Genomic DNA, 103554 nt, shown 5'->3' with positions numbered 1-103554 from the left:
TAACATGGGATTTGCTGATTGATATAGGAACACTGGTCTACAAAAAAGAATGGTATTGGGTGTTAATTGTGTATAGAACTGCAACCTGTGATTTGCTGATGTATATGAGGACACTGATCATACAGTAAAATAACTGCTGCTGAATTATAATCCTGTATAGAAATGCAACCCATGATTTACTGATGTATATGAGAAAACTGATCCTCTCTTCAATAAAATAAACAATAAAGTAAAAGAAAAAAATGGTATTGGGAGTTAATTATGTAAAGAACTGCAACCTACACTTTGCTGATCTACAGTATCTCACAAAAGTGAATGTACATATTTTTGTAAATATTTTATTATATCTTTTCATGTGACAACACTGAAGAAATGACACTCTGCTACAATGTAAAGTAGTGAGTGTACAGCTTGTATAACAGTATAAATATGCTGTCCCCTCAAAATAACTCAACACACAGCCATTAATATCTAAACTGCTGGCAACAAAAGTGAGTACACCCCTAAGTGAAAATGTCCAAATTGGGCCCAATTAGCCATTTTCCCTCCCCGGTGTCATGTGACTCATTAGTGTTACAAGGTCTCAGGTATGAATGGGGAGCAGGTGTATTCAATTTGGTGTTATCGCTCTCATACTGCACACTGGAAGTTCAACATGGCATCTCATGGCAAAGAACTCTCTGAGGATCTGAAAAAAAGAATTGTTGCTCCACATAAAGATGGCCTAGGCTATAAGAAGATTGTCAGGACACTGAAACTGAGCTGCAGCACGGTGGCCAAGACCATACAGTGCTTTAACAGGACAGGTTCCACCCAGAACAGGCCTCGCCATGGTTGACTAAAGAAGTTGAGTGCACATGCTCAGCGTCATATCCATACTTGCCAACTGTCCCGAATTTCTCGGGACATTCCCAGGATTTAGACCCTTTTCCCGATCTAATCATTTCCCAGGAGATGTCCAGAGAAGATTCGGTTTTTCACGATTTTCGCCGCCGGCCAGTAGAGGTCTGCAGCCAGCAGAGACGATATGCCTGCCGGCCGCCATTTTTAAGGAGCTGGTAGACTGGCTAGATGGCTTGAAGTAAAGATTGAGCTGCGGCGCCGCCCATCCCCCGGCCCGCTCCACCTCGCTGCCAGTCTCTGTGACCTGTTATGGAAATGGGCGGGGGATGGGCGGTGCCGCAGCTCAATTTCTACTGTAACCATCCGGCTCTGCTCAATGGATGTCACAGGGGGGGCCGGTCTGGATGTCACGGGGGGGGCAGTCTGGATGTCACAGGGGGGGCAGTCTGGATGTCACAGGGAGGGGCAATCTGGATTTCACAGGGGAGGGCCGGTCTGGATGTCACGGGGGGGGGGCGGTCTGGATGTCACGGGGAGGCTGGTCTGGATGTCACAGGGGAGGGCCGGTCTGGATGTCACGGGGGGGGCCAGTCTGGATGTCACGGGGGGGCCGGTCTGGATTTCACGGGGGGGCGGTATGGATGTCACTGGGGGGCGTTTAGTCTGCGTGTCACGGGGGGAGGGGCCATATAGTCTGGATGTCACGGGGGCCTTATAGTCTGGATGTCATGGGGGGCTGTATAGTCCGGATGTCACGGGGGGGCCATATAGTCTGAGTGTCACAGGGGGGGCACCAGATGTAAGGAAGACTGTGCTGATGGGGACTCCGCTGGGGACTCCTGATGTGAGGGGGGGCTCCGCTGGGGACTCCTGATATGAGGGGGGCTCCGCTGGGGACTCCGGATGTGAGGGAGGGCTCCGCTGGGGACTCCTGATTTGAGGGGGGCTCCGCTGGGAACTCCTGGTGTGAGGGGGGCTCTGCTGGGGACTCCTGATGTGAGGGGGGCTCCGCTGGGGACTCCTGATGTGAGGGGGGCTCCGCTGGGGACTCCTGATGTGAGGGGGGGCTCTGCTGGGGACTCCTGATGTGAGGGGGGCTCTGCTGGGGACTCTGGATGTGAGGGGGGCTCCGCTGGGGACTTCTGATGTGAGGGGGGGTCCGCTGGGGACTCCTGATGTGAGGGGGGCTCCTCTGGGGACTCCTGGTGTGAGGGGGGCTCCGCTGGGGACTCCGGATGTGAGGGGGGCTCCGCTGGGGACTTCTGATGTGAGGGGGGGTCCGCTGGGTACTCCTGATGTGAGGGGGGCTCCTCTGGGGACTCCTGGTGTGAGGGAGGCTCCGCTGGGGACTCCTGATGTGAGGGGGTGCTCCGCTGGGGACTCCTGATGTGAGGGGGGGCTCCGCTGGGGACTCCTGATGTGAGGGGGGGCTCCGCTGGGGCCTCCTGATGTGAGGGGGGCTCCGCTGGGGACTCCTGATGTGAAGGGGGCTCTGCTGGGGACTCCTGATGTGAGGGGGGGCTCCTGATGTGAGGGGGTGCTCCGCTGGGGACTCCTGATGTGAGGGGGGGTTCCGCTGGGGACTCCTGATGTGAGAGGGGGCTCCGCTGGGGACTCCTGATGTGAGAGGGGGCTCCGCTGGGGACTCCTGATGTGAAGGGGGCTCTGCTGGGGACTGCTGATGTGAAGGGGGCTCTGCTGGGGACTCCTGATGTGTGGTGGGCTCTGCTGGGGACTCCTGATGTGAGGGGGGCTCCGCTGGGGACTCCTGATGTGAGGGGGGCTCCGCTGGGGACTCCTGATGTGTGGGGGGCTCCGCTGGGGAATCCCGATGTGAGGGGGGCTCCGCTGGGGACATCTGATGTGAGGGGGGGCTCCGCTGGGGACATCTGATGTAAGGGGGGCTCCGCTAGGGGCACCTAATGCAAGGATGGACTCTGCTGGGGGCACCTGATGCAAGGATGGACTCTGCTGGGACACCTGATCCAAGGATGGACTCTGCTGGGACACCTGATGCAAGGACGGACGGCTGGTGGCAGGCAACGTGGCAGGTGACACGCTCAGGGATCCCACTGATTCAGCATTATGGTGAGTTGAATGATTTAATTTTATATTACAATTTAATAATAGAAATAATGCGCTTCAATCATCCTGACACCATAACAACCATGGTGCCGGGATGATTGAAGTGCTAACACCAGGTGTTTGGAGTATCTTTATCTGCTGATTGTTAAACTTTCTAGAATACACATATTTCCATTGTTGTGTAGGATCTGGGCCTCTGTCCCTCCATTCCTCTCCCCCCTTTCCCTCTCCATCCCTCATTCATCTCAGACTCTAACCACACCCCCTTTGAGCCACGCCCAATTAAGACACGCGCACTATTCCGTGTAAACCACGCCCATTTGCCGCAGCGGCGTGCTTTGCGCGCTGCATATTTACTTTTCGCATATACCACGCCCACAAACGCATGCCCCGCCCCCTAATTATAACAAGACTCCGCCTACAAACAAAAAAGTGTCCCTAAAATTTTTTTTACAATGTTGGCAACTATGCATATCCAGAGGTTGTCTTTGGAAAATAGACGTATGAGTGCTGCCAGCATTGCTGCAGAGGTTGAAGGGGTGTGGGGTCAGCCTGTCAGTGCTCAGACCATACGCCACACACTGCATCAAATTGGTTTGCATGGCTGTCATCCCAGAAAGAAGTGTCATGAATCGCCAGTAATAGCACCATGCCCTGTCTGTCACCTTACCTCTGTCTGTGTATCAGCCTTGGGCTTGTACTCTCACACCTGCATGGTTAAGTAATCTTCCCTCAGCGTGGCTCCACCCTAACCTCTACAGGATACATTATTTAACACTGTGCTGTCCAAGCTTGTTTTGCCTGAGCAATATTGTGTGTCTGGTTTCCTGTCGCCTGCTTGCCGTGTGCTTTATGTCTGTTACCGATCTTGGCTTGTTCCTTGACTATCCCTGCCTGCTTGTTACCCTGACCTTTGGTGTGTTCTCTGTCTATCCTTGTCTGCTAGTTGCCCTGACCTTTGGCTTATCTCCTGACTATCCCTTGTTGTCCTGGGCTGCTGCTTCCTCTCTATCCTCCAGTAGTCTACCGTGAGCGTGAGCTGGGAGACCCTGGGGGCCGCAACCTGGAGCCAGTTGCAGCGCAGTCCATCCTCACCACTAGAGGCTCTGGTGAACACCTGTTGGCTCTTAGACTCCACGCCCTGGGGAATCTTATGCACTAGCAACCCAGTGGGATCCCTGTTGGTGCTCCAGTGGACCTGCTTTCCTGAACCTCCCAGAGTTCCATCCGCAGCAGTCAGCCATAGGGTCCACTACCTTAGCGGTGCACTCCTGACCCCAACGGTGTGCATCTGTCACCTGGCCTCGGGTGACCCGAACGGAAGGCTCAGTTTGCTGAAGACAAGAAGACTAAGGACATGGATTACTGGAACCATGTCCTGTGGTCTGATGAGACCAAGATAAACTTATTTGGTTCAGATGGTGTCAAGTGTGTGTGGCGGCAACCATGTGAGGAGTACAAAGACAAGTGTATCTTGTCTACAGTCAAGCATGGTGGTGGGAGTGTCATGGTCTGGGGCTGCATGAGTGCTGCCGGCACTGGGGAGCTACAGTTCATTGAGGGAACCATGAATGCCAACATGTATTGTGACATACTGAAGCAGAGCATGGACCCCTCCCTTCGGAGACTGGGCTGCAGGGCAGTATTTCAACATGATAACGACCACAAACACACCTCCATGATGACCATTGCCTTGCTAAAGAAGCTGAGGGTAAAGGTGATGGACAGGCCAAGCATGTCTCCAGACCTAAACCCTATTGAGCATCTGTGGGGCATCCTCAAATGGAAGGTGGATGAGCACAAGGATTCTAACATCCACCAATTCTGTGATGTCGTCATGGATGAGTGGAAGAGGACTCCAGTGGCAACCAGTGAAGCTCTGGTGAACTCCATGCCCAAGAGGGTTAAGGCAGTGCTGGAAAATAATGGTGGCCACACAAAATATTGACACTTTGGGCCCAATTTGGACATTTTCACTTAGAGGTGTACTCATTTTGTTATCAACGGTTTAGACATTAATGGCTGTTGAGTAATTTTGAGGGGAAAGCAAATTTACACTGTTATACAAACTGTACACTCTTCAGTGTTGTCACATAAAAAGATATAATAAAATATTTACAAAAATTTGAGTTATGCACTCACTTTTGTGAGATACTGTATATGAGAAAACTGATCCTCTACAATAAAAATAAATAATAAAGTAAAAAAAATGGTATTGGGAGTTAATTATGTAAAGGAACTGCAACCTACACTTTGCTGATCTATATGAGAACACTGATTTTCTTTACAATAAAATCCAGGTAAAGCAGAACTAAAAGCAAAACATAAAGAATTATGAACAAATGCCCATTGGCGACCTCGCAGGCATCGGCCCATTGGAGAAAAGTGAGCATTTCTTGCCTTTAGCTCTGCTTTAACCTTTGCGTCTATTTTTACTATGTGCATACAGTGGGGCAAAAAAGTATTTAGTCAGCCACCAATTGTGCAAGTTCTCCCACTTAAAAAGATGAGAGAGGCCTGTAATTGTCATCATAGGTATACCTCAACTATGAGAGACAAAATGTGGAAACAAATCCAGACAATCACATTGTCTGATTTTTGAAAGAAGCTTTTTGCAAATTATGGTGGAAAATAAGTATTTGGTCACCTACAAACAAGCAAGATTTCTGGCTCTCACAGACCTGTATCTTCTTTAAGAGACTCCTCTGTCCTCCACTCATTACCTGTATTAATGGCACCTGTTTGAACTTGCTATCAGTATAAAAGACACCTGTCCGCAACCTCAAACAGTCACACTCCAAAATCCACTATGGTGAAGACCAAAGAGCTGTCGAAGGACACCAGAAACAAAATTGTAGACCTGCACCAGGCTGGGAAGACTGAATCTGCAATAGGCAAGCAGCTTGGTGTGAAGAAATCAACTGTGGAAGCAATAATTAGAAAATGGAAGACATACAAGACCACTGATAATCTCCCTCGATCTGGGGCTCTGCACAAGATCTCATCCCGTGGGGTCAAAATGATCACAAGAGCATTGAGCAAAAATTCCAAAACCACACGGGGGGACCTAGTGAATGACCTGCAGAGAGATGGGACCAACGTAACAAAGGCTACCATCAGTAACACACTACGCCGCCAGGGACTCAGATCCTGCAGTGCCAGACGTGTCCCCCTGCTTAAGCCAGTATATGTCCGGGCACGTCTGAGGTTTGCTAGAGAGCATTTGGATGATCCAGAAAAGGATTGGGAGAATGTCATATGGTCAGATGAAAGCAAAGTAGAACTGTTTGGTAGAAACACAACTCGTCGTGTTTGGAGGAGAGACAATGCTGAGTTGCAACCAAAGAACACCATACCTACTGTGAAGCATGGGGGTGGCAACATCATGCTTTGGGGCTGTTTCTCTGCAAAGGGAACAGGACGACTGATCCGTGTACATGAAAGAATGAATGGGGCCATGTATCGTAAGATTTTGAGTGCAAACCTCCTCCCATCAGCAAGGGCATTGAAGATGAAACGTGGCTGGGTCTTTCAGCATGACAATGATCCCAAACACACCGCCCGGGCAAAGAAAGAGTGGCTTCGTAAGAAGCATTTCATACCTATGATGGCAATTACAGGCCTCTCTCATCTTTTTAAGTGGGAGAACTTGCACAATTGGTGGCTGACTAAATACTTTTGCCCCACTGTACATTTCAAAGCTGGACTCTAGAAAGATACAAATTAAAGCAGAACTTCACTTTTGGAGTTTGTTTTTTTTTTTTTGGGGGGGGGGGGGGGGTAACTTCTTTTGAAAGATGCCCACTATCAATATGACCAGCTAGGCGATCGGAGCAGAAGTTCTTCTCCCACTCCCTGCCCGCAACCTTCTGGGACACGTCATTTACAAAGCTCAGTGCAGTGGGAAGCGGGCTGTGAAGCCATAAGGAGTCACAGCAGGCTTCTCCTAGTAAGCATACCGGCGCCAGGGATCTGAAGAGCGGCAAGGAACCAGCCTGGGTGAGGACAGCGCTGGATCCTTGGACAGGGGAGTGTAAGATTTGTAGCTGCTGACTTTTAATTTGTTTTGTTAAAGTGGTTGTAAACTGCGGATGTTTAAAAACAAAACCTCCAAACAAAACCCTGCAAAGCATACTAGCACATTATGAAATACTCACCTTGGAACTAAGCCCTCCAGCACTGTACTGTCAGCGCAGAGACAGCTGACATGTTCCCCCGATCTTTCTTCCAGGGTTCGCTCGCTCCAGCTATGCGACTCCCGCACATGCGCGCGAGAGCCCTCGGTTCCGACACAGTATGCCAGACCTTCAGAGCTCAGAGCGCATGCGCCGGGGATTTCATTGGCATTCAGGGTGACTATCACCGTTTAGGAGATATCCATTTTGCCTACAGGTAAGCCTTATTATATGCTTGCCTGTAGGTAAAAATATCAAAGTGGAAATTACAACCACTTTAAAACTGAAGATCCTTTTTAAATTGACCTGATATAGGCCTCTTGCAGTCCCTGTACAACAAAGCTGGAGTGTGGGAGGAAGAGTCAGTACAAGGAGCCAATCAGTTTATGTGCTGACAAGAAGCATGCTGATAGGAGGAGAAAGCAGAGTGACAGAGAGATAAACTCATGTGCTGCTTTTTCTTTAACTGTCCAGTCACAAGTTGGGGTGGGTGCAGGATGACCTGAGCTCAGAGGAAATAGGTTTAAGTGGCTCTAAAGGCTCAAGGTTTTTTATCCTCATGCATTCACTATGCATGAAGGTTAAAAAAAAAAAAACCTTCTCTGTGCAGCAGCCTCCCCCTAATACTTACCTAAGCCCATCTCATTCCAGCAATGTGCATAAGACCCTCGACTCTCTGGAGACTCTGCTCATTGGCTCCCGCTGCTGTCAATCGCAGCCAGTGAGCCCATCAGGGAGGGGGCAGGGCTGAGCTGCAGCTCTGTGTGTGATTGGGCACACAGAGTCGCGTCCCAGGAGCAAGCCTGCTTGGGTACCCCAAAAGCAAGCTGCTTGCTTTGGGGCACTTGGCAGGAGGTAGGGGCCAGAAGCGCCAGCGGGGGACCCAAGAAGAGGAGGATACTGGCTGCAAGTGGCGTCGGGAGGGAGGCTGGAGCCCTGAGTGGGCCCCCAAAAAGCCCCAGTTCTCAGGTTCACAACTCTAATATTAGTGCCTAGCCCGAGCGGGGAGCGATCTGATTCCGAGCGCGGTCGAGTGACATAGCAGGTCCCGCCTTCTGGAGCCCGCAGCGCCTGGATGATGGACGTTCCATTGGTCCAATGCCGGGACCGCGGGACGTGTGACATCCATCATAGGTGCTGCAGGCTCCAGAAGGCGGGAATTACAATGCGGCCGCGTCACTATGAGAAGATCCCCACTCGGCGCTCGGGTGGGCGCCTCTCCTCTCCTTTTTCTGGCTCTGCCTGCCTGCTGTCTACTGTGATGGGCGTCCCACACACTATGGCTGAGCTGCAGGAGGAGGTCACCTGAAGTCTGGTCAAGTAGGTCAGTGTATGTCAGTGTGTGTCAGGTAGGTCAATGCGTGTCAGGTAGGTCAGTATATGTCAGTGTGTGTCAGTGCATGTCAGTGTGGGTCAGAGTATGTCAGGTCAGTGTATGTCAGGTAGGTCAGTGTATGTCAGATAGGTCAGTGTAGGTCAGTATATGTCAGTGTGGGTCAGGTAGGTCAGTGTATGTCAGTGCGTGTCAGTGTGGGTCAGTGTATGTCAGGTAGGTCAGTGTGTGTCAGGTAAGTCAGTGTGTGTCAGGTAGGTCAGTGCGTGTCAGTGTGGGTCAGGTAGGTCAGTGTATGTCAGGTAAGTCATTGTGTGTCAGTGTGGGTCAGGTAGGTCAGTGTATGTCAGTGTGGGTCAGGAAGGTCAGTGTATGTCAGGTAGGTCAGTGTATGTCAGGTAAGTCAGTGTGGGTCAGGTAGGTCAGTGTGTGTCAGGTAGATATACATACGCTTATCTTGATCTTGCTGCCTGGCGGCACTTACCTATTATGTTATCACTAGGTACACTTCATATAAGGGTTGACACCCCCTCTCTTTTCTGTTATGGAGATAAAGCTCATATTGGTGTGATGCCCTGTTCCTGCTTGTCCCTGAGCCGGACTCTTGCCGGAGAGGGTCAGATGGAGATACAGCCTGCCTGTGCCCATCAGATGCAGCCTGCCTGTGCCCATCAGATGCAGCCTGCCTGAGCCCATCAGATGCAGCCTGCCTGAGCCCATCAGATGCAGCCTGCCTGAGCCCATCAGATGCAGCCTGCCTGTGCCCATCAGATGCAGCCTGCCTGTGCCCATCAGATGCAGTCTGCCTGAGCCCATCAGATGCAGCCTGCCTGAGCCCATCAGATGCATCCTGCCTGTGCCCATCAGATGCAGCCTGCCTGAGCCCATCAGATGCAGCCTGCCTGTGCCCATCAGATGCAGCCTGCCTGTGCCCATCAGATGCAGCCTGCCTGAGCCCATCAGATGCAGCCTGCCTGAGCCCACCAGATGCAGCCTGCCTGAGCCCATCAGATGCAGCCTGCCTGTGCCCATCAGATGCAGCCTGCCTGTGCCCATCAGATGCAGCCTGCCTGAGCCCATCAGATGCAGCGTGCCTGAGCCCATCAGATGCATCCTGTCTGTGCCCATCAGATGCATCCTGCCTGTGCCCATCAGATGCAGCCTCCCTGTGCCCATCAGATGCAGCCTCACCAGTGCCCGTCAGATGCAGCCTACCTGTGCCCATCAGATGCAGCCTCACCAGTGCCTGTCAGATGCAGCCTGCCAGTGCCCATCAGATGCAGCCTCACCAATGCCCATCAGATACAGCCTACCTGTGCCTGGATCAGAGCGGCGATCTCCGTGTGTCACAGAGCTGGAATTGAATTGCCCGGGCTGCAGTAACAATGTCCCGCCTCCTGTGATCACGTCACACTGATTCAATGTCCCGCCATTGGATCAGTGTGCTGTCTATCAAAAGAGGCGGGACATTGTAACTACGGCCCATGCAATTCAGCTCTGTGACACACGGAGATCGCTGCTCTGTGAGAGGGAGGAGGGAGTGGAGGACTGGGGTGCAATGGGCGGCACTCGGGGCGGACCCCGCCCCCCTTTCAGCATTTTTTTTCTTTCGGTCGAAACTTTGGTGCACCGCCAATATAGATAGATAGATAGATAGATAGATAGATAGATAGATAGATAGATAGATAAATAGATCCCAATTCCTGTTTCTTGTCTGGTAAAAAGGCTAGGCTTATGACATCATGCACAGCTCTCTCTCACTCTTGTGAGAGTTGTCCAGGAAGGGAGGGGGGATGAGTCATAAGAGGGCCCATCAGAGCTGCAGGCTGGAGGTGTGCCTCTGTGTGTCTGTGTAAATCCAGGAAGTGAACAGACAGCAGCTTCAGCTGCCCTCAGTTAAAATGGCTGCAGCCAGACTTAGTGGAGGGAGATTAATGCAGCATATTTGGCAAGTACAGAATCACAGTATATATAAAATAATATGCAAAGTGGTTGGAGGGAAGCTTCAGAATGTCAAAGATGTTTTTATTACAAATTATGTGAGCAGACTGCAGTTCCTCTTTCAGGAAGCACATGCATTTTTTCTACATGTGTTTTTAAAATGTGGATGTCTGGTGGTTGAAATCTCATGTTAAATAATATACTACAGTAACTAAATGACTAGAGTTGTTCATGATTTTAAATAACATGAATGCCATTAAAACTTTGGATCTGCTATATCTGTGAACTGCTGTCCCAAAATTGTCTTTTCCCATTCTGAGAGCTGCTGCACAAATCCTCTGTTTGGTCTCATGTTGTTTTTGCATTTATGAACATGGTTCCAAGCCTCCTGAAAAGAAAAACAGCATTAAGTGTCTTCATTGTGGTAAATCAACCAAAGATAATCCAGTTTGCACTTGGTACGAAGACTTAATACAATCTGCATGTGTATTTAAAATAATAAAAAAAAAAGGTTCATGGAATGTCATTTGACAGTATGATAAAGCAAAATGAGTCCATAGCTGTGTGTAATGTTAGTGCCATGCCTCGGATTCTCTTTGGACTCAGGAAGTGTGACAGCTGGAAAAACAGCACTCACAGGTCAGTCACCGGCTCTCTGCTCTGCCCCCCCCACCCCCACCCCCCCCACGGTCACTGGAGCACTGGGCTGTGGAGGGGGCAGGAGCGGCATCACTGACAGGCTGAGCCTGGTGCTGGTCCAGGCATGTGGACAGGTTTTGACCATATGGTCACGATCTTTCCAGAGCTTGGACCGGCTCTGTGGGACTTTAGCCCACTGTCTGCTGAAAACAGGTTACAGGAGTGCAGAATGAACTGTAATCCTGTGATCCACAGGAGAAGTACAACCAAATGAGCTTTAGCTGTACTTCTCCTTTAAAGCGGAGTTCCAACCACAGATTTCATTTTTTTTTTAGTCACTGTTTAAATAAAAAAACTCACCTTATATTCCTTATGATTGGGCGTTCCCATCTTGCTTGTGGGCAGGCGAAACCCACAGGCATAAACTTCCAGGTTTTGGTGCTGCTGAACAACCAGCATGCACCGCCCGTTCTCGCGCATGCGCAGTAAGCTAATTTAGCAGCACAGAAAATTTCTCAGGTTGCCATCACAACAGGCGTCGTCGTCGGAAGTGCCCGCCCCGTTGTGATGGCAACCATGATAAGCCTGTCAAATACAGGGATTCTAGCACTCGGCGCTGCCCAGTGACTCTGGGAAATGCTGACACACATATGCCAGGAGCACTAGCGAACACAGGTGCCGAGGGAAGTGACGTCAGGCGCTGTGCAGAGGAAGGGGGCAGATTACAAGAGGCCCCATAGCAACAGCCCTGAACAGGTATGTAAAAAAAAAATTTTTTTTTGCGAATGTTCTTTCTGATGTTTTTTCCAGTTAATTAATGTAAAGTTAATTTTGTGGGTGGATCTCCGCTTTAAGTAAGTCAGCCTCAAAGCCTTTATTTTCCAGCAAAATATACAGTTCTACTGCTCCCTCTTGGTCTGTCACTCTGCTCTTCTTTAAACCATTCACCAACATTCCAGTAGCACCTTAGCAAAAGCTATGTACTTATTTTCAGACAAAACCAGTAGCCCGTGATAATAAAAGTAACGCTAATAATTTGAAAATCTAAAGTTGGCCATAGATGGATTGAAATTCATTTTAATGATCGGCTTCTCTCGAATAGGAATGTTTAAAATGTTTCATTTGATCAGCACTGCAATCAGCTGCAACACTGATCAGTGTAGTCTGACAGCGGAGGAGTCCCTGTTGTTATAATACAATTGTGCAGCATATAAGATTCCTTAATCCACCTCCAATGTATGAATGGAGGAATACATTTGTTTGTTTGTTGTTTTTTTTAAAGCAGACTGGCTAATAAAAAAAAGAAAAAAAGAAAAAAAAAAAAAAAAAAAAAAGATTTTGCATCTAGGAGATGCTTTAAACAAAAGCAGCCAATAGGTGTCAGTATCTTACAGAAACACTGACTGTTAGACATTTGTCCATTTTGTGTGCAGCCACTTTCTACTTTTTGGAACTCTTCTTTTTAAACAAATAGGTACTTACTTGTATCCATTTTTACATTCTTACTAGGAAGCAAGTAGTCATATTAATGCCATCATGTGTGACTCAACATCATCATGACCTCCTCTACTAACATTTGCCACTGTGATGGATTGGAGAGCTTTATGCCGCGTACACACGGTCGGACTTTTCGTCTACAAAAGTCCAACGGACGCTGACGGACTAAAGCTGGCTGGTAATCCGATCGTGTGTGGGCTTCTCCGGACTTTCAACGGACTTTTTTAGCCTCAAATCCGACGGACTTTAGATTTGAAACATGCTTCAAATCTTTACGTCGTAAGTACGACGGACCCCGAAATCCGCTCGTCTGTGTGCTAGTCCGACGGACAAAAACCCATGCTAGGGCAGCTATTGGCTACTGGCTATGAACTTCCTTATTTTAGTCCGGTGTACGTCATCACGTACGAATCCGTCGGACTTTTGTGTGGTCGTGTGTAGGCAAGTCCGTTCGTAAGAAAGTCTGCCGCAAGTCCGCCGAAGGTACGTCGGAAGTCTGTCGGACAGGCTGTCGGACTTTTGTAGACGAAAAGTCCGACCGTGTGTACGCGGCATTAGAATTACTTTACTGCTAGAGACTAAAATTTCAGAGCTCAGATAGGGAATGAAGCTAGGGTTTCCACCTCATCCCTTTAAACCCGAACACATATGAATTACATAGGTTCTGTGGCTGATTAAGGTGGTAATTAAACTCAGTTGCTGCCTTATCTGCATTAAATTAGCCTCAGAACCTGTGTAATTCATATGTGTTCGTTAAAGGGATGAGGTGGCAACCCTAAATGAAGCAGTGGGGCTTCTGTGCATAGGGGCACCTAAAATTAGCTCAGTTTGAAGCTGTGGAGCTTGGTGTAAGTGGAGCTGGATTAAGTGGGAGTTAAAAACAAGTGTTAGAGTATACAAGTCTTGCTGTCTGTTGGTGTGTGTATTGCTGCTGTCTGTTGGTGTGTGTATTGCTGTTGTCTGTTGGTGTTTGCTGGGTTGCATTTTGGGGACTTTTCCTTTTAGTTTTTAATTTGCCTTTTGCTGTCACTTTTTAAATAGCTTTTTTTTTTTTTTTTTTGTTTCATCAGTCTATCAATTAAGGGGTGTGGTTAATTGCTCCCAGGTGCCTATTTAACTTGTTGTAGGACTCAGTTTGAAGCTGTGGAGCTTGGTGTAAGTGGAGCTGGATTAAGTGGGAGTTAAAAACAAGTGTTATGCCGCGTACACACGGTCGGACTTTTCGTCTACAAAAGTCCAACGGACGCTGACGGACTAAAGCTGGCTGGTAATCCGATCGTGTGTGGGCTTCTCCGGACTTTCAGCAGACTTTTTCAGCCTCAAATCCGACGGACTTTAGATTTGAAACATGCTTCAAATCTTTACGTCGTAACTACGACGGACCCCGAAATCCGCTCGTCTGTGTGCTAGTCCGACGGACAAAAACCCATGCTAGGGCAGCTATTGGCTACTGGCTATGAACTTCCTTATTTTAGTCCGGTGTACGTCATCACGTACGAATCCGCCGGACTTTTGTGTGGTCGTGTGTAGGCAAGTCCGTTCGTTAGAAAGTCTGCTGCAAGTCCGCCGAAAGTCCGCCGGAAGTCTGTCGGACAGGCTGTCGGACTTTTGTAGACGAAAAGTCTGACCGTGTGTACGCGGCATAAGAGTATACAAGTCTTGCTGTCTGTTGGTGTGTGTATTGCTGCTGTCTGTTGGTGTGTGTATTGCTGCTGTCTGTTGGTGTGTGTATTGCTGCTGTCTGTTGGTGTGTGTATTGCTGCTGTCTGTTGGTGTTTGCTGGGTTGCATTTTGGGGACTTTTCCTTTTAGTTTTTAATTTGCCTTTTGCTGTCACTTTTTAAATAGCTTTTTTTTTTTTTTTTTGTTTCATCAGTCTATCAATTAAGGGGTGTGGTTAATTGCTCCCAGGTGCCTATTTAACTTGTTGTAGGACTCAGTTTGAGCGTGCTCAGTTTGAAGCTGTGGAGCTTGGTGTAAGTGGAGCTGGATTAAGTGGGAGTTAAAAACAAGTGTTAGAGTATACAAGTCTTGCTGTCTGTTGGTGTGTGTATTGCTGCTAGGGTTGTCCCGATACCACTTTTTAGGACCGAGTACAAGTACCGATACTTTTTTTCAAGTACTCGCCGATACCGATTACCGATACTTTTTTTTTAATGTCACGTGACAGGTTTTTTTTTGCTATTTTTTTTTTGGGGGGGGGGGGGGGGGTGAACGTTGTATGTGTGTGTGGTTTTTTTTTTTTTTTTACAATTTTTATTTTTTACAATAATATTTTTTTATTCTTTATTGTTTTTTTTTTTTTTTTTGTTTCATCAGTCTATCAATTAAGGGGTGTGGTTAATTGCTCCCAGGTGCCTATTTAACTTGTTGTAGGACTCTGAGCGTGCTCAGTTTGAAGCTGTGGAGCTTGGTGTAAGTGGAGCTGGATTAAGTGGGAGTTAAAAACAAGTGTTAGAGTATACAAGTCTTGCTGTCTGTTGGTGTGTGTATTGCTGCTGTCTGTTGGTGTGTGTATTGCTGCTGTCTGTTGGTGTTTGCTGGGTTGCATTTTGGGGACTTTTCCTTTTAGTTTTTAATTTGCCTTTTGCTGTCACTTTTTAAATAGCTTTTTTTTTTTTTTTTTTTTTGTTTCATCAGTCTATCAATTAAGGGGTGTGGTTAATTGCTCCCAGGTGCCTATTTAACTTGTTGTAGGACTCAGTTTGAGCGTGCTCAGTTTGAAGCTGTGGAGCTTGGTGTAAGTGGAGCTGGATTAAGTGGGAGTTAAAAAAAAGAGTTTAAAACAGGAGGTTATAACAGGGGTCATAGTACCTGTGTAGTGTGAGTATCTGAGTGTTGTCTGAGTAGTGTGTGTGGATCGTTAGTACTTGTGTATTGTGTACCTGTGTATTGTCTTGTCGTGTACCTGTGTATTGTCTTGAGTATTAGTGCCAGGAAGCTAGTTGTTAGGTAATTTGGACAGGGTAAAATCCCCAAATCCTCACTAAATTTAATAGGTACGATGCCCGGCGGGTGTGGAGAGGCGACTCTTTGTACATCTTGCTGCATGTATGCGTTCCTTGATCATCCGATCGAGGGCGAATACTGCTGTGCAAAATGTAAGCACATTGTTTCCCTGGAAGCCCAGGTTCTGAATCTGGGGAAGCAACTGTCAGCACTGAGAAGTCCCTCCATACTAAAGGTGAGCCAGGAATGTACACGGCAGGTGCCGGCAGGGGCCAGCACAGAGGCGGGTGGAGACAAAGAGGTGCAGGCACTAGCAAAGAGTAGATGGGTGACAGTTAGGAGGGGTAGAGGGGGAAGTGCCAGGGAGGCCGATCCAGGACTGGAGCATCCCAATAAGTACGCTCCATTGAGTGACATTGGTGTAACCAGTCAGGGACCAGCACTGCTGGAGATGAGGGACTCTCCTAGCTGCCAGGGGAAGAACTCCTCCAGTAAGAGTGGGGGGGCAGCAAAGGGAAAGGAAAGACAGATTCTGGTGGTAGGGGACTCAATTCTTAGAAGGACAGAAAGGGCAATCTGTAACCAAGACCTGAAGCGCCGAACAGTATGTTGTCTACCGGGCGCTCGGGTTCGGCACATCACGGATCTTGTGGACAGATTACTGGGAGGGGCTGGGGAAGACCCGGCTGTCATGGTGCACGTTGGCACCAATGACAAAGTCAGAGGCAGATGGAGTGTCCTAAAGAACGATTTTAGGGACTTAGGAGCTAAATTGAGGAAAAGGACCTCCAAGGTAGTGTTCTCAGGAATACTACCGGTACATCGAGCCACACCAGAGAGGCAGAGGGAGATTAGGGAAGTAAACAAGTGGCTGAAGAGCTGGTGTAGTAAGGAGGGGTTTGGGTTCCTGGAGGACTGGGCCGACTTCTCAGTCGGTAACCGGTACTATAGAAGGGACGGACTGCACCTAAATGAGGAGGGTGCAGATCTGCTGGGAAGGAAGATGGCCAAAAAGTTAGAGGGGTTTTTAAACTAGGCGATGGGGGGGAGGGTCCAGAGACAGTGATAGCCAGCGCGGAAGATATTCCAGAGGGTAGTATTGGGGGCATTAGTGGTAGGTTAACCAAAGCACAAAAACACACGGTGAGTATAGTAGCAAGTCCAAGTTGCAATCTTGAAACACCCAATACGAGGACAATATGCGACCGGTCTAAACTATGTGGCATGTTCACCAATGCCAGGAGCCTGGCGGACAAGATGGGTGAACTAGAGATACTGTTGTACAAGGAGGATTTGGATTTTGTGGGAATTTCAGAGACCTGGTTCAACAGCTCTCATGATTGGCTGGCAAACATTCAAGGGTATACCCTATACCGCAAGGATAGAGAGGGTAAAAAAGGGGGAGGGGTATGCCTATATATCAAGAATAATGTACAAGTGAATGTGAGAGATGACATCACTGAGGGGGCTAGGGAGGAGGTGGAATCTTTATGGGTAGAGCTCCAAAGGGATGAAGCTAAGGGGAAAATAATACTGGGAGTATGCTATAGGCCCCCTAACCTGAGGGAGGAAGTGGAGACGGATCTCCTATCACAAATTGGATTAGCAGCAAGGATGGGAAGTGTTATCATAATGGGGGATTTTAATTATCCAGACATAGACTGGGCGGAGGGAACCGCGCATTCATTTAAGGCTCGCCAGTTCCTTAATGTCTTGCAGGACAATTTTATGGGTCAGATGGTAGACGCACCAACTAGAAATAAAACATTACTGGATCTACTGATTACCAACAATACAGACCTGATAACAGATGTGGAAATACGGGGCAATTTAGGTAACAGCGATCACAGGTCAATTAGTTTCAGTATAAATCACACAAATAGGAGACATGAAGGGAACACAAAGACACTGAATTTCAAAAGAGCCAACTTCCCTAAACTACAAACCTTGCTAAAAGGCATAAATTGGGATAAAATATTAGGAACAAAGAATACAGAGGAGAGATGGGTTTGCTTTAAGAGCATATTAAATAAGGGCATTAGCCAATGTATCCCATTGGGTAATAAATTTAAAAGAGCGAACAAACATCCTGGATGGCTTAACTCCAATGTAAAAATGCATATAAAAGCAAAGGAGAAGGCCTTCAAAAAATACAAGGTTGAGGGATCATCCACAGCATTCAGAATTTATAAAGAATGCAATAAGAAATGTAAGGGTGCAATTAGGATGGCTAAGATAGAACATGAAAGACACATAGCGGAGGAGAGCAAAAAAAATCCCAAGAAATTCTTTAAGTATGTTAACAGTAAAAAAGGGAGGACAGACCATATTGGCCCCATAAAGAATGAGGAAGGACATCTGGTTACAAAGGATGGGGAGATGGCAGAGGTATTGAATTTATTCTTCTCCTCAGTCTTCACGAGTGAATCGGGGGGGCTTCAGTAACCAAAACTGCAGTGTTTATCCTCATGACACAACACAGGAAGCACCTACATGGTTAACAGAGGACGGAATTAAAATTAGACTTGAGAAACTTAACATTAATAAATCACCGGGACCAGATGGCTTGCATCCGAGGGTACTTAGGGAACTCAGTCAGGTGATTGCCAGACCGTTGTTCCTAATTTTTACAGACAGTCTATTGACTGGAATGGTACCAGCTGATTGGAGAAAAGCCAATGTAGCACCAATATTTAAAAAGGGCCCAAAAAACATCCCTGGGAATTACAGACCAGTTAGCCTAACATCAATAGTATGTAAACTCTTGGAGGGGATGATAAGGGACTATATACAAGATTTTAGTAATAAGAATGATATCATTAGCAGTAATCAGCATGGATTCATGAAGAATCGTTCTTGCCAAACCAATCTATTAACCTTCTATGAGGAGGTGAGTTGCCATCTAGATAAAGGAAGGCCCGTAGACGTGGTGTATCTGGATTTTGCAAAAGCATTTGACACAGTTCCCCATAAACGTTTACTGTACAAAATAAGGTGCGTTGGCATGGACCATAGGGTGAGTACATGGATTGAAAACTGGCTACAAGGGCGTGTTCAGAGGATGGTGATAAATGGGGAGTACTCAGAATGGTCAGGGGTGGGTAGTGGGGTTCCCCAGGGTTCTGTGCTGGGACCAATCCTATTTAATTTGTTCATAAACGATCTGGAGGATGGGATAAACAGTTCCATCTCTGTATTTGCAGACGATACTAAGCTAAGCAGGGCAATAACTTCTCCGCAGGATGTGGAAATCTTGCAAAAAGACCTGAACAAATTAATGGGGTGGGCGACTACATGGCAAATGAGGTTCAATGTAGAAAAATGTAAAATAATGCATTTGGGTGGCAAAAATATGAATGCAATCTATACACTGGGGGGAGAACCTCTGGGGGAATCTAGGATGGAAAAGGACTTGGGGGTCCTAGTGGATGATAGGCTCAGCAATGGCATGCAATGCCAAGCTGCTGCTAATAAAGCAAACAGAATATTGGCATGCATTAAAAGGGGGATCAACTGCAGAGATAAAACAATAATTCTCCCGCTCTACAAGACTCTGGTCCGGCCGCATCTGGAGTATGCTGTCCAGTTCTGGGCACCAGTCCTCAGGAGGGACGTACTGGAAATGGAGCGAGTACAAAGAAGGGCAACAAAGCTAATAAAGGGTCTGGAGGATCTTAGTTATGAGGAAAGGTTGCGAGCACTGAACTTATTCTCTCTGGAGAAGAGACGCTTGAGAGGGGATATGATTTCAATTTACAAATACTGTACTGGTGACCCCACAATAGGGATAAAACTTTTTCGCAGAAGAGAGTTTAATAAGACTCGTGGCCACTCATTACAATTAGAAGAAAAGAGGTTTAACCTTAAACTACGTAGAGCGTTCTTTACTGTAAGAGCGGCAAGGATGTGGAATTCCCTTCCACAGGCGGTGGTCTCAGCGGGGAGCATTGATAGCTTCAAGAAACTATTAGATAATCACCTGAATGACCGCAATATACAGGGATATGTAATGTAATACTGACACATAATCACACACATAGGTTGGACTTGATGGACTTGTGTCTTTTTTCAACCTCACCTACTATGTAACTATGTAACTATGTAATATACAGATAGATCAATAGATAGATAGTGCCAACAGTACACAGCCCTTTATAACTGACCACACTCAAGGCAGTTGGCAATGTTGTAACTCTTCATCAGTTTTTAACAGCATAAAATCTGTCACCCAGAGCTTCATTTGTATCCAAGTTTTGAGTATCCAAATGTTTAAGACTGATTAAAGTAATATTAAACCCTCATTTCCTTACCTACTGAGTATGCAGCTTTTCTTTTAATCACTGCCTATGGTGCCATAACTACTGCCCTAGCTTTCCTGTTTCAGAATGGCTCCTTTCCCTTGCAGCATCCTATAAAACCACTTTTGTATACAGGGACTAAAGTGGTGTCTCCATAAACTGTGTGCATCAATAAAAAACGTACAGCCCCTTTAGCCTAGATTGCATCTACTGCTCCTCCCTTCTCTAAGCTAGCAGATTGACCCCAGACTGCATTAACCACTGTGAACTATTTTCCGTGAAGACCAGAAGTTCAGAAAAGCAGCACTGAGAAAGCAGCTGCCAGCACTGAAGTTGTAACCTGCAAGTGCTGAAGTAAACCAGGTAGTTTACCAGGAAATGTTTATGTATTGTGCTCAATGTGTTAAACTAAAAAAATCCTAAAGGTTTAAAACTATTTTGAAGTGGTTGTAAACCCTTACATAGAGTCAGTGAAGTGACTGGTCTCAGTTGATACACACAGGTGGAACAAATCCTCCTACATAAGTTGTACCTGTTAATCTACATCCGTTCAAAGTCTAGAATATACTATATAAGCTTGCCCAAGCTGTCAGAAAAAAGGGGGTGGAGAGCTGAAGTTACACTCTGCAGAGCTAAGTGAGGAGGGCTCTGAGGGCTGATTGGAGGGAAGGGGCACGCCTCCCTTAACACAGCACACAGGAACAGAGCTGAGGCTGTCAATCAGCTGGAACTCCCTCCCCTGTCATCATTTTTCTCTTGGTGTCAGGAAAACTGATCAGAAGTGACTCCATAGAAGAGAATGAAGCAGCAAACAGAACTGACACTTAGTGTTCTTAATTGAGACACGTACACACTATAGAGGGATATGCTTTGTTCATATTTCATATCTGAGAATTATACCCACTTTGACTGAAACCATGAAAGTGCTGATAGAAAGTATTATTGGTCATTTGATCACTCAAAACTGGGCAGGGACTGAAACTATGGGTGACAGATTACAGTGGCTGAAGACTTGCTGTAGCAGGGTAGATTGTGTTTAGAGAACTTTAGTACCAGGCTCATTAACCCCAGCCTTGTGACTTATCTCACAACTGATCCCTGTTGCCCTAAGCACTTTTCCCAGAGTTCAGTGATCCTGTCAAGTTCTCCCTACAACAAATGATGCTGAAAGTAAACAGAACACAGAGTAACACAAGGATCCTGCATACCCTGACTCTCCAGAGGACCAATTCAACAATAATACCCATGTTACCTGCAGCGTTGATTTTCTGGCATGCATAAGATATGCTATGACCACAGTACTGCTTCGACTGATGCCCAACGTAGAGGAAACAAGAACAGCACAATTTGGAGCCATGTAAGAATCTAGAAAAGTAATAGGTAGACTTCAGTCAATAAAATCATAATATTGCAAGTATTTACATTATTTGTTATTTATATAACATCATCATTATATGTAAGGCCCCATTCATGCTGGGCATTTAGCCCTGGTTCATCGAGGCTGTAGCATTTAGTTGTGGGCACAGGCATTCTGCAGAGTAGTCAGCGCTCCAGGCATTCAGCCCTGGGCACATCTATGCCCTAAACGTAAGTACTGCTAGGTGAACCATCCAGCCCTGTTTAGCCGCAGTAGCTGTCTGACTTTCATAGAGTTTGACAGGCTGTCAGCAGTGGAGCTGGACGCTGCACCTGTGCCCTTTGCCCACACCTAATCACTGGAGCCTCATGCACTAGGGCCACATGCCTAGTGTGTACAGGGCCTAAACAAACTAGATTTTAGAGAGAACAGGGGCACACAAAATACTAGTTGCCACAAGAACCTGGTAACTGAAAGCGGAGCTCCACCCAAAAGGAGAAATTTCGCTTTAAGCATTCCTCCCTCGTCCTATGCCACATTTGGCATGTCATTATTGTGGGTGGGGGGGGGAGCAGGTACCTAGTTTTGACAGGTACCCGCTCCCATTTCTGCTTGGGCCACCTAGGCGATCCAAGCAGAAGTTCTCCTCTCCCCCTCCCTCCCTGCAATCTTCTGTGACACGTCACAGGTCCGGAAGATTGCCCGGTCATTAAGGAGGTGCAGTGCGACTCGCGCATGCGCAGCACGCACCTGACTGTAAAGCCTCAAGCTGTCACAGCCGGGTGCCCACATTTGTAATGCCGGCGCCAGGGAGAGGGAGAATATCGGGGGGGGGGGGGGGGGGGTTCGTGAGGCCACAACGCTGGATTGTGGGACAGGTGAGTGTGTGTTTATTAAAAGTCAGCAGCTACACTTTTTGTAGCTGCTGACTTTTAAAAAACACAGAAATGGTTGGAACTCAGCTTGAAGTCATGTTTTTTTTTCTGTTCGCAGAGAAACATCTGTGAGCAGAAATGTTTGAAATGTACTATAATTTTATAATGTTTTGAATGTCTATATCGCATCCACCTATCACAGTCACACAACCAATATCATAGTTATGGTACTTCTTTTTAACAACACTGATGTAATGCTATCACAAAGTATGGGATGGATAAAAATGCATTGATTTGTTCTGTACAATTACAACCACCTTGTAAAAAAATAGGCTGATTTGACTCATGGGTTGGACTTGATGGACTTGTGTCTTTTTTCAACCTCACCTACTATGTAACTATGACTTCTCTTTAAACAGCATGAAATAGCTATTGGAATATTATCAAGCTCACCTTATTTCATAGAAAGACCAAAGGTTAGAAATTAATGTGGCAATTCCTTATCATATAAAGCAACATTATCTCAGCAAACACTATATTTCCACTTTGACAGGCAAAGTTTGTTTGACTAAACATTTTCCATAAAGAAATGGTAGCGGATTACTTCTTAAAGAGGAACTCCAGCCAAATCTCCTTTGGCTTTGATTTTTTTTGCTGTGTTTCCGCTAAAGAAATGTTTCCTTCCTGAAGTGTCATGGAGACAGGAGCTGAAGAGAACCTCTTCAGATGGGACAGAGACTGCAATACACAATTTTAGTAGTAGTAGGATAGGGTTTTTTGCTGTGTTTGTCCCCATTGAACACATATCCTTACTTCTTGTGTTACCAGGACAGTACATAAGGGGGGAATCTCCCCAACAAAGACAGAGACAGTATTTCACTGCAGTGGGTTGAATGGCACCCCAAAGCACCTTTCCGCTGGATGTGCACTGCAGTGCAACAAGCAGTAACACACTAACATGTGTTGGGGTACACTCTCAAAATTGTTACATGCACCTTTTATGGTGCATTTTGTTGCCATTGAATAATTTGCCTTAATGCAATGCAAGTAAATGCATGGCAACGTGCGTTAACATGCTTGCACTAAAGCAGCACATAAGTGTGAGTGAGCCCTTAAAGGACATCATAGCTTGTTTGGCAATTCCTATGCTTTATACAAACAAAAAGGAGACAATACGCCCTACTCCAATCCTCCTATCTCAGCGCTAAAGGATATTCGGTATATGAAGATGGAAAATAATGATTGTAATAAACCGCAGTGATTTAACCTGATGTCACCATATTCTGAGTGAGATATCTCTCAGCAGCCACTTAATAAAAAATAGAAATATAAATATGGATGAATGAATGTACTATATGAAACAGCAATTAACCCATCAAAGCAGCGCTATTTTCAGTCCTCAATGCTGACTGATAAAACAAAGTCTTTGTAAATGCAAGCAAAACACATGCAGGCAGGTAAATTCCAACAAAGACACAGCGGTAGGAGCTCGGTCTGGATTCCCTTATATGAATAGTAGATCTGATGGGTGCACCTTTCACCATCTATTGGGACACCTTGTGCTGCACACACCCCATGCTCTTTGAAAAAGTCTTCCTGACGAAACTAGTCAGAGCACGATACCACGGCAACCGTTATCACGTGAGGACGCAGTGTGCTTTTAGCCTGAAGCTTCAGACACGAGAGGGAGGAAGTGTGGATCAGCTGTGCCTGGCTGACACGCAGTGCGCTCCAAGCTTGTAGTTGTATACTAGTGGAATGAAGGACTGATCAGCTGTGAGTGTGTAACATCCATCCAGTCTGCAACCAGTACCCTTGTGCTTTGAGAGAAGCAGTTTGAGTTATCCACTATTACCAACCAACTGAAAGCTAGAAGGCTATCCTTTGTAAGGAACTGCGCCCACTGATTTTTACAGTGTATTTACTTTATTCGTTTTTTTTTTTCTCTGATTTGTGACTTATAATAAATAATCAAAACGGTACTGGACTATTCGGGGTCTCTTTTTTACATGTGAACATTGTTGCTGTTATCTGATCATCAACCCTGGAGGACTTCGGGAGTAAACAGAGAGAGGATTTGATCCAAGGCTTGTTAACCTCCTGGCTCCGGTGAGTTTGAACCCCTATGGTGTGTGTGCAGCACAAGGTGTCCCAATAGATGGTGAAAGGTGCACCCATCAGATCTACTATTCATATAAGGGAATCCAGACCGAGCTCCTACCGCTGTGTCTTTGTTGGAATTTACCTGCCTGCATGTGTTTTGCTTGCATTTACAAAGACTTTGTTTTATCAGTCAGCATTGAGGACTGAAAATAGCGCTGCTTTGATGGGTTAATTGCTGTTTCATATAGTACATTCATTCATCCATATTTAAATTCCTATGCTTTAGTATTTACCTAACCTTCCTTATGCAAGACAAATAGGGTTTACTTATGGTAACATATGTAGCCCAATCTGCAGCACCCACAGGAAAAGGATTCCGTCTCTGACAGCAGAGATGACTTTTACACAGGCACTTTTTTAGAAGATAGGACTGATGTGACGGACTTTAACGGTACCAGTGAAGGACATCGAAACAAAATAATGGCAAATAAGTTTATTACAAATTATTTCAAAATTATTTTTCAAGTAAAATCAATTCAATTGTATGGCTATAATCAATATGACCTCCAATTCATTTGAACGGTTATTATTTATAAATTTATAGATCTTTGTTAATACAATGTCAAGAGGTTGACGCGTTTCACATCTTTGCTTCCTCAGGACCTTACATTCTTGACTTTAAAACAGAGATCCCGTTCAAAAGAAAGAAAAAGAAGAAAAGAGCACCAACATTATTTGCATTTTGATTAGGTAGGAGTGCAACACATTCATTTTGACATACCGACCAATTAGGTGAGAAAACGTGCATAGAGGGCCACTTACATAAAGAGCCCTCAGTAAGTGACTCTGCATCTACCTCATCCCCCAATACAACATACCAACTCTATGTCTATTGGTATTTTTTGCAGAATAGAACCATATGGTCATCTCAACGCTTTTACTATATATATCTATCTATCTATCTACCTATTGTCTGAAGATACTAGCATTCAGATTGCTCTCCTATGACACTTGGCACATCATTTACTGAGGGCTCTTTATGTAAGTGGCCCTCTATGCACGTTTTCTCACCTAATTGGTCGGTATGTCAAAATTAATGTGTTGCACTCCCATCTAATCAAACAGAGATCTATACATTTTATAATAACCATTCAAAATGATTAGAGGTCATATTGATTAGAGCCATACAACTGAATTAATTTTACGTGAAAAATAACTTTTAAATAATTTGTAATAAACTTATTTGGCATCATTTTGTTTCGATGCCCTTCACTGGTACTGTCACATCAGTCCTATCTTCTAAAAATATCATAAAGGATGAGGTACCCCCATAGCCCATACAACCCCAATTTTACACAGGCACAACTACAGGAAGGGACTTTTATTGAAGAGCTGTGCATAGCCAGTGTTGCGCCTGCCCTCCACCCACTAGGAAGGCACACAGGATCTGGACTGCTAGGATTGTGGGAGGTGTAGTTTTGACAACCTGAGCTGGCTTGGAGATATGGAAGGAGTAAGCTGTTAATCCCACAAGCCATTGGGGTAATAAGAAGAGATGGTTACCTGCTGTTTTCTGAGGCTGAGGAGCGAATCTGTAGGCTGTTCTGAGAGGACTGCACACCAGGATGCTAACAGACCACTCACCTCTGCACCTGAGTGGAAGAGTGGCCCAGAGACAGACATTCTGGGGCATTAGAGAGTATCATAGAGACTGATAGAGCTTGCTGCCTGATCAAGAGGGAAGAATGCTGCAGACACAGACCAGCTGTGTTTCACCCAGTATACAGAGGGAGACCACCTACTAACTAACGAAGTTGGTGAGAGGCTGCTGGCCAAATCCACATTACACTTTGACAAAAGAGGGACAGTGTTGTCCTGGAGTATTACAAAGCCAGTGACTTTATCAGTACTTAAAGGGGCATTATCCTAAGAACTCTGACTTAACAGTTGGACCCCAACGAGTTGGCCAGCAGAAGAGAGTATATTACAGACTGCTGAATTGGTATGCCCTGTACACACGGTCGGACATTGATTGGACATTCCGACAACAAAATCCATGGATTTTTTCCGACGGATGTTGACTCAAACTTGTCTTGCTTACACACGGTCACACACAGTTGTCGGAAAATCCGAACGTTCTAAACGCTGTGACGTAAAACACGTACGTCGGGACTATAAATGGGGCAGGAGCCAATAGCTTTCGTCTCTTAATTTATTCTGAGCATGCGTGGCACTTTGTGCGTCGGATTCGTGTACACACGATCGGAATTTCCGACAACGGATTTTGTTGTCGGAAAATTTTATAGCCTGCTCTCAAACTTTGTGTGTCGGAAATTCCGATGGACAATGAGTGATGGAGCCCACAAACGGTTGGAATTTCCGACAACAAGGTCCTATCACACATTTTCCGTCAGAAAATCCGACCGTGTGTACGGGGCATTAGAGTGGCATAATTCTCCTTAGTTAAAATTGCCTCAGTATAGTGTTTAGGAGAAATTGCTCTCTACACCCATTGCTTCTTTTACAGTATATTTCTTTCTAATGTTCACTTATTTGCAATATATTTCTTGTTATAGTTTAACTGTTTGCTGTATCATTGCTGTTGTTTCATATCTCTTTTGCTGTTGGGGTACTGCATGGGTATCTGCAATATCTGCAATCAATATTCCCTACCTAGCCAGGTGTGTCAGAGTTTGTGGGGCTATTTTCAGAGCAGGGGCAGTGGCAACCCATTCAGTACACACAGTGGCTCCTTCGAGGGCTAAGCAATACACATACAAGTACAGATATGAAAAGTTATACAGAAAAGTATAACCATATCTAAGTCCCACCTGTAAATACAGTGCCTTGACAAAGTATTCATACCCATTGAACTTTTCCACATTTTGTCATGTTACAAACAAAAAAATAAATGTGTTTTATTGGGATTTTATGTGATAGACCAACACAAAGTGGCACATAATTGTGAAGTGGAAGGAAAATGATAAATGGCTTTCAAAATGTTTTACAAATAAATATGTGAAAAGTGTGGCCTGCATTTGTATTCAGCCCCCCCCCGAGTCAACACTTTGTAGAACCACCTTTCACTGCAATTACAGCTGCAAGCCTTTTGGGGATGTCTCTACCAGCTTTGCACATCTAGAGAGAGAAATATTTGCCCATTCTTCTTTAAAAATTAGCTCAAGCTCTGTCAGATTGGATGGAGAGTGTCTATGAACAGCAATTGTCAAGTCTTGCCACAGATTCTCAACTGGATTTAGGTCTGGACTTTGACTGAGCTATTCTAACACATGAATATGCTTTGATCTAAACCATGCCATTGTAGCTCTGGCTGTATGTTTAGGGTAGGTGTCTTGCAGGAAGGTGAACCTCCGCCCCAGTCTCAAGTCTTTTGCCATAAAATACTGTATATTTCTTCAATCCAAAAAATAGTAACACTTACCTATAAACTGACAAGCAGCTGGGAAGAATTGTAAGAGATCAGAATCCTGTGAATCTGGCAGTGCAGTGTGCAATATGGGCACAGACCTAAAAACATATCACACTGATGATGAAATATTTAATAATGCCAACTTGCTAAAAACATATTGAGATTCGTTAATGACTTGCAGAGTTTTTTCTTTGAATCCCCCTAGTATTGGTCTTTGTAGCATTGTGTTAAAGTGCGTGTAAGCACTAACAATGAACGTATCTTATTTTCTTCCTTTTGGTTTGTTTAATATACAATACCTTCTAAGTCTAGTGTGACAGTGCTTTTCCTCCATAGATACAGTACAGTGGATGAGCTTTGTCATTCTGGGACAGGCATTGTGTTATTGACAGGATCACTAGGAATAGTTGAAAGGAAAAAAAGACTTAAAAAAGAAAACTAATGCAGCCACCATATCTAAAGGACTGGTACTCTGCAATATTATACATTTTTTGATCTTGGGTTTAGACACACTTTAAAAGCATGGCTGCAAGTTTACACAGCTTTGATACTGTGTTAATGTTGCCTGCCTCAGGCACTTTAGCCTAGGTTCACACTAAATCATGTTGGAATCGCACCAAAGTAGCACACAACCCTTTTCCAAAATCACATTGCACTGCTGTAAACAGGCATCATTGAAAATAATGTGATTTCCATTGTATTGTGATTCTGTTACTCAGGTTGCATCTGCGGGTTTATTTTAACTAGAATCATAAATCAAGCCATTTTTTGCGTTACTTTCACTGACACCGTACACAAATAAAATTGATGTCATTTTTCTCCCACAAATAGAGGTTTCTTTTGGTGGTATTGATCACCACTGCGTTTTTTATTTTTTGTGCTATAAACAAAAAAAGACCGACAATTATGAAAAGAAAAAACACAAAACAATATTAAAAAATAAAAAAAAAATCCCAATCCTAATGCCCAGTACACACGATCGGAAATTCCGCCAGCAAAAGTCCGATGTGAGCTTTTGGTCAGAAATTCCGACCGTGTGTATGCTCCATTGGACTTTTGCTGGCGGAATTTCCGCCAGCAAAAGATTGAGAGCAGGTTCTTTATTTTTCAGATGGAAAAAGTTCCTATCAGAAATTCTGATCATCTATAGCAATTCCAACGCGCAAAATTCCTACGCATGCTCGGAAACAATTCAACGCATGCTCGGAAGCATTGAACTTCATTTTCTCGGCTTGTTGTAGTGTTGTACGTCACCGCGTTCTTGACAGTCGAAAGTTCAGAGAACTTTTGTGTGACCGTGTGTATGCAAGGCAAGCTTGTGCGAATTCCGTCGGGAAAACCATCCAATGTTTTTCTGACAGAAATTCCGATCGTGTTTACAGGGCATAAGCATATATTGAGTGGTTTACGCAAACGGTATAGTGTCTACAAACTATGGAATATACTGGCACTTTTATTTATTTTATACTAGTAATGGCGGCGATCAGCGACTTATAGCGAGACAGCAATATTGCGGCGGACATTCTGACACTTTTGACACTTTATGGGAAGCAGTGACACTAATACAGTGATCTGTGCTACAAATATGCACTGTCACTGTACTAATGACACTGGCTGGGAAGGGGTTAAACATCTAGGGCGATCAAATGGTTAACTGTGTGCCTAACCAGTGTTTTTGTTTACTATGTGCGCTGCTTTTACTAGGGGAAGACATATATTCTAGTCCCTGCTTTGCAGCAACATAGAATCCATCCCTTCCCCCCTGTCAGAACAAGGATCTACCTTGTTTACATAGGCTGATCCCCGTTTTGTGTAGTTTACCGACGATCGGCAGGTGCTGGAGGACACTGAGTGCCCGGCACCCGCAGATCGGCTCCTGCTGTAAATTATTACAGCAGGAGTGGCCTGCTGCAGGGGGAAGTGCGGGATTACACACATTATATATATATATATATATATATATATATATATATATATATATATATATGTGTGTATGTGTGTGTGTGTGTGTGTGTGTGTGTGTGTGATCTGGCGCACGGCTACAGCCCTGTAGCATTAAAACTGCTATGGGGTTGATGGCAAGCGGTTAAAGTATAAAGCACAAATACATCAGGAAACAACAGTTAATATGTTGGTGTTATTTGCACCAAAGAGAACTTAAAGCGGAGTTCCACACAAAAATGGAACTTCCGATTTTCGGAACCCTCCCCCCCTCCGGTGTCACATTTGGCACCTTTCAGGGGGGAGGGGGGTGCAGATACCTGTCTAAGACAGGTATTTGCACCCACTTCCGGCATAGACTCCCATGGGAGTCTATGCCTCTTCCCATCCCGACCGCGCTGTCTGCTGGGAACACACAGCTCCCAGGAGAGAGCGGGGACCACTAGGGATGCGCAGCGCGACTCGCGCATGCGCAGTAGGGAACCGGGAAGTGAAGCCGCAACGCTTCACTTCCTGATTCCCTCACCTAGGATGGCGGCGGCAGCTGCCGAGAACCGAGCGGGTTCTCGGCGTCCCCTGCCGACATCGCTGGACCCTGGGAAAGGTAAGTGGCCATGTATTAAAAGTCAGCAGCTGCAGTATTTGTAGCTGCTGGCTTTTAATGTTTTTTTTTTTTGGCGGTGTGGGTGAACCCCCGCTTTAATATTTTTTTTTTTTTGGCGGTGTGGGTGAACCCCCGCTTTAAAGGGGTTCTAAAGGCAGAAGGTTATTTACACACACACACTAGTAGAATATATATATATATATATATATATATATATATATATATATATTATTATTATTATTATTCAGGATTTATATAGCGCCAACAGTTTACGCAGCGCTTTACAATATAAAAGGAAGACAATACAGTTATAATACAATAAAATACAAGAGGATTAACAGGGCCCTGCTCAGAAGAGCTTACAATCTAATAGGGTGGGGCAGGTGGTACAAAAGGTTGTAACTGTGGGGAATGAGCTGGTGGAAGTGGTAGGAGATTAGTTGGAGACGTGATAGGCTTTCCTGAAGAGATGAGTTTTCAGGGATCGCCTGAAGGTAGCAAGAGTAGGGGATAGCCGGATAGATGGAGGTAGCGAGTTCCAGAGGATGGGAGAGGCTCTGGAGAAATCCTGGAGACGAGCATGGGAGGAGGAGATGAGAGAGCTTGAAAGCAGGAGGTCTTGAGAGGAGCGGAGAGGTCGATTTGGATGATATTTGGAGACAAGATTAGTGATGTAGCTTGGGGCAGAGTTGTGAATGGCTTTGTATGTTGTGGTTAGTATTTTGAAATTAATTCGCTGGGTGATTGGGAGCCAGTGTAGGGATTGGAGGAGAGGGATGGCAGACACTGAGCGGTTGGTAAGGTGGATAAGTCTGGCAGCAGCATTCATGATAGACTGAAGAGGGGATAGCCTATGGAGAGGTAAGCCAATGAGAAGGGAGTTGCAATAGTCAAGGCGAGAGATAACAAGGGAGTGAATGAGGAGCTTGGTGGTTTCATTTATTAAAAAGGGGCGAATTTTAGAGATGTTACGGAGGTGAATTCTACAAACTTTATATATATATATATATATATATATATATATATATATATATAATATTGTGACTTTGGGAGATGTCTAGCTCAGTGATAGATGCGTTTTAAGTGAGTTCACAGCCAACAGGAACTAAGGTTTAAGTGCGTAGTAGCCCACTTTTATTGAAAGTAACAAAAAGATGAAAGTTCACACAAGCATTTGGTTTCCCACACAGGGGTTCTTCTCCCAAAAATAACAACTGAAAAATGCCAATCCACCTGGGTCTTAAGGCTCGCTCAGCCTTGGGCGCAGTTCCTTGCTGCACAGGCCCACTCCTGGCCTCTAGGAAGGGGCTCTACTGACACCACAGGCTTCCACACTTCTCCAATACTCACGGTCCCCTCTGGTCCAAAAGACTCTCTCTTCCAGTTGTCTCAGCTATGGTCTCCCTGACTCTCTCAGTCCACCGACCTGGAACCTCTCCCACATGGAGTAACATCTTAAGGATATTGCCTGAGTTCTTAACCAGTAGTACACCTCTCTCCTGTCTGCAACAACTGCTCCACCACCGACTCTTGTCCCACACACACTGAGCAATGCTGAGCTCTGCCTTATAACGGGTGTGTGCACCTGGACACACACACACAACCTGCAGAGCTTCTGGAAAACTCAGACACATGACTGAAGACTCCATCCCTCCCAATGCTTTTTGAAGTCTTCAAGTTTCCAACCCCAATCCGGATTTACATAATCCTGAGAAAACTTAAAGCATAGTTTTCTCTGCTCACCGATCTTTTGCTGGAACTTATCAAATTGCTTCTTTGAGAATCCTGTGTCCATTTTACGCACATTTTCACTAAGATATATATATATATATATATATATATATATACTCTGCATTCAGCGTAGTCTATATATATATATATATATATATATATATATATATATATATATATATATATATATATATATATATATAATCAAATACACTGCCACTAACTAACCTGCCTAATCTAGCTCAATCTCTCTATCTCCATCCACTATAACACACTATACGGTGCTGTGTAAGCAGCCTTATATAGTGTGGGGCGTGGATTTAGTCCCCTTGAGCCATGATTGGCCAAGGGCACCCTGCCTTTGGCCAACTATGGCTCTCGCTGAGGAGCCTGCTGTGATTGGCCAAAGCATGCAGGTCAGGTGTATGCTTTGGCCAATCATCATACAGCAATGCACTACAGTCTTGCAGTGCACTATGCATGCATTATTTGCCGCGAATGCCCCATAAATTTCGCTGTTCGGCGAATGGGCGAACACCCAATGTTCGAGTCAAACTTACGTTCGACTCGAACTCAAAGCTCATCCCTACCCATCAGTCTTCAGAAGGGAGGATTGGTTTTCTCTGTTAAGCGCACCTTTCTGCCGGCATGCTTGAGCTATGCGCAGATGGATTACAGGAAGCAAATGCTACATGAATCATCTGCCCGTACTCAATATGGCCACGCCCAGAAATGCTAGGGGGGTGTTTTTCAAAGTGATTTCTCAAAAGCATGGAACCATGGATGAATGGGGGAGTTTCCTTTGAATATTAAAAATGAATTGAATAGCATTTTTTATTTGTGGTGCTCAAATGCAGTGTAGTTCAGCTTCAAACATAAGGTTGCCAGAGCAAAACATGTCAAAATATTACCTCTTGTATTTGTGCTTTATACTTCAATACATCTCTGTGAACTGCATTGTTGCTCTGAGGATCTTTTTCTTTTTCCGTGGACCTATGTTGTCAGCCTAGGCGAGGCCGAGCTATGCAGTAGCGGCTGCGAGTAGATGATAACCTGGGTTCCTAGTGGGAGCAGCACTATTCGTTTCTGCCTAATTTCCTCTTGTTTATTCTAGTTTGAAAAAGATTATTTTAACTTATGGAGAGTGAAGCAGGAGGATTGAAACACCCCATGCAACAGAACGAGTGAGACTCTACTGTTGGGGTGGCATAGAAAACAAATTAGGAGATCTGGATGGTCGCACTTCCGTGAAAAAAGCACCTTTATTGTAGTAAAAAGTTTACAGGTCACATCAAGGTGGATACATAGGACAATTCTAACTAACGCGTTTCACATCATCAGATGCTTACTCATAGCTAAGGAGCTATGAGTAAGCATCTGATGATGTGAAACGCGTTAGCTTAGAATTGTCCTATGTATCCACCTTGATGTGACCTGTAAACTTTTTACTACAATAAAGGTGCTTTTTTCACGGAAGTGCGACCATCCAGATCTCCTAATTTGTTTTCTACTCATCGTGCAGAGCCAGCATCTGTGAGGCTGAGGGAGCATTCTTTTCACGGCTGAACGGTAGTTATCCTGGGAGCGGTTTGATTTTTTCTTCGTTCTTATGTTGGGGTGGATAGCTAGGAACTCAAGAGGCAACCTCCTAAAATTTAGGAAGCCCATGGGCAATTCATCTCAGTAGCATCCACCTAAAACGGGCATATCAATTCTCAGATTAACCTTTTAACTCAGATACATGCTGTAGAGGGTTTGTAAATTCACAAGTTTAACTGTACACTAAAACATTGTAAAACTCAGTACCATGAGATGTACAGTAAAACGTTGGATTGCGAGCAACTTGGTCTGCAAGTGTTTTACTTGACGAGCAAAATATGTTTATTAATTTTAACTTGATAAATGAGTGATGTCCTGCAATACGAGTAGCAATCACTTAAGGACTGGAAGATTTAACCCCCTTAATGACCAGGCCATTTTTTACGATACAGCACTTTCTTACTTTTACTGACAATTACGCGGTCGTGCAACGATGTACCCAAACAAAATTGATGTCCTTTTTTTCTCACAAATAGAGCTTTCTTTTGGTGGTATTTGATCATCTCTGCGGGTTTTATTTTTGCGCTATAAACAAAAAGACTGACAATTTTGAAAGAAAAACAATATTTTTACTTTCTGCTATAATACATATCCAAAAAAAAAATAAAAAAAACCCCTAATTTATTCATCAGTTCAGGCCAATATGTATTCTGCTACATATTTTTGGTAAAAAGAAAATCGCAATAAGCGTATATTGATTGGTGTGCGCCTCTAAGTGTAGCAATATGGTTACATTTAATGAAGGTACAACATTTAGCAACTCGCATGGTTGATGATTAAAAGAGGCACATTAACTATGCAGGCATCCGGGGGAAAAGCTGTCCACATAGACCATCGTCCGCACCGCTGGCTCTCACTGCTGTCAGTCTGAAATCGTGACCGGGAAGACTACCCTGCAGTAGAACGATCTGAAAGGGAGGCTTAAACCGCTCGTCTAGCGCAGCGTAGAAGGGATGATTTCAATGGCAGTGCGGAGGACGGTCTATGTCAGGGGTAAGGAACCTTTTTGGCTTATAGAGCCATGAACGCCACATATTTTAAAATGTAATTCCATGAGAGCCATACAATATGTTTAAAACTAAATACAATTAAATGTGTGCATTTTATGTAAGACCAACACTTTTAAAGTACAATAAGTCTCTGAATTCTTTTTAATAACGTTGTTATGCTGTTACTAACCAATGATGAATAAATTATTTCTTACCATTAATGCGACTTTTCCTGTTCAAGTATTTGATTCTTTTTTTAATCGATTAATCGACTAATTTCAATTAATTATAACTGTAATGTCGTCATCTCCCCCACTGTAATATCCATGTCATCTCCCCCACTCTAATATCCACATCTCCCACACTGTAATATCCACAATCTCCCCACTGTAATATCCACATCTCCCCCACTGTAATATCCACATCTCCCCCCACTGTAATATCCATGTCATCTCCCCCACTGTAATATCCACATCTCCCCCACTGTAATATCCACGTAATCTCCCCCCACTGTAATAGCCACATCTCCCCCACTGTAATAGCCACATCTCCCCCACTGTAATATCCACATCTCCCCCCACTGTAATATCCACATCTCCCCCACTGTAATATCCACATCTTCACCACAATAATATCCACATCTCCCCACTGTAATATCCACATCTCCCCCACTGTAATATCCACACCTCCCCCACTGTAATATCCACACCTCCCCCACTGTAATATCCACATCTCCCCACTGTAATATCCACATCTTCCCCACAATAATATCCACATCTCCCCACTGTAATATCCACATCTCCCCCACTGTAATATCCACATCTCCCCCACTCTAATAGCCACATCTCCCCCACATTAATATCCACATCTTCCCACTGTAATATCCACATCTTCCCACTGTAATATCCACATACCCCCCCACTGTAATATCCACATCTCCTCCACTATAATATCCACATCTCCCCCCACTGTAATATCCACATCTCCCCCACTGTAATGTCCACATCTCCCCCACTGTAATGTCCACATCTCCCCCACTGTAATGTCCACATTTCCCCCACTGTAATATCCACATCTCCCACCACTGTAATGTCCACATCTCCCCACTGTAAAATCCACATCTCCCCACTGTAATATCCACATCTCCCCCCACTGTAATATCCACATCTCCCCCCACTGTAATATCCACATCTCGCCCCACTGTAATATCCACATCTCCCCCACTGTAATATCCACATCTCCCCCACTGTAATATCCACATCTCGCCCCACTGTAATATCCACATCTCCCCCACAGTATCCACATCTCCCTCCACTGTAATATCCACATCTCCCCCACTGTAACATCCACATCTCCCCCACTGTGATATCCACATCTCCCCTATGATTGTCTGCTTGCTTACCACTACACAAGCAGGCAGATCCACGAGCAGTTGAGGCGGGTGATGATGACATCAGCGCGCCGCTCACCTAGGCCGCCGCCGGGTGTACCAAGATGGCCGTCGCTCTGAGGCTAGGCTGAAGCCACCGCCTTTCCTATGGGCTCAATCCGTGGATCGGCATACCACGCAATCCACAGATTAAGAGGCGAGAGCCACATCTGGCTCGCAAGCCATAGGTTCCTGACCCCTGGTCTATGTGGACAGCTTTACCCCGGATGTCTGCATACTTAGATGTGGTTGTGGAACGAGTTTAAATGATACAAGCACATTTCCAGAACAAATTAGGCTCGCTGTCTAAGGTTTTACTGTATATTCTGATGCAGAAGCTGCATAATCTGCTACATAATCAGTTCAACTGCAGAATTGGTGAACTGAACTCAACACTGACAAATTGAGCTCCACGAAATTTAGTAGTAATTTTTACTTACAGTTGTGTGGGTTCTAAAGACACATTAACCTCAGACTTAATCTTCAGGTCCTTTTGAATGTGATGGTCATTTGCTTGGCGATGATCTCCCATGTACAATAAACCCGGTATGATTTCAATGGGATATGGCTGAAAATCATCTATTTCCTAGAGGAAAACCAAATAGTTGTTAGTCTTATGCTGTTTCTACCCATGCATATCCTTCCTATCCACTGAAATATTGATCACTTAAAGTGGAACTAAACCCATCACTTTAACGGTTTAAAAAAACATCACCAGCATACTAGGAATGCTAACTGTCACATTTGCTTGTGCTTTCAACCAAACTGTCAAACCACCAAATTGCTGGAGTTACAACTGATCACATGTGCAGCACCATAGCAACTGCAGATCAAACAGAGGCTAAGATGGCAGCTTCCTTGGCTGAAAAGGATAGGTAGGTTTAGTTTCGCTTTAAGCCCGGGTTCACACCTATGCGAATTAGATGCGGCTTACACCGCATCTAATTCGCAGGACATTTTAAAATACATTCATATGAATGCATCTGGTTCACATATGTGCGTTGCATTCGCACTGCGCATTGCGCAAAAAACGTGTGCGTTTTTTGGGCATTGCGGTGCGAACTACAAGCCTATTATCTCCTATGGGAACACATCTGATTCGCAGATGCATTGCGTTCTGAACAAGGAATTTCTACTTCTCCTCACTACACCTCCCCCTCTCCCCCCCTCCTCCCTCCCCCTCTCCCTGCTCTCTAATCCTGAGCAAAAACGCAATGAATCCTTTGAACAGGAGATTTTTATCTCACCAGTGAAACCTGAGCTTCAATTCGCACCGCACAAGTGTGAAACAGGGCTAAAATCTAATTACGCAATGACCGCTTTACAAACATATTCAGCAATTGCACAGGCTTCCTTTTTTTATTTGGAAAGTTTAGCAGACATGTTGAAAAACTGGATCAATCAAACTTAGCTATATAAGTGTATGGTGAAATATGTTTTAGGATACCTGGCCATTAAAAACACAGTAGTTAATTTAATATATCCAGGCATGCCACTGCAAATATGTCCTATAATGCTACCGCTTGCTTCCCTTTTGAGAGCAATTATTATAGGCCCAGTCTCATTAAAAATGATTTATGGTGAAACATTTCTCCAGTCTCATTTACTCTATTTGTTAATAGGGCTGTTGCAACATTTTAACAAATCACACAATGAAGGGCGGTAGCAGGGGGCTGATCTGTGTGAGATAGCATATGTACACAAAGCAAAGGTCAAAAAGGCTACTGCACAGTAAAGACTCATACACACGGATTTTCGTCCAGGAATTGTGTGATGACAGACTGTTGCCCTAAAATCTGACCATTAGTACACTCCATCAGACAATTGTTGTCCAACTTTCTGACAACAAATGTTGGTTAGCAGGCTAGTAAATTTTCGGCGGACAACGGTCTGTTGTCAGATTTTCGTATTTTGTGTACACAAGTCTGTCACACAAAAGTCCAAAGTACAAACACGCATGCTCTGAATCAATGCTCACCAAATATGACATTAGCAGAAGGTGCCCAAAGGGTGGCGCTCAAGAGCTGAAATTCCACGTAGTACGTCACTACATTCGTGTTTGTTGGCCGATAATTGTGTACCGTTTGTATGCAAGGCAAGTTCCTGGCACACGCCCTTCGGACAAAAGTCTGACGCTTTGTCTGCCGAAAATCTGATCGTGTGTATGAGGCTTTAGGATGAGCTCAGGCATGTTTGCAACACCACGTGTCCGTAACTGCCAGGAAGCTAAAACTCTGCAGCGCTAATCACAGGTAGTGGGACATTTCCCGATCTGTGCAGCCGTGGATGAGGATATGTCTCACTGCCTGTGATTTGTGCTGCTAAATGTCAGCATCCTGGCGGGCACGGGCACGTGGCGTTTAGAACACGCCTGAGCTCATCCTTACTGCACAGGAACTGGGATGTGGGCCAGGATTTTAATTCAGGTAGTAGATGCTGTGTGGTGCTTGAACAGAGGACTCCATTCTTCTGGAGACATAAGTGGATGAAGTCATGTCAGGAGGAGCACAATGATCTCTGTGGGAGATAATAAACATCTGTGTAAAGCCCCTCTTTCACACGAGAGGTGCAATTGGTTCTGCCTGTCTGTTTTTCAGGGGGGCCAGATCGCCCCCCCATTCTCCTCTACCAGTAGTCTGATGTAACCAGACTTGTGTCCGTTTACACCTCAGATTCAGCAAAAACAAACAGAAGGGGATTCATTCACCTCCTAGACAAGATTGGAGAGCAGTCGGGCATAAAAGGATCGGCTGTCCATTTACATCCGACTGCCCATAGAGTAGGGCTGGAAGATTTTCTCCAAAAAAAAAAATCTGCAATTTAAAAAAAAAAACTCGATTCACTATTCAAATTGAGTTTTTTTTTCTTCACCGCGCCGGTCCTGAGGAGCTGCGGACAGGAGTTTTTAGGCGATGCCGTGGCTTCGGCCTGATCCACGGCGTCCGGCCTCGCGGACTAGGCCAAAGCCACGACCTCGCCTAAAAACTCCTGCCCGCAGCTCCTCCGGACCGGCGCGGTGAAAAAACAAAAAATCTAAAAAAATCGATTTGCTTAAATTTTGAATCGATTTGACCTCTCAACTCGATTCAAGATTTAGATCGATTTTTTTCTCCAGCCCTACCATAGGGCAGAGTGGGCTGTGTCCATGCCAATATAAGCGGAGCGGACACTGACCTGTCATCCAGCCTCTCCGCTCAGTTCAGCAGGGGATCATCAGACAGATTCCCTGCTAAACAAAACTGGATCCGGCCCATGTAAAAGGGGCCTTATGCTTACAAACGTATGTACTCACTTTTTTCAGTGTCAGTGTAATTTCTTCACTGAAATATTGACACTTTGGGCCAAATTTGGACATTTTCACTTAGGCCTCTTTCACACGAGGGATCCGTATGTCCGTTTTTCATCCTTCCGTTTTCGGATGAAAAACGGACATACATGTATCCCTGTGGAGCGTCGGATGTCAGCGGTGACATGTCCGCTGACATCCGACCCACTCCGATCCGAAAAGTGTAACGGAGGAAAACCCTACTTTTCCATCCGTTTTCGGGTCGGATGGGGTGACGACGGTCACAGTCTGTCATCATCGATCCCCCATAGGGGAGAGCGGCGCTCTGACAGGACTGTCGCTGCACAGTGTGCAGCGATGGACCTGTCATCTTCCTGCTCAGTGGGGATTGGCGGAGCGATCCCTGCTGAGCAAGCGGGTGTTCACAGGGCGGATCATCACTGATCCACCCCGTGTGAAAGAGCCCTTAGGGGTGTACTTTGAGGGGACAGCAAGTTTACACTGTTATACAAGCTGTACACTCACAACTTAACATTGTAGCAAAGTGTCATTTCTTCAGTGTTGTTACATGAAAAGATAGAATAAAATATTTACAAAATTGTGAGAGATCTACTCACTTTTGTGAGATACTGTATTAGTTTTGCTTAATTTTGTGATTTGTGTGAAAATATTGATATTCTATTGATTATGACATTTACCTGCGGCATCCAAAAGACCTTCTGTGATCTGAAGAAATGGTAGTAGCCGGAGAATTCCTCATAGCCTCCCTTGAGCACCAATACAGAATTATGGCAGACTTGTGAAATCACCTTTGCACACTCCAGAGCCTGGCCTGTGGAAGGTTTCGAAGTTAACCCTTTAGTACACCATTACAGCTTGACCATAACCATAGCAATACAACTAAGCTAATATCAATGGTTTTCCTACTTTCTCCATCCAAGGAATTGGTCCGACTATCATAAACAACACAGTATTTCATGCAAGCCAGCTCAATAGATTCAGGTAATAAGAAATTCATATCTTCATCCTATGAGAAATCAGATATAAAAATATAGAATTACTTACAAAGGCCTTCAGTGTCAAAAGAACAAAACACAACTGATTATGTAATTGAAGTGAATATTTATATTATTTAAGCCGGCCACAGTTCAGGAGGAACTGTCCGAATTTCAATCCAGCTATGGACAGGCTGGTTGTACTAAAGTTGATTCATCAATTGACTTCAGTACAACCAGCCTGTCTGTTTTTTTTGCCAAATAACTGCTGGCAGCTACAGCCACAGGTTGAAAAAAAAATTCCCCCATTAACACATCCGAGGTAGATGGGGGAATCATTCCCACTGAGCTATTGTGTTCTGACAGCTGGGAGATTTCCCTACCATTCAAATACAATGATCAGCACTGCTGGCTATAGCCTACAGCCCCGACTGAGCGCCATTTATCCTACAGGTTAATTGCACAGAAGTCAATCGGTAGATCAACTTCTATACAACCACTGTCCCCATACATGGATCGAAATTCCAGTCCCTGCTGAATTTCGATCAATGTATAACAAGCTTCAGAGAATGTGAAGTCAAAGAAACTAGTTTCACTATTTGATAAGAGTATGTGTGTGTGTGTATATATATATATATATATATATATATATATATATATATATATATATATGTTATCTCCAGTTATCAAATGTGGCTCTGAACATCAAATTGTCTATAGTTTTTTTATGTATTTAATTGTCAGAAAAATTGCCATGTTTTCTCTTAATGGCATTATCTGTTTATTAGGGACATTAGCTGCATTGCTATTCACCACTAAGGACATATCACAAGAGAGAACAAAGGAGGGCAAGGACCCCACCGTCCCCCAGAGCTACCGCCCCATCTCCCTTCTCAATTTAGACATAAAACTCCTAGCAAAAATTTTAGCCAATAGACTCAAACACATTGTACCAAATATTGTCCATCCTGACCAGACAGGCTTCATAACCGGTAGAGAGGCCAGAGACAACTCCCTTAGAGCAATACAACTTATACATTGGGCACGCACCCGTCCAGATCCTCAACCTTATTTGATCTTATCCACTGACGCAGAAAAAGCGTTCGACCGTGTTGATTGGTCATATTTGACAGCGGTACTTACGTCATTAGGTTTAGGCCCACGAATGCTGACATCCATACTAGCATTATATGCTACACCCTGCGCACAGGCCAAAGTTAATGGGACTCTCTCATCTCGCTTCCCCATTGGCAATGGCACGAGGCAAGGATGCCCTCTTTCACCCCTGCTGTTCGCTTTGGTATTGGAGCCACTTCTCCGATCTGTGAGATCCAATCAGAACATCAAGGGACTAAAGGTGGGAAATATGGAGCACAAGCTATCGGCTTATGCCGATTACATTCTATTCCACTTATCAGATCCCCTGATCTCGTTGCCTAACCTAATGCAGGAACTGAAGATCTTTGGATCAATATCCAATTTTAAAATTAACCTCTCTAAATCGGAGATTCTTCCTATATGCTTAACTCCCCAACTGACAACAAACCTTCAGACGGCTTTCCCCTTCACTTGGACCTTGTCCCACTTAAAATACTTAGGCATACGACTAACCGACCGTTTTGACACCCTGTATATGACCAACTACCCACAACTACTGGCCACGGTGAGAGACGACCTTTCGCGGTGGACGTGGACTGCCTTTACGTGGCTCGGTCGCGTAAATATTATAAAAATGAACGTTTTACCCCGCATACTGTTTTTCTTACAGATGCTACCGATCCCCCTACCCAAAACATTTTTTGATCAGCTGGCCAAAATGCTTTCAAATTTCATCTGGAACTCACGAAAGCCCAGGATAGCTTTGCGTCTGTTAAATCGTCCTAAGCGGACAGGTGGTTTGGGTATCCCAGACGTAAAACGTTATTATCACGCTGTAGCCCTTCAGAGAATTCTGAACTGGCGTTTCCATACAGAATCTAAACCCTGGGTTAACTTAGAGAAATGCCTGGCTGGTAGAGACCTGGCTTACGCTCCGTGGTTGCCGCGGGAGTGTAGGGGGCTTTCTGAAGCAACTTCCCCGCTGACAACTCAGGTTCTGTCGGTTTGGGACAAAACAAACTTATTGCTGAAACTAGCTCCCCCTATATCCCCGCTGGCGCCGCTGGGTGGATTCCAATGGTTCCCTCCAGGCGAACAAATGGCATTTTTTGGGTCATGGCTAGATGATGGAGACGCTAGCTGCGGTAAATTCATGAAGGATGGTAAACTCATAAGCTATGAAAGTTTACCAGTAGGACGCAAAGGCCCACAACTCAATTTTTGGAGATACAGACAGTTGCACCACTTCTTTGAGAAGCATATTCATCTGATTAGAGACCCGTCTACACCCACTTCTTTCGAACGCCTCTTCACAGATGAAGAGCCAGTCTCTCACATGGTGTCGGAGCTGTATCAACTTTTGGGAGAGGCGGACCCCCATACGAAACCCACATATATTCGTAAATGGGAAGCTGATCTAGGACACGAACTTACAGATACACAACTGCACCATCTTTATTATATGACACATTCATCCAAGAAACGAATTATAAAATAATGTCTCGCTGGTATCGTGTGCCAGCAGATTTAGCTCGCATTTACCCCTCGGTTTCGGATCGCTGTTGGCGAGGATGTGGGCACCGGGGAACTCTTTTGCACATATGGTGGACCTGCCCTGTAATTAAGCCTTTTTGGGAAGATATAAAAGAACAGATAAAAACTATATTAGGACTGGAGGTTCCTTTCTCTCCCGGGCACTTCATATTGCATATACCCGCATCTTCACTTAGACCATATAAAAAAAGTGTATTACCACACCTGCTGAATGCAGCTAGACGACTTCTCCCAATTTACTGGAAGAAGTCCAACATCCCTACAAGGGAATAGTGGATTGCAGGGGTGAATGCAATACGTGAGGCTGAGGAGTGGATAGCGACCTGCCAAGGTTTGCGAGAGAAACACCTAGCAAAATGGGCACCCTGGAATGAATTTTCCCCAGACCCACGTTGGGTCCCATCCAGCTTGGATGCAGCTTTATTAGAGTTAGCAGATCCCTCACTAAAAGCTCATAGATCAGTAGGTGCTGAAAGGTAGGGACATCGGAATTTGGGTAGTTGCTGTGGATTGGCCCTGATTGATGTGACGGATGCATGTGCCATGGTGCGCCTGGCGTGGACTCAGACGGCACGTCCCTAAAGAACACAGGTATGTTTAGCCTGTTCCACCCTGCTCCCCCCTTTCCCTCCCCCTCCATTTTCTTTTCTCCTTTCTTTCCTGTTTATCTGGTTTATTTTATAAACAGTGGATTGTGTTATTGATTTTAAGTTGACGGACGGTGGGACCTTCACGTGAAGCTGCCCTATGGGTAGCGTAATCACAGTAGTCCTTATCTGACAAGCATACTGTTAATACTTAACGGCCCCTTTATGTGGGATGGAGGTGGAGGGTGGTATGATGGAGGCCTTAGGGCCCCCCCCTTCGCCTCACCCGTGGGCCGAAGATTAAGTTATTTGATGTTCAGATAAAAGACTTACCTTCCCAGCTCAAAACTAACTCAGGCTCTCAAATAAGGTCCCGGAGAGCTGATAGATTAAATGGAGGCTTCAGTAGCCTTAAAAAAAAAATTGGAGGGTCTCCCCGTCCGACACACATTATTAGACTACTTGATATGTGGTCTGAGGTTGTAACATCCTGATCATATTTGCCTTAAACGAATCAGGTGGTTTTATTGTACTTACTGGACCCTGCGAGGTCGATTGCACAAACGTTTCTTTCTTTTATATATATGGATATGTTTTGTTATCTCTCTTTTTCCTTTTTTTTTGTGTTTGTTTATGTCAAATAACAATAAAATAATGATTTAAAAAAAAAAAAAAAAAAAAAAAAAAAACAAGAGAGAACAAACACAGTCTGCCAACTAGAGCTGGCCATAGATGGATTGAAATTCGACTGGTTCAGCAGGGACCGGCTACATTTTGATCGATGTGTGGCTGTCCCTTTTTGACAGAACTTGATTGATAGATCGATTTCTGCTGAATGGGAATGTTGGAAAACGTTTGGCGGTTAGTGGCTGCAGGTGCTGATCAGTGTATTCTGAGAGCAGAGAGTCCCTCTGTCAGAATACAATGTCCCAGCAGAAGGGGATTCCTTTATCCACCTCGTTTAGTAGATGGAGGAATCGGTTCATTTTTTTTTCAAGCAGCCCGCTGACTGAATGGAAAAAAAACAAAAAACGAATCATCTACGGCCGGCTTTAAAGCTGAACTCCAGACAACCAGCCTGATACACACTTTAAATACAACAGATGGGACCTGTGCAAACAAGTGTACAAACCTAAAAAGGGTCTGTACAGTATTTCTGTCTAGACAGCCTTGGGATATGCACAGCCTTGTCAATTAGTACAGGCAAGCTCATGACCTGACTTTGCTCTACTGCAGTCTAGAAAACAAAGCCTGGTCACCTCCCCACCCCCCAGCTGTGATTGGACAGTAAAGGCACAGCAGTTCTAGACTGTTACCTCTCCACTTTTACCTCCTATTAGAATGCGCCACTGTATGTGCACTGCAGGACAACTGATTGGCCCGTAGTGCTGTCTTTCCATTTTTCAGTCTGAGTGTTGCTGTACAACAGATTACAAGAGGATGATCCCAAGTAAGAATCAAGTATTTACAATATTATTATTTACAAGCATTTAAAATATATATTTATTATATTGTAATAAACACATAGCAGCATTTTTTGTTACCTTCCTTGAATTTCGTTCTATGTTATAAAATTCTTTGACAACAACAAAAATGAACTAGAGCAATATTTTTAACGGACATGGTTTATCACATTAGAGGTTAAAGCCTTGTACACACGCTTAGGTTTTCAGACGACCGAATGTCTGTTTTTTTGTGGCATGCTAGTCTCATGTCGAAAGTGAAGAGGTTACTCACAATGCAAAAATTTTCATACGTCAGGATTCAACTTCGTAAGTGACGTATTCTGTTGAATAGTTTTGTATGTATTCTTTTGTTTCTGAGCATTCGTAGTCTTATGCCCCGTACACACGGACGGATTTTCCGATGGAAAATGTCCGATCGGAGCGTGTTGTCGGAAATTCCGACCGTGTGTGGGCTCCATCGGACATTTTCCATCGGATTTTCCGACACACAAAGTTGGAGAGCAGGAGATAAAATTTTCCGACAACAAAATCCGTTGTCGGAAATTCCGATCGTGTGTACACAAATCCGACGGACAAAGTGCCACGCATGCTCAGAATAAATAAAGAGATGAAAGCTATTGGCCACTGCCCCGTTTATAGTCCCGACGTACGTGTTTTACGTCACCGCGTTTAGAACGATCGGATTTTCCGACAACTTTGTGTGACCGTGTGTATGCAAGACAAGTTTGAGCCAACATCCGTCGGAAAAAATCCTAGGATTTTGTTGTCGGAATGTCCGAACAAAGTCCGACCGTGTGTATGGGGCATGACTCTTAAGATTTTTTTCGTATGAAAACTGTACTGGTGAAACAAAAATCAGACACTGAGTTCACATCCGACAAAAATCTTGTAGTCTGCACATCCAGCTTTTGTCTGACGAAAAAGCAAAACCGGCTGTCGAAAGCGACGTACTAACGATCTGAAAATCGGCAGACAGCTTGTCATACTAATTTTTCCATCCGTATCGTGTGTACGGGCCTTAACAAACATATACAGTATGTACACATACTGTATACATAGTAATTAGTGTTCATTACCTAGATTACAGTGTCTGTATAGATGGTGGGCCAATATTTAGGATGAGAAAGGTAGCAGAGGGTTCCCACTTGATAAAAAAGTTTATGACTACAGAATACACAACCAAAATGTAAGCCAGTAAAAAACATGCATAAAGAGCAGATACGTTGGAATGTGAATGAGCTGGAATTGTGACTAGGAAATGTATGGTCAACGCTGGCCAAGCGGTTAACACGTCCTTCACATACTTCAAGCAGTTTAGAGGTCATATGGTGGTTTTATAAAGAGTACTGTCAATGTTCTCTTCTACTGTCTCAATCCATGTACTGCTAATAAGCTGTGAACATGTTACACATGTTCTTTTCAAAAATTGAAATCCTGCTGGATCAATCTATCTATCTATCTATCTATCTATCTATCTATCTATCTATCTATCTATCTATCTATCTATTTTCCCATAATTCTGTGAACTCTGATCATAAACAATGCTTCAGATCGGGACTGCAGCCTCCTGCCAAAAATTCTATGCATCTTTCTCCCTCAGGTTGTGTTCCACTTATATAGCTCTCTTAGACATTTTGATTTTAGAGAGTGTGTAATGTGCAAAGTGTGGTCACCCACAACACCAAACCTGAATTTGACATTTTTCACTGAAACACATTCTGTAATGTGAACTCTTATTACTAATGGATAATGCAATTTGCTCGGTCGCAATGCCTGTACACTGTCTTTGTAAATAGGATCACATGATGCCAATTTCGGAAAGACTACAAACAGGGCCGGTGCTAGACTATCCTGCGCCCTAGGCAAGATCAGCTACTTGCATTCCCCCCCCCCCCCCCCCCCCGCCGCCCCAATAAAAAGAACACTTTAACATTTTTAAAAACAGTAGAAAATGTAGAAAATTATCTAGTATATAGACAGGATAGGGTAGTAAATAGACAGGCTAGGGTAGTATATGGACAGGCTAAGGTAGTATATAAACAGGCTAGGGTAGTATATAAACAGGCTAGGGTAGTATATAGACAGGCTAGGGTAGTATATGGACAAGCTAGGGTAGTATATAAACAGGCTAGGGTAGTATATAAACAGGCTAGGGTAGTATATAGACAGGCTAGGGTAGTATAGGGACAGGCTAGGGTAGTATATAGACAGGCTAGGGTAGTATAGGGGCAGGCTAGGGTAGTATATGTGGGCAGGCTAGGGTAGTATATGGACAAGCTAGGGTAGTATATGAGGCAGGCTAGGGTAGTATATGAGGCAGGCTAGGATAGTATATAGACAGGCTAGGGTAGTATATGGACAGGCTATGGTAGCATATAGACAGGCTAGGGTAGTATATGGACAAGCTAGGGTAGTATATAGACAGACTAGGGTAGTATATGGACAGGCTAGAAGTCCAGGAGAAGCTGTCAGGGTATGCTGGAAGCTCTGGTTCCACAACAGCTGGCAGGTGACAGGTCCACTTTGCAGCTCATAGCTGGCCTCCAGCCTCCACTCACCACATCCCGGGCTATGACATTGAAGGTCCCCCAGGGCCAGGTCTTCCTCAGCACATCTGTACCCGGCAGGGACACCCTCACACTGACCCTGAACAACAGAGTGATGTCCGTGTGCAGAGCAGAAACATGTCCTTCGGGAGCAAGGCATGGCCATCATATTTCCCAGCCAGCTGCTGCCCAGGAAGTGGAGAGGAGAAAGTGCAGGTCACCGGGGAGGGCCCGAAATGAATACCAGGCAGAGCAGCACTGTTTATGCCGGCTAATGGGACACCTGGGGAATTCCAACTACAGAGACCCCCAGATCTCCTCAGTCCAGGCTGGAAAATGTGGCAACCTTAGGTGTGGCGGGGGAGCAATCACTGGAAAGATGCCCTTTGTCTGTGTCTCTCCCTCCCTGCAGCAGCTAAAAGCTGACACAGACACAGGGCATCATTCCTGCGATTGCTCCCCCCTCCCTGTCTTGCTCACAACTGGTTTTCCCTACTGTTCGGGCCCCCTGTGTGCCTGGTCCCCCAACTGGATGCCCACTATCGGGAGCCGGGGGGGCGACGAGGAGAAGGAAGAGGTGAGGCAAGGGTTGGCTGAGCCCCTAGGTGGCAGTGCACTGTAGGCGGCTGCCTAGTTTGCCTAGTAGTAGTGCCGGCCTGACTACAAATCAGTAAACAGCATAATGTACTAATTTACCATTTACTATCATTACCTGCTTCACTCTTCTTGCAGTAATAATGTGACTTTCATTATACTCTCGTTTGGAACGGGCATCTAGAAGGCAACGATGCACAATTAAAAAGTAATATGAACACAAAAGGTAATGTATTTTAGACTTCCTAAACATTTGTTCTCATCCAGGTATTATTTTAAACAGTATTAACTGCTAATAAATGTAGTAAATAAATTAGGCAGCTTTAAACAAAAGGAGAGCACAATTTGCAAACCTTTCATACAAAGTCTCAAGACCCTGCAATTTCTATAAGCCATGCTGGGAATGCCTTTTTTTTATTTTAAGGCCCCATGCACACAGGTTATTTGCCCAACAATACTAAACGCCTTTCCTCCTGGCAGCAGCATTTTGGCAGAAAAAACGTCAAGCGCTTAAATGGTAATTCATTTCATTGGCCAGAATAATATTTTATTCTGGCTATAGAAATCAATTAACACTCAAGAGCTTAAACACCTATGTGTGCATGGACAAAGGCTAACACAGAAGGGTGTTTAGAGGCAGAAAAAAAACACCAGACGCCCCTTAAAGCAGTGTTTTTAACGCTTAGTGTGTATAAGGCCTATAATACCATCTGCGTATTCTCTCCCATAATAAACCGCCACTATGATAAAGAAATCAATATAGAAAAATACATACTTTAATACTTTTTTTTTTTAACTTGCCTTATTTATTTTTTATATTTATATATATTTTTTTAGCATTCTAATGCTCCCTTTATACCCCTGCCAAATATCCCATGCCAACATTTTAAAAGACATCATTAGTAGCTGTTTTTTTTTTGTTTATTATTCTCTGCTGGCCCACCGATGATGCATGTGCCAGATCTATGTATGTTCTGTTCGAAATCTGGTGCAGTTTATTATTTATACAATGCTATGGTGTTAGCAACACGAGAGTGATCGCACTAGCTGACAACCTCGTTGCTGAAGGCATAGCAATGTATAGACAAATAAAAGAAAATAAGGCCTTTCCCCGAGATCTCACAAGACTTTACAAAACCTTGAGAGATCTCACAGTTTATTCACAAGATCTCTGTGGAAGGCACAGGTGACGTAGCCTTCCCAGGATGAGGCTGTGAGGCACTGACTATATCACCAGTGCCTCAGAAAACAGGAAGTAAAAGTAAAAAGATACATAAATTGTAAGTTTTGCTAAAAATCATATCTTTTACATTTGACTTGAATATGTGTGCATGCACCTGTGATTTCTACGCTAGGGGGAGGTTCTTCTTTAAAATGTATGCAAAGGCAAAACTTTTTTTTTTTGTTTCAGATATAGATGAGCAGGGTTGGATCCTCTGTCAAATGTTTATTGCTGTCTCCCCTCTACTTGTCCTGTGGGCCAGTGTCACAGAAACAGAAAATTATGGAAAATTAAACATTTTAAAGTTGTCACCAAAAAGTGAGGTTAAGTCTTTCAATGTGGACATATATTTTGGTGACAAGTGTAAAAGCAGGGAAATTCCTCTCACTTCTTGTGACGTCTCCAGAAAGTGACTTTATCCAAAACTAAAAAGAGTTTGGGCTATACATACACTTTAATGATACACACATACATTACTTACCTAAAAAAAATAGGGTACCAGAGACCACTCTGTACCGGAGAGTAAAATCTGTTGTCATGCAAAATCATGTAACCTGTCGTATTTTTTGTTTTTTCTTTTTTGTTCTTTTTTGATTATGTATAGTGTTTGATATGATCATTTTATGATCGAAAGATGTTATGTATATACAATAAATATATTTTCTAATCTACCTACATGTGGTTGTTGCCTACAAAGTCCCAACGAAGGGGAATTCTCTTTTCTCATTACTTACCTAAAAGACATAAATAGTTTGGTTCAGCAAGTCTAGAGAACTTGGTTGACTGGTTCAAGATGTTGTATAATTCTGTTGATGTGCATAATACCAATTCGCCCATGTTTCTGGAACAGAGAAAAAAGTTTTTACATTTTTTAAAGTAAATCTAAACTCTAATTTGGCTTGTGAAAGCACTGTGTATCTTCCCATGTCAGCACTGCAGTTCTGTGCATTTTGAAAAAATATAAAATAGGAATTTTTTTTCTGTGTTTCAGTGCATTGGGAAGCCCATAGAAGTCAATAACATCAAAACGCATATAATATACGTTATCGCATTGGCAACAGGTATTAACAAGGTTTTGTCAATGGCTGTGAACTCAATCCACTCCAAATTCTGCATTAAAAATATGAATTACCTAGTTTTGGTAGGTACCCGCGTCAACTTCCGTCGAATGACCTAGGCCAGGGGTCTCCAAGCTTTCTAAACAAATGGCGAGTTTACTGTTCTTCAGACTCTCTGTGGTCAGTGAGAATAGAAAATGCTTTGGCATCAATGGGACTATACAATGCTTTATCATTGGTATTAGTGGGAAGAATGGTGCCAATTGCTGGTATCAAGGGAAAGAATAGTGCCCTACCATTGATGTCAGTGGGAGGAATGGTGCTTCGTTATTGGTGTCCGTCTGAGGAATATTCCCTTGCATTAGGAGGAGGACTAGTGCCCCATCATTAGAGTAAGTGGAAGGAATAGTGCCCCACTGTTGCTGTCCAAGGCCTGGATAAAGGCAAGCAAAAGGCCACAGTTTGGAGACCACTAACCTTGGCGATTAGGGCTGAAACAACTAATCGATTAATCGACAACTAATCGATTGTGAAATTAATCGATTACTATTTTCATAATCGATTAATCGGCCAGTAACATAATGGGGTTAAAAAAAACTAGAACTAGCCCTTTGTAGTACAAAAAGAGCAAATAATCGCTACTGTAGATATTACTTTCACTGTTCTACAGTAAAAAAAATTAACCCCTTATAGTAGCGATTATCTGCTTTTTTTTTTTTTTTGTTCTATAAAGGGCTAATTTTAGTTTTTTTAACCCCATCATGTTACTAAACATCTTAGACCTGTTTCACATCTATGTGTTTTTTGGTGCTTTTTTGCAGAAGCGCACTACAGTTCATTTACATGGTTTCCTATGGGACATGTTCACATCTATGCTTTTTTCAGCCACTGTGTATTTGGAAAGGGTCAGGGACTTTTTTTTTTAATGCAAAAACTGTGCTTTTTTGGTTCAATATACTTCAATGGAGAAGCTGCAGAAAAGCATTTAATGTGTTTTTGCAGCAATTTGTGTTTTTTAATCTGCCCAACAACAAATTGGCCAAAAAAAAATGCAAAAATGCAAATCGCCGCAAAATCACGTGTGCAAAAATCAAAACGCACAGCAAAAAGCACTACAGAAACAGATCAAAAGCAACCTGCATAGGTGTGTAGCGAGCCTTATTCTGGCCACACCGATCAATTTTCAGACGAGAATATTAAGATAAAAAATCTTTGTACATTCGCTGAATGAAAGAATGTTGTTTGAAATTTTCACTTGTTTTTAACATTCTGTTTTTAAAAGGAATGTAATTTCTGAACGAAAACCACATACACTGTCTGAAAATTCCTTTGACCAAGAAGTTTTCTATTATTTCCAAATTTCCCGTCACTGTGGTTGAAAATGAATGTCGATTTGACCCCACTAACGATTAGAAAATCAAATGAACGTTCTTAAAATGAATTTTTTTTTTGAAGGAAGACATTTGATCTCTGAGTCTGATGATATTTATCAGATTCACCCTTTCATAATATGTACAGTATATCTCTTCTCAAACAGTTTATACAGTATATCTCCTCTAATAGTATATACAGTATATCTCTCCTATAATAGTTTATACAGTTTCTCTCTTCTGTCTGTTATTCTCAGAGTGGATTAGATATTTTGTTCCCTAACCATATAGTTGGTTATTTATATTTACCACTACATAGAGATATTTAAGAATACATTGTCTTTTTTTAAAACTTTACATATTAACTAAATTATACACCATGACGTTGCAGGTCCATTCACACAGCACAGCTCAGCTCGCACAAGACTGGCCTGGGTGAGGACAGCTCTGGATCCTTGAATCCAGGTAAGTATCCTTTTATCAAAAGCTTCCTGAAGACACGCTATGCACGAAATGCATAGAGGCTGAAGCGCAACATCATATCTGGTCCATTGCCCGTCACACATCCATCCTTTGGAATGCACACCAGCTCGGTGGCCATGAGCGGCGGTGCTACTATACCTTCCCAGTTGAGCTGAATGTGTTGGTGTCTTAAGCCTTGTACACAAGTCTGGACTTTAAACAAACTTTTCCATGGATTTCTGTCCAATGGGCGTTGGACGTGAACTTGTATTGCATACACACGGCAGGACTTTTTAGGCAACAAACACGAACGTAGTGACGTTTCAACGTACTGACGACACTTCAAAAGAGGACGTTCAATTCTCCGATGCCACCCTTTGGTCAACTTCTGTATTGTTGTCTGATGTTTTGCATTGGTTCTGAGCAATGCATGTTTGTACTTTGTACTAAAGTCCGATGGTTTTGTGAACACACGATCGGACTTGCCGACGTAGGACTTTTGTTGCCGCCAAGTTTGTCTGTTCACACAGCCAACATTTGTCTGATGAAAACTGAAAAAGTTTTTCCGATGGAGCGTACACACGGTTGGATGTTGCCTTAAAACAGCTAATTTGCATGTTTGTTGTCCAAAAGTCCGATCGCGTGTATATGCCTTTACAGGCAAGTGAGTAGCTGATTTTAAAACAACTTTATCTGCATTTTATTTTAATAAAAAATACTACACCATGATTTATTTCTTGGGTCTCTTATTTAATCTATGATTGAATGAGAGTTCTCACTTTTCAAGATGTGGAAGGGGCCTAAATGTGCTGTGTATTTTAAAACGGTTCTTCACCCCTCACCCATTTTTTTTTTTAAACCCCTGCTTACGGGGTGGTGTGTTGTGCAAATTTCAGGTACTCACCCACCCAGTAGACTAGGTGTTGTCCTGCAGAATCTTCTTCTCTTCTGCCACTGATCAGGGCCCGTGCTGCCATGTTAATTGTGACGTCATCAGGAGGCTGATGGCTCTTCCTTGCTCAGCTGGTGGGCCTCCCGTTAAAGTACCGCTAGGCTCGCCCACCTCCTTAGTGAATGAAAGACTAAACCACCTGGGATATGTGATGTGCATATTACGGGAGGCACAGGGAGCACAGTGCATGTCATTCACCTAGGTGAGTAATGTGCATGGGGGGGGGGCTCAAAATCTTAAAAAAAAAAAACACTATTTCCATAGAGAATGGTTGTTCAATCTGAGGGTGAAGATCCACTTTAATTCCTGTGTATGAGGGGTTCGCATAACCTGAAGTGCCCCAGGCCCCCAAGGTATAAATCTGGCCTTGCCTGGCTGTAGGTACATTTTAGACAGATAAAACTGAGATACACCCTGAGTGTACATAACACTAACATGTAAGGCGAGTGTTGTACAATCTATGTATGCCCTGTATGTGACACAGACAGGGAATGTGGTGATCAGTGATGGTGCAGTGTACTTACTAGTATAGGTGACAGGCTCCTACAGACACACACACCACCAAGGCCTAGCTGCCTGTCTTGTTACTAAGGACGCTCTGCTGGTATCTATGGAGGCCCACACTCCTCTACTCCGCCGCCTGTGTTCATCATCAGCCATGACACCCTACTGTACATCACAGATGTCACTAGTACGTAACCACAGCTGATTGTGCGCCCATCCTAGGCTCCCTACGCAGGAAATAGCTCGTCATAGAACACAAGGATCGTAGTAACTAACTCCATTATTAATTAATTCATTAATTATTAATTACATGGTCCTACTAAATTAGATAGGCCGTCATAGATCCTAATGTAACACGCATGGAATGTAATGTAAGTCCTAATGTAATACGCACGCGCGGAGCCGGCCTTTATCTATGACGGAGGAAGGTCACGGCACACGTCCGACGCTCTTGGAAGCTCCGCCCCCCTCGCTTTGCTTCTGTCTCTGCTGCTGGAGGTCGTTGGAGTCACTGCAAGACTTTGTGTGTGTGCCCGTCATCCGTCATGTTCTCCCGCATCGCCAGACCCGCCGCCTGCGGCCTCGTCCGAGGACTATCTACCAGCGCTCAGGTGTGTGTCCGGGGCCATGTGTCTGGGTGGTGGGGACTGCTGATGGCTGGGGCTAGTATAATGCTGAACACTTCCTTCAGGTCAGGGGATGGGTTGTCAATGGCTGGTAATAGGAGTCACAGGTTTCTGCATTCCATGCACGTGCAAAGCCGAGGATCCGCAGGATTCAATATATTGTAATCATTAGGGGATCTATAGGCTGCTTAGATGTATGGGATCATCATGTTAACTGTTTGCCTCCCAGGCCTATTCTGACATTCTCCTACATGTAAAAAGCGGCTCTTTGTGCTCAAATTACTTACTGGGGGGGGGGGGAGAGAAGAAAAAAGTGTGTGTTTTCAAGCTCCCCCCCCCCCCTTTTTTTTCTACCCCCCCCCCCAAAAAAAAAAATACACTTTATTTTTAATGCACAAAAACACAATACCTGATTGTTTAGTAAACTATAAAAGTTGATGTGCTCAGTAAATACCTAAAAGGTCACGCTTTAAAACTGCCCATGCTTGTGGAATGACAAATTATGGTACCCCCCCCCCCCAAAAAAAAAAAAAAAATTAAAAAAACTCCAGAGGTGACCCTTAAAAATGCCTTTTATAGGTTAGCAGTTTAGAGTTACAGAGGAGGTGTGGCACTGGAATTATTACTAGCGCTTGTAGTGTGAAAACCGTTAACACTTTAAGACCCATTTCACACTGGAGGCGTTTTTCAGGCGCTTTAGCTCTAAAAATAGCTCCTGGGGGGGAAAAAAAGTCTCAGTTGCAATCTTAGTGTGAAAGCCAGATTGCTTTCACACTGGGACGCTGCGCTGGCAGGACGTCACAAAAAGTCTTGCAAGCAGCTTCTTTGCAGCGCTGTAGGAGTGGTGAATACACAGCTCCTAAAGCGCCCCTGCCCATTGAAATCAATGGGCCGTGGTGTTTGGGTGGTTTTAACCTTTTTTCGGCTGCTAGCGGGGGTTAAAAAATTGCCCCGCTAGCGACTGAATAGCGCTGCTAAAACTATGGTAAAGTGCCAACGGCGCTTTCAGCGTGAAAGGGCTCTAACTGACAATTGTGCTGTCCTGTGATGATGTACCCAAACAAAATTGACTTTTTTTTTTTTTTTTTCTTTCTCCCACAAATAGAGCTTTCTTTTTGGTGGTATTTAATCACCTCCTGTGATTTTTATTTTTTTTCACTATAAACAGAAAAAGTGACAATTTTGTGTATGTGTGTGTGTGTGTGTGTGTGTGTGTGTGTGTATATATATATATATATATATATATATACATTTTTTTTTTTTTTCTATAATATCCCTCCTCCCAAAATAACAACTTTCTTTCTCAGTTTAGGCCGATTTTATATTCTTATTTTTTTGGGTAAAAAAAAATCTCAATAAGTGTATATTGATTGGTTTGCACAAAAGTTATAGCGTCTACAAAGTAGGGAAAAGATTTATGCCTAATTATTTATTTATTTTTTTTTTTTTAAACTAGTAGTGGCGGCGATCTACGAAATTGCGGCGGGCAGATTTTGGCACCTTTTTTGGAACCATTAACATTTATATAGTGATCAGCACTGATTACTATGTAATGTCACTGGCAGAGAAGGGGTTAACACTAAGAGGCAATCCGAGTGTGTGTGTTTAACTGTATAGGGATGGGACTGACTAGAGGAGGAGCCAGATTGCTGCTAGTAGGAACAGATGATCTGTCTCTTCATCCCCCCCCCCCCCCCATTCTTGCTCGCGTGGCCGGCGGACATTGCGCCTGTCGGCCATGCGCATCCGGGTCCCCTGTCGTGCAGCAGGCGCTATAGCTGTTTAAAGGGCACAACATACAGCTATTGCGTTTTGCACAGTAGAATGACAGCACCTGCCGGCTAGTGGTTAAAAAATTTTTTTTTAAATTAGATCAGCTTGGGCCGTGACAGGTTCTCTTTATGGAGATATCTGGGGTCTTTTAGACCCTCCTATCGCCTGTTAAAGCAATCCGGCAGCTAATTGGCCAATAGGATTGCTTTTACAAAGCGCATCACCAGCCATTGCTGCAGTCATAATCCCGCTATAACTACAACTCAAGGACGTAAAGGAACATCCTTGGGCAGCAAGAGGTTTAACTTTTTACATGGCTCCTTCTCTAAAGCCTATAGCTGGGACAAGTCATGTAGAAAACCTACCTGGGCCATGCACGATGCAAATGAAAGTCTAGAGTCTTCAACTCCATGCTTGTCCAGGAAACCTCTCCAAAAATTCAAGAAATTACATCTGTGTGACAGCCAGGCAACTAGCATTTTAAGCCCCTTTCATGTGAGCTTTCAGATCAGGTCCGCCTGTCGTTTTTTCAGGCAGACTTGATCGAGATCGCTTGGAGTGGCAGATGTCAGCGGTGATGATTTTAATCCCCAGTAAAAAAGGCTTGCTTTAAATTATTATTATTATTATCTATTATTATTATTATTATTATTATTATGCAACTGTCATATGTCCTGCAGCTGCTCCTCCAACACCACTGTTGACTCAATAACAGTCCCATTCACTTTAATGGGACAGCTGGTGATGCGGCAGTGACACAACAAGGTGAGGGATGTTGCGGCAGCAGTGAGTGGATGCTCCGCTAACGGATGCTGCCATGTTGGATCTGAAATGACAGGCGCTCTTTAACTGTAAGGACTTATTCTTGCTGGTAGTTAGAATCTTTAATATTTTGCAAACAAAAGGAAGGTTTCCTAATTAGAATAATAAGCTGTCAGGTTAGTAAAACAGCGATATCAGAACCGATTCAATCATACAATTTGTAGTGTACATAGATTTGCAAAACAATGGGATAAGCGGGAATATTCCTGAACTCTTGGTTTAATCTCATGGTTACTGTAAAATTGTGTGACTGCATCAATGCAGTGCATGTTATCTCAGTTTGCAGAGCTTGGATTCATTGAATGAGTTTACCAAAAATATAAATATTGCAGAATATACAGCTCCATGCTACATAACTAAGCTCCATTTCATGCTGAATAAACTAAAATAGTTTTCTATTTAAGATACATTATCTTAGATTTTTACTCCAAAAGCATTTTATTAAACATTTGCTAAAAATCAAAATCTGATTAAAAAATGTTAAATCATTGTTTGTGTTTTTTTTTTTTTTTTTTTTTTTTTATATCCACCCTGTGTCTGCTGACATCCGCCGATATACGATCCTGTCTGTGAAATCTGGAAATTCTATCTTCCATCCGTCTGGAGAATTGGATGAAAACAGACAGGCGGTCCGTTTTCATCCAATCTCCATAAAGGACAGCGGGGCTCTGACAGGTCCATCCTGTACAGTGAGCAGAGACGGCCCAGTTATCCGCCTGCTCAGCGGGGGTCAGTGGATTGATTCCTGCTGAGCACAGCGTAATCCATACACGGACAAGCCCGTGTGAAAGGACCCTACAGTGACAGCCTCCATGTTTCTTTCAGCACAGCTGACATTTAAAGGGATAGTTCACTTTTACCAAAACAAAAACAACAAAAAAATAACAGCTGTGACTAAATTTTGAATAAAGCCCTTGTTATAGGTGTAGGCCGTTTTTAATATACCTTATGAAGCCTGACTGAATATCACCCAGAACGTTGCTAAGTGAGGCCTAGTCATCATTGCTCACCATCACAGGAGTGAGCTCTAAAATGCTGAGCTCAGAGCTACTGCATCAGGAGAGAGAGTAAGTAAGTGAGGGGGTTTGAATCTGAGAAAGAGATCACTTCTGTGATGGTGAGCAGTGATGACTAGGCCTCACTTGGCAACGTCCTGGGAGTACTTAGCAATGTCATGGGAGTATTCCAGTCAGGCTTCATAAGGTATGTAAATGGCCTACACCAGTGATGGTGATCCTTGGCACCCCAGATGTTTTGGAACTAAATCTCCCATGATGCTCTGGCACTCTGCAGTGTAGTGGAGCATCATGGGAAATGTAGTTCCAAAACATCTGGGGTGCCAAGGTTCGCCATCGCTGGCCTACACTTATAGAAAGGGCTTTATTCATCTTTAGTCAGAGCTGTACAGTTTGTTTTAATCTACAAATGCCCCTTACCTGCATAGGCAGTTTGTTTGTGTGTGTTTTGTTTTTTTTTCCTCCTTTAGCAAAGTATAATTTGTTTCATGTAAACAGTGGGAGAGCTGTGGCTTGTTCACACTAGTAGTTGATGGGTGGTAAAATCCTGTATTTGAGCCACATTTTACCCCCCTTTCTATTTTAGCATCAGTAGCAGGAGTGGGTGTAATGCCTTACTGGCTGGAGAGTAAAACAAATAATTAATAAATGCACTTCCTTTTTTTTTTTTTTTTTTTTTTTTTTTTTTTTTCTGCAGAAAGATGTGCATTTATTTATTTATTTTTTATTTTTTGTAAAAGGTGAACTTGGCCTTTTAAGCCCTGTCCAACCACAGAGTATTTTAGCCTGCCATAGATTTATTCGTCTTCACGTAGCCAGGCTGGACGCTGCACCTGTGCTTCCTGGACACATTAAAACCCTTGCAATGGATTCACGTGGGCCTAAGTGGTATTGACATTGAGCAAGGTTGGATGCTGGCCAGACCATTTGAAAGACTTTTCACCTGTTCATTTGTACAAACTTGTAACTAGCAAATTATAGGGTACGTAATATAATGATCAGCCTACTGAAAGTGCTAGCTGAGTTTAATTTTTATTCAGAGCCTGGTGGGTTAACAGGGACTAAATTAATTCTGTCATGTAAATGTAGCCAGCAGAACTTTTCAAGAAGTACTAGAGAAGTTGACACAATGTAATCCTAACTAGTGTTAGTATAAAACACTGTGATCATCTACTCTTGTATGATGCCATTTGTTATGATTTGCCTGTGCTTTCTTTTCTGTGTGACAAGGCCGTAATGGGACATTTTTGTGCATCGCGTACAGGCTTTTAATTTAAAAAAAAAAAAAAAAAAAAAAACACTTTTCAAGGTTCTACTGAAAATGGAAGCATTGGATCAGTTTGGTTTTGTGAGGAAATACTCTGCCATATATATACAGATGGGCATTTTTCCAAAAATGCTGCTTGACTTGTCGCCTGGGGAGGATCACCTTTCAGAAGCTGGAAGTTTCACAGCTCGCTATCCAGGAGGCGGTCACCCTGTTAAGTTCTATGGAAGTGTTTGCCTGCGCTGAGATCTATTTCTCTTCAGTTTTCTATTATTTAACAAGGATTAATAAGGCCTCATTCATACTGGACGTTTTTACAGCAGCCGTTTTTGGCTTCTGACTTTTTTGTTTTTTTTGTTTTTTTCTAGTCAAACTCCCCATCATGTTATCCTATGTGTCCGTGCACACGTGGGCTGTTAATAAAAAACAAACAAACAAAAAAACCGCTATTGCAAAAGCGTTGAACTCACTGCAAAGCTACTGGTGTTTTTATAACGTTATTTTAACGTCCAGTGTGCACGAGGCCTAAAAGTTTCAGCTTTTAAAAACCAATTGCTAGTACTTTCAGTTTTCTATAATGAGTTGTTCATATGGGCAAATGATTATACATGAGGAATTTGTTCTCTGAATCACATAAGGTTAGAGCTTTCCTACTTGTTTGGTAGTAAGAATGACTTTATCCACATCTCCCCAGTAGAACATTGGTGAAGCCCAACCTCGCTTACCATTTTGATGTTTTGCATATAAAAGCTTTGGTCAGTCAGCTTGCTTGATAATGATAAAAATTGTCATGATAAATAAGTCGTTGGATTGCAAAGTGGTTTTTATCCATAAGTCGCCAAGTCTGTGTCCAGGGGTGTATGTATGTAGACCTGTACATGTTTATACAAGTAATGGCACTCGTTGCTTTCTATGGCCAGCTGTGACTCCTGGGCGTGGAAATTTTAGGTCATAGGCCCCAGGCTCCCACATGCATGATTGCAGAAGTCTTGTTCTTTTGCCAAGAAGCCATTCGGATTCTTTCTGCCATGCTCACTTATGGTATTAGAAGATGACTCTAAAGCCCTGTACACACAAGTGGACTTTTTGACCGGACTGGTCCGGCGGACAATCCGACCGTGTGTGGGCTTCATCGGACCTTCAGCGGACTGTTTCTGTCGAAAATCTGACAGACTTTAGATTTGGAACATGTTTCAAATCTTTGCGTCGGAACTCCGCCGGACCCAGTTCCTATCAAAGTCCGCTCGTCTGTATGCCAGTCCAACGGACGAAAACCGATGTTAGGGCTACTACTGGCTATCAACTTCCTTATTTTGGCCCGGTCATACGTCATCACGTATGAATCTGTCGGACTTTGGTGTGATCGTGTGTAGGCAAGTCTGTTCGTTCGGAAGTCCGTCGGAAAGACTGTCGGACCTTTGTTACCGAAAAGTACGCCCGTGTGTACAGGACATCAGACATTCTTGGTCGATCGGCCAGGGTGTATTGATGTAGCTTTAGACGACGTTGAGATGCTTTGTTCACAAATTCGATCATATTGCGATCGATCCATATCGTCAAAATATATCTATCCACTTTCCTGTGTGGCATGGGTTGTCGACTATAGATGGATTATTTCTATCGGGAAAGTAATCCATTTAGTGAGGCTTGTTTGACCACCATTAGAGAGATAAACAGATGGAACAACAATCATTTGCAGAAATAGAACAAGATGGAGAAACTTTTTTTTTTTTTTTTTTTTTTTTTTAATTTCCATTCCCACTGCAGTAGAGTTGCTGGAGCACTTTACTGTGTCGGCAGCTCTCCATTGCCACCTGCGGTAGAGGCCGATTCAGCGCAACACAAGCCTACATTCCTTTCCCCCCCCCCCCCTTTTTTTTTTTTTTTTTTTTTTTTTTTTTTTTCTTCAAACATTTGAAATGTACAAAACGTACACTTCATTCATGGCAATGTACCACTGCGCTGCCATACATTGCCATGTGATTCGGCACAGTGCACGAAGATAAAATGAATTGCCGTCTTATGCTTTGTTGCAGTGTGAATTTGACGCCTAGGAAACGATTCCTATGTGTCCTTGTGGTGACAGACGCTTTACAATGCAGTATGTGTGAATACACACTGAAGAGGTAGTAATATTCAAATGATTTGGTGCATCACTTGTGGAAAGATGAGCAAGCGCTTGGAGAATCTGTCATGAGAAGGCATTAAAGGCTGCCATTGCTTACCTGATTCTGTGATTGCTAGTTCACTGGCTGTAAGGTTTTAGTGCTTGACAAGCATAGAGGTGAGGAACTCTGACTCTTTTCTGGGAAAAAAACGTATGCCCGGCTTGCTTGGGTCTCTGACTCCAAGTACTGATGTTGGACAAAGTCAGGCAACTTGCATATTTAGCAGAAGGCCAGCAATGGCAGCCCCCATACTTTTCTCATGGCAGTAACTTTAAATGTAATTTTGGTCATTGTAATTTTTATTGCACTATTTTTATTCTGCAGCAATCTGCACGATTTTAAGTGGTTTGATATGCTTTATCTCGTTAGAACAATGCCAGGGTGGCAGTGCTTGGAGCCTCTGGGGGCATTGGACAGCCTCTTTCCTTGCTTTTGAAGAACAGTCCTTTAATCAGCAACCTTACCCTCTATGATATTGCTCACACACCAGGGGTCGCTGCAGATCTGAGCCACATTGAAACCAGAGCAAAAGTGACAGGTAAGAGAAATTAGTTATGACCCCCTTTACATTATATTATATTTATTGCTAGCAATTGTTTCAGGGTAGTGCTTACTAGTTTGCAAACACATAGAACACCAGTTGAGCTGCCTTGTGAGCTACAGTGGATATAAAGTCTACACACCCCTGATAAAATGTCAGGTTTCTGTGATGTAAAAAAATGAGACCAAGATAAATCCATTCATAACTTTCCGTTTTTTTTTTGGGGGGGGTGGGGAGTAAAAAAGAGGGAGGGGTTTGGTAAACTAAAATGTGGTTGTATAAGTGCTTCACACCCTCTTATAACTAGGTATGTAGCTGTGTTCAGAATTAAGCAATTGCATTTAAGCTGGGTTCACATCTATATGAATTGGATGCGGACACATCCAATTCACGTCATAGCAGGAGAATTTGACTGGCTCCCTATGGAGCTGGTTCACATATCTCCATTGCGGCAGCAGAGCGCACTGCACAGAAATGCTGTGCTTCCTTGGCTCAGATTTAGGGCCATTCAGGCTTGGATTCGTCCCTGAAATGGGAACAGGGACGCACAGCGCTCCTGTGCGATCCACAGCCGGTTCCAGTATAAACTCATGTTAAATAGGAGTCAGTACACACCTGCCCTCATTTAAAGTGCCTCTGATTTAACCCCAAACAAAGTTCAGCTGTTCTAGTAGGTCTTTTGTGACATCTTAGTCGCATCCTACAGCAAAAGCCATGGTCCACAGAGAGCTTCCAAAGCATCAGAGGGATCTTTTTGTTAAAGGGTATCGGTCAGGAGAAGGGTACAAAAGAATTTCCAAGACCTTAGATATTCCATGGCACACAGTGAAGACAGTCATCAAGTGGAGAAAATATGGCACAACAATGACATTAAAAGAACTGGACGTCCCTCCAAAATTGATAAATACCTGAAGAAAACTGGTCAGGAAGGCTAAGAGGCCTACAGCAACATTAAAGGAGCTGCAGAAATATCTGCCAAGTACTGGTTGTGTGGTACATGTGACAACAATCTCCCGTATTATTCATATGTCTGGACTATGGGGTAGAGTGGCAGAATGGAAGCCCATTCTTCCGAAGAAAAACATCCAAGCCCGGCTAAATTTTACAAAAACGCATCAAGTCTCCCAAAAGCATGTGGGAAAATGTGTTATGGTCTGATGAAACCAAGGTTGAACTTTTTGGCCAAAATTCCAAAAGATACGTTTGGGGCAAAAACAGTGCACATCACCAGAAGAACACCATACACCCTGAAGCATGGTGGTAGAAGGTAGAGGGCATTCTGAACCTTTCCAAATACCAGTCAATATTGGCACAAAACCTGAAGGCTTCTGCTTAAAAGCTGAACATGAAGGGGAACTTCATCTTTTCAGCATAACAACCCAATGCATACATCCATCCATCCATCCATACATAAATTAACAAAGGAACGGGCTTCACCGGAAGAAAGTTTTGGAATGGTCCAGACCTGAATCCGATTGAGATCTGAAGAGGGCTGTGCACAGAAGATGCCCTCACAATCTGACAGATTTGAAGTGTTTTTGCAAAGAGTGGTTTAATATTGCCAAGGCAGGATGTGCCATGCTGATATACCCAAAAAGACTGAGTGCTGTAATAAAATCAAAAGGTGCTTCAACAAAGTATTAAAGGGTGTGCACACTTATGCAACCATATGTTAGTTTTTTTTATTTTTACTCCCCTCCACCTAAAAGATTTCAGTTTGTGGTTCAATTGAGTTGTACAGTTTATAGGTCACATTAAAGATTGAAAGTTCTGAAACTATTTTTGAGATATATATACAGAAACCTGACTTTTACACTGTATGTACACAGGGCTTTTAGTAGTGGTGAAATCAGAATGCACTTGGCTAAAACTGTGTATGTATAGATATAGTGGGGACAGAGTATTCAGACCCCTTTACATTTTTCACTTTGTTATATTGCAGCCATTTGCTAAGGGAGTGGGGCCCCCCCCCATGTACACACAGCACCACATATTGACAGAAAAACAGACTTGTTGACATGTTTGCAGATTTATAAAAAAAAAAAAAAAACTGAAATATCACATGGTCCTAAGTATTCAGACCCTTTGCTGTGACACTCATATATTTAACTCAGGTGCTGTCCATTTCTTCTGATCATCTTTGAGATGGTCCTACACCTTCATTTGAGTTGCAAAAAAAATTTCTGCTGCACTTAAGGTTCCTAAGAGCACATTGGCCTCCATAATCATTAAATGGAAGATGTTTGGGATGACCAGAACCCTTCCTAGAGCTGGCCGTCCGGCCAAACTAAGCTATCGGGGGAGAAGAACCTTGTTGAGAGAGGTAAAGAAGAACCCAAAGATCACTGTGGCTGAGCTCCAGAGATGCAGTGGGAGATGGGAGAAAGTTGTAGAAAGTCAACCATCACTGCAGCCCTCCACCAGTTGGGGCTTTATGGCAGAGTGGCCTGACGGAAGCCTCTCCTCAGTGCAAGACCCATAAAAGCCTGCATGGAGTTTGCTAAAAAAAAACACCTGAAGGACTCCAAGATGGTGAGAAATAAGATTCTCTGGTCTGAAACCAAGATGGAACTTTTTGGCCTAAATTCTAAGCGGTATGTGTGGAGAAAAACGGGCACTGCTCATCACCTGTCCAATACAGTGAAGCATGGTGGTGGCAGCATCATGCTGTGGGTGTGTTTTTCAGCTGCAGGGACAGGACGACGGGCTTCAATCGAGGGAAAGATGAATGCGGCCAAGTACAGGGATATCCTGGACGAAAACCTTCTCCAGAGTGCTCAGGACCTCAGACCAGGCCGAAGGTCTACCTTCCAACAAGACAATGACCCTAAGCACACAGCTAAAATAATGGAGTGGCTTCACAACTCCGTAACTGTTCTTGAATGGCCCAGCCAGAGCCCTGACTTAAACCCAATTGAGCATCTCTGGAGAAACCTAAAAATGGCTGTCCACCAACGTTTACCATCCAACCTGACAGAACTGGAGAGGATCTGCAAGGAAGAATGGCAGAGGTTTCCCAAATCCAGGTGTGAAAAACTTGTTGCATCTTTCCCAAAAAGACTCATGGCTGTATTAGATCAAAAGGGTGCTTCTACTAAATACTGAGCAAAGGGTCTGAATACTTAGGACCATGTGATATTTCAGTTTTTCTTTTTTAATCTGCAAAAATGTCAATTCTGTGTTTTTCTGTCAATATGGGGTGCTGTGTGTACATTGAGGGAAAAATAAATTAACTTAAATGACTTTAGCAAATGGCTGCAATATAACAAAGATTGAAAAGTGTAAGGGGGTCTGAATACTTTCCATCCCCACTATATGTATATGTCTATATCTTTCTTGCCGGCCATTATCTGCACCTTCTTTGAAGCGGTGTTAAAAATCCTGCTTGCTGCATATTTCCCCACTGAAAATGCAGCAAGAATGCATAAAAGGTGCACCTGTGTTGTGGTGTGTGGGTTTTTTTTTTTTTTTTTGCCACGTGACCTATGAAAAATACACCATAAGTAAGGCAAAATCACAGGCATTTTTGGCAGCCATTATTTGCTCCTTCCCCATTTTTATATTGAGAGTATGTATGTATGTATGTATATAAATATAAATTCCCCCCCCCCCCCCCCTCCTATTTATGTGCTATTGTATTGCACTCCAAATCAACAGGATACATTGGAGCAGAACAGCTTCCAGAGAGCCTGAAATGTGCTGATGTTGTAGTAATCCCTGCTGGTGTTCCCAGGAAACCTGGTATGTGTGGTTTGTATTTATTTTTTTTATTTAATCTAAGATTTGACTTGTATATGAAATATACCACTTTGCAGATAACATATTGGCACATGCACTTTATGTTAATAAAATATATATATTTTTTTTTTTTTTTTTTTAATATGCACGGACAAATGGATTCATTTCTTTTTTTTTTTTCTTTTGACACCAGGCATGACCCGTGATGATCTGTTTAACACAAACGCATCTATTGTCGCCACACTGACGGATGCCTGTGCTAAACACTGCCCAGAAGCCATGATTTGCATCATCGCCAATCCTGTGAGTTTAGTGTTAGTTTACACTGTAATTTTATTTAGGTACTCTTTCTCTTACTGGGAAGATCCAAAGGTTGATCTGTGCTGCAAAGAGCAACCTGCATACTCTGATTTTTCAATATCTAAATTTTTATGTCTGCTTTTGCACATAGGGTGAAGGGGTTGGAGTCTTAACAGGTTTATTTGTCTACGTTGCAGCAGAAATGCATCAAAAACATAAACCCTGCATCTTTGGTGTATTTCTGCTGCTTTTCTGTTAGTCTATCAAACCAAAAATGCAACCTGCTGTGCAAGTCCTCGACCCTTCCCAAAAAATTGCATCAGTGGGAAAATTACACTGCTGTGAACGTGACCCATAGGAAAGCATGTTAAATGAACTGTAGTGCGTTTCTGCAAAACTAAAAACTCATAGGTGTGAACCAGGCCTAAGCATATCTAAAGCCAATGGTTTTTACAAAACTAGGAAAGCTGACAGTTTTGTTGGGTTAGTTAAGTTTTTTTTTTTTTTTTTTCACCAGAAAAGGAATAGAAGACAATTTTTGATAAATGTCTGGTGATTCCGGTTGTATCTACGAGACCGGAAGTGAAAGGAAATGTTTTTGAATTGAACACTAATTGCATTAAACCCTGACTGGGGTAGTAACTATTTCCTACACTCTCAAAATAGTTTTTAATTCTAGATATACTTGTATACCAGGTATTTTCTGTCATTAACAAATCCATTTAGGGATGCTCTTGGGGAGAGGTAATGCATATCGCACATTCTATTCAATATGGGCTTTCCTCAATTACCTGTTTAAAATGGTTCTCCTTTTTACCAAGTGATCTTTTTCTACATATGCTCGTTTTTACCCAGATAAGCTTCTGTAGCAGCATGTTAGAAGATCAAAGCTTACTCCTTAGTCCTCATGCACACGGACGTTTTTACAGCTGCTTTTTTGAGCTTTTTTTGCAGCTTAAAAAGGCCTGTCTGTTAGTCTATGGCTTCATGCCCACCTAGGCGTTTTTGAGCTGCAAGTGGCATAGGCGTTTTTAAGCTGTAAAAAAAAACCCAGGACCAGTGGGTTCTGAGAGACATTTTTCAGCTGTAAAAACGCTCTAATGCTGAAAAACGCTCAAAAACGTCATTCACCAACGTTTTTTAGCGTTTTTGATCCATTGAAAAAAAAAAAAAAAAAAAAATTTTTGAAAGAAAAAAAAAAACGCTATTGCAAAAACGCTGAAAAAAGTTTTAAAAAAATCACTGCAAAGATACTGGCGTTTTCATAATGTTATTTTAACAGCCTGTGTGCATGAGGGCTCAGAAAAAAGCTTGGCTGTTTAAGAGTTAAGCAAATTTTTTTTTTTTTTTTTAAGATTTGGCACAATTGCCAAGCAAATATTTTCTTCTTGGTTGATCTGATGTTTATCAATTTTTATCTAATATGCTTTTACTGTGTATAGTAACACCTTTCTGCTATCTAGAATTAACCAAGCTTGTAAATTTAAAAAAATAAATAAATAAAAAGCTATAATTTGCAAAAGCTACAAGGATTTTTTTTTTTTTTTGTGTTTGTTTTGTTTGTGCTTTTTAATAGGTAAACTCAACTATTCCTATTACTTCTGAAGTTTTTAAGAAACATGGTGTTTACAATCCTAACCGTATTTTTGGTGTTACTACCCTGGACATTGTTCGAGCCAACACATTTGTAGCTGAGCTGAAGGTAAGTGAAGCTTTTGCATCCAAACTTTTTTTGGCAGGTTGGTTCAGGTTGAAATTCTCAGGTCCTGTTCGCACTATAGTTTTTGAAACTGATGGCAGCAATACAGTCTCAAAGTTGGGACGGCAACAAAAAGCTTGCAAAGTGATACTAACAAGGAAGAACATGAAACTATCTATGTTACTAACCTGTTGCTGATTAACCTGATTGGGGATAAGGCCATCATAAAGGGAATGTCTCAAAGATAGAGGTTCAGAAGTAAAGATGGGCAGAGGTTCACCAATTTGTGAAAAAGCTGCGTCTAAAAATTGCAATTTTACATTATCCTGAAATTTGACAAACTTAAAGTATTCTATGTACTTTATGTAGATTTTAATATAAAAAGATTCAGAGAATCTGGAGAAATCTGTGTACAAGGGATAAGGCTGAAACATAGTATTGGGTGGCTGTGATCTTTTGGGCCCTCTGCTGGCACTGCATTAAAAAGAGGCATGATTCTGTGATGGACTTCACTGCATGGGTTCAGGATTACTTCCAAAAGTCACTTTGAGCAGTTCGCTGTGCCATCCAAAAAATGCAAGTTAAAGCTCTGTGATGCAAAGAAACCATATCTGGACATGATCCAGAAACTCCACCGTCTTCTCTGGACCAAAGCTCCTTTAATTTGATCTGTTACAAATTAACAGACTTAGATTTGTTTGACCACAGAACCACTTCCCATTCTTTTTGGCAACCATGGACACTGCGTCGTCTAAAGAGAAGGACCTTTTAAGCTTGTCAGTGTTCAGTTCAAAAGCTTCCATCTCTAATGGTATGGGGGTGCATAAGTGCGTATGTAATGAGCAGCTTGCCTTTCCAGGGTTTTTTTTTTTTTTTTTTTTTGCAGCATCACATGATCCCATCCAGACTCCCTTGCATATTTCAGCAGGATAATGCTAAACTGCACCTATGACAATACCTTGGCTTTGTAGAAGAGTCCGGGTGCTTAACTGGCCTGCCTGCAGTCCAAACCTTTCCCCAACTGAAAATATTTGGTGCATCTTGAATTGAAAAATAGGACCAAGACCCAGGACTGTTGAGCAGTTAGAATCCTATATCTGGCAAGAATGGGACAACATTCCCCTCCTAAAATTCCAGCAGCTGGTTTCCATTCCGAACAGAACAAAATGGATTACAGTGCACACATACAAAAATAACATTTAAAACACCTCAACATAATAAAAAAAAAAAAAAAAAATGGGGATTTGGTTACACCAACTGGCCATATAATTCTAAGCCCACTACTGCATCAAAATACCCCATTATCAGTGGGTCCTACACTATTCATAGAATGGAAGGTCCTGCATCTCAACCATGGGAGACAAGCTCCTCTTAATGGGAACTTCTATTCCCAGACGCTTACAGAATGTTCTGTTGTGATTTAAAATATGGGTTTGTGAGATTTGCAGATCATTGCATTCAGTCTTTCACTTTATTGGTGTTTGTATACTAGATTGCTAATGGGTGTTTAGAACTAATTCTTATATAATTTTTTTTTTTTTTATTTTAGGGCCTGGATCCAGCACGTGTGAATGTTCCCGTTGTTGGTGGACATGCTGGAAAAACTATTATACCTCTGATTTCCCAGGTATCTTCCACTTTCAAACTCAATTCTTGTGTGCACAAGTCGCGCCTCCCCTCCCCGAGACTTGCTAGGTCAAATAATTTTGGCTGCCTGTTTTCAGTATATGGTGGTATGACTACCCTTTTGTTTACCAAGAGGATAGATCTAAGTATTCTACATCAATGTTTCTCAACTCCAGTCCTCGAGGCGCCCCAACAGGTCATGTTCTCAGGCATAGCATTATTTTGCACGGGTGATTTGATCAGTTTCACTGCATTAGTAATTACCACAGCCGTTTCATTCCTGAAAAATTACCTGTTGGGGCGCCTTGAGGACTGGAGTTGAAACACTGTTCAACATGCTAGGGGAGAGCTTTAAGTTCTCCTTTGCATCATTAACCCCTTGAAGCTGCCATCCCCTGAGGAGGTAAGGGACCTCTGTGCCAAACCACAGAGCAGGTAAGTACAACATGGTTTTTAATTTAATTAAGAAAAATTAAGCTTTACCATCACTATAAATCGGTAGTAATGAAGCATCCAGCAGCACGAAAGGGCTTCCGTGTTCGTGTGCTCGGGCTGTCTGACTGCCTGAGTCGTGATGACATAAGAGTCATGTACTGCGGCACAGAGCTCTGAAGGGACAGCACGGGTATTCCGTCCCTTCAGAGCGCATGTGCCAGTAACCTCACCAGCTGCATGCACTGTAAAAATCTAAACTGTGCAATTTTAGGAGGTATTCAATAAATAAGAGTTTACTTTCACTTTAAGATTATTGCAAGTAAAGGGGTTTATAGTGCCTCCAGTAAAAATGTGGTATAGAGAAAACTGTGCTTTCGCCTCTAACTCTGGAAGCCTCTTTGCATGCAGTCTGCAGCATTACATAAGATTTTACATCTGGTTAGTTGGCCTTCCACTTTCTTGGCTGGGTTCAATCTAGCATCACTGCTGCAGTTGTGGAGCTCCTGCTCTTACGGGGGAGAGATATATATAATTTATTTCGGGGGGTGGGGGGGGGGGGGGATTTCTTTTTGCAAAGGCTTCTTTACCCTTTTTGCCCTCCCATCTTAGAGGCCCACAGCAATGTTGACATCCTTCTGATGCTTGTGAAATTTGGCACCAAAGATTTCTATGGGCTGCTAGATTGTCTCCTGTCTCTCTGCCAGCCCTATAGAAGCCTATGGGGCCAATATGTACAGGGAGTGTGTGCATAGACTAAAGAACAGAACCAGGAAACATGGCAAAGTGACCATTGAATGACTTGCCCACAGAAAAGCTTGTAAAGCTGAAATGTCGCTTTTTATTGTTGATGGCTCTTTTAATGCAGAGCATGTATATTTTTACTTGTTTCAGTGTACCCCCAAAGTAGAATTTCCTCAAGACCAGTTGGAACCCCTTGTTTCCAGGATTCAGGAAGCTGGGACGGAAGTAGTTAAAGCCAAAGCTGGAGCAGGTATGTACTGAGCTGTATAAGAATTTCTTATATGTAATGGGTTTTATAGAGCATAAGCTTGACAGTATGACCAGTTGTGTAATTCTTCAACAACGGAAAGCATTATCAACTGACTGATGGCACAGATTAGAAATTGGTGTGTATGCATGCTTTTTACAAACTCCCTACCCTCTATAGCTGCTCTTAGGGCATTTAGTGACTTTCTACTCTGTCCTAGAATCCTATCAGTTTTACTATTTCAACAAAGAACTATGCAATGTACTCCATTCATAAAAATGAATAAAATAAAAAAAAAAAAAAAGCTGCAGTAGATAACGTATCATCAAACAATACTGCTATTAAAGTCCAAATGTCCATATGTGTAGTTTTTTTTGTGATATGTATTTCAAAAATTCTCATGGTGCTTCAGTGCAATTCCTTATGTGCATATACAAGTGCTTCTAAGCAGCTTGTAGGCTTTCTGTGCCGCCTCCACCACTCCGTGTGTTGTAACACATACCAGATCTTTTTGATCTTGTGCTTTTCAGCTAGAAAGTCTGCATAGGCTTGTGGATATTACACTCCTGGGTCTCTGCAGGAATCAGGTTTTTATTTTATAAACTTTTATTGGGAATGAGTACATAGCACTGTTTTTGTTAAGCTACTATGTAAATTTTGAAACCTAATTGCCATAACTACTGCGCTTTTCTGAATCGCCCAGTGACGGTGGTGGGAGGGCGGGGAGACCATGGGGATGAGTACCTGTCATAACGGGTACCACCAACGCAAAAGGTGCCAAATGTGGCAGCGGAGGGGGGGAGGATGCAAACAAACTCAGTTTCCCCTTTTGGGGTGAGCTCCGCTTCAACTTGCCCTGCCTCACAGGCCCCTCTGAATAAATTTTCCCTTGACCTGAAAAGGGAATATGGGGGGTTGTGCAGTTGTCGGTGAAGAATAGGCTTTTTGCAGCAACAGGGGTGCCTTGAGGTACACATCGATCAAAAATTGTTTGTTTGGCTTACTCCTTACTGTAGACAGAGATGAAGCGTAGAAATTACTACATCTTACAATTTCTTTCTAGGATCTGCAACACTGTCCATGGCCTATGCTGGAGCACGCTTCGTCTTTTCACTGCTGGATGCTATGAATGGAAAGGAAGGTGTTGTGGAATGCTCTTTTGTTAGATCTGAAGAGACTGAGAGCCCGTATTTCTCAACCCCTCTGCTGCTAGGGGTAAGCATGTTGTAAAAGTTGTGTTCAATTCATGCTCTGGTTACTGTAACTGTTGGCAGCTCAAACCATTAAGTTGCCTTTGCAAGTCTGACCACATTGTTCTGTAATAGAAATTGTTTTGCTTGGTACAAACCAACTATTTAAAGCGGAATGCTATCTTTTTAAGCACTAGAATTCCTTCCCTAAACACCACACTGAGGCTAACTGTTGTGAACCTAATATAGCTAATTTGCTGATCACTTTACCATCTAAGGTATTTTTTGGGGGGTCAAATATTTTGTTAGAAAACATGCCATAATGTACAGTTCAATGAGCAGCTAAGAGAGGAACAATCCATGCAGGGAACATAGTACAAAAAACATCAGCTCACTGTGTCATTAAAAGTGGCGACGTGAACTGGAATACAAACATCAAGTTACTGTGATGGCACTAAGTAAATGTAAGATTTGAAATTTTAAATCATGGAGATTATAAAAGGAACAAACTAAGTAACCAGCACTTAGCTGGCCTGCCCCAGTCAGTGTCAGTGTAAGGAAAGCACACTGATATCAAAGGGGGTAAGAATGTGTAGTGGGGATGGAGTGGTTCCAGGAGTCTTTCTGGTGGCAGCCTGGAGAGTGCCAGTCGGAAATAAATTTTGCTAATGGAGTCATGCTTCCAAGAGGGTGTTAAAGCCTGAGGGCAGATACTTATCGATTGAAGGCTGCCAGACTTTGGAGTAGCGTTGTCCCCTATCCTGTTGTGTTGCCTCAATTTTGAGGCGTATCATCTCCTGGGTGACGATTGTCCAAAGTTTTTCCAAAAAATCTAGCAATTTATTTGGTTTGCAGCTGTTGTAGTATGGAAGAGGAGATGGCATTTGTTTCCGGTCAGCTCTGTAGCTGCTACATTTAGCAGGGCTGTCTGTGGGTCAGAAGATAAGAGAATTAAAAAAAAAAAAAACACACTTGTACCAAAAAACTTTGCAAGGCAGAAGGTCAACCAGATGTGAAGATGTGCCGGATTCACCGCAACCCTGAAAGCAGGGGGACTGGTATTCCCAAACCTACTATGCTGTGGCACTAGCTACCATCGATTTATTTTTAAGGTGTTTCTAAAGCAGATATGTTTAGGGATACTCTGAGTTGCGTGCCAGATATCTGACCAGTCTTTGGGTGTAAGGTCCAGAGATAGGTCAGACGTCCACTTGGCTACGTAAGCTGGGAGGCCGAGGCTGTGAACAGTTTAATTATCACGCCTTTTGGCCTGAGGACCAGATGCATCTAAGGTATTAAAATGGATAAAGGTGTGTGTTTGTGTTTTTCCTTTAATGGGTTGTTTAATCATAAAGTAGATCTGTGTGTGGATTTTTTTTTTTTTTTTTTTTTTTTCTTTTCCCTTCTGCTTTAATGAGAGTAAATTTATTTGACACTACTTTTTTTTTTTTTTTTTTTTTTTTTTTTCTGTTTTTGATCAACAGAAAAATGGCATTGAGAAGAATTTTGGCTTGGGAAAACTGTCTCCATATGAAGAGAAGCTTGTAGCTGAAGCTATGGGAGAGTTGAAGGCCTCTATTAAGAAGGGGGAGGAATTTGCAAAGAACTTCAAGTGAATGTAAAACTTGGCTTGGAAGTTGGCTTCCCTAATTTATTGAAGCAAGGTGACACTTTAGAAATGGATCCCATAAAATATGCTGCGGAGAGGTCTGTATTGCAATAGATGGCTTTTGCTGAATATTTCTTTTGCAGTAAACAAGATATCCTCACAGCATATACAATGGGAACTCAGTAACAGCACTTACATCCATTGCTTTTACCAGTGAAAAGCAAATACTGTTGAGATTTAATTTGTGAATTAAACATCCTATTCTTTCTAATGTTTTGAGTGTCTGTCTTGGTTTTTGTGCTCTGCATTCAGCAGATCGCTGGTACCATGCAGGTCTCCTGCAGACCTGTCTGTGTATTCATTATATAATCTTGCTATATCATTGAGGTGCCTTCATGAAAATCACATTATATAGCAATATGCGAAACAAACCCCCCCTCCCCACCCACACGTGTGTTTGAAGTTATCTTTGAGTCCATGCTCTGAGGTTACAAAAGTCTTTTTCCAGGCCAGTACCAGAATGAGGTCCTCAAACACAGCTAAATGTTGCCATTAAGGTCTCCCAAAACATGCAACATGTTATGCATCTGCATTCATATCATTATTTTTTTTTTTTTAAATATTCTCCACAGCCAGTGAGTTTTGGGAGCTGTGACCAGTCTTCTGCAGGAGACACGGCTCCTGCTTGCTACATTCTGACCATAAAATTATGAAGGTCCTGGAAGTTGCTTGTTTTGCCACATTCAGTTAGCTCATTAGCCATGTTGTGGTTGTGAAATTTGTATACACTTATCACACAGAGCTGTTGCCCACAGACCAAGTGACTAGCTGTGTTCTTGTGCTCCCTACTCAATTATCCTCTTAATGGCTTATCAAGGCTAACTGCAGCTACCCCAACAGCCCCCTCTGCTTACTCAGCCTTGCTATACCCTTTGCTAGTTCTCTCAGGTGCCATTTTGCTACCAATGGCAGCCATGATGAGCTGCTAGCACCAGTGGTGGGACTGAGCTCCTTCTACTTGTACCAAACTTCTGTGCTTTGTTAGACAATCTGGAGTGACTGCAGGTGCCCTTTGACCAGAATCTGGAGTCTAGGCTGTGCCTCTGTTATCCCCTGAAGAGTTGCAAAGACAACATAAGTTCCTTGGGTACTGCTTCCCTACCGCCTCCAGCCCTTATACCTTCCCAGGACCCCCGATCCATTGCCTGAACCTACCCTGAAGGATTTTCATTTTGCAGCAGTCCAACAGTACACAACTTTTACTGGGTAGGTTTGCCATCAGATTAAGACAGAATCTCTAACAGATCAGGGAGCAAACATCTGCTTTAGAGGGCTGGGTCAGCAAAATAAATGTCATAAGCCCCCTGAAATCGGAAGTCAAGGTGGGCTGATGCAGACGCACTTGAAGCTTAGGACCTGGAACTCAGATTGAGTCGTAATAACATCAGGCCCATAGTGTGCCCAGAGGAAGTCAACCCGACTGAATAACTAAACAATGGCTTCTTACGCCTATAGGCAGAGACAACCTTTCACTGTTATTTGAGAATATGCACACCAGGTCCCTACCAGACCTTTTCCCTTTTGGCAGTCTGCCAGAATCCATGTTTAACATGCTTACTAAATTACAGGGACAAATAACTTATCTCTAATGTTGGTGAACTATTGCTTAACCATGCTCGTTCAGAAATGGAGAGATCGATTTTTGAAAAAGCATTTGCAACAATACAGACTTCAGTATTCAATTCTGTATCCAGCTAAACTGCGTGTGGTGGATGGATGGCAAAACCCTGTTCTTTGAAATGCTTGCAGCTGCACCTGGTGAGACACCACAAAAAAAAAAAAAAAAAAAAAAAAAGAGATATACCAATACTTGAAGTTGGTAGTAACTAGTCTCTAGTTTGATGTTGGATGTAGATTGAACTCCTCCAGAGACAACCTTATCCAGAATGATGCACATATCCCTTTTTAATAGACCTTTTATGAGTTGGATATGCCCACTTTGGGAGTTATCTAAAGACCTTCTAAGGCAGGCCATAGATGATGCAATATTTCTTTCCTGCAACCACGGATTGCAGAAAAGAAAATTGCGCTTTTTTTTTTTTTTTTTTTTTTTATTTCCCCCTCTAGAGCTAGTGGTTTTCCTGGCAGAGGGGGGCGGGGGCATGGGGAGCCGTCCCAGCCAAGAGAACAAAGTTATCGTTGCTACAGCCGTTGTGCATAATGACATGTCAGAAATCTGACATGCTGGTTGTATCCAAGTCATTCAACGGGTACAATCCGCCTGCCATACATGGATCGAATCTCGGCTGGTCCCTGCTGAACTGGCTGAGATTAGAATTATCAATGGCTGGCTTAAGTAACCCCCTACCACCCTTCTGAGCACTTCATTATTAACTGGAGACATTCCCTGCACTCTCCCCTTTCAGGGGTGCCAATGGGGGGGGGGGGGGGGGGGGTCACAACCTTGACCTGGGACTTGGCCAACTGAACATTTTTACCAAATTTTATCGAACTCAACATAAATGGGAATGTTTCATGTTGACTGTATGCAAGCACACTGCAAAATGTTATGGGCAATATGTTTAAAAGTAAATGTGGTGCACGTCCAAAGTAAAAGGCCTTTAAAAAATAAGGAATGCATATCATCTTTTGAAAGTTACATATTATATACCGGAGTATCTAAAGAGGAGCTTCAATCCTACTGCAGCTGCTGACACTCGACTGCCTAGGGATTCAGCACTGTTCTCACCCAAGCCGGTTCTTCAGTTGGCTTTGGGCCCAGGTGCAGGCATCTTAACTAAGGGAAACCAACTGTGAAGCATTGTGGCTTTACAGCCAGCTTCCCATTGCGCATACGTGAGCCACGCTGCACTTTGTGAATAGTCCTGCGGTTCTGAGACCTGTGATGTGTCCAAGAAGACAACGGGTGAAAGAGGGGTGAACTCCCGCTAGCATTGACTAGGAGGTACCTGCTCCCAGTTCCGGTCAAAACCAGGTACCCACAGTCCCAAAAAACTAAAATGTTAAATAGGAGTGGGGGAAGAAGCAAACTTCCCTTTTGGGTGAAGTTGCACTTTTTAACCACTTCAGCCCCGGAAGGTTTTACCCCCTTCCTGACCAGAGCACTTTTTACAATTCGGCACTGCGTCGCTTTAACTGCTAATTGCGCGGTCATGCAATGCTGTACCCAAACGAAATTTGCGTCCTTTTCTTCCCACAAATAGAGCTTTCTTTTGATGGTATTTGATCACCTCTGCCGTTTTTATTTTTTGCGCTATAAACGGAAAAAGACCGCAAATTTTGAAAAAAATGATATTTTCTACTTTTTGTTATAAAAAAAATCCAATAAACTCAATTTTAGTCATACATTTAGGCCAAAATGTATTCGGCCACATGTCTTTGGTAAAAAAAAATGTCAATAAGCGTATATTTATTGGTTTGCGCAAAAGTTATAGCGTCTACAAACTAGGGTACATTTTCTGGAATTTACACAGCTTTTATTTTATGACTGCCTATGTCATTTCATGAGGTGCTAAAATGGCAGGGCAGTACAAAACTCCCCCAAATGACCCCATTTTGGAAAGTAGACACCCCAAGGAAATTGCTGAGAGGCATTATGAACCCATTGAATATTTATTTTTTTTGTCCCAAGTGATTTGAATAATGACGAAAAAAAAAAAAAATTACAAAAAGTTGTCACTAAATGATATATTGCTCACACAGGCCATGGGCATATGTGGAATTGCACCCCAAAATACATTCTGCTGATTCTCCTGAGTACGGGGATACCACATGTGTGGGACTTTTTGGGAGCCTAGCCGCGTACGGGGCCCCGAAAACCCAGCACCGCCTTCAGGATTTCTAAGGGCGTAAAGTTGTGATTTCACTCCTCACTACCTATCACATTTTTGAAGGCCATAAAATGCCCAGATGGCACAAACCCCCCCAAATGACCCCATTTTGGAAAGTAGGCACCCCAAGCTATTTGCTGAGAGGCATGTTGAGTCCATGGAATATTGTATTTTTTGACACAAGTTGCGGGAAAGTGACAATTTTTTTTTTTTTTTTTCTTTTGCACAAAGTTGTCACTAAATGATATATTGCTTAAACATGCCATGGGCATATGTGGAATTTCACCCCAAAATACATTCTGCTGCTTCTCCTGAGTACGGGGATACCACATGAAAGGCACTTTTTGGGTGCCTAGCTTCATACGGGGCCCCAAAATCCAATCACCGCCTTCAGGATTTCTAAGAGCGTTAATTTTTGATTTCACTCCTCACTACCCATCACAGTTTTGAAGGCCATAAAATGCCAAGATAGCACAAAACCCCCCAAAATGACCCCATTTTGGAAAGTAGACACCCCAAGCTATTTGCTGAGAGGCATGGTGAGTATTTTGCAGCTCTCATTTGTTTTTGAAAATGAAGAAAGATAAGAAAAACTTTTTTTTTTTTTCTTTTTTCAAATTTCAAAAGTTTGTGACAAAAAGTGAGGTCTGCAAAATACTCACTATACCTCTCAGCAAATAGCTTTGGGTGTCTATTTTCCAAAATGGGGTCATTTGGGGGGGGGGTTGTGCCATGTGGGCATTCCATGGCCTCCGAAACTGTGATAGGCAGTGAAGAGTGAAATCAAAAATTTACGCCCTTAGAAAGCCTGAAGGCGGTGCTTGGTTTTCGGGGTCCCGTACGCGGCTAGGCTCCCAAAAAGTCTCACACATGTGGTATCCCCGTACTCAGGAGAAGCAACAGAATGCATTTTGGGGTGTAATTTCACATATTCCCATGGCATGTTTGAGCAATATATCATTTAGTGACAACTTTGTGCAAAAAAAAAAAAAATTGTCTTTTTCCCGCAACTTGTGTCACAATATAAAATATTCCATGGACTCGACATGCCTCTCAGCAAATAGCTTGGGGTGTCTACTTTCCAAAATGGGGTCATTTGGGGGGGTTTTGAACTGTCCTGGCATTTTATGCACAACATGTAGAAGCTTATGTCACACATCACCCACTCTTCTAACCACTTGAAGACAAAGGCCTTTCTGACACTTTTTGTTTACATGAAAAAATTATTTTTTTTTGCAAGAAAATTACTTTGAACCCCCAAACATTATATATTTTTTTAAAGCAAATGCCCTACAGATTAAAATGGTGGGTGTTTCATTTTTTTTTTTTTTTTTTCACACAGTATTTGCGCAGCGATTTTTCAAACGCATTTTTGGGGGAAAAAACACACTTTTTAAAATTTTAATGCACTAAAACACACTATATTGCCCAAATGTTTGATGAAATAAAAAAGATGATCGTAGGCCGAGTACATGGATACCAAACATGACATGCTTTAAAATTGCGCACAAACGTGCAGTGGCGACAAACTAAATACATTTTTAAAAGCCTTTACAGGTTACCACTTTAGATTTACAGAGGAGGTCTACTGCTAAAATTACTGCCCTCGATCTGACCTTCGCGGTGATACCTCACATGCATGGGGCAATTGCTGTTTACATTTGACGCCAGACCGACGCTTGCGTTCGCCTTTGCGCGAGAGCAGGGGGGGACAGGGGTGCTTTTAATTTTTTTAATTTTTTTTTTCCTTATTTTTAAACTGTTCCTTTCATTTTTATTTTTTTTTTATCATTTTTATTGTTACCTCAGGGAATGTAAATATCCCCTATGATAGCAATAGGTAGTGACAGGTACTCCTTTTTTTGAAAAAATTGGGGTCTATTAGACCCTAGATCTCTCCTCTGCCCTCAAAGCATCTGACCACACCAAGATCGGTGTGATAAAATGCTTTCCCAATGGCGCTGTTTACATCCGGCGAAATCTAAGTCATGAAATGCTCGTAGCTTCCGGTTTCTTAGGCCATAGAGATGATTGGAGCCATTCTGGTCTCTGATCAGCTCTATGGTCAGCTGGCCGAATCACCGGCTGCATTCTCAGGTTCCCTGTTGGGCCAGGAGAGCCAGAGAAAAACATGGAAGACGGTGGGGGGGGGGGGGGGATCCCTCCCACTGTTTGTAAAAGCAGTCTAGAGGCTAATTAGCCGCTAGGATTGCTTTTACATGAAAGCTGACCGCTGGCTGAAAAGAATGATACCAAGATGATACCTAAACCTGCAGGCATCATTCTGGTATAACCACTCAAAGTCCAGCAACATACCAGTACGTTGCTGGTCCTTGTATTGTAAACTTTTTTTTCATGCAGCCTGTGGGCTGAACGAAAAAAAGATATTGATCGGTGGGTATGCCCACCATTAGAATACCTCCCTTCATCCGCCCACTTCTAATGATGGGCATACATGCACCATTTATATATGCCGAAGCATGGGGGCATCCTCCCGCAAAAGGCAGGAGCAAATTGCTCCTCCACCCACTGCTGCCCCCACGCTTCGGCATATATGCTGAAGTATGTAACTGTGGTGGTGAAATCACCTCCGACAGCGCTGGAGTCACGGCTTTATATATCGTGGGAGCAAACGCTGTTGCTGTCAAGATAAATAAATCCGCTCTGCAGCTAAATGGCAAACCTGAAAACAAAGTGGTTAACAATAAAAAAAACAAAGTATAAAAAAATTGCATACCTATAAAGCAAACATGATAAAAACATAACAATAAAACATTGCAGTATAGAATGCAGAACAATAGAGAGAGAATAGAGAGAGAGAACAATAAAACGACAACTATTTTTGGTTTTTTTATTTTATATTTTTTTTGTATTTTTATTTTTTTATTTATTTTTTATTTATTTTTTTTTTATTTATTTTTTTTTTATTTTTTTTTTTATTTATTTTTTTTTTTTTAACACTTTTTTTAGTAACTTTAACTTTTAACTGTAACGGGTTTGGGTCTCTCAAAATGCAATGGCATCTTGGGAGACCCTGTGTTAGTGTGCCTAGTCTGTGCCATGCTGAACCCTACGCTAATACTCCACTAGTGTATGGTAGCGTTCAAAACATTCACCAATGCATAGACCAGGATTGTCAGGACAGGAGGGACAACAATACCGGGTGTCACGCCTAAATCCGCGCTTGCTGCAGACACGACATCTTTTTTGGGGGGCTCGTTGGGTAGGGGTACTCTGGAGGACATAAGGAAAATGCCTCCCATGCAGCCGGCTTACTGCATTTGGATTTGGAAGGTGAGGTGGAGCACCATCTGGAAACAGAAGGGCTCTGACGATCTCTTCCTGGAATTTAAGGAAGGATCCAGTCCGTCCTGAAGCTCTGTATAGCACATGAGCATTCAGCAAAGCCAATTGAAATAAATAAACAGACACTTTTTTGTACCAGCGTCTGGCCTTACGGGCAACTAGGTACGGCGCCAACAACTGGTCGTTGAGGTCCACCCCTCCCATATTATTAAGGTTGTATTCGTGGACACAGAGGGGTTTCTCCACAACACCAGTCGCCGTAGTAATTTGGGTCGTCGTGTCTGCATGAAGGGAGGTAAGAACGAAAACATTCTTATTGTCCCTCCACTTCATAGCGAGCAAATTATTATACTGCAAGCAGGCTCTCTCCCCCAGCCTAAGACGGGACTCTACAAGCCGCTGGGGAAAGCCCCGGCGATTAGGTCGCACGGTGCCACATGCTCCAATCTGATGATCAAACAAGTGATTAAAAGTGGCACGCTCGTATAATAATTGTCCACGTACAAGTGGTACCCCTTTCCGAATAAGGGTGACACCAAGTCCCACACTATCTTGCCAGCGCTTCCTATGTAGTCAGGGCAGTTTATCGGCTCTACGTGACTATCTTTGCCCTCGTAAACCATAAATCTACATGTATAGCCTGTGGCCCTGTCACAGAGCTTATACATCTTGACCCCGTATCTGGCACGCTTGCTGGGAAGGTACTGTTTGAAGGACAAGCGGCCAGAAAACTTAATCAGGGACTCATCAACGCAGACAACTTGATGGGGGGGTAAACAAGTCTGCAAAACGTTGGTTGAAGTGGTTTACGAGGGGCTGAATTTTGTAGAGCCGATCGTATGCAGGGTCTCCACGAGGACGACAGAGTTCATTGTCGTTGGAAGTGCATGAACCGCAAAATCTGCTCGTATCGTGCCCTGGTCATGGAGGCAGAGAACACGGGCATATGGTGAATTGGGTCAGTGGACCAATATGACCGCAACTCACTCTTTTTGGTTATGCCCATGAGGAGGGAAAGGCCCAGAAAGATCTTAAATTCGGAGACCGTAATTGGTCTCCAATCTCTGGCAAGGGTGGACTGGGGAATAGTGGCGATGTGTTGACCAGCGTACAAATTGCTTTGGTCCACAATAGATCTATAGAGATCTTCGGTGAAAAACAGCGAATAAAAATCCAGTGGCGTAAAGTCAACTGTTTCCACCTGAATTCCGGGTTGGCCAGTGAAAGGGGGAAGTACGGGTGCTGCAGAAGTGGTGGGTTCCCAATTCGGATTGGCGAATGCAGCAGGAAGGGCACTATGGGCACGACGGGCCTGTGTTCGTCTTCTTCTTGGTGGCAGCGGGACACTACTTGTGCTTGCCACCTCGCCAGCTTGAACTGCACTTATGGGACTCGCCACGTCACCACGTGATACTGCAGTGCTGGATGTATGACCAGGGTGTACTAGGCCGCTGGTGCTTGCCAGTTCACCAGGAGTAGCGGCGCTAGTACTTCTCTGCTCCATACGAGAGCCCTGCGGTTCTTGCACTTCAAGGACAGAAGAAGTTCGGGGTCTGGTACGCCTGACCCTAGCAGGGACCACAACTCCGTCGTCAGAGCTATCTGTCATGGAGCCGCTGTCCTCTACAGGTTCGTATTCTGAGCCTGAACTTGACAGATGAGTGACTTCCTCTTCACTATCTGTCATACTCAGAAACGTGTAGGCCTCTTCACTAGTGTACCTTCGATTTGCCATTTTGGCCTCTAAATTTAGGGGTACACTAGTGAGACTCACAGGCAAAAAAGCTCCTGACTGTTAGCGATTGATTCAAAACGCTACCAAAAAACTGTTAGCGATCGCAGGGATCAGGCCTGACTCTGCGAACGCTGCAGTTATGTGTGCTTAGTGTTTTGTAAGTGTCAGTTATCGATCGATACTGCACTTGGGTGGGCTGGGCTGGGCTGGGCCGAGGGGCAAAACGCAGGTGCTAGCAGGTATCTGGGCTGATCCCGCTAACACTGTGTTTCAGGGAACCCTAAACTGCTGGGGAGTATAGATCTGATCGGATCAGATATTGATCCGTTCAGATACTATAGCACTAAGGGAGGTGTATGCTGCGTGCGTGAGTTTTAGCGGTACTGGCGCTAACCTGACGCTGCCTGGGGCGACGCAGACCTTATCTGACCCTAAAAACGTAACTTATATCACCGCCGGGCAATTAGGGGGTTAAACCTTTATAAGGTAATAAACGGCGGGTGCCCTAAAACTATAATAAACTATAATAAACTGTAATAAACTACAAAAAACAAACTAGCTAACCAGCGTCACCCGTAACACTTATACGGTGATCGCTGGTGAAAGGGTTAACTAGGGGGCAATCAAGGGGTTAAAACCTTTAGCAGGTAGATTATGGGGGTCCCTGTCGCTATAAAACACTGACAGCGAACCTATATACTTACCCCCCTAACTAGCGTCACCTGTGTCACTAATACAGCGATCAGAAAAACGATCGCTTAGCGACACTGGCGACGGGGGGTAATCAAGGGGTTAACTTTTATTAGGGGGGGTTAGGGGGGTACCCTGGACCTAAGGGGGGGGTACCCTAGACCTAAAGGGGGCTAACCTAACTGCCCTAACACTTGTAACTGACACAAACTGACACCAATGCAAAAAAAAAACTGCTATTGGTGTCAGAGTGACAGGGGGTACAGGGGGGTGATCGGGGGGTGATAATACACAAGCTTAATGTATTCTAGTAAAGTTAGTCTGTAAACTAAGGTCTGCTTTCTTAGTTTATAGCAGTAGTTTGTTATTTTATAAACTTGCAGCAGGCCATGGCCATCTTAAGTGTGGGCATCTGAAGCCAGACTATTTCTTCCTGGATCTCATCCTTGCAGATCTTGCACATGCTCAGTGCAGCACAAGCAGTGTAATAGGTTTCAGGTCAGGTTTCCATAGCAACGGCAGTGTCAGAGGAGGTTGCCGCCCCTTCCCAGAATTTGAGAGAATTTAAAAAAAAAAAAAAATCCAATTCGTTTACAGTGCGCAGTTTAGTGAGGGATGCTGAAGAGTTGTAAAAGTGGGTGGAACTCCACTTTAACATGTAGGACCCTGGCTATATAATTTAGAGTTGGTTACTGGGGACAAAGAGAAAACAAATTGTATACACAATGCTGAGGAAGGCATTTAATCAAAGGAAAATGGGGGCGGGCTTAAGTCCAAAACGGGGACACCTTTGACAGGGCTCAAAGAACCACAATAGCTCAAAATTGATATGGTCCAAAAATATTTAGACTGAATAAGCACCTGGAGCAATTGCCTTACACATGAGTCCTTAAAAATTGAGCTTTGCTGTTTTGAAACCATTGTTTCTAATTTTTAGAGACTCTTTAAGGACTGGAATAGTACCACTGGATTTGCGCAAGGGCAATGTGGTGCCTATATTAAAAAAAAAAAAAAAATCAAAGTTTTTACCAAGTAACTACAGACCAGTAAGTTTAACTAACTTCTATGATTGGGAATATACTGGAGAGTTTAATAAAAGAACACATGAGTTTTTCTTAGAAAACAGTATTTTGCTGAGAGGTTTGGTGAGTATTTTGCAGCTCATTTGTTTTTGAAAATGAAGAAAGACAAGAAAAATGTGTGGGGTTTTTTTTTTTTTCAAAAGTTTGTGACGACAAGTGAGGTCTTCAAAATACTCACTTACCACTCAGCAAATAGCTTTGGGTGTCTATTTTCCAAAATGGTGTCATTTGGGGGGGTTTGTGCCATCTGGGCATTCCATGGCCTCCGAAACTGTGATAGGCAGTGAAGAGTGAAATAAAAAATCTACGCCCTTAGAAAGCCTGAAGGTGGTGCTTGGTTTTCGGGGTCCCGTACGCAGCTAGGCTCCCAAAAAGTCTCACATGTGGTATCCCCGTACTCAGGAGAAGCAACAATTTTATTTTGGGGTGTAATTCCACATATTCCCATGGCATGTTTGAGCAATATATCATTCAGTGACAACTTTGTGCAAAAAAAAAAAAAAAAATATATATTTGTCTTTTTCCCCCAACTTGTGGCACAATATAAAATATTCCATGGACTCGACATGCCTCTCAGCAAAAAGCTTGGGGTGTCTACTTTCCAAAATGGGGTAATTTGGGGGGGGGCGGTTTGAACTGTCCTTGCATTTTATGCACAACATTTAGAAGCTTATGTCACACATCACCCACTCTTCTAACCACTTGAAGACAAAGACCTTTCTGACACTTTTTGTTTACATGAAAAAATTATTTTTTTTTTGCAAGAAAATTACTTTGAACCCCCAAACATTATATATATATTTTTTTTACAGCAAATGCCCTACAGAGTAAAATGGTTGGTGTTTCATATTATTTTTTTTTTTCACACAGTATTTGCGCAGCGATTTTTCAAACGCATTATTTGGGGAAAAAAACACACATTTTAATGCACTAAAACACACTATTGCCCAAATGTTTGATGAAATAAAAAAGATGATCTTAGGCCGAGTACATGGATACCAAACGTGACATGCTTTAAAATTGCACACAAACGTGCAGTGGCGACAAACTGAATACATTTTTAAAAGCCTTTACAGGTTACCACTTTAGATTTACAGTGGAGGTCTACTGCTAAAATTACTGCCCTCGATCTGACCTTTGCGGTGATACCTCACATGCATGGTGCAATTGCTGTTTACATTTGACGCCAGACCGACGCTTGCGTTCGCCTTTGCGCGAGAGTAAGGAGGGACAGGGGTGCTTTTTTTAAATCTTATTTTTAAACTGTTGCTTTAATTTTTATTTTTTTTTTAATCATTTTTATTCTCTCAGGGAATGTAAATGTCCCCTATGATAGCAATAGGTAGTGACAGGTACTCCTTTTTTTTTTTTTTTTTTTTTTAAATTGGGGTCTATTAGACCCTAGATCTCTCCTCTGCCCTCAAAGCATCTGACCACACCAAGATCGGTGTGATAAAATGCTTTCCCAATTTCCCAATGGCGCTGTTTACATCCGGCGAAATCTAAGTCAAGAAATGCTCGTAGCTTCCGGTTTCTTAGGCCATAAAGATGTTTGGAGCCGTTCTGGTCTCTGGTCAGCTAGCTGAATCACCGGCTGCATTTTCAGGTTCCCTGTTGGGACAGGAGAGCCAGAGAAAAACATGGAAGATGGTGGGGGGGGGGGGGTCGGGTCATTCCACTGCTTGTAAAAGCAGTCCAGAGGCTAATTAGCCGCTAGGATTGCTTTTACATGAAAGCCGACCGCTGGCTGAAAAGAATTATACCTAAACCTGCAGGCATCATTCTTGTATAACCACTCAATGTCCAGCAACATACCAGTACGTTGCTGGTCCTTGTTGGGCATATATTGTAAACTTGTTTTTTTCCATGCAGCCTGTGGGCTGAACGAAAAAAAAGATATTGATCGGTGGGTATGCCCACCATTAGAATACCTCCCTTCATCCACCCACTTCTAATGATGGGCATACATGCACTGTTTATATATGCCGAAGCATGGGGGCATCCTCCCGCAAAAGGCAGGAGCAAATCGCTCCTCCACCCACTGCTGCCCCCACGCTTCGGCATATATGCTGAAGTATGTAGCTGGTGGTGAAATCACCTCCGACAGCGCTGGAGTCACGGCTTTATGTATCATGGGAGCAAAACGCTGTTGCTGTCAAGATAAATAAATCCGCTCTGCAGCAGAATGGCGTACCTTAAAACAAAAAAGTGTTTAACAATAAAAAAAACAGTATAAAAAAATTGCATACCTATAAAGCAAACATGATAAAAACATAACAATAAAACATTGCAGTATAGAATGCAGAACAATAGAGAGAGAACAATAAAACGACAACTATTTTTGTTTTTTTTTTTATATATTTTTTTGTGTTTTTTTTTACACTTTTTTTTTTTTTTTTGTAACTTTAACTTTTTTAACTGGTACCAGGTTTGGGTCTCTCAAAATGCGATGGCATCTTGGGAGAACCTGTGAAAGTGTGTCCTAGTCTGTGCAGTGCTGTACCCTACGCTAATACTCAACTAGTGTATGGTAGCGTTCAAAACATTCACCAATGCAAAGACCAGGATTGTCAGGACAGAAGGGACAATAATACCGGGTGTCACGCCTAAATCCGCACTTGCTGCAGACACGACATCTTTTTTGGGGGGCTTGTTGTGTAGGGGTACTCAGGAGGACATATTGAAAATGCCTCTCATGCAGCCGGCTTACTGCATTTGGTTGGGGATGGTGAGGTGGAGCACCGTCTGGAAACAGAAGGGCTCTGACGATCTCTTCCTGGAATTTAAGGAAGGATCCAGTCAGTCCTGAAGCTCTGTATAGCACATAAGCATTCAGCAAAGCCAATTGAAATAAACAGACACTTTTTTGTAACAGCGTCTGGCCTTACGGCAACTAGGTAACTAGGTACGGCGCCAACAATTGGTCATTGAGGTCCACCCCTCCCATATTAAGGTTATATTCGTGGACACAGAGGGGTTTCTCCACAACACCAGTCGCCGTAGGAATTTGGACAGTCGTGTTTGCATGAAGGGAGGTAAGAACGAAAACATTCTTATTGTCCCTCCACTTCATAGCGAGCAAGTTATTACACTTAAGCAGGCTCTCTCCCCCAGCCTAAGACTGGAATCTACAAGCCGCTGGGGGAAAGCCCCGGCGATTAGGTCGCACGGTGCCACATGCTCCAATCTGATGATCAAAAAGGTGGCTAAAAAGTGGCACGCTCGTGTAATAATTGTCCACGTACAAGTGGTACCCCTTTCCGAATAAGGGTGACACCAAGTCCCACACTATCTTGCCAGCGCTTCCTATGTAGTCAGGGCAGTTTGTCGGCTCTACGTGACTATCTTTGCCCTCGTAAACCATAAAACTACATGTATAGCCTGTGGCCCTGTCACAGAGCTTATACATCTTGACCCGGGATCTGCAACGCTTGCTGGGAAGGTACTGTTTGAATGACAAGCGGCCAGAAAATTTAATCAGGGACTCATCAATGCAGACAACTTGATGGGGAGTAAACAAGTCTGCAAAACGTTGGTTGAAGTGGTTTACGAGGGGCCGAATTTTGTAGAGCTGATCGTATCCAGGGTCTCCACGAGGACGACAGAGTTCATTGTCGTTGGAAGTGCATGAACCGCAAAATCTGCTCGTATCGTGCCCTGGTCATGGAGGCAGAGAACACGGGCATATGGTAAATTGGGTCAGTGGACCAATATGACCGCAACTTACTCATTTTATTTATGCCCATGTTGAGGGAAAGGCCCAGAAAGAGCTTAAATTCGGAAACCGTAATTGGTTTCCAATCTCTGGCAAGGGAGGACTGGGGAATAGTGGTGATGTGTTGACCAGCGTACAAATTGCTTTGGTCCACAATAGATCTATAGAGATCTTCGGTGAAAAACAGCGAATAAAAATCCAGTGGCGTAAAATCAACTGTTTCCACCTGAATTCCGGGTTGGCCAGTGAATGGGGGAAGTACGGGTGCTGCAGAAGTGGTGGGTTCCCAATTCGGATTGGCGAATGCAGCAGGAAGGGCACGATGGGCCTGTCTTTGTCTTCTTGGTGGCAGGAGGACACTACTAGTGCTTGCCACCTCACCAGCTTGAACTGCACTTATGGGACTTGCCACGTCACCACCGATACTGCAGTGCTGGATATATGACCATGGTGTACTAGGCCGCTGGTGCTTGCCAGTTCAGCAGAAGGAATAGCGGCGCTAGTACTTCTCTGCTCCATATGAGAGCCCTGCGGTTCTTGCACTTCAAGGACAGAAGAAGACGTTTGGGGTCTGGTACGCCTGACCTTAGCAGGGACCACAACTCCGTCGTCAGAGCTATCTGTCATGGAGCCGCTGTCCTCTACAGGATCGTATTCTGAGCCTGAATCTGACAGATGAGTGACTTACTCTTCACTATCTGTCATGCTCACAAATGTGTAGGCCTCTTCACTAGTGTACCTTCGATTTGCCATTTTGGGCTCTAAATTTAGGGGTACACTAGTGAGACTCACAGGCAAAAAAGCTCCTGACTGTTAGCGACTGATTCAAAACGCTACCAAAAAACTGTTAGCGATCGCAGGGATCAGGCCTGACTCTGCGAACGCTGCAGTTATGTGTGCTTAGTGTTTTGTAAGTGACAGTTATCGATCGATACTGCACTTGGGTGGGCTGGGCTGGGCCGAGGGGCAAAACGCAGGTGCTAGCAGGTATCTGGGCTGATCCCGCTAAGACTGCGTTTTTTTGGGGACCCTAAACTGCTGGGGAGTATAGATCTGATCGGATCAGATATCGATCCGTTCAGATACTATAGCACTGGAGGTGTATGCTGCGTGCGTGGGTTTTAGCGGTATTGGCGCTAACCTGACGCTGCCTGGGGCGACGCAGACCTTACCTGATCCTAAAAACGTAACTTATATCACCGCCGGGCAATTAGGGGGTTAAACCTTTATAAGGTAATAAACGGCAGGTGCCCTAAAACTATAATAAACTATAAAAAACAAACTAACCAGCGTCACCCGTAACACTTATACAGTGATCGCTGGTGAAAGGGTTAACTAGGGGGCAATCAGGGGGTTAAAACCTTTAGTAGGTAGTATATGGGGGTCCCTGTCGCTATAAAACACTGACAGCGAACCTATATACTTACCTCCCTAACTAGCGTCACCTGTGTCACTAATACAGCGATCAGAAAAACGATCGCTTAGCGACACTGGTGACGGGGGGTGATCAAGGGGTTAACCTTTGTTAGGGGGGTACCCTGGACCTAAAGGGGGGTACCCCAGACCTAAAGGGGGCTAACCTAACTGCCCTAACACTTATAACTGTCACAAACTGACACCAATGCAAAAAAAAAAAAAAAAAACTGCTATTGGTGTCAGTGTGAAGGGGGTGAAAAGTGTGCCTGGCGTGTTCTACTGAACGTTTAGTGTTGTGCACTTACTTGATGTCTTCTCTCCTCGGCGCCGGAACAAAAAAAAACGGCTCGAGGAGGGATGACATCACTTCCTCTCCCTCTGTTTACATTACAGAGGGAGAGGAAGCATTTTCATTAACCGTGAGCGATCGGGAGGGGGTGGCCAACAATGAATGGCCTCCCCCTCACCTCTCATCGCCCGTGAACTAGAGCCGACTGCCTCTGGCACCGGGGGGGGGGGGGGGTCCGATCGGTACGTGATTTTGCCTGCCCATGCCATTCTGCTGCTGTATATCAGCGTGAGGCAGTCGTCAAGTGGTTAATATGAATATAGTGATAGTGCAGTGTGAGTGTACATTTTTACTGTAGTTTCAGTTTAGTGTGTCAGGGCAGGTTTACTGCAGTATAGTAGAGCATCAGGGCACTTTTACTGCAGTATATTGAAGTGCGTTAGTGTTGCACAGATACTAGTATACTTGTACTCGGGTTAATACTCCCGATGCTTCATCTGATACCTGCATCCCTGAAGTCAGTGGGTGGGAGAAGGCAGAGCGCAGGTCCTGTTATGGTGAGAGTCCTTGCAGGCTGCAGCAGAGGAAGGTAAGATTATGGGGCAGGGGTGTGGGTCACAGCCGCAGCCAACCGTCAGCATCGGTGACCCGGGCCATCAGAATCATTAACGGAAGTGATGGCCCGAGTCACCAACAGAGGATGTACACTGCAACGCCCATCTTGGTTCACCCTGCACTCGTGACTGCAGGCTACTGAGGCCAAGATGGCAGCGGACATCATTACACCCAGCCCATATACTATAAGGGCTGGGTGTAACAAGATGTACTCTGCTGCATTCTGACTAGGCTTACTGAAGCCGAGTGCAGGGTGTATCAAGATGGGCGTTGCAGCGTACAGCTCACTCTTTTTTATCATTTTTTTTTTTTGCATTATTTTCAGTGTCACTGCCTACCAAACAGTTCCACCTATTAGTGCCCATAAGTGCCGCATATCAGTGCCCATAAATGCCAGCCATCAGTGCTGCAAATCAGTCCTACATATCAGTGCCCATGAGTCAGTGCCACCTATCAGTGCTGCTTCATATTAGGGCCTCCTCATCAGTGCCAGTTACAGTTCTTCATAATTATAAAGAAGATATCATTAGTCTGTATTGTGCTTTGAAAACTCTCACTTGACATTAAAAAAAAAAAAAGTATTGGTAATCGGCGAGTGTTTGAAAAAAAGTATCGGTACTTGTACTCTGTCTTAAAGTGGTATCGGTGCAACCCTAGTGTTAGTATAATTTTATAGCAGTATATTGAAGTGCGTCAGTACACTTTTAGGCAGTATATTGAAGCGTCAGTGCACTTTTACTGCAGTATAGTAGTGCATCAGGGCACTTTTACTGCAGTGTATTGAAGTGCGTTAGTGCACTTTTACTGCAGTATATTGACGGTGTTAGGCATACATACGTTACGAAAATCGGAAGGGAAAAGTTGAAAGACGAGCTGTCTACGAATTTTCATGTCATTTGTATGGTGCTTTCGACAGCCGATTTGACTTTTTCATCAGACAAAAGCTGGATGTGCAGGCTATAAAATTTTTGGCGGATGTGAACTCAACATCTGATTTCCGGATGGTCAGTACAGAAATCGTCACACAACTCGAAAGTACAAACGCATGCTCAGAATCAAGGACCGAGCTGGAAGAGTTCGGTCTTGTAAACTACTGTTCGTAATCTAGAATTAACATTCTTGACGTGGCAGCTGAAGATGTCAATGCAGTGCACATTCTCATCTTCTTTAATGGGATAATAATGAAGCTGGTGATACTGATTTAGTTATGCCAAACATATTTTAAAAGGCATTTTGTTTTGTACGATCTGAAAATCCTGAATCAAGACTCACAAATTCTACTAACATGAAATTGGCATAAGGGGCCCAAAGGGTGACGCTTGAGAAATTTACTTTTTTTTTTATACTCTCATAGTATGTCACTACGTTCCTGTTCCTCAAACGACAATTTGCTCATAGTATGCTAGACAAAATCCTGCACACACGCTTTTGACAAAAATCAGATGCTCGGTCGTACAACAATCAAACCGTGTGTATGAGGCCTTAGTTCATGTTTACTGCAGTATATTGAAGTGCGTTAGTGCACTTTTACAGCATTATATTGAAATGTCAGTGCAGTTTTACTGCAGTATATTGGAATGTGTCAGTGCAGTTTTACTGCAGTATATTGGAATGTGTCAGTGCAGTTTTACTGCAGTATATTGGAATGTGTCAGTGCAGTTTTACTGTAGTATATTGGAATGTGTCAGTGCAGATTTACTGCAGTATATTGGAGTGTGTCTGTGTAGTGAGTACTCAAGTTAAAGTGCACCAAACACCACTTTCAATTGATTAAAGTGCATACAAGTACACATTTCCCCGTCTCTATTGCATTTTGATAATAGCCCCCCCCCTTATGGCTGGGATGCCAGCAAGGAAAGGCAGACGTTCCCGTGGCACTGTGAGGGGACCAGCAGTGCATGTGTCTACGGGCAAAGGTGGATGTGGTCTGTCCTCAGGCAGGGCGCAATTTCCTCTGGTTAGTGATGTTGCCTGTGCTATCCAGCCACAGCATGCAGAGGAGGTGGTGGACTGGCTTACTAAACCATCCTCCTCCTTTCACCCAAGCAGAGACTAGTGCGCAGTCCACCGCAGCTGCCAGAGCGGCTTATTCAGCCTCCTTGTCCACAGCTACTCCTGCCATAGCCCCAGCATCATCCATGGAGGAGTCAGCTGAGTTATTTGAACACAGCATCAACCACTTCCTCCTTGATGCACAGGCATTACTTGACTCTGATGCTGGTTCTGAGGTTGAGGAAGGTAGGAACATGAGCCTACAACGAGGGGAGAACACTGGTAAACAACAAATTGGCAGTCATGTTCCCCCAGTCTCAGTGTATTGCCAAGTTGGCTCCAGGGATGGAATGGGGATGATGAGGTCACTTAGGCGACTTGGGTGCCAGATAGACCAGAGGAGGAAAGTGAGGGTGAGGCACAACCCTAACAAGGCAGCCATCATGGAAGAGTAGAGAGCAGCCACCCTATTCCATCAGATTGTGCATCCGATCGCACTGTTGGAATTTGCAAACTTTGCCTCCAGGAGATCAAGCATGGCAAAAACATCAAGGTGTTTACCCTCCCACCACCTGAAAGCCACATGAGACACAATTCTGCTCCTCCTCACCTTTCAGGTCTACTCTCGCTATATCTCATGACCTCTCAACAGCCTCCACTGACAGAGATGATGGTATAGTGAAGGGTGTCACAGGTCCTTGCAGCACACCACCAGTTGTAGACTATAGCAGGCAAATTTCTCTGTCCCAGCTACTGCAGCAAAAAAAAGTCACTGCCACCCACATGCCAAGCATAAAAATGTAAGGTTGTTAAAACTGCTGGCTTTACAACTCCTGGTGGATTCTGCCCCTTCCGTGAATTTGCAGAATGTGCTGTATCACAATGGCAGGTTCCCAGCTGCTATTTCTTTGCCTTCCACGTGATGGTACAGAGCTGGAATGGCCTTACATGCAATGCTGTGACATCTTTTAGCAAGGCAGTCAGCCACAAGATCCACATTACTGCTGACACGTCCAGCAAGTGTGGTCAGGGACGATATATTTTGTTCACAGCACACTGGGTAACACTGCTTGCAAGTCGGAAGGATGCAGGACAAGGCTAAGTGCTGCAGCTTGTTTTGCTGCCACGTCTCCATACAGCTGGTGGTGATGATGCGAGATTTGTCAGCTTCTCCACCCCCACTCCCCCCCTCCATGACCTCCTGTGCTGAATTGTCCTATGTATTGCCTAAGCATTCAGGGGGCTATTCAATGAGTCAGGCTAAAAGATGCCATGCAGTGCTTCAGCTGGTCTGTCTAAGGTACAGGAGCCACACTGGAGCAGAGATTCTTTCAGCTCTGCAGGAGCAGGTCCAGAGGTGATTCACGCCACGTCAGCTGGAGCCAGGAATGGTGGTCTGCGATAATGACACTAAGATCCTGTCCCATGCCTGGCACATGTCCTCAATTTGGTGATCCCAGGGTTGGAAGATCTGCTAAAGCAGGCCTAAAGAGCCTGTGGCCATTTTATATGGTCATACACAGCCAGTGGAATTCCACCTGCCCCTAAACGGCCTGATTTGTGACATGCCCACCAGATGGAACTCAACTTTGGCAATGCTGCACATGCAGCAGAGGGCCGTCAACGAGTACCTGTGTTTGTATGGCACAACGACAGGCTCAGGCTTTTTTTTTTTTCCCCACGCCAATGGCTGCTAATAAAGGATACATGCACTGTACTGTCACCATTTGAGGAGGCGACAAGGATGGTGAGCCGTGACAATGCATGCACCAGTGACACAATCCCTATTGTGTTCCTGCTGGAGCAGATAGGGCACTCGCAGCAGAAGGAAGAGGACTTCCTTTCCTCTCGAGGCCTGCTTTATGCAGACACCATTCTTGCCTTGCCACCGAACACAGGAGAAGGAGGAGAATTCTGGCAGTTTTGGAGGCATTGAAGCAGAGGAAGAACTACAGCTAACCTTGAGAGATGGTTTTCTGTCCCCAGAACTCTTGGGAGTAGTACGTGGCTGGGGGGAGGCAGTTCCAGATACTGTAATCCTCAATGATCCCGATGACTCTGACTCTGCTTCTCATGCCTCCGCAAACTTGTGGTGCATGGGCTCCCTCATCCTTCAAAGCCTACGAAAGGACCTGAGAATTTATGGCATCAAGGAGAAGGATCGCACGGCAACCCTCCTTGACCACCGTTCCAAGGGGAAAGTCTCAGAACTCATCCCATGCTCACAGAGGGAGCAGAGGATGAAATATCTTGAGGACACCTCAAAGAGGAGTTTATGTAATGCCTTTCCAAACTCTGCTAGGTTACAGTCTCATGGAAAAGCTAGTTTTGTGGCTTCTGTTGGTTAAGAGACAAGCGGTTGAGAAGGGGGCCACCTCAGTAATGCATTAAAGAATGATTTAATCTTCAGCGCCCAGAGCTGTCAGCTTCTCATATCCCATCGGCAGCGTCTGCATCATATGGTGGGAGATTATCTAGGGGCAAAAACGGACACTGAGAGCTTTCCAGTTGACGATCCACTGGGTCATGGGAATAGACTACTGGGCAGAGCTTGCCCAGTATGCAATTGAGCGGCTGCCCTGCATCCACCATGCTTTCCAAACGGGCATTCAGTGCTGCCAGAGGTTTTGTGACAAATTAAAGAGCGCGTCTGTCCACAGACTCCGTTGGCTGGCTGACATTTGTCAAAATGAATCAGCCCTGGATTAGCAGCAGCTATCAAGCCCTTGATGTCAATGTCGCTGAATGCCCCCCCCCCACCCCAAAGCACCTTGCCCCCATTTTGATGAGGACAAGGGCCTCTTCCCGACAACCCTAGCCGGTGGTTGTCGGGTCTGCGGGCGGGGGGCTTATCGTAATCTGGAAGCCCCCCTTTAAGAAGGGGGCCCCCCTATGTGAATGGGTATCGGGTGTATGGTACTCCTACCCATTCAGCAAAAAAGCAATGAAATTTAATAAAAACATAAGAGCCGGTGTTTGACAATCCCTTTATTAATAACTTCAGCCCTGGAAGGATTTGCCCCCTTCCTGACCAGGCCATTTTTTGCGATACGCACTGCGTCGCTTTAACTGACAATTGCGCGATCATGCGACGCTGCACCCAAACAAAATGTATGTCCTTTTTCTCTTAGTCATCTTCCAGGACGGCACACCTGAGAGATGAGAGGCTCCTCCCTACAGGAAACACAATCAATCGACAGCTGTTTTAACTCCCCACCCTTTCCCTTGATCCTCAGTTTTTGATTGTGTTTCTCCCTACACAGCGAAACAGTTTGTTTTTTTCCAAATGACCTGAAGCCTGGGGCTGGTGGTCTCCCCCTGGGAGCCGGACCAAATGCTTGGGAAGGCCTACGGCCACATCACCCTGAAAGCGAAAGAGGGCGCCGCCTGCCCGATCTCGTATGATCTCGAAGGCTAAGCAGGGTCGGGCCTGGTTAGTACCTGATGGGCCTCTGGGTCTGGCCAAATATATTTATCCTTCCTGGGGGGTTCCCCTATCCTTTCCTCAGGGGGGGCAGCAGAAACTGGAAGAGCCCCCCTGAGAGCTGAAGGCCCCTGGGTACAGTGGTTTCCCCAGAACTTCAGGGGCCTTTTTCCTGTCTCCCCCCCTTACCTGTCCGGGCGTGTGTTCAGACAGGGGTGCTGGCTGTCGGTTCTTTCCAGGGCACCCAACTCCTGGGCGCGTGGGCTGCTGGGGAGGGCGCTGCCAGAACGACCCGCGTTCTTACCCAGGAGGGAAGGCTGAGAGTCAGCAGGAGCAGGCGCCCACATCCTCCTTTCGAGGAGGCACCAGTTCACTACGGTGGATGTCTGCCTAAACCACCTCAGAATGGAATGAGGAACGTACGGCATTGCCCCCCCAGGTGTATATACTGACTGGCAGGACACAGCCTAACCTTGCAGCTCCCTACGGGGACAGCAGGTGGCGGGGCACTTTGGCGGCTATCCTCCTTGCGTGTGGACCATAAGGATGGAAAAGCAAGCCCGGTGGCTGTGGCAAAAGGGGAAGACGACAACGGTGAGTACTTTCCTTTACCTTGGGAATTTAGCTGCAAAATCCCCAATCCCAGCCAGATGGTTTCTGGGCATTTGAGATAATCTCCCCTGGGGTCTGGATTCAAATAGCCCAGAAGCTTCTGCTAAAAACACCAGCTACAGCTCCCTCTTACATCAGAGATGCTGTATGGTGGACAAGTGCATAGTTGCCAACATTGTAAAAAAAAAATGTGGGACACTTTTGTGGCTGTAGGCGGAGCTGTCCAATAATTAGGGGGCGGGGCATTCACCAGCAGGCGTGGCCTATCAAAAACAGACAAGGGCGGCGCGCTTCGCGCGCCGCGCCGAAAAATGGGCGTGGTTTACGCGAAATTGTGGGCGTGGCTTAAATGGGCGTGGCTCTAGAGGGTGTGGTTAGAGTCTGAAATGAATGAGGGATGGAGAGGGGGGGAGAGGGGGAGAGAGAGGGAAATGACGGGACAGCAGCCCCAGATCCTACACAATAAAAATATGTGTATTCTAGAAAGTTTAACAATCAGCAGATAAAGATACTCCAAACACCTGGTGTTAATGCTTCAATCATCCCGGCACCATGGTTGTTATGGTGTCAGGATGATTGAAGCGCATTATTTCTATTATTACATTGTAATATAAAATGAAATCATTCAACTCACCATAATGCAGAATCAGTGGGATCCCTGAGCGTGTCACCTGCCACGTCGCCTGCCACCAGCCGTCCGTCCTTGCTTCAGATGTCCGAGCAGAGTCCGTCCTTGCATCAGGTGCCCCCAGCGGAGCCCCCCTCACACCAGGAGTCCCCGGCGGAGCCCCCTCACATCAGAAGTCCCCAGCGGAGCCCCCCTCACATCAGGAGTCCCCAGCGGAGCCCCCCTCACATCAGGAGTCCCCGGCGGAGCCCCCCTCACATCAGGTGTCCCCGGCGGAGCCCCCCCTCACACCAGGAGTCCCCGGCGGAGCCCCCCTCACATCAGAAGTCCCCAGTGGAGCCCCCCTCACATCAGAAGTCCCCAGCGGAGCCCCCCTCACACCAGGAGTCCCCGGCGGAGCCCCCCCTCACATCAGGAGTCCCCGGCGGAGCCCCCCCTCACATCAGGAGTCCCCGGCGGAGCCCCCCCTCACATCAGGAGTCCCCGGCGGAGCCCCCCCTCACATCAGGAGTCCCCGGCGGAGCCCCCCCTCACATCAGGAGTCCCCGGCGGAGCTCCCCCTCACATCAGGTGTCCCCAGTGCCCCCCCACTCACATCAGGTGTCCCCAGTGCCCCCCCCACTCACATCAGGTGTCCCCAGTGCCCCCCCCACTCACATCAGGTGTCCCCAGTGCCCCCCCCACTCACATCAGGTGTCCCCAGTGCCCCCCCCCACTCACATCAGGTGTCCCCAGTGCCCCCCCCACTCACATCAGGTGTCCCCAGTGCCCTCCCCCTCACATCAGGTGTCCCCAGTGCCCTCCCCCCCTCACATCAGGTGTCCCCAGTGCCCCCCCCACTCACATCAGGTGTCCCCAGTGCCCCCCCCTCACATCAGGTGTCCCCCCCTCACATCAGGTGTCCCCAGTGCCCCCCCCCCTCACATCAGGTGTCCCTCCCTCACATCAGGTGTCCCCAGTGCCCCCCCCCTCACATCAGGTGTCCCCAGTGCCCCCCCTCACATCAGGTGTCCCCAGTGCCCCCCCTCACATCAGGTGTCCCCCCCTCACATCAGGTGTCCCCAGTGCCCCCCCCCCTCACATCAGGTGTCCCTCCCTCACATCAGGTGTCCCCAGTGCCCCCCCCCTCACATCAGGTGTCCCCCCCTCACATCAGGTGTCCCCAGTGCCCCCCCCTCACATCAGGTGTCCCCAGTGCCCCCCCCCACTCACATCAGGTGTCCCCAATGCCCCCCCCACTCACATCAGGTGTCCCCTGTGCCCCCCCCCCACTCACATCGTGTCCCACAGCGGTGCGCGCGCTCACCCCCCACCTAGAACCCCCGCCCCTTTCCATAACAGACTGGCAGCGGGGCGGGGGGTAGGCGGGGCGAGGCGGAGCGGGGCGAGGCGGAGCGGAGCGGGCCGAGGCGGGGCGGGCCGAGGCAGGCCGAGGCGGAGCGGGGCGGGCCGAGGCGGAGCGGGGCAGGGGGTGGGCGGCGACGCAGAAGCTTCGTCTAGCCCCCCCCCCAGCCGTCTTCCTGAACTCCAACAAAATGGCGGCCGACGGAGACAATGTCTCCGCCGGCCGCCGACCTCTAGCGGCGGCGGCGGCGGTTTCAAAAACCGGAACCGAATTTTTCGGGACAATTCCCGGGACGCCACAAATCCGGGAATGAAGTCCAAGTCCCGGGAATGTCCCGGGAAATTCGGGACAGTTGGCAGCTATGCAAGTGGTGCACAGGAGCGAGTGTGCCTAAACCACCTCAGATGGGAAAGAGGTAGGTAAGGCATTTCTTCCCCTTCCCCCTGTATTTACTGAGTGGTGCAGGACCTGGGGTCTGCATAACATAATAGCCCAGAAGCTACTGCTAAAACCACCAGCCACAGCTCCCTCTTACAGCAGAGACACTGTGGTTATCACAACAGTAGGTTGCCAGCCTCTCCCTACATGTCCGTTTGCGGGACATTAGTAGGGATGAATAGAGCGAAGGGGGGGACCTGGTAGATACAAAGAGTTCCTTACAGGCCAGACATACCACTGAACAATTTATGGATTGTGTAATGGTTGAAGGATTCAGGAGTAAGCTCTCCTGGTCAGCAGGCGCACTAGGTTATATGGCCCTATTAGCCCAGCTGCTAGGAATCTGAAGTCATAAGCTCCAACCTCCCACTCCACCTTTACATTGTGGTTATATTATAGTGCAGGAGGTAAGAAAAACCTTTTTGTTGGTTTGGGCTACAGTCAACTCAGTGACAGATCTAAAGGCGATTTACCATAAATCGCTTCCTATATCCTTTAATTAAGGATTTTCTGTGCAAACATATGCAAGAGCTAGATAGATACATGATTGCTTGTTTAAGGCCTGCAGGTGGCTATTTTCCTCCAGGCTAAATTGGTGACCACCTTTACTAGAGGCTGTCCTAAATTGGTCTTTAGGGCTGGGCTCATTGAGACTTTAGTTTCTGATCAGCCCCACCTGTGTGTGAGCTGGCCAGCGTTTGCTCAGTCTACGGGGGTAAAGTAGGACAACAGCTACAATAGTAAGGTGTCTAACCATTTTAGGATTTGTGCCTTCACTGGGGGTGAAGTGTTAGTATCTACAGCCCAGGCTATGCCTAGGGATCAAATTGCTTTGTTTGGTTATTTCATAAAGGGATACACCATGACTCCTCCTTGGTTGCACACCAGTAGACCTCAGTAGTGAAGGTTTGTCCTTGCTGGGATGTTTTGTGGCATAGCAGAAATACACATTGAGATTTGTGACATTTCTGCTCATAAGGGGTATATTGCTGTACATCAGAAATGCACTGCACTGAAGCTTGGTTGTTGTCTGTTATATCCTAAAGGTACTGCCTTATTTGGCTACAGATCAGAAACATACAACAGGGAAGGTGGTCTGTACTTTCTGGTCTTGTGACGCATGGCGGAAATGCACATCATTGAGTCTTGTGACATCTCTGCTCATATTTGTTATATTGCTGCACATCAGACATACTCAAAATTGAGTTCTGTCTGGGGTTTTTTGTGTCCTGTATTACTGCCTTATTAGTTGCTTATTAGAAAGGCAGTAGTGAAGATTGATGGTCCTGAATTGTTGGGCTATATAGCATAAATACAAATTGAACCTGTGCCAGGGGTAGTACTGGTACTGCCTTTGGTAATCGGTGCAGCCCCGCAAAGTGGCGTCAGGCTGACAGTGCTATTAACGGCAAAGGCTGCCGATTTTAGGCATGCGATTTGACATGTTGAGTCGCATGCCAAATCCATTCAATATGGATGTGCTATCTCTATTCAGATTGTTATATTGTTGCACATCAGATACAGTATATACAAGTTTGAAGGTTGTCTGTCCTTTTATGTCTTACATAGACTGCCTTATTGGCTGCATATCAGAAGGGACACAGCAGTGAGGTTGCTTGTCCTTTTTCTGATTTGTTTTTGCTGCCTCAGCAGGGAGACACATTGAGGGTGGTGGAGTCTCTGCTCAGTATTGGTATATTACTACACATCAGACATACACAAAGATTGAAGATTGTTTGTGTCCTGTATGTTCTATATTTACTGCCTTATCGGCTGCATATCAGAAAGGCACAGCAGTGAGGGGTGTCTTTTCTGTTTCTCATTGTTCTACCTTGCTGCTTCTTAAGGATACACAGCAGGGGGTTGTTGGCTGTACGCCTCCCGGGAGATACAGCATTGGGGACCCCTCGCTTGTTCAACCTGAAAATTGCAAGTTACCTGCGACCTGTGTAATCTTGAGGTCTGTGGATCCAGAAAGCAGGGTCTGCTTGGTGGCGCTGCGACCTGGAGTTGCACAGACACGAATGGTTCCCATTGGAAGTCATAGTGTATAACTTTTCTCTTGCGTTTTTGCGGTTGCAGGTTGGGTCGCACAGGTGTGGGAGCCCTAAGTTTTATCTGTCCCTTCTGGTTAAGGTTTTGCTACACAACAAGAATAGACATCATGGAGTTATTGCCTTACTTTGCAATACATCAGAAAGATCGCAGCTAGGAAGGCTGTCTGTTTTTATGTGGCTGCACAGCAGAAATACTCAACATTGAAGCTTGTTGGTGCTTTTTGTTTCAGATTCTCTTACCTTAGTGCACTTCAGAAAAACACAATGCTGCAGGTTGCTTGGGTCCTTTCTGTGTTGGTTCTATGTGACTGCACTACAGAACTGCATAACAGAAAAGATATTGTCTTGTGTGCCATATTGATCTTATAACTGTATTTGGTGGTTCGTCAGAAATACGCAACATAGAAGTTTGGGTCTTTCTGTCTAATATTTATGGCCCTGTTTTGCTGTACACCAGTAAAACTCCACCGTAAAGAGGGCTCCCGTCCTTTATGTATATATATATATATCAGTTATGACCTAGCTAGCTGCACTTCAGAAACACGCAGCATTTAGGGTCGGTTCACACTGAGGCAGCACGACTTACAGCGCGACTGCCTCAGGCGACCCAGGACACGACTCAGCGGCGACTTGCGAAACGACTTCTGTATAGAAGTCAATGCAAGTCGCCCCCAAAGTCGTACGGGAACCTTTTTCTAAGTCGGAGCGACTTGCATCGCTCTGATTAGAACGGTTCCATTGCACAGAACAGGACGCTACTTGTCAGGTGACTAGGTCGCCTGACAAGTCGTCCCAGTATGAACCGAGGCTGAGGGTTTGCGTGTGTCTTAATGTTTTTACAGATTGGCTGCACATCAGAAAACCAGACTGTGAGGACTGTTTGTCTACATTGAAGTTCAGATTTGGGTCTCTCCCATATTTGATAGGTTGGTTTAGCTAGCCACACTCGGATACACATTATTGTCTATGCTTGTGTCCTTTCTGTCTAAATCTATTGTGCTGTGTCCACAATCTATGATCTTTTTTAATTTGTGATATTAATAATGCATGTATCACCTTTTGTATTTCAGCCCTCTTTTCCGTGGGGGGGGGCCAGGAGTTCTGGCTGCAGACGTCACATGTCAGAAAGCCTCAGCCCCTTACATTCAAGAATGCTGGAACCATTTCCTAGGGTTGAAGCCCAGTAGGGTTATAGGACACTAGAGGAAGGCGATAAAGAATCACCCTGCTTAGTAAGAACTTGGAGAAGTTCTGTTCAGAGGAGTATTATGACCTGAAGATGAAGTATAAAGATGTATACCTGACCGAATAGGTTACGGCTCGGTGCATGGCCTTCATCTCACCCTTCTAGCAGAACTAGATGTAGCAGTATAAGTGTTATACTCCTGCTATGAACTTTATTCTCCTGAAGTAGGCACTCAGGCGTAAGTAAAGCCACAGAGTGGGCATGCCTTAAACCCAGGGATCAAGCCTCGGTTAATCTATTACCCTTAAGTAGGCTTCCCTTTAGTCTTTGCTGATGTAAAGATAAAAATGAACAAAAAAGGTTGTCTGTTAGGGGCCCACCTTTTTTTTTGCAGTTTTAATTCCCTGAACAGGGTAGTGTTAAGACAGGCCCTCTTAGTGATCAATGTAGTGTCCTTGTCTTACAACACAGATCTCTGATTAATCTTTAGGGGTTGGTTGTTAGATGTGTGAGACAGGCAACATTGCTAACCTACAAGTTTAACATGTTTTCTGATTCCATCTTTAAGAGCACACTCCACCTAGATCCTGCATCCGAAGCGGAGAAGGCAGGGACATCGGTGGAGTAGACCTGCAGACCAGCTGCATGATCCAGCTATAATACCTTCATCAAGCATATGGAGTGGAGGTAAAACTCACTGCAGAACCAAGGTCCGCCAAGAGGGTCTTGCAGTGGTCCCACCCTAAGGTAGGCCTGAGGTACTTGATTATCCTATCAGGTGTGCCGTCCTGGAAGATGACTAAGAGAAAATTGACAGTTACTTAACTGTTTTTCTAGGATATCTTCCAGGAGGGCAGGCCTACTTCCCGCCCGAAGGAAAATGGTAGAACACTAGAAGGTGAGTACCTATGAGGAATGATTTCCCTTGTGAACCAGGTTCAGGAGTTACTTCTCTACAAACTGAGGATCAAGGGGAAGGGTGGGGACTTAAAACAGCTGTCGATTAAATGTGTTTCCTGTAGGGAGGAGCCTCTCATCTCTCAGGTGTGCCGTCCTGGAAGATATCCTAGAAAAACAGTTACCGGTAAGTAACTGTCAATTTTTTCCCCCCCCACAAATAGAGCTTTCTTTTTGTGGTATTTGATTACCTCTGCGGTTTTTATTTTTTGCGCTATAAACAAAAAAAGAGACAATTTTGAAAAAAAACACTATTTTGTACTTTTTGCTATGGTAAATATTAAAAAAAAATGCGAAAAAAACAAATTTCTTCATCGGTTTAGGCTGATATGTATATTTCTACACGCTTTTGGTAAAAAAAATCGCAATAAGCTTATATTGATTGGTTTGTACAAACGTTATAGTGCCTACAAAATGGGGGATAGATTTTTCATTTTTATAATTCTTTTATGTTTATACTAGTAATGGCGACGATCTGCGACATTGTGGCAGACATTGCGGCAGACAGATTGAACACTTTTGACGCTATTTTGGGACCATTGACATTTATGGAGCGATCAGAGCTAAAAATAGCTACTGATTACTGTATAAATGTCATTGGCAGGGAAGGGGTTAACACTAGGGAGCAATCAAGGGTTTGACTGTGTTCCCTAGGTGTGTTCTAACTGTAGGGGGGATGGGACTGAATAGGGGAGGAGACCGATCGATGTTCATACTTAGTATGAACACACGATCGGTCTCCTCTCCCCCGAGAGAACCGGGATTTGTGTGTTTACACACACAGATCCCGGTTCTCGCTCTGTCACGAGCGATTGCGGGTGCCCGGCAGTCATCGCCTGCTGTAACGTCCTGAAAGAGCGATGTATAGCTACGGCGATTTGCGCAGCCATGCCAACCTGCCACAGTA

The 103554-nt window shown here is 44.3% G+C and overlaps 2 protein-coding genes across 4 annotated transcripts; one reads left to right on the top strand and one right to left on the bottom strand.

Annotated features, from left to right (window-relative positions):
• Window positions 1–10464: 10464 nt before the first annotated feature.
• STYXL1 (serine/threonine/tyrosine interacting like 1) lies at window positions 10465–53956 on the bottom strand. Of its 3 annotated transcripts, none has more exons than XM_073615207.1 (9): window positions 52964–53956; window positions 49900–50006; window positions 48062–48123; window positions 40031–40130; window positions 39802–39935; window positions 36258–36403; window positions 27537–27622; window positions 21012–21124; window positions 10465–10765 (listed from the first exon to the last, which is right to left on the bottom strand). In XM_073615207.1, the coding sequence occupies exons 2-9, from the start codon at window positions 50000–50002 to the stop codon at window positions 10634–10636; spliced, it is 876 nt and encodes a 291-aa protein (XP_073471308.1). In that variant the 5' UTR covers window positions 50003–50006; window positions 52964–53956; the 3' UTR covers window positions 10465–10633. The 3 variants fall into 3 exon arrangements, with proteins under 3 accessions (XP_073471308.1, XP_073471306.1, XP_073471307.1); XM_073615205.1 differs by having other exon boundaries at window positions 52960–53955; XM_073615206.1 differs by having other exon boundaries at window positions 10466–10765; window positions 53532–53955.
• On the top strand, window positions 53949–73580 carry MDH2 (malate dehydrogenase 2). The gene is made up of 9 exons (XM_073615204.1): window positions 53949–54122; window positions 61553–61721; window positions 65382–65465; window positions 65656–65765; window positions 67339–67464; window positions 69011–69088; window positions 70414–70513; window positions 71574–71725; window positions 73185–73580. Exons 1-9 carry the CDS (start codon window positions 54057–54059, stop codon window positions 73314–73316), a joined length of 1017 nt encoding a protein of 338 aa, XP_073471305.1. The 5' UTR covers window positions 53949–54056; the 3' UTR covers window positions 73317–73580.
• The last annotated feature ends 29974 nt before the right edge of the window (window positions 73581–103554 follow it).

The sequence above is a fragment of the Aquarana catesbeiana genome, linkage group LG02, assembly GCF_042186555.1.
Source record: "Aquarana catesbeiana isolate 2022-GZ linkage group LG02, ASM4218655v1, whole genome shotgun sequence".
NCBI lineage: Eukaryota > Metazoa > Chordata > Amphibia > Anura > Ranidae > Aquarana > Aquarana catesbeiana.
Note: the sequence above shows the minus strand (reverse complement) of the source record. Positions and strands in the feature narration are given on the sequence as shown.

What these genes read in the sequence shown, in the direction of transcription:
- STYXL1 (XM_073615207.1), bottom strand. Translation starts at nt 50,002, where the DNA reads ATGGGCGAATTGGTATTATGCACATCAACAGAATTATACAACATCTTG. An exon ending in AAACTATTTATGTCTTTTAG is followed by an intron (nt 48,124 to 49,899) that starts GTAAGTAATGAG and finishes GTTGCCTTCTAG; the next exon opens with ATGCCCGTTCCAAACGAGAG. An exon ending in AGGTCTTTTGGATGCCGCAG is followed by an intron (nt 36,404 to 39,801) that starts GTAAATGTCATA and finishes GTTTTCCTCTAG; the next exon opens with GAAATAGATGATTTTCAGCC.
- MDH2 (XM_073615204.1), top strand. Translation starts at nt 54,057, where the DNA reads ATGTTCTCCCGCATCGCCAGACCCGCCGCCTGCGGCCTCGTCCGAGGA. An exon ending in GACTATCTACCAGCGCTCAG is followed by an intron (nt 54,123 to 61,552) that starts GTGTGTGTCCGG and finishes TTATCTCGTTAG; the next exon opens with AACAATGCCAGGGTGGCAGT. An exon ending in AACCAGAGCAAAAGTGACAG is followed by an intron (nt 61,722 to 65,381) that starts GTAAGAGAAATT and finishes CCAAATCAACAG; the next exon opens with GATACATTGGAGCAGAACAG.